This window comes from Netta rufina (assembly GCF_964035555.1).
Source record: "Netta rufina genome assembly, chromosome: 3".
In the NCBI taxonomy this organism is placed as follows: domain Eukaryota; kingdom Metazoa; phylum Chordata; class Aves; order Anseriformes; family Anatidae; genus Netta; species Netta rufina.
Genome location: NC_140125.1, coordinates 14,032,698 through 14,154,593, shown reverse-complemented (window position 1 = coordinate 14,154,593; position 121,896 = coordinate 14,032,698). Strand labels below are relative to the sequence as shown.

The 121,896-nt window shown below is 45.4% G+C and overlaps 5 protein-coding genes across 8 annotated transcripts in view; 2 read left to right on the top strand and 3 right to left on the bottom strand.

Annotated features, from left to right (window-relative positions):
* The first annotated feature begins 8,445 nt into the window (after nt 1–8,445).
* Nucleotides 8,446–15,952, top strand: EIF4A3 (eukaryotic translation initiation factor 4A3). Its single transcript, XM_084283595.1, has 12 exons — nt 8,446–8,658; nt 8,897–8,969; nt 9,806–9,872; nt 10,896–10,958; nt 11,424–11,556; nt 12,596–12,676; nt 13,053–13,194; nt 13,897–14,035; nt 14,599–14,714; nt 15,184–15,291; nt 15,374–15,501; nt 15,749–15,952. The coding sequence occupies exons 1-12, from the start codon at nt 8,487–8,489 to the stop codon at nt 15,763–15,765; spliced, it is 1,239 nt and encodes a 412-aa protein (XP_084139721.1). The 5' UTR covers nt 8,446–8,486; the 3' UTR covers nt 15,766–15,952.
* Nucleotides 15,953–17,630: 1,678 nt separating this feature from the next.
* ATL2 (atlastin GTPase 2) lies at nt 17,631–59,048 on the bottom strand. 4 transcript variants are annotated; one of them, XM_084283843.1, is made up of 14 exons: nt 56,683–56,765; nt 40,445–40,725; nt 35,648–35,782; nt 34,116–34,220; nt 32,945–32,995; nt 30,749–30,805; nt 29,655–29,747; nt 29,248–29,386; nt 28,321–28,448; nt 25,955–26,011; nt 24,628–24,699; nt 21,600–22,031; nt 20,224–20,238; nt 19,613–20,126 (listed from the first exon to the last, which is right to left on the bottom strand). In XM_084283843.1, the coding sequence occupies exons 1-14, from the start codon at nt 56,741–56,743 to the stop codon at nt 20,019–20,021; spliced, it is 1,734 nt and encodes a 577-aa protein (XP_084139969.1). In that variant the 5' UTR covers nt 56,744–56,765; the 3' UTR covers nt 19,613–20,018. The 4 variants fall into 4 exon arrangements, with proteins under 4 accessions (XP_084139968.1, XP_084139967.1, XP_084139966.1 ...); XM_084283842.1 differs by lacking the exons at nt 19,613–20,126; nt 20,224–20,238; nt 56,683–56,765 and adding exons at nt 17,631–19,606; nt 58,848–59,048; XM_084283841.1 differs by lacking the exons at nt 19,613–20,126; nt 20,224–20,238; nt 56,683–56,765 and adding exons at nt 17,631–19,606; nt 58,734–58,800.
* Nucleotides 59,049–74,312: 15,264 nt separating this feature from the next.
* Nucleotides 74,313–101,022, bottom strand: HNRNPLL (heterogeneous nuclear ribonucleoprotein L like). Its single transcript, XM_084283905.1, has 13 exons — nt 100,689–101,022; nt 93,195–93,313; nt 91,739–91,976; nt 86,859–86,944; nt 84,527–84,623; nt 84,366–84,438; nt 80,360–80,431; nt 78,757–78,974; nt 78,469–78,590; nt 77,849–78,050; nt 76,897–76,954; nt 76,685–76,783; nt 74,313–75,026 (listed from the first exon to the last, which is right to left on the bottom strand). The coding sequence occupies exons 1-13, from the start codon at nt 100,896–100,898 to the stop codon at nt 74,971–74,973; spliced, it is 1,650 nt and encodes a 549-aa protein (XP_084140031.1). The 5' UTR covers nt 100,899–101,022; the 3' UTR covers nt 74,313–74,970.
* A 10,512-nt stretch (nt 101,023–111,534) lies between these two features.
* GALM (galactose mutarotase) lies at nt 111,535–118,445 on the top strand. Its single transcript, XM_084285123.1, has 7 exons — nt 111,535–113,342; nt 113,799–113,953; nt 114,704–114,910; nt 115,604–115,685; nt 117,697–117,838; nt 117,914–118,088; nt 118,217–118,445. Exons 1-7 carry the CDS (start codon nt 113,147–113,149, stop codon nt 118,292–118,294), a joined length of 1,035 nt encoding a protein of 344 aa, XP_084141249.1. The 5' UTR covers nt 111,535–113,146; the 3' UTR covers nt 118,295–118,445.
* A 461-nt stretch (nt 118,446–118,906) lies between these two features.
* Nucleotides 118,907–121,896, bottom strand: part of SRSF7 (serine and arginine rich splicing factor 7) — a 7,870-nt gene continuing 4,880 nt past the window's right edge. The window contains exons 8-9 of the mRNA XM_084284942.1: nt 121,431–121,466; nt 118,907–120,796 (exon numbers count right to left, since the gene is read on the bottom strand). Coding sequence (XP_084141068.1) covers nt 120,742–120,796; nt 121,431–121,466 — 91 coding nt within the window. The 3' untranslated portion in view covers nt 118,907–120,741. The remainder of the gene's footprint in view (nt 120,797–121,430; nt 121,467–121,896) is intronic.

The window sequence follows — 121,896 nt, the reverse complement described above, 5'->3', positions numbered from 1 at the left end:
GAAACATCCACCCAATAGCTCAGGCAAAATGTGTAGGGACAATCAGGAGATGCCAGAGGTAGAGAAGGAACAGGTCTTCAAGGGAAGGGAAATAAAAGGGAGTAAGGACACACAGCGTCAGAGGACAACAGCTGGAACAGCTGTGTCTGCTGGATGAAGGCAAGCCTAACTTTGCTCCCTCTGCTTCCTTCCCAAATGCAGCCCCTTGTGTACCAAGCTTTTGCTTCTCCACGACAAAATGCCTTCAGCTTTGGTTCCAGCTTCTGTTATTCTCTATTATTTGGGCTTGTTCCTTTGCTCTGCCAGAAACTCTCCTATACCTACCCCATATCTCAGCTCCTCTTGCCCTACAACTGGGTTGGCAACCTAGCAAAATCCTCCTCTTGTGTGCTGCTGAAGCAGACTCTGGTCCTGGCAAGAGGCCATGAAGAATACGAAGGGACAGTGAGGCAAGTGGGGCAAGAGGTAAAGTTGGGGGCAGTCATGGGGTGTGCTGAGAAGCAGGAGGGGAGAGGCACGAACAGTTTCCTGCCCAATTCCTCTGCAGTCTCCTCCACAAACCCATTCTGTCCCCTGGGGAGGTTACAGAATCAGAACCAGAAGCATACAAAGGATGATCATCCATTCAGTGATTACCTCACTCTTGTGCAAACCAATCTACATTGGCCAAATAAAGAAAATTAAGCCATTTTTTGCTGCTTTTAAGACAGCAGATGGCAATGATCTAGGAAGTAGAGGCGAGTTTGCTAAAGAACAAAGCAAGAGAAAGATCATAAGAAAACATTGATGAAAAAAGAGAACAATACCAGACCCCAGGCCCTCTCTGTCCCTGCACTGTGTCCTCAGCTCTTCTCCTTCCTGGTGCAGCTGCTGCCTTGGACAGCCTACATCGTCAAGGAGCTGTGTTCCTACCCTGGCCTGCCCAATCTCAAGCTCCTCCTCCAGCTCCAGTCTCTGCACACATTTTTGAGTTGCCTCGTACCTTGCAACTGTTTCTTCCAGGTCTCTTGTCTGGCCTTCCACCTTGCTCATCTCAGCCTTGACGCTTTTTTTGCTGTCCTTCTTCTCTCTTTCAAAGTTTTGCCTCATCAACTCGATTTCCTTCTCGTAATAGTTTACCTGTTGGAGAGAGACAAAATTTGGGATATTAGCACCATTCTCCTGAGAGCTCCTCCTCTCCTCCAATAGCTCTAACTCAGACAGATTTAGTGGTTCCTGGTGCCTGCTGAACTTAGCAGCCTCTAACAAGCAGATAACAGCGGGTCCCAGCTTCCCCAGCAGCCAGCACTGCTCCCCTTTCTCCTTGTTTGCAGTACTGGGACCCTGGAGAGAAGGGAGAGGCGGGGGCATCACTATTTGCATCTCCTCCATCCTTCCTCCACCCTGCACAGCAATTCCTTGCCCAAGAGGTGGCAGTGAGGAGCTGCTGCTGCCACAGCTCCCAGCTCGATGCAAGGTGACAGGAGACATCCACAGAGCCTTTGCCAGCCAGCGAGGGCTCGACATCTTCCTACCAGCTGAAATGGGCAGGGCAAGACATGTGCCCCCCCTTCCATTCACCAAGCAGTCGTGCTGAGAAGTCAGACATCTGCTCCCACAGCTCTCACCTTGGTTTCCAGCTGCACTTTCAGGTCCTGAAGCTGTTCTCGGAGTTGCTCCGTTGTAAGTGATGTCTCTGTGCACGCAGAATTGGGAGCCAGAGCATTGGGAGAGAGGCACATAGAGAGAGAAGCTCTATGAGGATAGGTTTGCAGACAGGGCTGGATCCACTGCCCGTGTGCTTGATGCTCAGGATGGGCACAGACCCCAGGACGTGCTGGAGTCTGGACCTCTGGCTCTCTAGTCCAACCTCCTGCTCAGAGAAGGACTATCACCAAAGCTAGGTCAGGATGGCTACAGCTTCATCCAGTCAAATCCCAAAAGATCTCCCTTCTATCTCCCTTCTACGTGGCAAGCAGTCCCAGTCCCACGATGGCTACATCACCCCTCTGCACAAAAACTTTTTTCCTAATGCTCAACCTGAACCTCCCAACCCCCAGTCCATTTCTCCTTCACTATATCACATATACCACATATCTACTACACACCACACTCCTGTGAAAGTCCCACCACCGGGAAACCTTGCTCTTGTCAAGACAGAGCTGCAGCAAACCCTCCTGTGCTTCACCTGCAGCCGGCAGCCCTCGCTCGGCCCTGCTCTCCTGCTGCAGCTGAAGACGCAGCGCTTCCAGCTCCCTCCGCAGCACGCCGTTCTGGTCCCACAGCACCTGAGGCAGAGACTGGTTATAGTACAGCTGTGAAGCTCTCCAGGGCCATGAGTTGGGAGCACTGGGTCTCTCAGCAGCTGGGAGCACTAAGGATCTCTCAAAGCATGAAGGGCAGAGCCCCTCCCTCGTCACCATGGGCAGAGAATGAGGCAGCAGGATTTTCTTCCTCTCCAAACAGAGAGATGACAAATTTGGAAGGCCAGAAAAGAAATGAAAGTCAACACAGGGCCCACAAGGCAATGTTTCCTGGTGGCAGCAGGTGAGAGGGTGCTGATCTCATGGGAAGCACGGCATAGGGCAGGTCCCACCACCTGCTGAGGGCAGAGAGCTCTCCCATTCCTGAGCTGGCCTCTGTCTGGTCTCAGTGCCAACATTGCCCCACAGCAAGTCCCAGAGCTGAACACCACGCTGTGCAGTGAGCCACGTCCACGTGGATACCCGGAGCTGGGCACCTGCTTGAAGTAACAGCATACGAGGGATCCTGCCTCCCTCTGCACTACCTACTTCGAGTGGGCATCAAATTATGTCCCACATGCTGCCCCATCCAGAAAACTGATGGGCTGCAAGAGACTAAAGGGCTTCCACTGATCCCAATTTAAAAATATAACCAAGCAGACCTAGAGAAAAGCAGAGGCAGTTTGCTTAACCTCCATTCTAAACAAAAGAGCAGACAGAGGAGGAGGAGGAAGGCTGCCAGCATCAAGCAAAGGGAAAGGAGAAACCCAAACGGGTGCTTTCACGTGGACAAATGAAACCCAAAGGCTTCATCTCCATCCAGCAGCACCTGCATGAACCACCCTGGGGCAGCTCAGCTGCAGGAACACTTCTAGCACCAAGCATCTCCAACATCTCCAACCCTCTGGTGCCACCTGGAGCACTGCTGCGTTGGATAGTGCTCCAGCACGTCTGCCTTTAACCACAGCTTCAGGAGGGGCTGTCTGCTCAATCCAAAGGGCTTTGCTGCAAATGCAGAGATCTCAGCCCCTGCTGCAGTGACTCAATAAGCCACCGTCTCTGCTTGGTGGCGGTCCCCAGCCACACACAGAAGTTGGAAGCAAGGACAGTGCAGGAAGTGCTGGACTCTGCACGCTCAGGAGCCAACACAGAGAGCACCCAGCAACTCACAACATGCAGAATATGAGAACCATTAACAATTACAGAAGGGCAACGGAGGCTGTGCTCACATCCCAGAGAGCCCAAAGCTCTGGGCACAGCGCCATGCAGGAGGTGCAGCGAGCACAGCACCAACACCAGAAGCACACACACACCAGGTAGCTGGACAGGCTCACCTTGACTCTCTAGCAGAGTCCAGCAGCAAGGAGTTTTGGAGGCATTGTGAAATGGGGACCAGAAAGAGGAAGGGGAAGAACAAGAAAGGATTTAGCTGACAGGATCCCTTCCAGAGGAACACAGCCTCCTGTTTGTATTTAAGGGGAAATACCTTGCAACGGAGTGGTTTGGAGTGACACAGTCCCCAGACAACACAGCCCGTGGCTACAGAAAAGTGGGAATTTACAGCCCATCCCCTCCCCTTTCCCAGTACCCCAGCAGAGGAACCAATCCACAGAGGATCACAAGCTGTGGGACAAGGCATCAGCCTGCTTTACCAGGGGCACGGCTGTGTCGTGCACCCTGCCAAAAGGTGCTGAGCAAGGCGAGAGGGACCCCCTGCCTCCACACTCTGATCACAGCTGCCCCCCGCTCCTCTGCCCCACTCCTAAAGAGCCCCACAGACATGCAGATGACAGCTGTGCTGCCACAGCAGCTCTGCTGGAGAGCTGCCCGCCCGTACCTGGCACTGCCGCTCGTATTCCAGCACGATCTCCGCAAAGCGCTCGCTCGGGGTCAGGAGCTCCGGGCTGTGGGGCTCCACCTGCTCCAGCTGCACAAGGAAACACTTTTCATCAAGGAAACCAGCATCTCTACAAATGGAGAGCCAAAAGCTCTACAAAAATCATTGCTGTTTTGGTGCTAAGCCCTTAGATTCAGGAGAAGGGTTCCTCCTGACACCTGTAGGATGGGTCAAATGCAGAAGGAGGGGGAAAAGCATCTTTCTTCCTGTCAGAGACACCAAACTACAGGCAGGCTGACCTTTCCAAACTGAGAACACAGACTCATTTTTTTCCCCAGATCCCTTTCACCAGGTTCCTCGCTGCAGTGGAACCCTTTACTGCCAATTCTAACTAACAACTAACCCTCTACTTCAGTACTCGTGAAAAAGAAAGCTTTTCTTTTCTTGAAACCAAACTCTGAAGGTCTCACTTGAAAATTTTTGAATTTGTCTAATTTAATACACTTGCAAACTTTCTTCCTTCTTTTTCTTTCAGACTTTATAAGGCCTAAATCAAAAGTCATTTTTCTTTCCAGGCTGTCATTAATTTGCAAAATGAATTTGGGGGGGAGGCGAACCCACAACTGAGCTGTAATATACAAAATTTCACAGAAAAGGGTCAATCTTTAGACAAGTTCCTAAAAAAATCCTACTTAACCACAGTAGAGAAAGAAAGGCTACCTTGTTCTGCACAACGAGGTTGAGCTCTTTCTGCAGCTCCAGCACCAGCTTCTCAGAGGCCAGCAGTTTCTCAGTCATCTCCCTGACCTTGTTTTGCAGCTGTGTGTTCTCCTGCAGACAAAAGGGAGAAGATTCTCTTGATGTTGTGGGTGCTCACATCACAGGATGGGTTCATCAGTCATGGGCCTGCAACAGGGAGCTGTAAAACACTGGCACATCAGCAGGCTGAACGCAGCACAGCTCGCGGGAGACCCTGCTTTGGATGGCACGGTGCTGATACACACCACGTGGGCTGGGGTTTGGCTTGTCCCTCCAAAGGACAGATGCAGGAGTAGGTTTTGCAGAATAATAGCTAGGCAGCCCTGTAGGCTTGTCTCTTGTCTTTGCTTCCCAAACTATGGCTTCCCTCACAGCCAACAAGTGTCTAGTCCTGAGCTCTTTCTGCATGAGTACGTTGACCTGCACTGGGAACATCCCAAGCACAGGACACGTTTGTCTGTGTTCCTGTCACAGTCCCTGGCACAATTTTAGCCTCAGCCATTAGCTGTTCAGGTGCTACTAAGGGCCAAATCATTCCCCACAGAAAACACGAGGCCTCAATAATGTTACAGCAAGGGAACGAGCTCTGTATTTTAATTCATTCATTTAATTCATTCATTTAATTCATGACGTATGTGGCTAATTATATTTTCTCCATAAAACTCCTGCTGTTCCCACCAAAAGCACGACAAACTATCTGTCTTAATCACCAGCTCCACTTTGCCTCCTCCTCTAGAGTGAGGACATTTCATCCAGGGCAGTTTTACTCACCCTCATCATGAGGTTTAGTCTTCCATGCAGGCTGGCCTCTTTGCCCTGGAGGAGCTGTGTATCAGCCTCCAGCTTTGCTTGATGGTTGAGTGCTTGCTGCAAAAGCAGCTCCTTTGCCTGCATCTCAGCTTGAACATCCCTGGAACAGACAAGCAACGTGACTGAAGCACATTCACAGATTACCCTGAGGTCCAGGCATCCCCGCTTGCCCCACAAAAAGCAGAAGACAAGAACTTGTTTGGGGAGGGATGTTGGAACCATAAATGATGTGCACATAGCATAAGAGGTCTTCAGGGACTTCTCTGCCATTGATACAACAGCCAAGCAAGTGAGGTATTCAGAAAGGAAAACTGGGACAGGAGGAAGAGACTGTGGGCACCCACAGGAAAGCCATTTTCCCTGCCCAAACAAAAGAGCCCCTCCTACTTGAGCTTGCCCTGGCTGTGCTCGAGGGCGATGTACTGCTCGTCCAACTCCCTGCCAAGCTGCAGGCAGCGTCTCTCCGCTTTCTCCAGGTCCAGCCTTGCCTTGTCCCTCTCCCTGCAGATCTGCTTCACCTGGATCCTGCAGGCACAGCGAGCGAGGCATTCAGAGACACCCATGCACCTCACACAGGGGCCCTCACAGCAGCCTTCCTTACCTGAGACACTGGAGTTTGTTCGCGTAGGAGGTGACGGCCACATGCTGAAGCCCACTCCTGGGGACCATGAGCGCGCTGCCCAAGGCTGCGGGCACCTCTGCCAGGCTCCCCTGCTCCTCTGGGCTGCTGCTTGGCCTCTGGAAGAAAAACACAGACTGGAGTTGCTCTCCCCCCTCTTCCAACACTTCTACTGTTACACCAGCTGACCGCCCTCCAATCTTAGAGACACTCCCCGTATCACAAACGGGCTTTGATCATAATCCGTCCCAGATTTTCCCCAGCCCTGGAGTGGCCAAAGCCAGCCCCTGATCACAAACCTGCCTGCAAGTGCTTCTTCCACCCAGATCTGTTTGCTGGAAGTCCTGGTTGCTCACTTCACTCACCACCACCAGAAAAGCCTGCACCAGGGACCTTGAGGATCTCCTTTAAGTTCTTCCAGGGCTCAGACAGCAACGACAAATTCAGTTTTGGTGAATCTAGTGCTGTTGCTGACGCTGGAGAGATGTGGGCTCACACAGCTTGGCAGGAAGGATGCTCACTCTCCTGTGATGTCAGGTAAAAAAGCAACAGAGGGAAGTCAGCGGGACAGAACAGGCAGAGAAACACCAACAGCTTTTAATAATGAAGCTCCAGGGATCCCATCAATGTTGGGGAAAGTTCCAAAAACAGCAAACTGTCAGGAGGGATATGTCATGAGCCACCTCTCAGGCAATGACAAGGAGCAAGTTGGAAGCAACAGACCACATACTTGGGTCTCCCTACACACCCCTGAAAATGCAGTATCCACAGAAAGGCCAACAAAAGTTATACAGCATGCTATGGTCTTTTGAAAACTGTCAGACAGGGACAGCCAGACAACATTTTGTTTGGCCTAGAAGTTAAAATCGGGCTGAGGTCAGCTTGGCCCTCCCTGACTCAAAGGTGAGATTCAGCCACATTGACTCAAAGAACAGGATCCAATTGCCAGAAAGCCAAAACAGGGCTGGTGACATCTCCAAGAGCACCAATTTCATTCCAGGTTTGGAGATGGCCTTTCCTCTTCCACCTTAGTGCATTAAAGCAGCTACTTCAAAAGCATTTGCAACTGCACAGTCAATCCTTGGGATTAAAAGCATCAAGAAGAAAAAATACATTACACCAAACAAGGAAAATATGGACGAAATTCACTCCATGTGCTAAAAGGGTGACAACTTCAGTCACAAGCAGCACAGAGATGTCAGAGCTTCTGAAGCCAGTGTTAGAATTGGGGTGACTTTTTCCTTCTGCGAGGATATGCATCCCTCTCCCCCCTGTAAGACCAGCGTTAAGAGCTCTGTTGTTCAGCTTTATTGTCCCATTCCACCTGTACAGGGCGTGCTCCTACCCAAGCAGCTCCCAAGGGAGCCATTCAGTCACCACGCAGCGGGTGAAGTCCAGACCATCCCCAAAAAATGACCAACATGTAGAAAACTCCCCAGGTCACCACCCTCAACTAACATCTATTAAATCACTCAATTGTGAAATGAAACATCTCTGCCTGAACTGCTCTCAGCAGGACCTGTTCTTTAGGAGTGTATTTTGGGGGGAATCAGAGGAACCCTTCTAGGTGCGATGGCTGGATTTGTGTCTGCAAGACGTTGTATGGATGTGATGTAGAAATGAAGCCCTGTGTAAGGAGCTGGCCACGACTTACAGATGCAGGGTTAGGGGGAAGCAGCTCGGGGGGGCTGCAGGTGAGGGCAGCCGGGGGGATCCCTGATGGAGGAAACCTCCCTGCTTCCTGCATCCCAAGGAGCACCAACAGCCTCGATGCTGGCATGCCAAGGGGCTGGGCCACCTGCGCTGCCCTGAAGCCTCCAAATTCCTAAAAAAACGAGGCTGGGAGAAGAGAAACTCAGCAGGCGCAGGAGGCGAAGCAGCCCCTTTAAGCACCAGCACCCCCCTCATTATCATTTTTTACACCACAAACACACCACGATTTCCAAACCTCCCCTGACACAGCTTCACCCCGCTCCCTCTCACCCTCCCACCGCTCACCAGACGGATCGGTGCCAAAAAGGACCAAAAAAAAAGGTGCGGGAAGAACAGAAAATGTCCGACGGGAGCGGAGGGCGAGGAACAGCACCCCCCCCTCACGGGCACCACCGCCCGCCCTCCCTTCCCTCAACCGCGCATGCGCGTTCCCCCCTCTGGCTCTCTCAACACCGCCCGTGCGCATGCGCAGTGCGCGCCGCGGCCTGGTCTCTCGTGTGAGGAGGCAGCGGGGGAGGCCGCGGCCATGTCGGGCTCGGCGGGCTCGGGCGGCGGCAGCGGCTCGGCCAGGAAGCGGCTGATGAAGGAGGAGGACATGACCAAGGTGGAGTTCGAGACCAGCGAGGAGGTGGACGTGACGCCCACCTTCGACACCATGGGGCTGCGGGAGGACCTGCTGCGGGGCATCTACGCCTACGGTGAGGGGGGGGGGAGGGGAAATAGGGAGGGGAGGGGGAGAAAAGGAGGGGGAGAAGAGGAAGGAAAGGGAAAAAAGGGAAGGAAAGGGAAAAAGGGGAGGGGAAGGGGAAGGGGAAGGGAAAATGGGGAGGGGAGAGGAAGGGAAGCGAAGGGGAGGGGAGGAGGGGAAGGGAAGGGAGCTGGGGGCCATGGGGGTGTTGGTGTGTGTTTTGGTGCCCCTAACGGCTGTTCCCACAGGGTTTGAGAAGCCGTCGGCCATCCAGCAGAGAGCCATCAAGCAGATCATCAAGGGCCGGGACGTGATCGCACAGTAGGTGGCCGCTCGTTGTCTGCAAGGCCTGCCAAGGGGGTGAATAGGCAGGGGGAAGGCTGGTGTGTTGTCTCTGGTGGCATAAAAACGGATGTGGTTGCCATTGGGAAGGGTGTTGCTGGGTCACTAGTGGGAACTGGCGGCTTTCTGGGTTGTATTGGCTTAGCTGGTCCCAGGGAGGCCTTATAGCGGCCTTCCAGTACCTAAAGGGGTCTGTGGGAAAGCTGGGAGGGATGCTTTGGCAGGGAGTGAAGTGATAGGACAAGGGGTAGTGGCTTTAAACTGAAAGAGGATAGGCTTAGATTGGATGTTAGGAAGAAATTCTTCACCGTGAGGGTGGTGAGGCACAGCAACGCCTTGCCAGAGAAGCTGTGGATGCCCCATCCCTGCAGGTGCTCAGGGCCAGGCTGGATGGGGCTTTGGGCAGCCTGGCCTGGTGGGAGCTGTCCCTGCCCATGGCAGGGGATGGAACCAGGTGATCTCTAAGGTCCCATCCAACTTAAGCCACTGCTGGATTTTGTGATCTAACATTTCCTTTAAAGAAATTAAAGATCTTCCGAGACAGATGGCAGAAAGCTGAAGTACTGATCTGATAAAGAGTAACCATGCCAGAGCCAGGGAGCCTAGAATAGACAGTGCTTTGTCCCTGATGCTACAGTCTTTAAAAGCTGTCTGTCTGCAAACCACGCTGTGATCATAACAAAACTTTGTGGCAATGTTCACTTGTTTTCAACAAATGAATGGCAGTTCCTTTGGGCAGAGAGGTGGAACGTGTTGAAATTGCCTGTGTTGTTTATCCAGAAATGGAGAACATTCACCAAACATCTGTTCCTCAGGTCACAGTCCGGAACAGGAAAAACAGCAACGTTCTCCATCTCCGTTCTGCAGTGCTTGGATATACAGGTAACTTCACGTGCTGAAAGGTTGTTTGTTGTTTTTTAATCAATAGATTCATCATCGTAAAAGCCTCTGATTGTTAAGAGTGAACGAATGAAGCTTTCCATTGAACTCTTAGTTGTGGGCAGTGAAATTGAGGCAAAATTCTGACTGAAAATTTCATTAGTTTAGCTGTTAAACCCACCTTGACGAAATACATTCAGAAAAAAAAATCTTACAAAGTTGGTTTTAATAGCTGACCTCATTCATACAGTTTTATTTTTGTTGTTAGAGGGCTAAGTTAATCTCTGAGCAGGCAGATTTGCCCTCAGCAGTCCTAACAGCATTGTCGACCCATCTGAACAGCTGCATACATTGCACAAAATCAAATGCAGACTTGTGACTGACATGTTTGCTTGTGTTCTACTCAGTGGTACCATGTTGATCTAATTGTTTTTGAAATATCCTCTCGAGTGTGTAGATAATGAGTAAAATGATTTTCTGTGGGCTGTTACTCCTTTAAGTAAAGCCTAGATTGCCATTCACCTGTCACTGCCTGGGGTTGTAAAAATAAACATTGCGTGTTGTGAATGAAAAGATCAGCTTTTTGCTTTGTTTCTGTGAAGTGCTCACAGTAGTTTTCAAATCCAACACTTCAAAACATTATTTTTGTGCAGTGCAAGGTTTTTATCTGAACTGGAAATAGGAAATTTTGGTCGCTTAAGTTTCTTTCTAGTCTCCTGTAAGATGAGTACACGCTTCTATAAGTAATTTCAGAAATTAGGTAGAAAAATGAGCTGTCAAATGAAGAACCACCCAAAAACGGATTTGTCAAAAGCAACTTAATGTAAGAGGCTGCTACTGTGTGAGTGCTCTGTGTGGGAGCAGCTCTCTAGGTGCACTGACCCATGCAAACACTAGGTTTTAGCACAAAATTTTTTGATGAATCCTTGAAGTGTGATGTTTCAGAGTGCTGTGAGATCTGTTGCCTGTTACGCTTGGATGCTGTCTGCCACGTGACTAACTGCCACCATTGCCTGTTCTTGTCAGGTTCGTGAGACCCAGGCCCTGATCTTAGCACCAACTCGGGAGCTGGCGGTACAGATTCAGAAGGTAGGAGCACCTCAATCACCAACCGTAAAGCACTTGCAAGGCCTGCTGCCAATTCGCAGGTGTTTCCCAGCAGAGCTAGGAGTGCAGCTTCTGCTTTTTCTTTCTGGAAGCATTTACATGTTTTCCTGAAAGGAATAAGAAATTACGCTATAGGGCTGTTTTTCCCATCTGCATTATATCCGTTCTTGGTTCCATGGCTGTGTTGTTTAAGGTTTTACACCTTCCTACCTGAATTTTTAAGGACAGTATTTTTGTAAAGCAGTTATGATCCCCAGAGACTGAGTCCTCAGTGTTTGAAAGCCTGCCCTTGAGGAGGTTTGGGTAACAACTAAAACAAAATAGTATTTTTATTGAGCTTACATCTTCTGAAAAAAATACTGAATGGCCATGCAGCTTCAAAGCTCTTCACATATAACAAATTCCATGAGAGCTCAGTTGGTTAATCCATCCTTTGTGTCAAAACAGGGTCTTCTTGCTCTGGGAGACTACATGAACGTCCAGTGTCACGCCTGCATTGGAGGCACCAATGTGGGGGAAGACATTCGAAAGCTGGATTACGGGCAGCACGTTGTAGCTGGCACTCCAGGCCGGGTGTTCGGTAAGGAGCTCTGCGAGGCTGCATCCCTCCAGGTTCAGATGAGTTGAGCCAGGGGAACACTGCAGAGTTTGTGCACTTAGATTCAAAAGAGATAAGTCTGAATTTACTGGAGTAATATATGAAATCAGAGAAATCAGTGGGGAGAATATCGGGATTTTCTGTTTATATTTTGCATTTCATTGTTGAATGGTTCTTTACTCTTCTTTTTTGTGCTAGCAGGTAATTTTTAACAGGGAAGATACTGCAATCCTAGGAAAGAGGTTAAAGTCTTACAGGAGAGAGGAGCTGGGTCTGTTTGAATGTCAGAATTAGGCCCATATTTTCTGTGTACTAGCCCTCCCTAGCTCTTTCTTAAATCAGGTGTACACACAACTGTACTTCTTAGTTTCACGACATAAAGATTTTTATATTTATTGGTAATGGTGATTGCCCAGTGGTAGTGTTAGCCTTCAAGTTCACATCTTCTGCATCTCTGAGGAACAGGCAACACTTTCTTATGTGAATACCTGTCACTGGGAGAACACAGAGTTAGTCTCCGTAAGTGCAAGGACATAAAAATGCAAAAAACAATTTGGTGGCTGCCAAACTGTTGGCTTCGAACAGTACAGTTTAGAGCAGGTACTTTTTTATGACAGTATGAAGGAGTTACACAAAGCAATGTGCTCCTTCGAACAGGAGGCAGATTTGCCCACTCTGTTGACACAAAGTTCAGGTAGCACTTTGCATTTCTCACATCCAGCTGCAGTTGCTGTGGGAGACTGGTTCACCTGCATGCAGTTACCAAATAGCCTCCCACAGGTGAGGTTCTGAGAGCTTCCCCGCAATTCATGCTCCCTTAGCTGAATGGCAGAGATGTGCCCATGGTTGTAGGGCATGCAGTGTCTCTTGGGTGTGCTTTTTTCCCTCACCAAACACTAGTCCCTGTTGGCAGCAGGGGCAGTGCCTGTCCTCCTTCCAGCAAAATGCACTGACGGGCTGAGAGCAGTGTAGGCTCGCTTGCTGTCAGAGCCTTTTCATCTTACAAAATGAAATCTTACAGATATGATTCGGCGTCGAAGTTTAAGGACTCGAGCCATCAAAATGCTGGTTTTAGATGAAGCAGACGAAATGTTGAATAAAGGTAAAGCAATTCTTTCTACTCAACTCTGAGATTCCACTGTGTCCCAGGTGTTAGACCTGCTTCTTAAAAAGAACTGGTTTTGCCAAAGCTAGGCAATTACATTACAGGCTGCACCAAACTACGTAACGTGCCTAAATTGTCCAATTCAGGTGCTGTGTCATTTTCAGTAGTTAAAAATTCTTGAGTGCTGCCTTTTGTACTGTACTGCGCAACGCAGCCATGTCCAGGTGTGGGGAACTGGGGAGAGGTGAACAATGGGTTATGCTGGCTGAGTTATTGATTCAGTCACTGTTCTCATAGCTCAGACTGTGAAAAAAGAGGATTTTAAGGAGAAAGACATGCTAAGTGTCCTGTGCTACCTGATTTGCTTTTGCAGGTTTTAAGGAGCAGATCTATGATGTGTACAGATACTTGCCTCCAGCTACGCAGGTGGTTCTGATCAGTGCCACTTTGCCTCATGAAATTCTGGAGATGACCAACAAATTCATGACCGACCCCATTCGCATCTTGGTCAAACGGTGAGTTTTCTTGGAATGTGAGAGAGACCAGTGTTCCTTCTCACCAGTGCAGTTTGACTCGGTATTTGCAGATGTCCTTGTGTCCCACTTTCAAGCAGCAGCAGACTTGTCTGACTTAATCCTCATCCGATTCTGTTCGCTGCTGTTCAGCCTGACTCCCCTATCCCTCCACATAGAGCAGTCTCTTCTGGAAATCCACCTCCCAGGCCTCCCTGATTCCTGTGCTCCTCCAGAGGCATCTTCTGTTAATTTGCTATAATATAGTATGGCTAGAAAGCTTAAAGCTGACTGATTCTGGAGGTGGAGCTTACATCTGGCATTGCCACAGATGTTACTGAACTCGCCAAGAATCAAGAGGAGTAAGTAGGCAGTCTGGCTGGGAGGGCCTCCCTCTTATCTGATCAGTCTCTTTTGCTAAGATGTTTGAATGTAAAAATAATGAGAACAGAAGCATTTCCCTTGGAAGCTGTCTAAAGCAGAGAGGGTGCCCAAGTTCATGTCTCTGTTGCACAGGTAATGTTTGAGGCCTTTCTTAGAGCAGACTTCTCCAGGGACTTCATGGAATAGTGTCTGCTTCAGTGCAACCCACTACACCCAGGGCAGAGATGTGAGCTCTGCTAAACCACAGCCACCCCTTTTACCTGTGTTATTGTCTGTATTCACTTCCTCATGGCACGTTACAGCTCTTCTTCTCCCCTACAGTGATGAGTTGACCCTTGAAGGAATCAAGCAGTTTTTCGTGGCTGTGGAGAGGGAGGAATGGAAGTTCGACACCTTGTGCGATCTCTACGACACGCTCACCATCACCCAGGCTGTCATCTTCTGTAACACCAAGAGAAAGGTACGGTGGCCACCAGATGGATACATTATATATTCCTCTCTCAAAGAGGAATAACAATATTTATTCCTCTCACAAAGAGGGTCTCCTCTGAGAGGATGACTAGGACAAACCCAGCTAAAAGGCCTAGTTGTTTCCCCTGTTGGGAATTGTTCAGTAAGAAGAGAGCTTAAATGTGTCTTTAGGATGTGCCTAACGTAAACAACAGGTTACAGGCAGCACTGATGTAGTTGGTAGGAGCTGCCTTTTTGGACTAGTAGAACTCATTGGATAAGAATGTACTTATTGTAGTTGTTTGTAAGCCCAAAAACAAAACCACCCTTTTTGAATAAACATCCTTAATTCCTTTCCTTTGGGAGTTCATGGAAGCCTGTCATAGAGCTGATGCTCTGTAAGGACTATTTACTTCCATAATGCTTAATGGAGCTTCCATTAGCTCCGTAATGCTTGTTAAAGTGTCTCTCACTCCTTACCAGCATGTGTGTTCAGACATTCTCCAAGCCCAGCTTGCGTAGTTGGCTGCCATCAGCAAATAGCTAAGCCAGGCTGCTTGGCTGTACCCACAGGTAGACTGGCTGACAGAGAAGATGAGAGAAGCCAACTTCACAGTGTCATCCATGCATGGGGACATGCCACAGAAGGAGAGAGAATCCATCATGAAAGAGTTCAGATCTGGTGCAAGGTAAATCCCTTGAACAGTGTTTACATCATTGCTACATCAGGTCAGGATTTCTTCAAGTGTCTCATAGGCTTCTAAGACTGGTTCCTTTAAACCTTTCTCTCAAGGCCTTGTTCCTACTCTAGCTTAAAATCAGAACTCTGATTCCCATCCATCTTCTTATGGTATCTCAGGGGTGGGGGATAGTCACCCTCCAAGGAGGAACGCTCGTATTTGTAGGCATCGAATTGGCCTCTTCAGCAAGCTAGTACAGGCTGGGAGTTGCTGCATTTAAAATAAATCAAGGAAGATAGATGAAAGCTGGCTCTGCACTATCTGTCTCTCCCCTGAAGGCTGGCAATTCTGCGTGGGACAGCAGCCTTGTGGATGCTGTCAGCATGCTGTGGGGAGGCCCAGTGCTGGAAAGACAACTCAGCACCTCACACACCATCAGAGGGGTGCAACAGGAGTCATTGTCCCCTTCTCTTTGCAGCCGAGTCCTCATCTCAACAGATGTTTGGGCTAGAGGCCTGGATGTGCCTCAGGTGTCCCTGATCATTAATTACGACTTGCCCAACAACAGAGAACTCTACATACACAGGTAAGCTTGTTCCCATGAGGAATGCAGCTGGCTTACTCTTCCCTGAGGTGGCTCCAGTCTCTCTTTCCTTCCACCTCCACAGAATCGGCCGCTCAGGCAGATACGGGCGAAAAGGTGTAGCGATAAACTTCGTGAAGAACGATGACATCCGCATCCTGCGGGACATCGAGCAGTACTACTCCACCCAGATCGACGAGATGCCCATGAACGGTGAGCATGGGCCTGCCCCAGGGAGGCTGCTACCGCCCTTCTCTGCTGGGGAGCTGGTGCACTGCAGCTGGAAGGGATGGAGGCTTCGTTTTGCCACGTGCCTCATTCCCAACTACACCCTCTTTTCTCCCCCTAGAGAATCAGGGGAAAAATTTGGGAAAATCTGGGTGCACTTTGCTGCTGGGCTGTTGCTTTCAGCCCACTCAGTGCATACTTACATTTTCTTTTTCTTATTCTCTCGTTTCAGTTGCTGATCTTATCTGAAGGTCCACGTTCATCAGGGAGTGGTACTCATCTAACCATTTGTTAGCCTCCATAATTATGTCTTGGACCCACCTCCTTTTACTCATACTGCTGGTCATATATTCCTGAGTTGGGCTGCAGTCAGGAACTTGTGTAAATAATGTCTTTACTCCTGCCCATGTTTTTCAATAAAAAAAAGGAAGTTTTACCATAATTTGTGCTTACTTACTCTAAACTAAGACAGTCACAGGCAGGAAGCTTTGAGATACTGCCACAATAGGGTAGCACAATCAAAAAAGCACTGGACACCAAGGATATCTAGATTCATAAAATACCAGGCATCCTGTTCAGCCTCTTACACTTGCTGTGCTAGCTGATAGACGTTTTAGATTTTAACTCATTCTTGCTTCTCAAGGGATCAGCCTTACGTAGAAAAAGCTTATGGCAAGCTTGTCATAAGCTGCTTTAAGAAAACTGAGTTACAAGATAGAAGGTTCCTGTCATTTATGACCTTTCAGAGTTGTTTTTTAATTATTTTGGATGAATATTTTCCCATCAGCAAGGAACCTGGGGACTTCAGCAGAAGTTTGTAAAGTTGAGTTCCTGTTTAACTTGATGCCAGCTGGGAGAACACAGTCTAACCACAGTAGAATAATCGCTAACATTCATACCTTTCCTGAAGTAACCAAAAATATCTTTTATCTTGACACCTTTCCCACAACACGCATGCACTCACCAGCACTGGCCTTTAAGGCACCAGTATCTCCAGTAACCAGCGTTCAGGGCCTCATCTGTCTCCAGCTGCCTCCCGCAGAGGGCAGCACTCACACTACAGACATGTCTCTTGGTCCCCCGTGCACCCCAAGGACCTTCCAGTCCCTCTCGCAGGAGCTCTGGTCCCTGGTTGCCTAACAGACCTGTAAGTGCAGCCAGCCTGGCCTCGGGGCTGCTTCACCAGCTGGCTCCCACTTACCTGGCTAACCCAGACCCCTGTTCTACACTAACACACACCCTGGCTCTACAGCTGCTGGCACACGCTTGCCCTTTACTCCCCTCTCCCCACACAGCCCCCATGGCCCAAGGTCCCACACCAGGTGGCACTCAGGTGTCTCCTGAGTCCCCCCACCCAGGGAGCAGGTTAGAAACAGTTAAAGGAGAGAACAGGTCAGAACACAGCAATCACACACAGACCCAGGACAGACGAGCACACCCACCAGCAGCCTGCTGACATACAACCAGCACCTTTCATGCCCTTGACCTTCCATTTCCCACACTTGTTCCTCTCCAAAATCACCTTGATCTCTTTCTTCTTGCCTGCGGTTCCTCCCATGTGCATCCCACAGCATGTTCTGCACAGTCCCCAAGTCCCCTTCCCCGCACCACTAACCTCCCTCACTCTGCAGTGAGCCCCTACTGTAACACTATGATAGGTTTCACATCCCTTCGGCCACAGCAGCAGGAGAATCCTGTGCTCTGCGTATGCATGCAGACAAGCCCCCTAACACTAAATGACTAACCTAAACCTTCAGAATGGGAACCTGGGGTAGTGGGGGAAGGATGACAATTGTCCCTACCGTTCTCTGTGCCCTTAAGCATTCATTTCATAGCTTCCTGGCACAGGGTTCAGAATTCTCCCCTTCCCCACTCCCTTCCACCATCAGTCCTCTGATGCTGACAGGGTAGAGTCTGGGTCAAGTCTTGCAGTCTCACTAGGGTCACCCCTGGGCAGGGTTCTGCTCTCACCATCACTGCAGGGCACAGCGCAGCCTCACAGCTGACAAACTTCTTGCATTCTCCAGGAAGGTACAGGGCAAGCATCCTACATGCCTCCTCAGTCTTTTGACTAATAAGGAAAAGAGATTCAGCACCAAAGCATTAGATTGTTTAAATAACGGTATTTAATCTGTACAGTTTTAAAGATACCATAAAATGCAACATTCCTACCTCATCTTCAGCATCATTCACCTGGAGCTGAGCCCTAATCTCTGGAAATCAGGTAACAACCACCGCTCCCTAGAAGCTCCTTAGGGTACAAAAGTCACAGTGCAATTGCTTTAGTTCTAAACAGATGATTTCCCTCCCTGATAAGAGGGGAGCCTGATGAAGCTCAAACATTGATGGAAATTTTTACTACTGCGGAATGAAGAAAAAAATGAAATACAAGCTATTGCACACAGTCATTTCCAGCTGAAACTACAGCAGTTAACTCTTTAGCTGCCCTTGTACTCCACACATCTGAAAACGCCTTAGTTGATGCTTAGTCAAGAGTGAAAACAGATCCTGTAACAAGATTTCAGAACGATACAATTGTCGGAGGGCAGAAGCTGACACAACTCCACAAGTCAAGAAGCGTGCTTTAGAAGAGCAGAAAGTTTTCCTAAACAGGGAGGGGATATGAGCTAGACAAATGTCATCCTTTCAGAGACAAGCATGAGAGAAACATCAGCTTCAATAGAAAGCTATGAAGTACAATAGACAATCTGTTTACATAATTGTCAGGATAAGTATTTGACATAGTTTATGTAGTAGAATACATACTTAAACATCTTTTAAAAATAAGCACGAATTTAATTTCATATATACACAACTGATTTTAATCATGTACTGAAAATAAATTACAGGAAATAACTTTAAAATGCAACAGAGGACAAGAGTTTCACAACAAACATTCCCACTGATTTTCCCAAGGGGGTGAGAGATTGCAGTGCTCAAGGCAGGTAAATATCACAAATATATCAAAAAACTTCAAATTGTTGATGCATTCACACATTTACATGAGCCACAAACATTCCTTTACAGGGACTGCACTTAGCTACCACAGAACCAGGTTTTGCCATAAACTACAAAACTTTGATACAAAATCGTATTTATATATTTATATTTCATATACATGCCCTATCTGTGATTTCTTAAAAAATAAAAACTAAACACACTGTACAGACAATCCTAACTCATTGCTTGGTAGCTGTAGGCAACGTTTTTGGATGGAATTTCTCCCCCAGTAGAATTAATGGCAATATTATATACATGAAGGCTAAACTGCAGAAAAAGACAGCTCAGTTCTGATATGCACCTCCCTCGGGACCAGGTCTGCAAGTTCAAGGCAAGACACCATATGCTCTGACCCACCGCCTCCCTCACCAGCTACTCCTGCCATCCGCGGCGTGAGGAACCAATACATGCATTTGTGTAACACTGGTACAAAAGGCAGTAAAGCAAGATACATACTGCAACGGAGTGGCTCTAATGGCTTCACCGACTCGACACACAGAACAACTCCTGCCTTAGAGGTGTGGCAAGGGGACGTGGCAGAGCTAGGTACATCTGGTGACAGCACCCTTCAGGTGGGTCTGATTGCTACTTCCCTGAAATTACCTCCTGCAGAGGACAGGCTCCCCACTGTAAGCCGGAAACTGCATCAACTCAAACACTGGGGGAAAAAATGCCTCCCCCACACACTCCCCAAAACGCACACATGCACAGTTCACCAGGACTATACTTAAAAACACGCACCCCTCCCTCCCACCCCAGCGGTCTCCATGGCACCAGTTTGTCTCAGGAGCAGAGCACTGACAAACTTACTCTCCCCAGGTGATGGCAGCAATCTGTGAAGCCAGTCACACTAAACTACTTCTACAGTTGATTGTAAACTTTGGTTTATTTTTTATTTTTTTTATTGAGTTCTCATGGTACAGCAAGCATGTCTAAGATGAGAGGGCAGAGTTGAAGAGGAGATGAACTGTCAGTCTGTCTTTAGTCTGGCATGGTGAGACACCTGCTCGGTCAGGCCTGCTTTGATAGAGTTTTTAACAGACTGTCTCATATGATCCTCCACCAAATTATCACTCATGGGCTTCAACACCTGTGGAATGAGAAACGTGCAAAGAAACAAAAAAAATGAGGTAACCAAGGAAAAGAAAATATAAACGCATACAAAAAGATGAGACTCAAAATAATGAAAAAACTTGGAATGCTGAAGTCTGAAACAAACTGACATGAACTGAAAGAGAAATGAGTTTTGCTGCTACGGTAATGAGGTTAAATCAGCCACATGCTATAAACACAAGTGATATCCCTCCTATACAGCAGTATTTCTCTGAATTCAAACCACTTTATAGTTCCTAGAAGATGGATGTGCAATTCCATACCCTATATGCAGCATCAGTCTGGTATGGTTACAGCATTTATGCAGACCGGCCCAGACGGTCCAGCTTATTGTCCTATATGTGTAAGTGTGAACACTTCAGATACAGAAAGAAAGTTAAAAATACTGGCTAGTTTTTCTTCTTGTTATTGTTGGATGAGAGTCGCTGTCGCGGCACTGATGTAAGAGCACGGCGAATCGTTCGGCATCTAAGGACTTCAAAGAGTTTGGAAAACACCTAAAACATGAATTGAGCTGTTAGGGAAACTGGCTCTTAGAAAGCAGCAGAAAAAGGCAGTCAAGGTCAGGAAAAAAGATCGCCAGTAGCTTCTTACCTTCCTGGGATTCCTCTGAAGCATGGAAGGAAAAGAAAGAAAAATCAATAGCAAGAACAACAATGCAAGAGACTCGGACCAGAATCTGTAGCTGCTTTGCCCATTATCAGTGTGGTGTAACTGTAACAATACCACCAGCAAGCTCTTTTGGAGAACACCTTCCTCTGGCCCATAAGAAGCCATAACCAAGTTCTCTCTCATCTCAGGGAAGGCCAAAAATCAAATTAAACCCTACATGCTCCAGATATCCTACAGCAGTAGTGCTATCACAGTGAGCACTACACATCCAGCTGACACCTTCCATTTTTCTTGCAGTGCTCTTCAACCCCGAGATGCGAAGCAAGAAGCTACAGTGGTAAAGAAGAGCCTCAATTTTAACCACTAGCCAAGGGCTGCAACTCAAATTTTAGTACCTGATGCTCAATTTCTTATTATGAAATCCACTTTGTCTCTCCAGTTACTTTACATGGCAGTTCATAACCTTACACAGTCGTTCACAGACAAGTTTAGTGTACCACTGCCTAGAATTCATCTGGAACAAAGTCACTTTTCAGATGTGGAAGGCTGTAGCAGTATAGAAGTCTCCAGTTAGTTATTTGCTTAACACCTTGTAGAACCTATTTTAGTGAGAAAAATGAAAAGCTACTCAGAAGAGTTGGTCAGGAGCTCTCCACACCGGCTGTACTAGGACAGCTACGTCACCTGGATTCAGGCAAAATCTTTGTACAGAGGCCTTCGGTTCTCTCACACTGAAGTCTTCTTTCAGGGGTTAACCTGACTGGCATGTATTTCTTGTAACAGCAGTAGCACCAACTGCACTACTTGAAGGGTCACAGAATACACAAGTCTTCCCAGAGGAAGAAACTTGTTGCACATTCTCTCGTAGCAGCTACTGCATGTTAGTCTGGTTACTCATCATCCAGTTTTCTTTGAGGCCTAATTAGTCCTCCAGTGTCACGCTATCAGGTGAGGTGAGGGAGGGCAGTGTTTCCACCTTCCACATTTCTTGAAATACTTTACACACCACATCCATAGTACAAGTTTGCCGCTTTAAACTTACCTTTGAAAGCAGAATTCTCTGCCCCAAGAAGTAGTATGACTTCTAACAAATCTCTCCACTCTTACCATCCAAGCACCTAGCGAAGCTAGTGAAGCCTTTATGTAACACATACACACATGTATTTAAGTAACATTCCTGGTTTAACATTCCTTGTGTGGGACAACACTGCAGAGTGGTTGTACTCCTGACCTGATTTTCCCTGCAGCAGAACGAGTGTCCTCCCTTAACTCTAGACCAGCTTTTACTCACAACAGTGAGCAGAAACTATTTGATATGTTTGCTCAAGGAAAGATTTTTCACGAAAATGAATACCAACCTGTTCCCATATAGCTTCAGCGATCTGATCAATGGCTGTTCCAACTTCTCTGAATTCCCCAGAGTACTTAACGTATGCCCAAGTACAAAAGGATATAAGAGCTATCCCCAGCACGAGATTACACAGGGTAGCTATGGAGTTCATACCAAGGAACCCAGTCAGTCCTGAGGTTATATACATGGCAAACATGACTGCAAATAGAGTGGCAGGGGTACGAGCAGCGTAAAAGATGTTTTTGCCATCATTGTGCTTCACAAAGTTTGCATAGATCTCGTCGATTTCCGTCTCGAGTTGTTCCTGGTAGCGCCGACAGAACTCCTCCCCTCCCATCTTCTTCACCGAGCAGAACTGCCTGACAGCCGACTCTCTGTAATCCTGGTGCTTCCGCTCGAGGTCCGCCGGGGCAATGTAAGGCTTATCTCCTCCACAAATCTGTAGGAACAATCAGAGGTGGTGTCAGCGCATCCCAAATATCTTGGGCTGTACTGAAAACAAACCTGCCCACCTCTCAAGCCAGCAGACTACCTCCTGCAACTTCCTTGGCTCTCTAAGGTCTAGAGTCCCATCCCAAGGGAAGCAGCCAAAGGTTCTGTGCATCACGGCCCAGCAAGAGCCTTATCTGTCTGCTCAGATACAAAGCCGTAGCGTATGACGGAACTAAAACTTTCAGTCCTTCTCTTTGGGCAAGCCCAGGAGAGGACAGCAGCCACAACATATTTTCCTGTTACGAGAAAGTGAAATAAGGAATGCCAGAAGGCGGACAAAGCTTGGCTTGAGGAAGGTTAGATAGCGCTCTGAAGCCCTCCCCTCAGCTTTTCACACCACGTCACCCACCTCAGCGAGAGGTTCACTGCTGAACTTGGACACCAGTGAGGTAGATTTTGCACACTCAGCAACTTCCTGCTTATTGCTGCCACTTGCAGGTCCCAGGGAACTTACCAGGTGATATGAATAAACAAGAACTAGCTGCTGACATCTTTAGCCTGTTCTTCCCTAGACTGTCCTCTAGGCTTGATTCAGCTCAACTTGTGAGAGAATGTTTCTGCTGAAGGGAAGAGACCATGGACTCAGATACCTGTTACGTGGACACCCACCGTCTTCCTCTCCCTAAATCAGCATGGGTATGAAAATGGTTAGACTCCAATGATGACTTCTCTGTAACACTGATGTCTGACCTCTTATGGACTATGATTAGTGATTACCTAGGCCAAAGGTCCCAACTGCTCAGATCAGCTCTGAGTCTGACTGTAAAGGTCCATGTCTAAAGACTGAAGATTCTTTCCATATGATGTCACACCACAGCCTTTCCTCTCCTGCCACAAGGCAGTGCTTGTCATCCTGTGTCTTGAGCACACCACCTTTAACCTCCTCCTGCTGCTTCCCCTTCAGCAGGGCACTGAAAAGATCGCTTTCTCAGAGCACAGGATACCCTTTCTGCCTCACAACTTGCATGACTTCACTGACTAGCTGCTTCAAAGCAATGGGACCCTGACACCATCACCCCACCTGCTGCCCCCTGATGAAGTTTAACAAGCACCTGTCTGATTTTTCCTTATTACAGTTCTCTGTACCTGGCAAAACTCCCTGGAAAACAGGTCTCTCAACCTCCAAAACTGTTTTTGCACATTGCTCAGAGTACTGAAACACTAGGAGCTTCTGATGTATCAAGACCACCGCTTGCCACACAAATACTACCACTGTTCTCATGCTCTGTGCGCCTGCACCTGTTGTTCCTCACATTTAAGGTCATCAGGGGAAGAGTGTTTTGTTTATGCACACTCAGCAGAAGAGGGCTTTTGTTCACCAGTAGAACTCAGACAGTACAGTAAGAAATACCCATACATAATCCAGTCTTAAGTGATGTTCCTAAAACAGAACTTTCAAAGTCATGTCACATTAAGAACACTGAGACATCTGGATAGAAGTTGATTTAAGACATTTGTGTTTTTATCTATGCTACACTCTACAGTGACACAAAAATATACACAATACTGGGGAAAATTACTATGGAAACAAAGTCTGTTTGCGAGCATGTCTGTTTCTGTTTATTCCTTACCCCACCTAAGAAGCCTTTTGAGTACAGTATCTCAACAGCCAGTAAAGAGTCAAGGTAGGAAACAATTCAGCCTTTTTTTTTTTTTTTAATAGAAGCAACCCATTAGTTATTTTAAAGAGATTTTCCAAAAATGGAAACAAATGAAGGAATCCCTCTACACCAGCATTCTCAAGTCAGCCTGCTAACAACTGAAGCTGGCTAGCCTGCCACTAGCATTAGGTCTTAATCTAACTTCAAAACTGAAAGCTACTTCAGTCATTAAGACCAGAATTAGCCCAGTTAATGGGGAGCTCTGTTTGTGGCATGTTATCACCCATGTGATTTCACATTTAAACCCACTGGTCCTGTTGTAGATTTTCTAAATAAGCATAGTCTTGTTAAGCTCTGCAAGACATGCAACTGTTTCCAGAATTTGCTATGATAAAACATTGCTAACACCAGGAAGTCAAAGGGTGAAGTCCATCCAGGCATTCAGCTTGGAGTGGTGTAAGTCACTACCTTCAAGAGAAGAAGCGAGTAAGAAATCGCATATTTTTTTTCCAGCCAAAATAGCTTTTGGATTAAAGTTTTTGTTTGTTTTTAAAAAGGGGTGATTTTAATCCACACATTGGACAGCTAGTGAATAACCACTATTCAAAAGTGTGAAGCCATCCTAGAACTTTACCCTTGGGTCTACCCTGACCCACCACGCATCTCCTCACCTGTCTGCACATTTCGCATTATAGGATCTTTAAGAGCAACAGGAGGAATTAGCAGGTGGTATATTGACCTCCCATTCCCACACCTCCTCACCAGTTTACATCTCAAAGAATCCTGGATTTGCTGCAAACACCTAACCTCAGTGCAGAGGACACAAAACACGTCCTGGAGCCTAAGCTACTTTTCCCCATCAATATGCTCACAGCCAACACCAAACATAACACTAAAACTGAAGGCCCGTATTCGCATGCAGACAGTTAGAAGTTATCATACCTGCTCCATGCCTTTGCTGTACAAGTCTTTTGCTCCTGCCACAGCAGCAAGATTGTTGGCCTCAGCTGTTGCCTAGAAAACATTGAGCACCACGTATCACTACAGCATCACCAGCAAGTTACACACATGTAGTTACACTGCCCAACACACCCCACAACCACCAAGGACTACCAAGGACTTCGATTGCCAAGAAAATGCCCCACATGAACAAAAGAAGGTTAATGATAGATACTAAAACAGAGCGACTAGAAAAAAGGGGGTTTGGGGCTTTCTAGTGCAGCTGCAGACAAAATCCCACGTGCTTGTACAGACTTGCCATCATGAGCAATCTCTTCTGAATGTTCTACTGTTAAAAAGCAAGTAAGGATCTCTAAATTACTAAATGTTAATCCTGATACGTCACTACCTGTGAAAAAAGAAGCGAGCCAATATTCCTGCATTATGTGCAGTTTTGGCGTCAGAATTTGTAAGGACTTAAGGCACCTTTCAACCTGTGTTGTGTCCAGGACAGTTATTCTAGCTCATCCTGCAAGATGGCATCTTCTGTATCTCACAGACACATCTATGGCATGTTAATTGGAAGAAATGATAGCAGCCTTTGTTTCACTGTGACAAGTTTTCTGAACCATTCCTCCTGCCAAAGTCTAAAGAATTGGTTCATTGACTCCATTCTGGCTGTTTATTCATCCTTCTTATCTTAATGAAGTGACACAGGAATCTTAATTTAAAGAGTCTTATAAATATGAAATGGTTAAAACCAGTCCTGGAGTCCACAGTTGGATGAAAATTCTTCAACCCAAGCAATTTAAGGATTCAACACAGAGCTTTGCACAATCAGTTTGTGTTCAGATCATTTTAAAGCTGATTTTTGGGTTGATCCAGAGAAGATGTAAAGAAGATACAGGCCTTAACTCAGTGTACTTATCCAACCTAACAACCCACACATGCAATAAAGGAGCCCAACACTGAGACAGTGATATTAGCTACATGACTTTACGCTTTTTCCTTTCTGTTTGCTGCACCAAAAGCCCTGCGAATAAAGTCTGAAAGATACTGACAGAAGAGCAAGTTACAGGAAACATGCTTGAAATTGAAGCAGTTAAGAAGAAAGCAATCGGTTATACCCTCTGCTCCATTTGGGGGTGGGACTGAGGAAAGAAATGTGTGCCCAGGCTACACAGTTCAGTCTGCTTTCACAGCACACAGCTCCTTCAAGAGCTACAGCTCTGTGCAGGAGCTACAGACTCCCAGCATTCATGACCTTCAACTGCACAGGGCTTATGAAATACACATTTTCTATCAGGTTATTTGAAAGAAAAGAAAATACCTGCAGCATAGACTTCGGGTGAGGTAGCTCCTCTCCTTGATAGATTTTAATGTAAGCCTAAATGGAATAAATAAGAAAAAAGAGGTTTCTTTTTCCTAAGCATTTATGATTGAGGAGAGGGAGAGAAAAGGGATAACATAACAAAGAGCTCAGAAGTCATTACTTTGTAATAATGGTAAGCATTCAATGAATCAAGTTTCTCCACACATACAGGTCTGGCATTCACCCATTTACCCCCAGTGTTTTAACTCCTTTACTTTCCCAAAACCTAACATGAAATCCTTATTATCTCCAGTTTTAGTAAACAGAAGCAATACTTTCACAAAGCATTTCAATTAACGTGCTTCCATCAGTATTAAAATAAGTCGTTCATCCCTCTATCAAAGTGGTTCTCTTTCAATAGCTGCTGACAGGCTTGCTTTCTGTGCAGGCACCAATAAGCCACTGAGTTTGGTCTGTGCATGTGTTCACTTTCAGACTTTCTTCCACTTCAAAATACAAGTTTCCATGCCTTCCATAAGTAAGGGCTGTGCACTTGAGGCTGGGGCCTGGCAAAGTTGGGGAGTACCTTGAGGAGACGCAGCCACTATCTTAAAAAAGTGACAGGTTTGGCAACAGCCTTCTGCTCCCTCAAATGCATTAGAAGGTCTTTGCTAGGCAGGGAGCCCTCTTCCAAAACCATGAAGACAACCAACTTGCACAGACTTTCTGGCAAGAGGTCTGTCCAAACAGCCAAAAAGCATAATTTATTTCCCCATGCCTTGTTCCCTTGGAATTCCCTTGGAACATATACAGTGTTGAACTGCCAAAACACCACTGGAAGCCAAGTAGGCAGGCTGTCCCTCTGTTCCGCACCCTGCCAATCCTCGGGTGCTTTCTTTCACCATGGTTTCACAAGGCTGGAAGAGAACATCCTTCATGTATCTCCTCCAGCCCATAAGATGGCCCATGTCCTACAGCACAGTTCTTGGGACAGGTTAAACCAACAAAGCCATGCCATGAACAGCCCCATAGAGACACTGCTACTGCTCTCCCCCCAGCTTGTCTACAAGCCTCTGTCCTGAAGATTTTCTCCCTAGAGGAGATGAGAACAAGGTCATCAGGATCCCTACATACCTTCTGCTCTAGGTGGTAGGACAACCTACAAAAACCATTATACAGGACTCTGCTCCCAGGATACCCTCCTTGATTCTGTAGCTATTTCCTCTGAGTAAAAACCCTCCGGTTTCCAACTCAGGCTTCACGATCTCAGCTTTAGATCCACAGTCACAAGGGAGCAGTTCTCTTCAGTTATGCAACTACTGAGTTCCCACAGCACCCTGCTTAGCAGATCCCAGACTGGCTACTGCAACGTGAATCAGGCAGCTTTTCAATAGCTGCAATGTCACACTCAGTTTTAGGGTGCACTCCTTCCTAAACTGCTGTTGAACATGCACTCCCTGCACCATATGGGATCGAGCCTTACTACATAAGAAAATGGAACAAGAAGTGATATGCAGCCATGTAAATACAGAGACTGAGCATATGAGCTCCAGAGAGGATTTCATCCTTATCAGAGTAGCCACGACTTCTGCATCCCACATCATGCCTTTCATTTGCAAAATAAAGAAATCCTTTTACAAGTGTTAAGAGTTCTGGTCTCAGATTCACCCCTTGCATAACTACTTTCATAACATCAGCTCTGTCCTGCCTCCAATGCACACACTCAGAAGAAGCAATGCAAAATTAATGCCTTGAGGAATGCTACTTTCTTGTACAGAACCAACTGTTTAAGCCATTCCAATTCAAAAAAAAAGGCTACACATCAGACCAATTCCTGGTGATGTAGGGATTATGTTATCACGTTACTGCTGGTGTCACCATGATACCAGAACAGCTCAGGAGTTTAACAGCTGCAGGTATCCACAAATATTTTATAGCATGAAATGTTACACATGCAAGTGTTTAAAAAGCATCTTCCTTACAAGTAAAAAAAACCTGGAGGGGAAGAAAAAATATCTGATGTTTTTACTGCATATCTAGAAGTTTAAGAGCTGGTTTACTATCTGTATACAAAAACCCTCTTAAAAAAAAAAAGAAAAAACAATTTCTAAAGAGTAAAAAAATCTCTAATAGAGCTTGAAGTATTTTTAACTTATTTACAAATTAATAAAAAGCACTCTTTTGCCAATAGTAGTCTGGAAAAGAGCTACACTGTCAGGAAGCTGTGTGCCAGTTCTGGAAACAGTAATGAAATGAACATAAAATTGAGCTGATCAGTGAATGTCAGCCTAGATACCTTCATCTTCTCTGGGAAGAACATGCCCTAAAATTAGAATACTTTCTTTTAAGCCATTAACAAAAATAATTAGCATAAGTTTGCTTACCTTGAAGTATTCTACAAGATCTCTACAGGTCACCTTGGATCCACTAATCTCTTTTTCTACCAAGTTTTCAGGGGCAAGCAGTAACGGTACCAAATTCCGTAGTTCTTTCTTAAAATCCTCATCTATATCTAGTAAAAGTCAGAAAACAGTGGTTAGTATTTAATCTTTTGTTTCCCAAAGGAACACTGACAACCCATAACCCCTCAAAATACCATCACAAGCCTTAAATGCATTTTTAAAATATTTAAAGGCTTAAATACATACTATAGCTTCAGTAAATTCTATTTACTCTTGAAATATTAAATTCCAACAGAGAACAGAACTCTGTAGTCCTTGTAGTACTCAAAGTGCGTTTTCCCTATTACACCAACATCTTGCACGAACCCACAGATCTGTCCCACAGAACTTGTCAGTGGGAAACTGCTGCAAAAATCTTGTTTTCAGCCTTTGCCATTCTGATATATTCTCTCTATTGGGGGAAAGGCAGTAATTGTAAGAATCCCAACTGCTTCGCAATTTGCGGTGGCAGAAGCCTACAGCTATTTTATAGTCATTCTAGCTTTTGACCTTTGCTTTTGAGAGTTGTTACAGAAAAGCCTTTCAATAACAAGAAAGGAAAGTCTACATTTTATGAACGCTCACGTCTGAAACCTTTATTTTTCTTTAGAATCCTTATTATATGACCTTTAGGGATGTCTCAAGTTAATCAAGATTACAATCAACATCCAGATAAAGATATCCATTCCATCTTACCTTTAAACCAAGAACACACAATACGCATTTCTAGATTCTATCATTTCACCTTTTAGCCCTACACTTTTCTAATCAAGCATTTCAATGGCCAACTATTTCAGTGCTTAACTTCTATGATAAAAAGAAAATGAATTCAGTGATCTGAATCAAGAAACACAATGGAAAGCTTCCTACCATTCAACCTCCCATCGAAATTTGGATTTGTTGCAACTTTAAGACCAGGGTGGGGCAACAGGAAACAGCCAAGGTTACTGAAACAGGAGTGAATATGCTTCCTTACGTTCTGTAACTCTTCATGCTGGTTTTGCTTTACCTGAAGAAAAAAAGAGGTGTAAGAGCTGCTAATACAGATTTGCAGTACCTCAAGATTAAATACCAGCTTGAAAGCAGTAAGAGCACAAGTGTGTTTAGACTTTTATTTCTGAACCTAAAGATGTTAAAGATGTAGAGTTCTAAACCCAAGAACCCTGCATAAGTGAAACATCACAAGCATTTTAAGAGATAGATCATTGTGCATCACTATCTTGACAATGAGGTGTCACTTAAGTTGGATCAGAGTAGGACTACTAGACATAACGTACCTGCAATCTTTTCTCTAGGAACTTTTTTCCTCCTTCCAAACCATATGCATGTTCATAGGGGTAACTCCAATCTCTAATTAAGAACATTAGTGTCTGTAAAAGGAAGAACAACGGGGTGAATGGTTTGCATCATTCCTAAGGTCAAGAACTATCACACGTAGCTGTTTGAAATTTTTAAAGATTCTAAACTTGGCTATTCTAAATTAAGTAGCTTTGTAGTTTTGTGGTGCAAGTAGTTGCTAGTTTTAAGAAAAATACACCAATATACACACAAGTGCAACTTGCTCCTTATCTGAAAGGAAGTACTTCAGCGTCTCAAAAAAGAGATGCTTCCCTGTTCCATGGGTTTGCCTTTTACTACCCCAGAAGGATTAAACATGGTTGTTTCCTCCTGTCAGCTGAAGACAGAGAACAAACCTTAACATTAATCTTATCTGAGATGAGGTGCTTGAAGAAGACACCATCTTGCCTGGGCCAATCACAGGAACATAAAGGGCTCACAGTTGCAGGGTGAATATTCTAGAGACACGAGAGTCTCAAAAACTCACTGCTGGTAGCATTACAGGTTAAGAAGAATCATCTGATAATTCGGGTTTGGAGAAGTCTCAGTTCTTGCCTCCGCTAAGTAGAAGAAGCCTCAAACTCTCCTCTAGCCTAGGAAATAGTCAGGAGACGCTAGCAGTTCTGGAAAATTCAAATACTGCAGCCATTAATGCTTCAAATAATGAAAATGCAACGTCCCTCAATTTCTTCAAGGCCATATGACCTATATTCAGAACCACGCACCAAAGACCAACCACATCTCAAGAAGAAATGAGTTAGGAAGGAAACATGAAACTTTCTCCTTCAATTCAGTGCATCACTTGACGCTTCCTTTGTGCTTAAAACCCAGGCACAAAGCTATAGTTGCCTAAAATATGATCATCTTCAGCATTCTTCTACTGTTTTTGCCAAGAAACATAGTGACAGAGAAGGAAAACCAGTCTTGTAAAAAACAGACTAACAGACTGGCTTCAGCCCAACTAAGTTCTCTTCATAATTATCCTGAGATAATTTTCTACACATTCAACTGCTTAGACTCAACACACAGTTACCTGAAACGGCTTTTGGTATATTTCTTCCATAGCTAGTCTTCCATATTCTGTAAACAACTGAAAAAAAAAGAAGAGTGTAAGGGTGACACACAAAACAGTCTTCTACTGTAAGAATCCTTTATGTCACTAGATAACAATGCATTCAATCTTAAGTTGTATTACAGATCTAGAGTGGTTAGTGCAGCTCAAGAACAAGTACGCCAATGGTCAGTGAAATTCAAGGAGGAGACAATTCCCGCTGGTTTCACATTGCCACTCCAGAACTGGCACTACACCGGGGCTCTAAGTGGGTGGCCAGTGGGCTATTCTCAGAGGAAAGCTGACTGCGCCTCTCAGCCAGGCAGTTTCCAACACTCATCACCTCGGCTAAGGAGGTACGCCTGTCTAACACTTGCCCCCTTACTTCCTACAAAAAATTTATTCCCGGAAATCTCAAGGAACTTGGCTTGCGTTTCAATGCCTAGTACCTCAGCTCTAGCCAAGTTCAGCAGCTTCCCAGATCTCTGCTTCAGCCTGTGACCTTAACTCATAATTGTTCTTTCTCTTCAGCAGAAGAAAAGCGCTAGCTGTCTTTGCCTGGTTGCTTTCAGGCATCTTTAATGCTAAAAGCAGCATTCTTCCTCACTGGACTAAGTGGGCCAGCAAACCCATGAGAACAAAAAAATCACATGCTGGCTGTTTCAGCCAGGTTTAACACTGTCAGGTGAGGGTACCTCACAAGCCCCTTTATAAACTTTGGAGAGTGAGATGAAGGAAGCCCTCTAGAACAAGGTAACTGTTCCTTTGCATTAAAGCTCATCCCTCGACACCTCAGGAAAAAAAAGTCCGTGGCTGAAAGGACAGTTTCCCCTGTGTCAGTTACAAGAGCATCTGAAAACTTACAAGACTAATTTGACACAAGTGAACTTCCAAGCCCTTGTCACCCTGAGCATAAAGAAGCTCTGAAGAGGTCGAGCGCCCCCATGAGTGGCTTGTTCCTGAGATCTTAACTTACCACCTCACTCCATTCCCTCCTACATGGAAAATATGCAGCCAAAGAGTAAGAGTATTTCAGAATAATATCTCCTTCCCTCAGACTATGATTCCTTGTTCCCACCTTCAGTGGGCAGGGAACACAAGCATTTACTTTTATTTATTGCCCTTCTCCTCCCTTTCTTCCCTCAAATCCCATCTACTATAAAAGAAAGGGAACACTCCATTCAGACTGCACTGAGATTGTTGAAGGATCAGGGTGATCAGGAAAGTCTAGCTTTCAAATAATTTACTAAACCTTTTTTTTTTTTAAATGGTGTTTGTTTTCCCTGTAGGCTTTGGTTTTGGTCCAGCGATACAATGCTGTTAACTGAGAACAGCATCACAAGATTATGTCGAGTTAGTGTATTTCTACTTCCAGTATTGGCAGCCAGTCTTTAGCAGCACTGAACAACACAGAAGTCCTTTCAATCAGAGGACATGTAAAACAGTTTTAAGCTGTGACGAGGTCGTGGCCTGAGCACAGGCAGATATTTGTTAATACACAAGCTAGCCTTTGAAGCTACAGATTTTAACTTAAGGAGATAAGGCTCTTACACCATTCATATGAAGCCAGAATTCAGTGGCCTTTGATCACAATGTTCCATTAGAGAATGAAAACTCCACAGCAGTGAGAGGACAACTCTCATCTGCTCTTGTTTCTAGGCAAAAATGAGACTGTAGAAGTTTTTCAGATGAAAAACTAGAGAAGGTTTCTGAGTGGAAGATAATCTTCCTGCCATGACACAAGCTCCCAAATTTCTACAGAAGCTAGTTATGAAACACTATCTATTTTCTTATGTTAGGGAAAAAGAAGAAACATGGGAAGCGTCTTATGTGCTTTCATAAATCATTTCCCATTCTAATCCTTTCAGGAATTTTGGGATTTCTTACATAGAGACCAGAGACTAATGTACAGACCAGACTAGACTTAAGATTTCACCAAATTAGGAGCTTATGCTATTTTACATCTACACTGGCAAAGAGGAAGCATCACAGCATCACAGATGTTGATGCAAATAACGTTTTAATAGGCCGAACTAGTTTTAGTATCAGGTCAGCTTTCATGTTTTATATTAAGTAGGAAGCTGCTCTCAAATCACAGTTACATTAGTAGTAAAATCAAGAACAATTTCCAGACTGTTAATTCAGAAACAGCTTAATATAAATTCAGCATATTCTTACCTGCAAGTGTTGAAGGTCATCTTCCTGAATATTCTGGGACAAGTTGTATACCTGTAAGAGACAGTAAAGGAATTAAAATGCAATTTGAAACCCTTATCTTCATGCAGCCTTTGTTAGGCATCTTGAGTGTTTTTTTTGTTTGTTTGTTTGTTTTTTTTACCACCTCCAGAAATATTTAACTACCTGAAAGCCAGCCTCTAGAACAGTATCAAAGAAGGCATCTCAAAAAAGTCACTCCCTATACCAAGTGGTAGGGACAAAAATCACTGCTGGCCACCCTAATCCTTCCCAGATCATCCTTCCAAGGAAGCAAGCTGTAAAGAGATCTAGTAGTAATGCCGAGTGCTTCAAATCATCATACGGGTGTGAGAGGAGGACTGAGAAGGGCATACCCATCTGTCATCCTCAAATCTAAATGCTCCAGGACTCAGTGATCTAGCAGCATCACCTCTGACACGGGAACAGCTGAGCAGGTAGTTCACCAGTTTTTTTGCTTCCAAATCTTCCTGGAGAAGTTGGGCTTTCCCCAGGGTGCTCACAACAGCTTCAATAAGTTCAACCAATACTGAACGGCAGTAAACTCAAAGATGTATCAATAACCCATAACTTGTCCTAATCACAGGAACAACAGGGGCAGGGGGACAGGGCAAGGCATAGGCAGTGTTCTACATACTAAAACATCAAAGTTCACAGGAGTATGTCTGAACAAGGTCACTTGACATCCCCTAAAAACCTGCTTACTTCTTGCACATCAAGACACAAGCCTAAAAGGAGTACTGGGCATAGCACAAGAGAATCGTCAGGAGTTTAACAGTAGCAGCAGATGTACATTTAACAAATAAGCGTAGTTTCACCCTGAGTTTTGTCATCTAAAGTCTTCTAAAGCTTCTGTACTACATTTGCATAGAAGCAGTTGCTACTTTGCCATTTTTGTTTGGAATTCCCCAGTTCAGTCAGCAATTTAACCCAGCTTGGCCTTGAATGACCTTGATTCCAGAGAAACTTACCTATATAACACTGAAAACTAGGACATTAAATGTGAAATCTTCAGTAACAGCTGGAGGAAAATACGCAGGCGAACTTTCTAAGCATGGCTAGAGAGAGACTCTTTGCATACTTGGGCAAGAGGGTTCCTACAGCTGTCATTATTGGCCAGCACAGGTATTCTCACCTGGACAGAACTCGTCATGGTGCTCAGAGCAAAAACCGTTGCACAGTCTTTGATAGTGGATTGGCTATCAAAGGCACCTTGGGTATCCATGAGTAGTACAGCAACCTAGAGAGTTTTGAAGAGCAGCAACAGTTAACCAAGTTGTTACACTTTCAAACTCCAGGTCATTGGGTTAAATTCTGTTTCAAGTAAGAGCATCTCTCTGCTTCCGTACCTATTTATTAAACCTTAGCCAGCTCCCTGCACACACATTTATGCACACCTACAGATTAGTAAGCAGCAATACAAAGCCATATCAGCAGCCTTATGTCCTTGGCCTTGCTACATTAGTTACCCTCTCTCACAGAAATAGCATCCCTCAGCTCAACAAGGCACAGAGCAGAGTAGAAGGTAGTTCTTCCTCACTGGAGGATCTTCAGTCTCAGCTCTAATAAGCTATACTGGATTGTTTTAAAATGTGTCTTAATTATTTCCAGAAAAGCAGTGACACTGACCATCTGCTAGAATGACATGGATGGATGAAGTCTTATCATTAAGACCACTTCATTTCTAATTGCCATCTTTGGAATCTACAATTCCCTTCTCTTTCAGTTAGGGCTGACTGATAAGCAAGAACAAATGAGTGATTTATTTTCTCAAAAGCACAAACAGATCCTCACAACTGCTGTTTTTTAGCCAGATAACTGTTTGGTTAGGTATAAAGTTTAACAAAACCTTCTACAGGCCTCTAAACCACTAGCTGGTTAAGATCAGTGTCCTATATTAACCACCAGATGTTTCCTTTTCGTCTCAGCAATGCAGAGGCTATGAAAGTTTAATCATCAAGAGCTTACAGCTCAGGAGAACACAAATAGCTGAGAATACAGCACTGGTATTACAGAGCAAATGTTTACTGACAACATTTGAAGTTGTTACAGCATGAAAATAGACACCCAAAATCAAAACTACGCAGTTAGGTTGATTTAGAGTTAAAATGCTCAACAGTTCTGATAAGCGTAGAGTTTGTGCCATTTACCCTGCTTTTCTTTTCTTTTCGCTTTTCTTTTTGTGGGCTACCTGTTAAACTACACAGAAGGACCGGCTTAAAGACACCAAAACTGTTTATAATACTCACAGCCATGTGCTGCATTTCACTAGAACAAAATTACAAGCTAGAGCACATACTCAATCCCAAAACCAACAGTGTTTGTTAGAACTGTTCTTATCACAACATTTGTCTATACATGGTATTTATAGCCAATGCAGTTCTAAAACATCCACAGGAAAACCCACCCATAAGCCTTGACAAAGTAGACTTTGCCAAAATAAAGTAATCTCAGAATGGGACTATTGTTGGAGACTGAATCTTTTAAACCAGCAGGAAGACTCACACCTGCACTGATAGCTGATAGAAGGTTTCCAAACATATTACACAGCTACTGAACACACAGGAAAGCATCTTTGAACTGATTCCATTAAAACCATGGCATTAAAGCTATCCACCCAGAGGCAAAAAAAATCACCACATACGCCTATTTAAATCAAGCGCTTACCTTTGTTCCGTTGGGCTTATCAATTACAAACACTTCGCTCCAGATCTGAATGCCAGTGGTTTCCCGTTCACATCCACCTCTCCATGTAAACCCAGTTAAAGGCTCAGTGTTTCCACCTATCCAGCAAGGAGAAGTCTACAAAACAAGAAGAAAAACTTATTAAATACCAAGGAGGAGATTTGCTGTGCTGTGTTTTTGCAGACTTCCATGGCACACCCTCATTTTCCTCCAAGCTGACTGACAACACTACATAAAGTATTAAAAGCCCAGTGCTACTCTGCTGTATGTTGTGGATGCTCCACAGGGAAGTTTTGCATCAGAGTCTACCCTATTTCAGCAGTTACACAACTCTTCAGCCTCTGAAGAGCACACATGAACAGCATTCAGGTCTCAAGAATATCTCCAGAGAAGGAGACTCCACAACCTCCCTGGGCAGCCTGTTCCAGTGCTCCGTCACCCTCACTGTGAAGAAGTCTATTATTAAGTTCATTTATTTACACAAAGTTTATTTATTAATAACTTGGATGGTTTTGTAGTTAGAACTCCAAAAGGAACAAAAAACTAATCTTGACTTAATCCCTTCCCTCTCACAACTAGGTCAACCGCTGAACCTAGCATCTAAACCCCCACACTAGCAGAGACCAGCACAAGACTCACACTGACAGCCTGCAGAAGCCAAAAAGAATAGGCAAGGACCAGACAATCCATAATTTCTACTTCAGTCACAAACAAAACACTGTTTCTAACAGACTAGGATTCAAGGAAAAAGATCAAGTTGAGAGTTTGGTACACATCAGTCAACACACCCTACACATTACAAGTTTATGGGCAAGTCACCCACTTTGGGAAAAGCTGTCAGAGCCAAGTACAGTCTGCAGCTAACACTCCTCAAGGACAGGCAATACATGGAGCAGTGGCTCACAAAGAAGATCCCAGACATTATATGAACAGATATAACCCAGAAATGCAGTTTGTGTGCTGTGGAAGTAAGGAGCATGAACGGGCACTCCGGGGAACTTTCACTGTGATGCATCTGTTCTGTATACACACAAACACTGAAATCCTGGAAAAGCAGTAGACAGACAAAAGTTGAAGTAAAGAGAAGGTTTAGGGAAAAGCCTTTATTTTACAGGCTAGAGCACAGCACACTGACAGAAGAACAGAAACACTCTTAAAGAATTTGCCCCTGACCACCCAGGGAAGATTACCAGCCAGGAAAGTGTACTTTTAAAGGAGGTCAAAGGAGAAGCTTCTCCATGCACTACGCTGTAATATATAACTTGCTAACTCAACACTGGAAGTTTTCAGAAGAGCTCAGGACAGACCTCTTCACATCTCTGAGAGCAGTGTGTGGCACCCAGAGGCTGCACAGAATAGAAATACTTACTGTGAATAAGTGAAACTGCTTATTTCAAAAATGGAGGGAGGGAAGGAGTGGTAACTGCGTACACCCTTCATGCCCAGAAGCATTATTTGCTGCAGAGCAAGGCTAATGCTAAGAGAAGAAAGTCAATGAAGCAGTTCTGCATCAGCATTCTCCCAAACTAAGAGCACACCATTCAGCTTTGCTACTTGGATGGAACGTGGCAAAGGTGAAAAATAAGATGAGCAGATACAAAATACAGGCACAGGCATCCAAGTGAAGAGAGGCACAGCTCCTTACAGGTAGTTTTTCTATTTTATGCACATACGCCTTCACCAGTGAAAATAAACACAACCTGAACGGCGTTCCCTTGCAGGTGTTTTTTCTTTGTTTTTGGGGGGCGTGTTTGTTGTTGGTTTTGGTTTTTAAATCATCCAGAGATGTTTACTCATCCACTGACCAGTGTAGAAATTGAAGCTCCAAGACTGCTTTGGGCTTCAGAACACTCCAAGATCCAGTTCTGCAATGCTGAATCAGCTCTCACGGGTATATGGTAGTGGAATCTTGTTTCTCAGTTCTTCAGAAGAAACTGTTAAGTTACGCAACAATATGATCCATTCTTAATTTATACAAATTTGGTCCAGAAATGTATTACCCTTACTTGAAGAAGCTCAGAACAAAAGTAATTAAGTACCTCAATCACTGCAAATTATCACATTTATTTCCACATATGATGCATGTCACAGGAACAGTGTCTTAAGCACAAATTCAGCTCAAGCTGCTTCGTTCTGTGGACGATGCAGTTAAGCCTGTCTCTGACTGAGCTTTACATCACACTGAAGTATTCCTAGCTTGTTACATCATTTTTTTTCCAAGAAACTCAGTGTTTTAAACTCCATCCATTAAGTTGACTTGAAAGACATTCAAGAGATGGGAGAAGTGAAACAGAAGGCTTTGTTCCTAGAAGAAATCAAGCTTTAAGTTGCACTACAGTTCTATATCATAGCCCTTTTAAATATTCCATACCAAGGAAGTGACCAATGCAGCTTTATTTGCATAGTGCCATTAATATGCAGTACATCTAGAAAGGTCGCACCCCTGTAAGAAAAAGCTTTCAAATCTAAATTTACTAGTGTCTCCACACCTAGCTCTTAATAAGGCTCAAAATGAAACAGATCACAGGATCCTTGCAGCAGCTTTGCTGAACACACAACTGCTGCTATTTTGTGGCAAATTATTCTGTCCCCTTTCAAATAATGAACCTTAACACTAAGTATCAGTGCTTGAAATGAGATGCCACCCTTCTCCCTGAAGATACTAACTAGCTCCAGCCATTTCAAAATCCTACCTTTGACTTCAACTGGCACAAGAACAGTAACTTTTCAAATGACCCCTAGCTTTTCGGGTAAGACAAGAAAATAGGATTCTGACATATCTTGGCAAGTTCTTCATCACAGACTTTAATATCAACAGGACAGGATAGCCTGGAATTGCTTGATCGGTGTATAAAATGAACATAAATGCACTGGTATTTTGTGCAAGGGCCAACATTTAGTGCACAGTAAATACATACTTGAATTAAGCCTGAAGACAAAGATCAGACTTAAAAATATATAAAACTATACCAAGGCCTCCCCTCCTGTACTCAAACCACTTGCATAAACATAGAGGACACCGTTTGACTTGATAAAATTCAGCAGGGCTCCAAAGAAGAGGCATTGCACTCGTCTTCTCTCATCCTCAACTCCTAACACTCAGTTTGCAGTGGCTCTGATGCTTGTCACGCTTTCCCTAAGCCAGTTTACGTCACTGAGCTGGCAGGAAAACAATTCAAAGTACAGTGTCTCTAAGGCATCAGTGAGTAGGATCAGCTCAGCTAAGGGCCTGCAAGCATTGTAGCTTGAGAACACAAATGCCTGGCCAGAAGTAGCAAATGGAGAGTAAGAAGCAGAGCCTTTTAGGCAAGTGATGTTGTTGCACTAGATAGCTGAGTTTGTCTTCTTCAGACGGTGAAACAAATGGTATTTTGAAGGACACCTAGAGAAAACTGAGAAATGTGGCTGTACGGTGCAGTGAACAGAGGCACACTGTTAAACAAGGCTGAAAGTGTCCCAATCCGTTTTGCTCTCTGAACTTGTTTTGCAATCTGTAAGTCCCAGTGTTTGCTTAAAGACCAAGCCTATTTTTGGCAAGAACTAGCACTGCTCTACCTAGCACCCGTTTAGCTCTAATTGCTATACTTCTTGGAAGTTTTGTTTGGTTTTGTTGGTTTTGCTCTAATATAAACAGGACACTGGAGAGGATTTAGACACATACAAAAGGTGACCCACTGAACAGCCATATCAATGTTTATTTCCCCCTAGACTCAAGAAGTTGGGAGTACCAGCTTACTACTCTGTATTCCTCCTACCAACATCCTCAGTGGCTTTCTTACAGAGCTCTTGGCAGATCAGTGAGAACTCAATAGCAAGCATTACTTGGACTGAGAGAAAGGAAGTCTTCATCTGCCAACTACCAGCAGCTTCTTTACAATATTCCTGTATTTCCTGTAACTGCAGGGTTCATCTTCATTTCTCCTCAAGCCAGATAACACAAAAGCAAAATAGATGCAATCGTGGTTAATTTCTGCTACCAAGCATTCCAACTCCAAACAACCATGACCACAAAGGAATCCATTCTGTTCCTTAAGTGCTTCAAAAAAGCAGTAAAACACTGAACTGTTAATATTCACTGTGCAGATTAAACGAAACACGGCACAACCCATGACAGGAAGATGTATATGTTCACAGGAAGTCCTATGCCACCTTCTCCATAACAGCCAATAATTCAAAGTATAGTAGAGACTAAACAACAGCAGCCAAAAAACTACAAAGTAAGAAGGAATTAAGCTTCAGATTAGGCATTCATTAACCCATGACTTAAAAGGATCTAAGAAATTCTTGGACTATGTTCAGAGACACATTCCAAGCAGGCAACAGGAGACTTTCTCCCTTTTGCTGTATTTCAGTATCTCAGTAAACAGAATTAGTCCTCCAGGAGCTACCTGACAAATTTCTTTTTGCAGCAATTGATAAGCTAATGCTACAACTTGACTGCAGGAGGCTGAGTCAAAGCAAGATCTTTCCAAACCACCACCTAGGTAAGGCCTTGCACTACTAGAAGGCCCTCCTTGAATGCTCTCCTTATTCAAGTTCTTCTCAAATCCACTTATATCAGGACACCAGTAATTCACTTCATGGCTGCAGTAAATGTATGTTGTAAAATCGTCACTTAAGTACACTTCTTCACATAGTAGCAGTATACTTAGAGGGAGAGGAAGCCAGCTGCTGTAAGGACAAAAAAAAATACCTGCTATTTGTGTTCAAGTAAACAAATACAAAGGTGAACAACTAAAACTATTTTTTTTCCTGCCAAGAAAAGTCCAAATTACTCACCCTGTTATACATGTATCTAAGCATGAAGTCCAGCAGAAAAGATTTTCCTTTGCGGAAAGCTCCTGCTACGGACACAACTACTATGTTAAGATCTTTGATGTGCTCCTGAAGCAAGATTTTTTCCAATGCTTCTTCATCTAATTCAAAGTTATGGTCATCTTCATGAGCAAGAACAATCTGGATGGGGCGCGGCTTCTCCAAATCCACCTCGTCATCCGAGTCTGGCAGGGCATCTGAGTCAGGTAGGGCATCCTCCTCTTCTTCCTCCTCATAATGCTTACCTGCAAATTGACAGGTTACACTACGTTAGTAAATCAGAGATTAGGACACTAGACGTTTTTGTGAAGTGAAAAATCAAACTGGGCTTGATGATGTAGTTGGGAACGTGTGCAGACAAGATCAAGAGCCGTTCCCTGTCCATTTTCAAACCTGGCATGTCATCTACACTTCAGATTTCAGCATTCCCCAAGTTTTAACAAATCACAGAAGAAAACTGATTTTACAGCATCAAAACCCATTTAAGGCTTCTTAGGTAAACTTGCATTAAAAACCTACAGGCCTTTTCTAATCTGGAAAAAAAATAGTAGAAGTAAGCTTTTTTTGTCCTCTTTGGAACAGTGTATAGGAAGGTGATCATCTACAGTTGTGAAAAAACAAATGTTTTCTGTCAATTTTGGTAGCCAACACATACAAACAAGACCACTGATCCAGTACATTACCCCAGCACCACATCAGCAGAAGACTAAATTCTTAATTCCAACTCATTACACCTGTTTCAATTCTCAAATACAACACAGACTTCAGAGTGCCTGTTCACTGCTTGCAAGAGGAAAAAAAGCTTGTTTGCACATGTAAGGCCTAACATCTTGGGGATTAAAAAAACAAGCACTGAAGCAGTTTCTGGCTTCATACTTTTCCTATGACACATTATTAAGCATGATTCAGTAAGAGTAAGTACCAACTGTTCCAACACAGAGTTAAGAATATTAGGAGCTCGTTTTTTAGCTTTCAGTCTTTCGGGTCAACCCTTCAGGATCCATTCTTTCAGTAGCTGAAAGAACTACAACTCAGGTCAGATTTCATTATTGATGAATGATGAACTAAAACCAACATGGCCCTACAAACATATATCACAGTAGTAACAGTATTTTAATCTTTCTGACTTCCAGAAGTCAGGAGTTACTGGGTGAGAGGCCTTTAAAAAGCACAACCACACAAGTGTAACCTGAACTCTGCTCCTGTTCAAGTACCACAATAACAAAGTTTGTCCCAGAGAAAAAAGGAACTCCCCCACTGGCCTGATCCCAGTTTTGCTGTCGAGCTTCTGGAAGGGTTTTTGTGTGTACAGAATTGCCTCAAAACTCAGATTTACAGCTTGCCATGCTCTGTGAGAAGTCCACGTGCACGAACCTGACTGAGGCATCTTCCTAACAGTTACTCATCTGGGAACATCTCAGTTTCAGTCCATTGGACTGCTTGCCATGCCTACATTTCCAAGCATTGCTTCTGCCAAGAGAATGAAAAAGCCATTTCCAGTCACACGATGTACACAGGTGTGTTACATGGCCCCATGCTGTCTGCAGGAGCAGCTCAGGAATAGCATTTTCTTGCACTGTGTGCCACAAGGCACCACGGAGCCCACCACGGTTAGATTCATCCATGGTAGAGACCCTGCCAGCACCCACAGGACCTGCACCAAGCCATTCCTGCCAGATCTTGCATCCCAGATCCCAACCTCAGCAAGACTTAGGAACAGTACTCAAACACAGCCTGTTTTGTGGATGTAATGAGACATTTGAGTCATTATCAGGGACTTGAAAGATTGGTAACACGGTGACCCTGGAGTTTTTCCAGCAGCTGTCTCTTTAGACAGTTCTGACAGCATTTCACTTTCTTGCAAATCAGAGGGGACGCTTCCAATCATCGTGTTGGTGCTGCTTCAAAGGCCAGCAGCACTGAATCTTTTTTAAAAATACATATGTATTGGTTTGAACAAATAAAGCTAGTGGAGAACTTGGTTTGAACAGGACATAAACTGGAGTGTAAGCCCTAAGGAGCTAGAACCACACTCTAGCATTACCCAAGTGGGCGTGCAAAACGGCTCCTAGCATCACCCTCACTCAGTCTGGTTGACAAAGCAGGCCAAAAAAAATTACACCAGCATGTCTGACAAACGGAAGGAATAACTTTAAGAGCAGCTGTCAGCAGGACATCAAGCTACACAAACTACATTGATAGAGTATGGGTTGCCATTTCAGAAGAAAAAAAAAAAGATCTCACCTTCAGCTAACACTTTTCTATTCTCAGAAATTAAATAAGCCCTCTTTTGAAAAAAAGTTTACAAAGCAGGATTTGCCCCACATAGAAAGCATTCTTTGTAAGCCAGAAAACATAGGAGGCCCCAGCGAGGCACAAAGATTTTGACAGTAAAGAAAGCCTTTGGCATCACAGCTTGGAAACAAAGGGAATAATTCTATTAATAAAAACATTAAATAGCTCCAAGAAGAGACTTTTGAGTTATAGCAAAGTACACGCACCTCCGCTTCTAAGTATTCCCCAGACAAGTTCAACTTGGTTACTTAAAACAGCCTTATATTCTTTTATTTAAATGTGTATTGCACTGATAGCGCTAAGGCATCAAGTTTGTAAGCTAAGGTAGACTGCAAAATAATCCAAAGCAACATCTGCAACTTCTCTGAATTGCAGCCAGACATTAACCACCTTTTCCTACCTGGAAATCATCAGACCCTTAGCAGAGCTCAAAGCAGGAACTTTAGCAACGTCCTTTTGCCAACACAGAAGCCTCCTCACATCAAGATACTTTCCAGACAAACAAGCAGTGTGATCATTTATCATTAACGATTTCCAAACAAGCAGATTCTCCCTATCACAAGCTGATAGCACTATCAGGAGCCTGCACAGGATACATCCATCGAAAGTCCACATCTTGTTAATAGTCTTCTGCACCCCTGCAGCTTATATAACTCAGAGGGGATAAAAGATTCATCTCCAGTCCCGTTCAATTCCCTTTATATTTCACTCACCAGGAAAAATTTGAAAGTAAAATCCAATACATCTAGCTGTGGGGAGAAAAGGCTGGTTTGGGGTCTTTTTTGCTGTCTTTGGTTGGTGGATTTGTGTTGTACTAGGCTGGCTAGTCCAAAATAAAATCATCTGACAGCTCCCAACCTGCCTGCAGAAAACGCTATCGTAGACATGAATCAAGCACTTTGAGGTTGGAGAACCACAGCGTTGACAGCTGTAAAGGAAACTTGATCCATCCAGAAGAGCTGATTTCCTAACTTCATCCTCGAGCGTCACAGAGCAGCCTTCCCTTCAAGAGATTTTGGACAGGTTAGGTATTACCTGGACAGATATCACACGAGGTTAAGCATGTTAACTGTGGAATGAGCACTAATGCTTGTCCCAGCAATGCTGTCATTGTATGCTAACCTGTCACTGGCTCCAAGGCAGGCATCACAGCCCTTTTGGCTCTCCATACACCTTCTGGCAGCTTACCCTGTTACTCTGGCTAGTTGCTGTGTCAGAGCACTGGAATATGCTGGAAGGCTTTCTAGAAGGCTTCAGTGTCCTGGGCAGAAGGATCACATTCCATTTCCAAGAACTACTTCCAGAGCAGTGTCTCAAACAATGATCAGGACAAGCAGTCCTACTTCACCTTTTTTTTTTTTTTCCCCAGAAGCTGCAGAAGCATTACAGCAAGCCTGGATGTAGATCATATAAAAAAAAAAAAATCTCACAGCACTGTCAAGGAACTGATGAAATTCAGAACATTCTTATTGACCTATACCTGATTGTTAGTAGGGGTGGATTTTTTTTGTTGTTGTTTCTCCTCCTTCCTCACCTGCCCCAGCAGTCATAGTACACTACTACAAATACAGAATTTAGGTGGATTTGTCCTAAAGCCCCTCCTAAGGGCCACATGCCACTCTAGGTCATTCTAACAACCCAGTCCCAGCAAATTAAGTGTAAGAAAAACGAGGACAGAAGTGGCTTTCCAGCAGGATCACCCTACACCAGAGTGTTTCCAGCCAACTGGACGGTAATCTGGATTTGCACAGCTCGTGGCAGCCTCCCTCCACAGGTCTCCATGACAACACATCCAGGAAAGCTCAAGAGGCAACCAGAGCAGCACGATTCTGTTGCCTTGGGTGGGATTTTTGTTTGCTTTGCTGTTGGCCTTTTTTGTTTTGGACTTTCCCAAAGTGTTAAGTCTTCCAGTTCTATTCCAGGACTGGGGTTACAGCCCCAGCACATCCACTCACGAGGACTTGGTTGTTCCAGGGGTACGGCACAGAGCTGGTCCTGATGCTGGTGGAAATGCCCATGTGCACAGAAGACTGGCCCTCGGGCTTTCCGTACACACAGAACAGCTCTCATCTATCACAACACATGGCGTTGGAGCTTGGAGAGCAGCGTGGCAGACCCAGAAAGCCATGGCTTTGTTTTTACAAGCTGCACAGCTGCCCTTTGAGACTCGCGCACTATTGAACAAATGCACTTCGGACTGCACTCACGTACCCTGCTCCGGCCAAAGCTAATGCAGGAGGACTGTTGGCTGGACTCATCCCGAAGTTTAACATCCGCTCAGTCCTCATCCTGTAGCTGTTTGCTCATCACTCCTTTCTCCATTTCAACCTCTTCCAGCCTGCATCCTTCATAGTAGCAGTAGAGCTGCTGCACAATGTCAATGGTGTGTAATCGCATCCTGAGCCAGGGAAGCAGGCTAGGAGACACAGGAGAAGCAAAACCATACAGCAAGGCACAGAAGCAGACAGACGGGAGCGGAAACAAATCCAGCCTCAGGAAGAAACCACTGGCCAGCTTCCCCAAGAGCTCTGCACTCCATCAGCAACTGCTACAGAAGGCGTGCTGCCGACACTCACCGGCTAAGTGTCCAGAACAAGCAGCATTTGTTGAAACACGAAGCCAGGTTTTAGGAACAGTAACTGTCTGTGTAGGTACAGGGAATATTTTATCTGAACAAACCCAACTGAATCACCCGCTTCTTAAAGTAAGAGGTGAAATGAACAGAAGCTAATGCCTGCTTCCCCCAAAGGGCACAGAAGCAGCTGATGACCTATTTGCCCTGCAGTGTAAGAACATGGGAGTGAGAGCAGTCAGCTCAACTTGCATGCTATGAGATAAAAGAGACACAACCTGCTTTAAATGCAAGTTTCTCCCCCTAACCACATTCATTGAAACCAAATACCAACAGAGCTACCTTCAAGTTTCAACCCAAATACAGCCTGAGCTGGTTAAACACCTCATTCACGTTCCTTCATAAGAGGAAAGACACTAATTGCTGAACTCTGTTTTAAGATACAGTGTGTGTTTCCAATCAACAAGCCCCAAATGCCATCTAGTAATTGCTTCTCTGGACACTGGGGTTGACCCAGATAACTGCACACAGATGCAGCACAACACAGAAGTAAATTTAAGCCACTAAAAAGCAAATGGGATTGAAGACTCGCATTATAAACAGGCAGCTAAAGAAGTCACTTTCATTTAGGGTAGATGGCTCACCAGTGTTCCTTCCATTTGCTCTGTCACCAGGAGTTAGAAGAGACATGGGAAAGTCCAAGTCTTCCAGCTCGTAGTCTTAATAACCCTGCTTATATGGAAAGCTGCACTTTGCTAGATGCCCATTGGAAATCAGAAGTTCTGTCACAACTTGCTACATCAGCACTCGGCATCCCTCAACTCTTTTTCCCAATGCTCTACAGAAATAACACATCTGCATCCTTACAAAGTGACCCAAATCCCCCCCAAACACACCCCACTCCACCCACAGTTCAGTCCAGGTCCCCCCACACTTGAATGGGGAAGCAAGCTGAGGCAGACTGCACCAACTCTCACCTATCTGGCTTGAAATCCTGCTGTACCTCCACTCCCCGAGGGAGTTCACAGCTTCAAGTAAAAGCTTAAAATAAGTTATCGTGAAGAAGTCACTGCACCACATCTAAATGCGATGCTTTCTCTCAGAGCCTCACCTAGGAAATCTTCATTAGGCAGAAAGACAAATTATTTAAACGTTTCTCATTTCGATGTAGTGAACCAAGGGGAGTGTAGGCATGTGTGAATTCAATTCCAGAGCAGAGAAAAAAAATAGGTTAACCTTCAAGCCTTATTTGGACAAGGTAAAAAATCTGGCACATCCGATGTAAAAAAAAAAAAAAAAAAAAAAGTAGGTTTAAGCCACAAAATTGTCCTCTCCTTTCTCCAGCAGTCCACCTCCATGCAATTAACTCCCAGCAAGACCCATATGAAAGTTACGGGGCTGCTGCAGATCTTAATGCATCGCTGCTTCCCTATTGCTGCCTAGCAAATACTGCCAAGTAGCTCATTTTAAGGCCAGAAATAATTAAATGTTTTGAATACTTCAGCTATAAATAGGACTGATGAGCTAAGTTCCAAAGACTTATTGGATATCCAAACAAGAGTGGCAGAGGAGAAGGGGGGAGAAAGGCACATTTAACTCTCTCTGCTCCTTCAGGGCAATGGGATGTTAAGGGACAGATCTGGAACTGTTACATAAACTACTAGCAGAAGCAAAAAACCTGAAGCTACAGTTCTGCCAGGAAAAAGGAAAAAAGATATTCTGATGACCTAGATACCTACGAAGCATCATAACTGATCAGACAATAGGTCTGTCTACTCCCGAAGTGCTTGAAATTGCTTTCTCTGTTGAAGGGTCTGCATGCAGGAGCAGAGAGCTCTCCCACAGCCATGCAAAACACTACGCTGGCATTTTGCATTTTCCATTAAAATGAAGCCTCCCTCCAGCTTTTCTCTCCCCTTCAATGAAGAGGTGCGGCAAGAAAGTTAACCTTCAAATTCGGCTGTTTTCAGTAAATGCACGCAAGCAAGAGCACACCGATGAGCAGATGCTAAGGCAGGAGCAGCACAAACTGTGACCCAGCCCCGGAAAGCAAGCAGCAAAAAGAGTTTTTTATATAAAAGGACTGCTTTCCCGAAAGCACATCATGAACTTAGAAGGATGTTTCTCCATAGCTACAAGGGAAAACTTGGAGGGTAGGGATAGTGACAAAGCACGCTCCTCATCCTTCCACTCTGCTGAAAAACCACAGCTATTATTAGCATACTCACTGAAGAGCCTACCAGGATCTCTACCCACAATAAGGTTTACCAGTACTTTTCCAGCCCCCTCAAAGAACACTGCTTTAAAATATGAAGACGAAGGTAGATGGAAGTACTACAAGGCCTTCTCCTCACCCTTAAGGTCGTTGCTCACCCAAGAAAGTCCAGCTGGTATTTTCTAATTGTTTTAGTGCATAACTGCAGCTTACATACTTTGTATGCACTTCCCACATGTCAGCAACCAAGAGAATGACCAGCTATCCCAAACCATGGTTTGGAGTGAGGAGAACAGGGAGATAGGAACAAGGTGGGAGATGCCAACTGCAATTATCCCACGTTTGATCTTTAGATTAGTAGCCAGAACAGCTTTAGACACCCTGCTGCATCTGTTCTGTGGCCACAGGCTCAAGCAAGTGCTGAGTTTTGCTACACAGAGAGACATGCTGGAGGGCAAGTTTCCGTATTCACTTCCTGGATAAACAAGCTGTCAGTCAGGAACATCAACAGGTTTAAGGAAAAGAGCAAGTCAGGAGGCTTCTTCTGGATCAGGCCATGCTCTCATCTGAAGCCTCCAAGCAAAGTGCTCTTCTAGCCTAGCCTTCAGCCTGCATCCAGTTTCCTGCCTCCCCTGAAATACCTGCAGCTTAGACAGCCTCCATCCAGCTTTTCCAGCACTGTACTCCATAATTTTATTAGTTTTCCAGATTTAATTTCAGAGGTAAGAGCAGTGCAGGGAGAGATTGTGTTTCCATTAAGAAACTGCCTTCTCTAGATCATGTAACCAGCAGAGCTGACACAGTAACTACCTGCAGACATCTTCATGGATGATTTTGGTCCCTCCCTCCTCTCTCTTCCGAGGAAAATGGTTAGCCTGGCAGTGTCAGTAACACACACAGTGTGTTTTCCTCGGTCATGCTTCCCTTTCACGTGCACAGCAGAGGGAAACACAGCACATACAAACAAAACAGCGCCCAGAACACCGAGAAGCAAAACAGGAAGAGGCGAAGCTGACCACACAAATCACATCTCGGGGATAACTGAAACAAAAACAAAGTCACACCTTGCGTGCAGTGCTTTCATCGGGGCTGAAGGAAGAAATTGTTTTCATGGGGTTACACCACGAGCAGTTTTCCCCGTAGTCCCTGCTGCTAACCACTAACCTGCAACTGACCCACACAACACCTAACCGAGCCCACACCGTTCACAACCCCACACCCGCTCTCCACCATTTCCACATCTCTGCCAGGCAGAAGAAGTCCCCTGCAAAGACACCAGCTCAAAGTGCATCTTTTCTGCCAACAGGACAGTGCCAGGAACTGCCTCCTCCCTCCCCTGCTGCCTCTCCAAGGCTGCTCCAGCAGCACAGCCGAGGTTTAAGCTCCCCCTCACACAAGGGCTCTCCCACTCCTTCCCATTCGCAGCCCCACGCAGCACCACGCTGCCTTCCCTGCTAATTTTGCAACGCATCCAGCGCTGCTGAGAGCCAAGCCAATTAAAAAAAAAAAAACACAACACCCCAGCAGAAAAAGCAATCCAATACGAATCGTTTTCTACGAGCTCTATCAGCTCTGTAAGAGTCCAACAAGCACCAGAGGTGAAGACAGGCAAAGTGGAGCCACGCAACTGCATTATCTGACCCCAGGGCATAGGGTAAATTCATCTGTACTGCTGAACAGCACAGGACTGCTGCCCTCTGCGTTGGCACCACTGTCCTTGGTCCAGGCACAAACTTATCTTGAACAAACACGCACACGAGGTGATGTGGTGTGCACCCCGCAGCCTCTGAAACAGCTGCACCAGCACAAACGAGGGGGAGGCACAAGATGCTTGACTCAGCACCGGTGCCAAAAGAAACGTTTGGCTTTGTTAACTACCAGCCAGGCAAGCTGGAAAACTTCTCCAGAGCCCCCGAACACACAAGTACAGCTAAGGAGTGCGTTCATGTGGGGACTGACCGAGCGATATGTGATAACTCTGCGAAGATGGGGAGACAACTGGGCTGTAACTGGATCGGACGGTGTGTTGCCAAGGATTTGTCTAGATGTGAAAGAGCTCAGATTTAGGTAGGGTTAGCCAGCACACTTGTTAACCTTCACTTAACAAGGTCTCCTTCTTCTACAAACGCAGGTTAACACCAGCTTTAGTTTTGTCAGGAGTGGGTAACTGGTGGCAAGACCTTGAGCTTAGTGCAGGCCCTCCTGTGCTAGAGGAGAGTTCCCTTGGACACTCCTACTGAAAATACTGTACCTATTCAGAGATCGCTGCTGAGTCTTGGTTTCAAAAATCACAGCAGTTAATTTGTCACATGGGCGCCGTAAAACTCTCCCACTTCAGTAGCTTGGTTCCACGCTACAAGCACCTTTGCATCAGTCCAAAGGGCTCAACGCTTACCTAATCTTCTTTAGCATCATTCACGGCCCTTGTTAATACAGCAGCCTCAAACAGCATTAATAAGTCTTCACTTTTTTTTTTAGCCAGCACTTTCCTGGAACAGCAAATGCCATTGTTACCTGTGTGCTAACAGTCAAGCCTTGTGGGGAGCACAGCACTGAGGAAAAGAGGGAATAATCCCAGATTTAAGGAGCAGAGAGAAGGGAAACAGGTTACTACTGGTATTTACCTCAAGCTCTCAGTGCCAATCCAACTACTTTTCTGCAGGACAGCACATCGTATGCTTAATCTACAAGTGCTTTAATTGCCACCTCACACTTGGGTACAGGAAGAAAATATGCAACTGTCTGAAAACTATGTTTAATCCTCCTGCAGCCAACGGATTTGTCTTTGTAGACCCCATGCAGTGATCTCAGTCTGTGGGTGCCAGAAGTCTTTCTTCTCAGTGTATTGAGGATAAACCCTGGGGATAAGGCCAAGTTTACAAGATGAACCCAAACAAAGATAGCGGTGTGCTGCTTTGTAAAGCTCCCCAAAGCTTAATCTGGTCAGTTCTAGGGCACTACAGAAATGAGAAGTCAACAAGGGTTTAGACCAAACAGCTCTGTTTGATATTTGCTTAATGCAACGGTGATATGTCTGCAACTCAAAGTACTTACACCCAATGTTATTCTTAGTCTCAGTGTAGCACAAGCCAACTTCCAACCTCTTTAAATGTAGCAGACTGCATTTTAAGGGTCTTCCAAATAAGCGGGACTCTCAGTAGCACCTGAAGGTTCCACAAGGAGTTATTCACATCTGCTATCCAAGCGTTCACAGTGAACAGCATTTATTCTTCTATTGCTATTTAACTTCATTTTTTTCAGAAGTTGCTTCTTTTAATGCTCCTATCACCATTATTTTATTTGGAAAGATTCTTTCCCTTTTTAAGTCTCAGAACAGGATGTATGATCGATTTCCAATAGCCACTTATTTCTACAGTACTATTAGATGTAGAAAATACCCCAGTTCTGTGCCCCAACACCCGAAAGCACTGCTTACTGCACTTTTCCAAACAATTTCCGTACTAAGAAGCCTGACACGGTAGCATTTAGAAACATTTCCTTTTAAGTATTTTGTGCTGCATTCCCACCCTTATCCCCATGACAAGCTTAAGATTTTGTTGCTTGGCAGATATGTGATAACGCCTCAAGGGCAGCTTTCAGCCCTTGTTTGGAGTCACACTGCTGTCATTACCAAGAACAATCCCCTAGTATTAGTTTAGAACTGCAAAGCATTCAAGAAAACACTCCAATTAAAAGCAAGATGACTTCTGAAATTATTTTTCTTGTATCAAGAACCTTTAAGGTAGCTTTTTACACCAGTATTTTCCCTGCTATTCTACGTTTGTGCAATAGAAGTAAAGGAAGCCGAGCTGCTGCCTCCATGCCCAGCAGTTCAAGTGAATGCTCCTCTCCTGAAATCACTACAGTAATGACTGCCATATTAGGCAGAGGATTTACACATGCTTTCATTTCTCCCCATTATTTAAGGTTCTGCACGTAGATCACAGCACAGAGATCAAGGTAAACAAACAGCCACAAGCCAAAACCAGAAGACCCTTACACCTACCTCTGTGGCTGAAAATGCAGAAAGGGGTGAGGAAGGGAGGGAAACAGGACAAAGCATACAAGTTTGCAGGAGTGGTATTGCAGGATTGGGCTTACAGAGACAGTTAAAATAACCACACTTACTCTTCCACTCAGCAGTACCATCCTGTTCAAGAAGATAAGAGGTGAGAACAACTTTTCCAAGCACACACAATGTACGAGGATTAGTCCTAACACATCAGTACAAGCAGTTAATATACTCTCCAACAGGCTTCTATACGATTTTCAAACCAAGGAGAAAAAAAGCCTTGTCCTAGAATCATTACACAATTTATTGCTCAAGAGACACTTCAAATATTTTACCGATAGCCACAAAAGCTTACAAATCCAACATGCCTGTATTGTGCTCTGACACTACCTACAGACTGGAACCTGATTCTCATCTCAATCAAGCAACAACTTGCATAAGACCAAACCACATTCTGCTTTCCAGTATCAATTTACTGATAATTATATTCTAAACCCTATGCCTGTGATCTGTACAACATTTTATTAGTTCAAGTCTCCAACTCTGCCACCTTCCAGGTTTTAGCTTCTATTTCAGTCTAGGAGAAACCTGCCAAGGCTTAAGTAGCACCAAAAAAAAAAAAAAAACCACCTTGCCATGCAAAAGTCACTAAAAGTCACTGTCATGTGAGCCCAAAAATACAACCAATTAGTTCATTCTCTACACATGAAAGTAAAGCTGAAAATACAGCTAGAAGAAAAGTTAGATGTGAACAACATGAACAAGACATCTCCACTCTTAGCAGAAGTCTATCAGAAGACCCTTCCTACAACACCCAAGCTGTAAATCAGAGGCCCAGTGATCAAGCTGTAAGCTGAGTCCTTTCTCAAAAGGCACCCTGTGCACTCTTACAGCCTTGACACTTCTTACCCATTCCTGTAGGACGGAGAAAAGCAGGGCGAAAGACTTTTCAAAATCAGCCTTTCGAGAAATCATTTCTGCATTTTGTTTTCAAATGAACTTCTCTTTTGCATTAAATTTGCTAAGAAAATAACGCATCATTATTTCAGCCTCTTAGCCCTGCTCATGCATTCACCAAGCCATCCTGTAACTCAGTTACCTGCATCCAGTCGGGGAGTTTTTGTCAGGCCACCCTGGAAGCTGCGTGGCTCAGTAATGCCATCTTTGGTGTCAACCATTCCACTTTAAGCTCTTCCAGCCATTAAGAGGAGCCAGCTAGTAACCACTATAAAATTAGCATAGCTATTTTTTCCTCTGTTTACTTAATGGGAAAGGGAGAAAAGACCTATTTAGCTTCAGAGATCATACTAAGCACTAAGACCTACTATTCGCACACCAGAACGTGGAACAAACCAGCCTTGTTACCTTAAGGAGTAACAACCCCACGTAGTAGCAAGGGTTTGCAGTAGCTGACTCCAGGCAAAGCAATTGGATAGCTTCAGGATATGCAAGCACACGAATAACCTGCCATGGAGGCAATTCATTAAGTGAACTTACCGTCCATGGTGCTCTAATGGCATGCGTATGCTCACTCCCAAAAGGAAAAGGAAGGGTGAGCTCCTTGCTTTGCTGCAGAGCGAGAACTCCGGTCCGACACCAGCAGGTAGTTACTTGCTCAGCATTACTTTCTGCTTTAGGTCACCTCACAGCAACTTGTTTGTACAGCTACAGGAGATAATGGGCGTGATAATGGGCGTAACCTTCCAGTCTTGGGAGATAAAATTCAGTCAACCAAGAACTACCAGTGGGAAGAAGACAGACAGATCCTCAAAATCCCCCAGATTTCATTTCGAGTTTGCTAAGTGGATAGAGAAAAGACTTCCAAAGTTTAAACACCTTCTGAGTTCCTCAGATTTTTTATAGTGAATGTGTTACAAAACATGTCTTTACTATACAAAAAAAAAACTTGCTTTCCTGGAAATGAACACTACACAAAATATATTAATATCTTTCTGATATACACAGAAGTTAGAAGCCAAGCCAAGTTAGCCATCAATGCCCTGAGAAAATCAGTTCCTGTTACATATTAATTTGTTGCTAGTAATGACTTGATTACCATCCTTACTCTAATAGGCAGTACTTGTTTTGTATCGATCATCTCTTCGCAGTTAAGCAAAGTAGCAGACATCAATCTTAGCCAAGTTTTCACATGTATTTCAAACTTGCTCGTGAAACATATGTTTGTTCTGGTGTTCATAACAAACCCCCACCCAGCAAATATACTCAGATGTAAATCAACTTTACAGCACTACAGCGTCAAAGTCAGCTCTAGGATAAATTAATATTCTTAATGTCAAGAACAACCTTCAGCAAATAAGTAAAGCTGCTTTCATCTTTCCTACTGGACAGCTCAACATTAAAGTTCAGGTTGCTGGAAGTGTTTTGAGAAATAGTCCCAAGTGTTTTGAGAAATAGACCACTCATTTTGCAGTAAGAATAAAGTCTTCAGAACCAATGCCTGTAATTACTTCTGAAAGTTTCTAGTGGCTCATGAATGACAAACACAGCAAGCCTACGCAGATACCTATAAAATATTTGTGTCTTGTTCACTTTCCATAGTTGAGATTAAAGACAAAATCTTGAAACGCTAGTGTAGAAAGTTTGAGATGTTACCACAGGATTTAGCAAAAAGGTGGAAAACAGCACTCAAACTGGCAAGTTGAAGATCCCACTGTGGGCACAGCACACAGCAAGAACAAGGAAACAAGTCGAACTTTAAAGATTAAAACTTCCCATTAGAAGACTGCCATATCAGAACCTCAAAAATCATCCCCCGGATAGAGTTCGTTTTGTAACTACAGTGCAGTTACAAAAAACAACTTCAAACTTTACTGAAAGACAGATTTTAGTGAAACTTGGCAGCTTTCCTCATGAATGTCCTTGGAGCTGTTAAAACCTTTTACAGGCTGTGCTGAGATGTACAACATTCTACTAATGACAGGCACAAAGTTGAAACAAGTTACAGTGCTGAATAAAACCTGTGATCCAACTTGTGCTAAGAGATTAGCACACCAAGACATGGTTCACTACCAAAGCAAAAACACAGTCATTTACCTGCACTTCAGTCTGCTCGTTACATCTGTTCTCACAGTTGGGCAACCCTCAGAGCTGGAGAGGTTGTGACACTGCCGTCAGGAGCTAAGCGCTTTGCTACTGCGGAGAAAAATCCCCATCCCTCCTTCTCTCCAACACACCTGCATTTATCCACAGTCCAGGCAGCTCGAGACAGTGCTCCTGTTCTTACTAGGACATGGGGAGAGCACAGACACTCAGGTATCACCGTATCTTGCTCCAGTCAGTAGCACTTCATTAGTCTAGTCAGTAACGAAACATTAATCACGGATATTGAACTGGAACACAGGGACCACAGTCACCACACGGCACCTGAGACGTATCAGCCCCCCTACGAGATCTGGCTCACGCACTCCAGCCCACCTGACCCAAACAGGAGCAGCCTCCTGAACAAGGAGAGGGCAACATATCTAAAAGAATGCTTTCTGGGTAGTTTAGCACAGAACAGTTTTACATGAACTATTTCAGAAGTGCCTATAAGCTGCCAGCAAGGGAACAACATGAGAAGGGAAGAATCCAGCCTTCTGCAACCCCTCTCCCTGCTTTCAAAAGATTTCCAGTTGAAACACCAGAGAGCTGTGGCTATTATTCAAGGAGGGATTATAACATCATTAGTGACTTTACTGTAAGCTGGAACAGAACAGCTGTTAAGCAACACTTGGTAGTGGTACAAGAGAAGTTCTAAGCCTCTCCTGTTACATTCCTCTTCTTCCAACTATTCCAGTCTACCACACTCCTTTATTTCATTATACAGAAAGCTCTTCTGCAGGCAAGCACAGATCACCCACAGCTGTACAGGCAGACCCTGTCAATTAAGCTGCTCCATGCCTAAAATACCTAAGCAACTTAATAGTGACATGCTCTTGTTTCCATCGCTAGTGATGACATAGCTACCTTAAAGGCCACTTATTACAGGTGTGCTGGCGCTTACTCTGACCCCAAGAAAGTTAAGCAATGGTCTAAACACTTTATCTAAGATTATTAAGCCACGTACTGCTGAGAGCAGAGAACCACCAAAGAAAATTCAGCAGCGCTAGCAGGGGAGGGAGTAAAAAGAAACCAATACTCAAGCAATTATATCCTCGATTTCAATCTCTGGACTGCTTTAAGTCATTAAAATTGCAGCACTGCCAAACATACCCAGCCATTTCCACACGCTCAGTAGTTTTTGCCTTTTCCTCCCTGTAAGAAAGTCAGCAGAGTGGCTGCCCTGCACCTGCCAGTTTACAGCGCTGTTAGACTTCCCCATTCCTCACTGGCTGGCAGATGAAGCCACTCAAACCAACAACGCCACATGGCACCTGCTGGCTTTTGTTTTAACCGTGCCCAGTTCAACCACTCCAACAAATTAAGCGAGAGTTGTATGGAGATGTGAGAACAGTTCGGTGCTAAAACCTGATGCAATTCGGATTTAGTCTGGTAGTCTGGTTTAGTGTGGTAGCCTGGTTAAGTCTGGCAGTCCCTCTGCAAGCCCTGGGTCCTCCATAAAATGGAATTACGGTGGGTACAGCTGTACAGACGAAGCTTTTGAGCTATCCTGGTGGGATATCCTGGAGAAACGAACCCGTACAAAGGCACATATATGGCTGTAGAGATGAGGCGTTTGAGCAGCGCTGGTAAGACCCCCTAAGGGAGACGACCTCGCGCAGAGGCCCTGTGCAAACTCCGGCCGCAGAGCCGCCCCCCCCGGCCCAGGAGGCCGCATTCCGGCCGCCAGCCCCGTGCCAGCCGCCTCCTTCCCCGCACCGAGGGGGGAAAGCGGCTCCCCGGGGCCTGCCCCGGCTCCCCCAGCGCCACAGACCGAGCCCAAAACCCCCGGAGCCCCCCGGATCCCCCCTCCCGCCATTTTGAGGAGGACCTGGGGGGGGGAAAGGAGAACACCCGGGGCCTCCCCCCACACACACACACACCACCGGGACGCGGCCCCGCGCCTCGCCTCGCCGCCGGGAGCCGCGCGGGCGGCCCCGCAGCCGTTACCGGGCGCCTGAGGGCCGCGGCGGGGCCGTTGGCGGGGGGGGGGGGGGGGGGCGCGTTACCTGCGGGCTCGGGCCGTTGGCGGGCCGGACCCCTGCGCCGCGCCGCGTCCCTGGCCGCCATCTTGTGCGGGTTTAAAATTAACTCGCCGTGACGTCAGAGCTCCGCCGCCCAGGCCTCGCGCGGCCGCTGGCGGCGCGCGCGCGCTTCAAGGAGCGGGCGCGCCGGGTCCTAGCGCCGCCCGCTGCTGGCAAGGGGCGGCCATGAGGTGTTCCCCCCCCACACCCCCCCCGGCTGTGCCCCAGCAGCTCTCACAGAGGCACCTAGGTTGGAAGAGACCTCCACGATCACCCAGTCCAACCTCTGACCTAACACTAACAGTCCTCCACTAAACCATATCCCTAAGCTCTACATCTAAACGTCTTTTAAAGACCTCCAGGGACAGTGACTCCACCACTTCCACCCACCCCAATGCCTCAGAACCCTTTCAGTGAAGGATTTCTTCCTAACATCCAACCTAAACCTCCCCTGGCGCACCTTCAGCCCATTTTCCCTCATCCTGTCACCAGGCATGTGGGAGAACAGACCAACCTCACCTCCCTACAGCCTCCTTTAAGGTATCCATAGTGTTTCATTAATCTACAGAAGGGCATTAGGCTTGTTATTAAAGACCTAAACATTATTCCTGCTCAGTCTGAGTGACCACCACGCCATGGCTTCTTCCCCTGGTCAACGTGAGGTGGGAGCAGCTTTGCAGAAAGCTGGCTTGCCACAGCCACATACCCGCTCCCTCTCTGTGGAGGTCCTGAGTTACGCTGCCTTATCCCTGAGACACAGCTCCCAGTGACAGCAAGCACAAGTTTTAATTAGTCTGGACTAAGTGGAGGTGGAAGGAGAAGTCAGATCAAAAGCCAACACGCTCTCTGTTGTGGCCTCACAGTTATTTCTAAACCACCTCCAAATCCTTCTTTTGGTAGCACCTTGGGCCTTCATCATGTTGGGATCCATCCCACTCGGTGACAGTCCCTGCCTGAGGGACCTTAACATCCAAAAGAGCCAGCACAACCAGAGCAGGTAACTGCAGGACGATACAGCGGCCAAACTAATCTCACACATTCAGTTATTCCACTTTTAATGGTTAAAATATACAATACCATAAAACCATCAAGAAGAATTTCACTAAGCTAGACTTAAGTCAGCATAAACAGCAGCAGAATGCCACCCCTTCGTAGAGAAGGGCAGAGAAAAATCTTGCCATAGGCCTCCTGCAGTTTAATATCCCTGGCTTATTTGTGGCAGCGTGCTATGGAAAGTGAATGCGTCACTGCCCGTCCTTCTAGCCTCATCCCAAGTCAACAGCAAAACTTTCCTTGACATCAGAAAGGACTGAGAACACACTCTACTTTACTTATTTGTGACATTTAGGAAAGGAAGGATTCAGGAATATTTCAGGCATGTATAGAAGATCAGGCAACAGAAATACCTTGAAGTAAAACACACTGAAAGCCAGAAACCCTGGTAGCTATGATGGAGTAAAGATTCAGCAGCTCAGTATGAAAACTAAAGAGCTGGTGAGAATAAATAAATAAATCTAAAGACATTTCCCAGTTCAGTTGTTAGTAAACAACCTTATTTCTGATCAAGTCAGGAACAGTTCACGCGGAGAAGTGTTTGAAATACTGCGTGTACAGATGGATAGATTTCTACCCCATGCAGTAGGATTTGCTGCTGCTGTAACGTGAGAACAGAAGTCAAGAACTTAGAGGTCAGAAGGCTCCAACTTCATTCTGTCCTGTTCCCATGAAGAAAGATGTTCCGTGAGCTAAGGATTTTGTCCCCAAAATGTTAACTCCTGGCTGCAAAGGTCCTCATCTTCACTACCCTCCCAGCTGCTTGCCACTTTCCTCGGAGGCAGGCTAGCAAAGAGTTGGCGTTAGGACTGCTTAAGCCAAGCATTGACTTGACACTAAAAAAATAAATACTGGATCAGACTCAGATTTTTCACACTTTTCTGTGTAAAGCACTTCTCTATCCCTGTCTCTAACCTTTGTGATGCTGCTGGGTTTGCTTAAGGTGACCTTCAGGGCGACAAATCAGCAAGCCCAACACCCACCTGAGTCACACTGAACGCCACGCCGGGGCTGGGGAATGGAGCAGTCTCCCATCCTAAAGGGCAGCGGGTCCTGGGATGAGCTAGAGAGGCCTCTAGCAGAGGTACTGCACTTACCAGCGTCTCTCCTCATCTGTTCAGGGCTGTGGAGTCCAAACAAACAACAGGGCCGGTCTCGCTCTTCCCTCCAGGCTGTGCAGGGCTGTAGGCAAAGCTGAGAACAGCCAGCAGTGAGATAAAGGTGGTTCTTCTGGCAAACCCCCCTGCCCTCAGCAAGAAGACATCCCTGCTGCTGGCTCTGGGAGCAGCTGGGGGGGAGCTGCTACCCGACCAGACACCGCCGAGGCAGCCACGTCACTCAGCCAAGCCTGAGATTTCCTAACAGCCTCCCATTGAGAAATCCACCCGGCTCTCAGGCTTGCTCACGGAGCCAAACGCATGCCCCTTAGAGCTAGGACAAACCCCACAAGGCCTCTCATCTTGCTTTTCCCACTGAGACTCACCCAGGCTACAGAAGACTCTATAGCAAACCTTGTTCCCTGCCCACACACTGGGGCCTGCCCGGGCTGGCTGGCATTTGCCTCACCACCTTTGTGGGGACCCCAGCCCCACAAACAAGCTCGGTTTCCTTGCTTTTTTCCCTCACTGATGTTCTCCGCTCCCCACAAGCGCCTCTCTCAGATGTGTACATCACACAGGTGATCCCAAACTCATCACATCACCAAAGAGCGCTCAGCACAGCCCTGAGCTTGTAGCTACGTGCGTGTTTGCTGCGGTGTGGAGCAAGCACATGACTTAAGGTTTGCCCAGGCAAAGCTAAAGTAGAGCTGAGATCATATCCATGCCAGGTTGGATACCTTCAGCCCTGCATGAGCACAGAAATACGGGGCACCACCCCTACCTGGGCAAAGCAGCTTACCTGCAGAGAGCTCTGAGGAAGCAGAGAGGCTGTTGGGAGCCAAACGAGAGTTGGGAAGAGGAGGAAAAAAACAATTTACCAAATCTCCTGAACCTGCAGCTGTCCTGCATGCCTAAAGGAGAGGCCGTTTCAGCTGGCAGCAGCACATGTGCTCAAGAGACACAGAGCAGCCCCTCGCATACCACTCATTTATAGCAAGCTGAGTGGGAGACACGTCCCATCTCCCCCAGTGATGACTCAAGAGCTGCTCCTCTGGGGAGGAAGGATGAAATATCGTTGAATTTTAGCTGTTGTCGGAGCAGCTCAGAGCGTGTTGCTAGGCACCAGCTGCAGGAATTGCCTGCAGGTGCTTTCGCATGAGGGGCTGGGCCAGTTTACTGCCACCCCCCCCCCCCAACACAAAACTGGGATTGCAGCCCCAGTGCCAAACACCTTTGAAGCGGGGCGTAATCCGTTCTCAACCCGAAAGAGTCGTTGCACAATCTCCCCAGGATTAAGGGGTTTAAAACAAGGGGCTGTAGCGCAACCAGGGGAAGGGCAGTAGGCAGGCTCCAGGGTGATGCTCTGCACCGTGGTAGTGCTTTGGGAGGCTCTGCTCCCTTCTCTGGGGTGGTGGCAATCCCGCAGGTGCAAATGGGGAGGAAGTCTTCTCCTCTGCCCTGCCTTATCAGGGTGATTGTCTTCCCTTATCAGGGTGATTGAAGTTTTCAGAGGATTGAATAACTAAGTGGTTTACTTCTGCTGCTGGAAACGAAGAGCTCTAACCAGCTGAAGCTTTCATGTGCAAACATTTACTCAAACTAACGCCTGTCATTTGGCTCTGTATAAACACGGTGCAATCTCCATCTTGCTGTTATGCAACAGCATAATGAGATGTGGCCACCTCCAAAGCCTGGGCTCCATGCTGACTCTTACAGAGGGTGCAGCGCTGCTAACAGAGCACTAACACACCAGCAACCCCCCAGGCTGCCCATGGCCAAAGGAGATGTCTCAGTCTACAGGCAGCACGCTGCCCCTGGCCTTGCCCAGAGGCTGCGTCTGCCTGCAGCTTTGTGACCTGCCTCTGTGCAGGTCAGCGACACCAGCCTGGGGGTGGGGAGTGTGTACACACGTGGCAAATGGCAGCATGATGAAATGTTTTTCCACAAAAGTTTAGGTTTTTCTTTTCACCTATCCTGGACCTTTCTATGTACCTAGGGGTTCAGGTCCCTTTGGTGGCCTTTCTGAATGGCTCCTCAGCCCAGCAAAGCCACCAGAGAGAAAAGACTTAGCCATCTGCCTGGACTCTAGCTCCCAAACCTCTTGTCCTAGAAAAAGAGGGATTGCTCCAGCTGTCACTGCAATGCCCGTCAAACAGAAATAATCACTGAACCAGTAGGGCCTCCCCCCAGGGCACGGAGCTGTTGTGCTCTGCTGCTACAAACAGCGAGGCTCTTGGCTCAAGAAGAGGAGAGCTCAGTGGTGCCCACACGATTGGTGATACCATGCTTCAGTCCACATTGCTGGTGCTTCTTCAGCATAAAAAGGTCACGTTACCAGAGCCGATTTGGGATGAAAGCATCAATTTAGGGTCTCGTTTGGGAAAAATGCTGAGTAGACGTTTTATTATTTAATGTAGTGGAGTGAGACTGACTGCTTGGCGTGCTGCCCTTGGAGTTTACCTGAGCTTTTGCATCGCAAGCTAACTCCTCCTCCCCAGGGCCAGGCATCGCTGGCTTGTACTGATTTGAGTAAAGCGGTGCAGCTCTACACCCGGGGAGGGTGTTTTGCATTGAGCCCTGTGCAGGCAGACCTGGCTCCTGGTTGTTTGCAGGGCTGAATGTGATTGCCCCGGTGTACAAAGGGTGCTCATTACCCAGCGGAGTTTATTTGCATCCTTCACAGCTACGTGACTGGGGCTCTGCTGGGCGAGATTTACAGGTCCCACAAGGAGGCTGGTGGTTCATTCCCAGGGTTTCAGATGGTTTCTTCCAGTGCAGGTCCAGACTAGCTGCGGGAGAGATGAGTTTTGCTTAAAAGAGGGGTTCTGCTGTGAGTTCCCACGGCCCAAAAAAAAAGCTGAGGTGCAGCTCAGCCACAGCCCACCCTTCCCTGCTTGGCTTCTCCCCTGAATGGGAGAAGATTTGGGCTATCATGAGCCTTACCAAGGACACAGGTAGCAAAGCCCAAGCTCAAAGAGTCATCAGCAGGAGCTGGTGTGAGACCCTGTAGTGGCTCCTGGGTCTCTGGGGATCAGAGCTTCTTCCACCAGCACCATGGGGTTGGGAGAGGAAAGGGCTGGCTTGCATGTTCTGCTCTGAGCCAGGCTTGGTTTGGGGGCACAATCCTTAACACAGCGCTGAAGCTGCCTGGATTCAACCTCTGGCATCAAATCCAAGCCCGGGGCTGAGCCTAGACGTGAAGCACCAGCCCAGCTCTGCCACCTGCATTTCCAGATTCAGGCCAACCTAGGCCAAGCCTAGGACACAAAGCAGAATGTGCTGCTTAAATCCGCCTGGGTTAACGTGTGAATTTAATTAGATCGAATCTACTCTCAGTAAAAACTAGATTATGCTCTAGAAAACGGTGTTTGCTCTTTCTCCAAGCCCCTTTCAATGCACCTGAGCAGGGGGCCTGCACCACGGCCGTGGGTAACTGCAGTGAAACAGGCGGTTGAGCTTTAGCAGTACCCAGAGGATGGAGTGAGAGCAAGGTCCTGTTGCCTTTGGCTTTATGCCAGACTGACACAGAGGTTGTCCTGCCCCAAAACTCCTCCATAACATGGGAGAGAGTGGGGAGGGCAGAGCATGGGCAAGGCACTGTCACAGGAGCTGGTACCTGCCCGCCCCAGTCCTGCTCCCCGGCTTGCTCCAATGCCACCAAAGCGCACGTGTCCTCGCAGAAGAGCACAGTGCAAGTTTTTTTGCCGAGAACTGCTCATTGAGAGTGTGTCTGGGTCCTCCAGGAAGACAACTTTTCCAGAAGTAAAATGCACTCAGGCGCTGTCCTTGCTCTGTGCACCAGGTCAGCCACAAAAGGCCAGTGTGACAGCGGCTTTCGGCACATCAAGGTAGTTTGACAGGAGAAGGCTCCGATGGCTTATCACAGGAAAAAAAACATAGGAAGATTTGGAAATAATAGTCAGGGGGATGTCATCTGTTTTGAGCAGATAAGTAACGTTAGCTTGGGAGAAAGAGAAATACAGAAATGAAGCTTTTTACTCCTTACCTGGTTCTCCCCACCTTGGGTAAATGCAGCCTGGGTGTAGTAGAGGGTTAGCTGCCCAAACTCAAATTCGTTGGAGATCCCAGGATGAAGTTACAATCATTTGTTCTCAGTTTAAACAGTGGGTGAGCACCACAAAGGATAGCTTAAGACGTTTGGAAAGGTGTTAAAAGGAAAGCAAGCAGGATTAAACAACAAAATAGCTGCGTTAAGCCAGAATGCCTCCCTGGATCGCACGAAGCCGGGCACCGAAGGACCTGCCAGCAGAGAGAGATGAGCACACGACGTGCTGCAGCTTTGCAGCACTTGGGCTGTGAGCAGTGCACCGTAAAGGAAAAGCAGGGCAGCCTGCTGTGGGGGCAGGTGAGCCGTGTGTGTGGCATGAGTGATCTGCCCCACAGCAGCCTCCGGGATGGAGCAGAAGGGACCGCAGGGAACCCATCCCGTGACTCCCCCTCTGCTTTGTGAGCATCGTTCCTACACCGCCCCGACACCGCTCTGTGCCTGTCGGAGCAGGATTTGGGGGCACAATGCAACTGAGGGATAACTCGAGCTCCCTTCATGCCATCCCGTCACCCCCCGCTGTCTCCATTTCCCCTCTACCCTCTGAGCTGGAAACAAGAAGAGCTCACCCTGCCCTGTGCCAGTTTGTTGAGCTGCTCTCCCTCACCCTCAGGGGAGCACAGCCACCTGCCAAATCTCCTTATTAGGAAGAAAATACCCAGCAAAAATAGGCTAACTAGCTGTAAATGCGTGCTCAAGGAAGGCAACCCCAAGGCAGCAAGGCTCACAGCACGGTGCGGCCTCTCCCCAGCTTTGTTTGCAACAAGGATCACCCCTCGCCCTTCCTACAGCGCTCCCGGTGTCCTCCACGTGCATTTTTTCAGCTGCTTTGTTCTGCAGCATCTTTGAAATCATTTGCACAGGGCTGTTATCCGGTCCCAGGTGGGCAGCAGTGCCCAAAATTGGCGACTTGAGAGCGTGAGGGTGGCCCAGCCCCAGTTTTTGCTTCACCACAGCTTTGAGAGATGCAGAGAGCAGCTCCCTGCTGCAAACAGCACGACGCTGGGTTTGCAGATAGCTCGTGCCCTTGCGAGCCTGCTGTGCCAAAAGCAGCTGCCAATGGGGAAGCCCAGGGCAGCAGCGAGGACGGGACAAAGCACGGGATGCCCCAAAGCATGTAATTGCTTTTCCTGCTTCTTGCCTGGGGTACGGCAGCCCTGCAAAGCACAGCCTGTTTTCCAGGCAGCTCCACCGCCAGCTGCAGCCACCCGGCAGGCACAGCGGCCCCGGACGATTATTTAACAGGGGATTGTATAACACACATTACATTTCTGTCCCTGACCTCAGCCCTGGGACATCTCCCACCCGGAAAACTTCCAGGCTAATCTTTCAGACCTTGGGGGGGAGCAGCCTCGGGCATCTGACACCATCCCGCAGATGATCGGGGGGACCGGCTGGCTCCGGGCTGCCTGGCACACCCCAGATGCAGGGGAAGGAGGAGAGGAGGGAACTTAACACCCCACCACAGGCCTAGGGGTGGAGATTGCTGGTTTAGACCCATCTCAGCCAGGAGCAGTGAAGATGCCCAGCTGTTAGTGGAAGGAGAGGGGCTCGGGAGGATTTAACAAGAGCCCGTGGTTCTTTGGGAGGCAGATACAGGGAGGATGGAGCCTTCCCGAGAGGTCAAGGCAGTTTAACATAAATTACAGCCTGGCTGGTTCAGGCAGGGCATGAGGAAAACTTCCCCAGAAGGATGGCACAGCCCTGGGACACGTGCCTGGAGAGGAGGGGTCTCCATCCTCAACATTTTCAAGCCCCCGCTGCTCTGCCCCAGCCCTGGTAATAGTCCTGCTCCAAGGGTGGACTGGATGAGACACGTAAGTGTGCCACCAGCACTACTAAAAAAAAAGCAGCCCCAGAATAATAATAAAAAAGGTTCAAAAGGCAAAATCCGTTACTTAAAATCCCTGACTCTTTCCACAGCTGGGCAAGGGAGCCAGCTGCTGCAATGTAATTAAGTCCAAGCATTAATCGAGGGGCCTAAAAGGCACGATGCTGTCTGAGGAGCAGGGATCCGAGCCCGAGGGCTGCGCCTGTCAGCTCCAGGAGATGCCTCAGAGGTAGGCAGCACAAACCATGCGTGCTTTCAGAGAATCGTGGTGGTTCTTTAACCCAGAAAACTTTCTGGCTGTTTCAAAGCCGAACTGCCCTCACCCCTTGGGTTAAATCTCGGTTGGCAGAAGCAGCAGCGTCTTGCTCAGAGGGGTTTGATCGTGCAGAGCTGGTTTGTTTCATTTACAGGCCACGGGGAACTGCTGGCAGCTTCCCTTCCCCTTTCTGCTCGCTCCTGTCCCCGGCCAGGCAGCTCCAAAGCACCAGGGCAGCTTGAGCAAGAGTTAACGCAGAGCCTGGAGGTGGAGGACGGTGCTAGAAATGCCAAACTGAGCTGCCCTCCCCCAGGAGTTACAAAATCCATGGCCAAGGTTAAGCGCCGTGAAAGACCTCTGGACTGGGGCTGCATCTTTGGGAACACGTGCCCTGGTCCGCACAGGCAAAAGGAAAACAAAATACAGCACCAAATACAGCAAATGCAGAAGGAAAGGAGAGCAGGGGAGAGCCCAGACTGAAGGCAGGGAGGGTGATGGCTCAGCCAGACCAAGGTGCTGAGGTATTCACCGCGTTACGGAGTTGCTGCGTGACCAACACCACTCACCTCCTGAAACCCTGTCTGAGGCCAGTTTCTGTTACCTTTAACGAGGACAGAATCCAAAAGGAAGGCAGACACCTTCCCCAAATAACCAACAGGGGTTATGTCACACCCAGTTGTTTTCGTTTGGCCACACGCTACCTGGCTCCAACGTTGCAGCTGGCCCTGGGCTTTGCCAGGAGTGAAGGCAGCACAAAGGAAGCCAGGGAAGGGGCCAGAGCTCGGCAGCAAACAGCTGCTGAGACCGAGCCTTGGCCGGGCTCCTGCTGTGACCCAAGGCAGCCTCCAGCAGCATTCACATTCCTCCCTCGCCAGCCTCTCCGTCTACAGCCCATCGTGATGGTGCAGCCTAATGTTCCCTCGCTAAACCTCTTCACGTTTATTTAACAAATTCTTTTCTGAGGCCCCACGCCACTGCATCTGGTCACTGGGTCTTTTTCCATTCTGTCCCCCCGTGGAAGTGAACCCATTTATTCTTCCTAAGGCAGGCTGACGTTTAGCCACTTTCCCTGAAGCATCAAGGGCATTTGCACACGTCTGGAAGCGTATCAGCTCCCCCAAGGAAAAGGGATGAAACCTCCTCCCTCGCCTGGTAGATTAAGTTGCTTACACAAGTGGAATCAAAGCCAGGTTTCTGGGTTATCTAGGGGAGCTCTTTTGCAACGCTGCTTTTTAGGAGAGGGGTTGCAGAGACGCCTTCCCTCACGCCCCGGAGCTGGCAAGGCTGCAGCAGAGATTCAGACGTCGAGTTTTCCAAGGCGGGGGTTTCTGGATAACCCAGAGAGGATTCCCAGGGCGAGGATGGGTTTCTGCAGGAACAACAGTACACACGCCACCCTCTCCAAAGCGTAGCCGTGATGGGCAAGGCGTGGGCTTGCTGCCCTTGGCACACTCCTGCAGTCTCTCTTCGCTCACAGATGTCTCGGCAAACTGCCCCGCACGAGCCGGAGGGGCTGTCCTGGCAAATAACAGAGTGCTCGGGCAGCTGGGAGCTCCTGCACACGTCTGGCTTCGTACATCCCTGCGGTGATACAGCACGGGGACTGCTGGAGAGCATCCTGTGACCTCGAACAGCCTACGAGCACAAAGCAAAGGCAGCGTAAAAGCTACCTAAAACAGGGCTTGTGTACGGTGTTACCATCCCCAGCCCAACCACCAGCCTGTGGCTGCAGACCCTGCCCACAGCTGAAGTGCTGGGAGAGGTGGGCACAAAGGGACCCGAATTCCTTGCTGCCACCTGCTGTCCTCTGCTAGCAGGGCAGGGCCCTCCACAAGGCACTAAAGACCCCAAAGCCTGGCCTAGAGACCCAGAGACACAAAACCAGGAGCTTTCCTTCCTAATCCTCCTGGTCACATGCTCCAAAAGTGCATCTGATGGAGCTGTCAGGTTTGAACGTTGTGTCAAGATTGCCACAAAGGCTGCCAGACCCAAAAGAGGCAATTTATTTGCAATTCCTCAGGCAAAGGAGGCTGAGAAGACGCCGTACATGCGTATGTAACTCAGAAGCAACATCCAGTCATGTAGATGGTATGAGCTGGGCTGTGCCTAGCACACAGGGAATCCAGGACTATACATAGCCATTTTTCCATCTTCTTTATTAAATATGGTATCATTTATTTGTAAGTAGAACTAGAGGCCCTGAAAGCAGCCAGGAGAGGGATGAGAGGCACAAATCCATAATGGGAGGCCCGTAGAGAAGTAGCCACAAAATGTCACTGTGGCAACAGCCCCTCCCCGTCCTTCACTGCCCTCCTGTACTCACTTTTACCAGGTTCCTGGCAGAAATCAGCAAGTCCTCACCCACACAGCCCATGCAGGGACAGGTTCAGGCTGCGCCTGCTCCCCACACCAGCACGACCAGTCCAGTAGCATTCCCTAAGGTGCCCTGGGCCTCCCTGACCCGAGATAATTGTAGTGCCAGGAGGGCAAGCAGCCCGGCTGTGCCCGTGAGGACCAGCACGCTTGTGAAGCAAGCTGAAGGGGCGAGCTGCTCCTTCACTAGCAAACCAGGTGTTGGCACTGCACAGCCCCAGCTACGAGGCTGGCTCAGGGTTAGTGGTGGCGTTTGGCTAAACAGACTCCTCGCAGAGCTGCGAGGACAGGCGTGGACAAGTTCCTGCGCTACTGGTGAAACTGGGAGCTCTGGGCCGTTTGTTGTGATGGCTCTGCTGCGCCCTTTTTGGCTCATGAGCTAACCAGGCCTCAGCCCAGCCCTTGCACATGACTTAACACAGGAATGGAAGAGGCTGACGCTGTTGGAAACACTGATTTTCATGGTGTTTAATAGGAATCCAGCCGATACAGGGCTACAGGCAGCCACACTACCACTGGGGAGGTGGTAAACGTTAACACCTGAAGAGGAGAATAAGAGAAGTAGCCCAAGTGCTTGCAAAATGCTCCCTGTGAAAGGTTTATCCTTACCGGGATGCTCACTAGAAAGGTCCGCAAGGGAGAGTTCCTGGAAAGCTCAGGCTGTTTTCAGCAGTGAGGAATGGAGGTTGTGCTGGTGGTCCTGGGACCAGTGCCACTGCTCGCTCTCTGTCAGTCTAAAAGAGTAAGGTTAGCTTTTACTGTCCCTGCATACTCCAATGTGCCTGCTCTATTTCCTAAAAAGCTTCAGAATATGCAGAAAGCAAAGACAGATGAACAGTCTTTGCTTGAAAGCTTTGGGAGATAAAAAGGAAGAGCTCTCTTTATTTTTAATGACATGGTCATCAAGGATACAGACAGCTGGGACAGGTGAATGCAACGCTCGAGCATAAATAGTTTGTCATGGCCTATGCTAGAAAAGCCATGGGGTCACACCTAACTGTGAACTTGGGGTCCATATCCCAAAAGACACGGGGAAGTATCACCTCATTTGTCTTCATGGAGGGAAGCTCATCCTTTTGGGTGTTAGGGTAGGTTTTCATTATTATTAGATGAAAGCTGTAGCTGTTAAAAGCAAGACTAGAGAGGATGTTATTCTGAGATGCTTTGAAATAAATCAATAGCAGAGTCCTAACCTAAATCCTGTCATTAGTTCTTACTGCTTCATATTAAGAAAAAAAAAAACACACACAAACAAAAGGAAGCATTAGAGGCACAAGAAAGATCTTTAAAAAGGCAGACAACTTTAGCAAAAAGAAGATGAAAAACCTGCAGAGAATTATTGGGCGAGATGAATGTACTTAAGTATAACTAAAATATTCTGGTTTGAGCTATATCCTCAGAGCTCAAGAATTTATTTCTAATTTTAAAAGCTCCTCCCAAAAGAATAGGTAAGTAAGAAGTGAAAGCTCAGTGAGTGGGATTCCTGCCTTAAACTAGTGAAGAGTTTCAGGTGCCCATGGTTCAGCCAGCAGCTACACAGTAACTTCAAGACAGATTACCCAGGCCAGTGTCTGACGGGGCTGTTTCTCAGCCTCCTGAAGCCTCTGGTGAGGGTGCTTATCTGGAGCTCACTGATTTAATCTGATTTAGCAGTTTCAGTGCTGTGGTTAACAGAAGAGAAAATAGAAGCATAATCTATATTACATTCAAATCCCTGCATCAGCACTGTAAATTTAAAAAGGCCAGAAGTTTACACTTAGATTACAGGGAAATCATCAACTAACACGAATTGTGCTTCCTAAAACATCCAAAGCCTGCTGTTTTAAAAGCCTACGGGAGAGAAAATGAGTCCCACAGAGAGGAGTTTTAGTAGGCAAGCACCCCAACTAATAACTTCTAGGGGCTTAATTGATTGCTACGGACTTCAATTTGCATGGAGCACAGATATTTGCAACCTACTTTTCTTACTAGGTTAAAGAAGGATGAGCTCACTAATGGAGAGAGGAAACGGTGGCAGGAGAAAATAAACAGGTAATGGCTTACATGAAATTAAATAATTACATCTTGTACTCTGCAGCAACTGCTAACCTCAGCCATCCCCCACGCTACAAACCCACTGTAGTGCTATGGTCTGATGAATTCTGCTATATGGCCCCTGCCAGGACCTATTGATATTCCTGGATGCTTTGGAAAAGAGGGTTAATTATCTTGCTTTTTAATGTACCACATAGCTGCTGGCTCCCTGTCGCATTTCTGCAGTACTCATTCCCGTGTGTGAAGGCCCATTCAGGCTGCAGCTGCTCTACAAACACCAGAGAAGGAAAAAGTTAAATAAATCATGCCAGAAATGAAGACCTCACATCAGCAGCTGCAACGTTCAAAAGGAAGAGGAGAGAACCTATCTAAATTAATGCGTGGCTCTAGCCCAGGGAGCTGGCAGTGAAAGGCCAGCCCAGGAAGGCTTGGCATAGGACAGACACCAAGGCTTTTTGAACACAAGAAAGGGGACTGAAGTTATTTCCCTTAGAGGAACACAGCCAAAGCACTACTAATCCGGTTGTGCTAGGTTCCTCCACATCCTGTGGGAATCACAGTCCGTGGAGAAAGAACCCTTTTATTTTTAACGGGGAAAGAGCATTATGCATTAGGAGACTTAAAAGCACAGAATATTTCTGTTCCATTCACTTGCTTATACAACTGTCTAGGAATGGGAGCTCTTTACCTTTTACAAATCAGCTGCCAGACTTGGGGCCCTCATCATCACCACTCCTGAACAGCTATTTGCTTCAGCTTACCTTCGTCGCAGACTTTGTCCCCTGCCAGCTTTAGCAAAGAACCTGAACGGCACGCCAGAAATAATGCCTTGCCACGTGAACACATCTGATCACCCCTCTCCACAAGTGCCAGTTTTCATGGTGCAACTGAGAGCACGGTATTATTTTACTGGCTACCTGGTGCGTCTAGGGTGAAACAGGTGAGGCAAAAAGAAAAAAAAAGCAAATCCCTTGGTTTACAGGTGAAGAATGACACCAAGAGTTTCTCAGCTCAGCCTTCCTTTGTGAATATTAGCATTTTTCACAGTTCAGTTGACTCCCAGACAACTTATTATGGAAGCAGAGGTGGGCTGGGATGAGGGTAGATTAGTTTAAAACATGTGCTCTTAACAGTTGAGAGGAAAAAATGGCATAAGCTAGAAGAAGTGAAAGAAGTGCAAATAACCTCACTTCTAAGATAGAATGGCCTTTAAACATGTGCAGCCGCTTCATCTGGCTGCAGTTTAACATCCACCTCTCATCCTTGCCAGCACCCGAACCAGGAGACAAGTGCAGGTCCAGTGAACTGTGCTCACCCCTTGTTCCTTTGCGCCTCCTTTCCAAGGGTCTCACAGCAGCTCTTGTCTCTTGCTTAGACCGGATTAGTCCACACACTCGTGAATTCCATGACAAACCAGCTGAGACAATTTACTTCTAGCATGCTTTTATTCACTGAGGCCTTTCTCAGTCTTGGAGCAACGCAACCTACAATATAGAACAGCATTGGCAGCGAACCAACGCACCTGAAGCACTCTGGGGAGCACCAGGCTGCAGTGGTGACTTTAATTTTTCCTTTCTTTGGGGCTGTTACTCACAGGGGATCTAAATCAAGATTTGTCTTGTTTTTAGGGCTGACAGATTATTATATTTAGCCAGATATACAGAGGGCAGTATCAGCTCCTCTGTGATAACACGCCAGGGTTTGGTCAGAGCATCAAACACGACAGCTGCAACGTGTAATTACTGCAAGGCAAATCTTACAGCAGGGCACTCCTAAGTTACCTTTGAGATTCCAGATCTGTGAAGGTGGAAGGCTCTCAGCTTCAGCATAGCTGCATCTAGTTTAAGGTCAATAATCAGAAGAATTATGTTTTCTGCATTAAGAACTCTTCACAGAAAGCAGAGCCCATAACCAGGCTTTATTTTCCCATGCCTTCTTGCACGCTATTTCTAGACAAGGCCATGCCAATGCAAACAAGATTATTTTTAATACCACCTCTGTAATTGCCAAAAGGGAATAAACCAACAGATTGGGCAGACATAAAAAGCTGAAGTGTCCAAAAATACCCGAGTAGCTACCGATGTAAGAATACAAGGTATTTTCAAAAGAAGACTCACGAAAATCCAAGAGATATTTAAACACAACCCAGAAGTGGAAAAAGAAATGAGCAAGTGTGTTTGTGTTCTCAGACTCCAATGTATTATTTAAAGGAAGAGACTGAATGTCTCCTGCTAAGACATCATAATATTCAAACAAATTCAAGCTCTGTTCACAAGGAAACACACAGCAGGAAAAGGAGCAAGTTGCATTTAATTACAATAGAGGGTTTCAGCCAGTTACAAGCCAGCTTACCCCAAACATCCCCTACTAAAAGACAGAATTAGCAACATCACATTAAGTTGTATCATTCCTTTCATGAAGTAAAACACCCGAACGTTTCCTGAATGGTTCCTTTTAAATCTTTTCTTATATCACCCTAGTGATACACTCCATCTTGCTGTGGTGGTATAGAAAGTCAAAAAGCAACTCTTCCCAATTCTTGCATGTAAGGGGAAATGAGTACAAAGAAAGATTAGAGTACCATGAGAGAAGATGAACAGATCTCCACCTCAACGTATCATTTACTTCCAATGAAAGGTGAGCAATTAGAAAAAATAACCTTTTTTTTTTTTTTTTTTTAAACAGTGGAACAGACGTGAATATATTACAGCGTGAACGCAAGCTGCTTGCAAGCAAGAAATATGCATAGCAGTGCTCACTATTTTGCATATATGGCTTATGCAAAAGGGACAGAAAAAACTGCATTGAGAGACCTTAGTAGTTTAATTTTAATCTGACAAATACAGTAAGTGGTAGGCTGCCAAATTACACACAAACGTCACTCCCCTCGGAGCAACTCTTTACCTGCCCCACTGCTTTGGCTCTATTCTAAAGAGCAAGATTACAGGTGAACACAGACCTCGATTTTGGAAGGAGGAGACCAACCGCATTCCTCCCTGAGGACAGCTATCTATCCTTGTGGGCCCAGGAAATGACATTATTTTCTTTTTACAGCCAGAGACCAACAAGGAATTTTCACGTTCTCAACTTTTACATGAAGAAGATGATTATTTTATGTAGGAAGAAGGTTAAACAACTTCTCAGTCTCTACTCTTTTCTTCCCCACATGGCACAGGCTACTCATTTTGCAAAACAGGGGCTTCCAGTTGGTGTCACGTACTCTCAGATACACCAAAAGCTAGTCTGTTTTCAGTGTTTTCAGACTGATCTGAGCAGTCACAGGAAAGATGCTGTTCACCTGAGCATCTTAGGCACTGAATGCTGTGATCCACCGAGGATACAGAAACATTAAAGTGCTTTTTTTTCTTTTTCTTTTTTAAACCTGAATGCTCTTAGGGTCACATCCTACATCCCAAACCGGACCAACAGATAACACACTAGTTTTAATGCTTAACTGTAAACCACTTGACTTCTCAAACAACATTGATACAAATAGCAATGCAAGTTATGACAGGAGGAACTGGTTTCCACAGAACATTCAAGGTGATGGAAGAGAAACGAATGACTGGGAGAGACGTTTCACAATTAAACCACTTGGCAGCACAGAACACTAGTACCCAGCACTACTGGCAAGTAGCTGGCTATGGCACATCGCCTTCCAGGCTAGAGTTCTCTGGAAGCAGTTTCTGGGAGAAAAGCACGAAGGCTGAAAGAGCACTAGCAGTGCCACTACAGTGCAAGTCTGTTTGTCATCTTCCAGACTAGCGGCCGGTATTATTCCAAACCTTGTGCAGAAAGAGTTGCCAAAGAGCAGCAGTCCTTCAGTTCCCAGTTCAGATGTATTAGAAGCCTGCTTTGAACTCCTGAAATACTCATTACCTGGAACATGAATAAAATGGAGGCAGACAGGATGAAAATGAATCATAGTTGATGGGAAAACCTGAAGAACAGCTGACATTTCCCCTGGTGTCATTACATGTATTTGCCTTGAAATTAAAAACGGGGAAAATCTAGTCTGTATTTAAAAACATGTGCAATGCCCACAGTCTGTAAACATACTGCAACATACTTTCTCAACGACAAGCATACTGCGTTAATATAATTTTGCATAAAGGATGGATACGGATAAAATCCATAAAGACAGAATGAAGGACTTGTGTGATAAAAGAAAACACCTGATGAAATTATTTGGATCACTAAGAGTGGAACTAAAAGAGGCACTAAACACTTTGCTGCAAAATCAGAAAGGGGAACAAGCACCAGGCCTGGGACAAGAGCTCCCAGACTTCCTGCTTGGATTCCTGTTTCTGGGGGTTGGGCCCAAACAAGGTGCAACTTCAGTTCTAGAAGAGAGAACTGAGGCGCCGAAGTCCTGGGACACAAGTAACTCATTTTCCCCAAAGCGGAAGATTTCTCATCTCACTAGTTTCACACCATGTGATTAGGGTTATATTCTCTGAACCCTGCAGAGACAACCTCAGTTTAAGCGAGAGGCTAGTCAAGTCTATTCACCCTATGAATCCTTCCATCATTGTAACAAAAGTGTAAGGTAAATCAGACAAAAGTAAACATTGATAAAGGAATCCAGTGTAAATGAAATCAACAATCCAGGTATGGTGGGGCTTGCTTTTTGTTTTAACTTTTTCCACCACCTTGATCTCTACTGTGAATAATCTTCTGTTCTCATATATCCAACTTTTACCATTTAATAAGTCATAATAACTACTTAAAAGAATTCAAAAAGGACATGTTAAACACCAAGATTTAAATTTAAGTTATGGAAAATGAGGATGAACACACTGATACAAGCTTGCAATTTTAATTTTAAAAAGGCCCCTATGGTGGGACTAGCTATAGATGCCATCATGCTAATGCAAACTGAAAATAGTTTTTTTAAAAAAAAAAAAAAAAAAAACACTATAAATAAGTATGAATTCACACCATACACATGTACAATTAATAATTTGCTATGTTAGCTTTGTCTGAACTATAAATCAAGTAAGCCTACACTGCTAAAAATTCAGTATGTGCAACATTAACCTGATTAAAGCGCTTTATAAATACAAGCTTTTTAGAATTGCAACATACTTCACCACTTAACATACTGAAAAACAAGTTCTACATTTAAAATTCCAATGTAACAGTTCTATTTGCCAATTAAGACTACAAATGGAAAAATACTTGCTAATCTTTAAACATCCTCAAAAACGCAAATATATTTCAATTTTGGAAGAAAACAATGGACATTTTAAGGTCTGAATGGTACGCTGCCTTGTTTACACTACTGGTGCTTCCTTAGAGATCTGAAGATACTACACTAACAAAAGAGAGACTTTGTAGTAAGCTTACAACACGTATTTCTTAGAGGCAAAAAGAAAAAAAAAATCTGTTTAGTATTTTATGAAGGAACATCCATTTATTATAAAACAAGATAAAAGATATTAGAATTAAGTTGAAACAAGGCAACATTAGAGCAACCACTTTAGAGCTTTGTGAACGAAGTGTAGTTTCAAACTTGCAAATCAAGGTGAATGTAGCTCTTAACATGCAGTCCTCTTCTCTATAAATGCGATGAAGTAGAGAAGCAAAGCTTCAAGGTATAAGGGTTAGAGCCATCTGTCAGGAAACAACATGGAACATGCTCAGTAAAGTGCCCTGTGCATGGCTCTCCTGCTGATCAAGGAAATCACCTTGCATAATCTGACAATTTTACCACTTCTGTGGATGTAATGCTTCCCCCCAAACCCTCAACAGCCAGCAGACACCAGATGACCTCTAAGTAGGTGTTCTTTATAGTTTACCAGCATTTTTTAGACATAAAAGCAAAGTGATGGGCCTGATCACAGGGAATGCAGACAGAATTCCAAATATCGTACTATACACAAGAAAGACTTCGCCATTATTGCTGTCTGCCTTCCCATCTGAGCTGTTTACAAGAGTAGTGTTCAACAGACAGTTTCAAAGGCAAATTGCATAAATATTTCACAAAGTCAGGATTTAGAATTTCTATCAGAGACAGAGTGACACTGGACAGTATTTATGCATGTCTGATGGGAAAAAAAAAAAAAAAAAAAAAATTAGGACACCCAGGACTTCCCAGAAAGCCAAGCATAAGATAATCTCCCTTTACTTGGAAAGGCTGCCAAGTCCCACAGCCAGCACACGGTTGGTACTCTCAGGTCAAGGAAGATGCATCAGCCAACCTTATTACAGCAAGCCTTAACAAACTGTCCTTATTTTAAAATACTGTGTTTTCCAGCAATAGCTGTATGTGATTACACATCAGGGTTTGCTTTTTATTTATTTTTTTTTAATGTTGAAAGAGTAAATTCTTCTGTTGTCTAACTTGACCCCAAACTGAGAGATGTGAAGTTGTGAACAGTATGTTATCAGGAGTACCTTAACGAAAATTCTTGCCCCTGAAATAATTTTAGTCCATTATTGAGAAGGTGCACAAAGGTGGGGGAGATAGGAAAGATTTAAGCTAGTGAAACTTGCCAGGCAGAAACAAATTCTTAACAGCTTGGAGAAGGTAGCTTAAAATGTTAGGCACCAAGCTGGATTCAAAGTTATGTTGGTGAACTCCTGGAATAATTCCATTTACTTCTATAAACTGTCTTAATTGTCCAATGCAGATCTTTCCCACTGTGCATTTAATTAGCAGATGAACTCCCTCTCCATTCTTACTAGTTTGGCCTCCTTCTTATTTAGTTTGGCCTCCAAGTTTCCGATTTGAAAGAGAACCCACTACAGGAGCACTGAACTCACAGCAGCAAGCTGTGCAACTTCCAATAATCTTCTACCCAAAGGTATTGCAAATTTCTCTGCACTTATTGAGAAGGATACAAAAGAGCTTTGGTAAGACAGTATATGTTGGGTTTAATTTTGATGACAGTGGATTTTAAGCAATAGTTTTTCTGCCCTCATTTTTGTGTCACAAATTGCTTTTTTTTTTTTTCCCCCCCTACAACTTTCTGGAACTTCAAAGTTGCAGAACATGTTTGGAGTTCTACAGGTTGACTCAAAAGCTAGGAAAAATTAGTGTCATTTAGACAGAACCTAAACTACAAAGGACTAGATACACTGTACCAGGTATATTTGTATACTGTGATATATATATATACACACACACGTTCACACACACACTAAGCATGTAATGAAAATAATGCCATTTCTAGCTGCAGATTGAGCTGCTAAAGCTTTACTTTGTACAAAGACAATAACAACATGAAAGAAAAAAAGTGATAGCAGTAATATCAGTAAAACTGACTTACTTGGGACTCTTATCTGGTAGTGATTAAGTACAGTGAGAGCTTCAACTGCATCTGTCTTACATTCCCATTCCAACAGACCAGAGAGTGTTTTGGCAGAGGCTGTCAAAATAAGAAACAAAACAGAGGAGGGGGGATCAATAACCTCTTCCTTACAGTGCATGCTCTCATCAGAGCTGGAACTTAACCCCTTGAACGGGTCCAAGTTTACTTACGTTTTGGATCAAACACTTTGTATTTAATAAAGCTGAGAACTTCATGATCCTCACATAGCTGTCACAAAAATAAAGTAAGATGTAAAACCCCAGCAAAAATGCACATAAATACATTAGCAAAAATCTAAGTTCCTGGAAGATACACAGAAAGGAAAACACTGTCTCTTTATGAGAGCTTCCAAGACCTTATGGCAAATGAATATTTAAGAATCTTGTTTAGATTAGTAACTCTTTAGAATACCATACTATAGTCTGCAAAGCAAGGCTTCTGTACCCATGTTTTCCCAAACATTTTATAGGCAGAGTTTTTAGAATATAGGTGTCACTATCACCTCAAATATACATTTAAAAAACAAGTTGTTTTTGACATTTCCACTTCAATACAGTAGCTCAGAAGTTGTACATACAAGCATATCACTTGTGAACCAGATTTAAATTTCAAGATGAAGCCTGAGGCACACAAAAAAAATAAAAATCACTGAACTGAAAAATAATTACCACTGACTCCACTTCAGAGGCCCAGTATAATATATCTTAAGCATCCAGTGTTTATTTAGGATGCAACTGTACAAACTGTTCCTTATGCAAGCTCTTCTCCATTCTGAAACATCTTAGTAGTCATTAGAATAATCATCTCAGGGAGTCAGTAAACCTTTATGGACTGCAGTCTTAATTTTCACTATGTTTGGCTTTCTTTAACAAGTCTTTTTCTCAACCTCCACAAAAAGATTATTTCCAAGATCTCATTTTTCACTTTAAAAAGAGAGTAAGGCCAGAATAGTAAAAATGTAGTGGCTTCTATAGAGAGAGGCTACAAAGCTATTTTAAGAACTAATTATCTCCCAGTTGCTATCCCCAAACTATCCCAGTTATTTCATTTTAAAAGTAGCACGCCATAAAGCTAGGATAAGGCCCCCAAGCACTATTTGTCACAGTCATTGCAACTGCCTACCTTCACAAATGTTTCTTCAGTTACGCACAAGGGAACATTATAATAATGCAGCACACAAGAGGGTGGTTGGATGATGTTTTTAGATGCTTGGCCAGCACTGGTGAAACGATTATTCTTACTCATTGCAAAATCTTTGTAACTACTCGTGCCATCCTCCAGTTCAAATATCTGGCTTGGAACTACTGAATGCTGCTTGGAAACACTGGGATTTAAGAATATAGAGTAAAAGATTTTTAAACAATCAAGACTTGCATACTTCGCACACAGATTATTGATCTAGCCAGAACAGACCTGACATTTCTTTACAACAATTTGAAATAGAAGAACAAGAAAAGTTGGATTTGATACCTTCCTTAATAACTGTAGAAAGGGTGGATAAGACACATTAGTCAATACAGCTTATTAACAACCAATCCATTAGCACCTATATATGTCATTAGTATGAGTTTGCACTGAATTTGACAGCTGTCAAATTCACAACAATATATTGGAGTAAAATAATAGTTGTAAATTGGAAATCATAACTCTAACAATGATAAAAGAACAACAGGATACCCTGTCTTTGCAACCTCAATACGTCTGCCCACTCTCAGACCATTAATCTTACAAAACATATTTACCAGACATTAAGTCTCTTTCCAAATAACTTGACATTGTTGAGATGTGTGACAGCTCTTTCTACAGCGTACTCATCACCCATTTCAACCAGTGCTGTGCCTGGAATAGTCTTCATAAATTTCACCTAAAATAAATAAGGAAAAAAAAAAAAGTGACATTGCGATGAACAGCCCCAATTAAGAATTTCACACACTGTCAGGGAATATTTTTAGACCGTCCCAGCCAGGCTTTCTCCAAAATAACTAAATCCACTGCAGTAGCTTCAAAGCTTCTACCAAATTATGCCTTACCTTCTCAATGTTTCCGTACAAGCAGAACAGGTTGAAGACCCTTGAACAGTTCATCTTTAGCTGATGCAATCCACTAACCATGACAACTGACCCAGAAGGATTTCCACCATGCATGTATGAGGAGGATGCCTGGGGCAATGGATAAGCAACGAGTTCTGGAGTGTCTCGAGATCCCATTCGGTAGCGGCTTGGTAATGGCAACAAGGGACCATGTGACCCTAAGGAGATGAAACACCATGTTATCAGATGGTTAGAAACAAGTCCCACTACTTAATCATGCATTAAATCCCATATACATAATGCATAATTAAAATGAGCAGGGTGAAAAAAAGGTTTATCATGGTTTCCATTGATGTTTTTTCCAATTTAAAATAAAAAAGAGACCTCTTCTATCTCCCTTAATATTCTATGTCTATTCTTATATCACCAGATAACAAGGGAGGAGCCATTTCATGGTATTGTTTTTATACACAAATGGAAAAAAATGCTATTTCAGTAATTATTTTAATGATAGCTTGAATTACGGGATATATTCCTTCAAGATTATCAGTTTTCATTATTAGTAATAATACAAAACAAAGATGATTTATTTTCCACTACTGGTAAAGTGACAGGTACCACTTCTTTTTAAATGAAGAGATGTTGCTAGCATGCAATATTTTTCTTGTTTACAGGAAACATCAGTATCAGACAGAGTAGGGGATCCCTGTTCTTCTGAGACAATAAATATTATGAAATTCACATAAGCTGAGTATAGAAGGGACTTTTGCCTTTTTTTCCCCATTAGCAAAAAGCAGTAATGAGGAGGAGAAAGCAGTACAGGAGTAGAAAGCCACGTTACTTAAGGTGGAAGCGTGCATCAGAAGAATGAAAAAAGAAGGCCACTGAACACAAGGCCCAACTCAAATGCTGGTGATTTGAGGAGCCTTTGGAAACAGTAGATAGAAGGTCAATGTACATGGTGAAATAATACATTTCAAAAGAAAGATGCAAGACAAATCACATTGCACCTGACAGTAAATAATTGGAATAGTCATATCTAAACCCAGACATTAGTTTCTCAACCTTTAGGTCTTGATCCAAACCATGAAAATAATGGCAGATCTTTACTTCAGATAGCACCGGTAATAACTGCATCACTTTATAGAACTAACTCCAACATATCATTCCTAAGTAGTCACATGGCTATACCTTTTCAGAACAAGTCACTTCTTTGCACACAAAGATATCATAGAGCTTTTGGTTGCATGAAACCATTGATGAAGCTATGCTGCCATTTTCTAGAAAAAAAACAGCTTTCCCAGTGGTGATGTTACTTTCCAATCATTGCTAGAGTGATGGCAACTGAGAGAAAACATTCTTCAAATGAACGTATTTGTAGAGCCGGACACTCTCCATGGAAGGAAGAGTTATGGCAATGAAGACTCTACAGATTTGAGTCCATCACTAGCATTTTTAGACTACAGACTGACAGCACCACATGCACAGAACAATAGGGAACTACTCACGCTGTAGAGGTCCACAGTTATGCACTGATTGAATATTTGGAATTCCACATAACATGTACAGAAATCAAAACCACCTGTCATGCTGTGTTACTTACCATAACCATCATGTCTAAATGACGATGGGTGCTCTCCCAAAATAGCTTGCCTCTGGCGGCCCTTCCCTCTGTCTAACATACGGGAAGGGAAAGGAAACAGTTTACTATGGACAAGTATGCACATGATGTCTCCAGTTAAGAGACAAAGCTTCTAGTTAAGAAGCAAAAATGTAATTTGAGTCCTTCTTAATTTTAAGCAATTTCTCATTCATTATACATCTAAAACCACAAGGTATAGCCCTGGGACACCGAAATTAAAAGACTGTCATTTGCATAACAAATTCCACTTAAGCTGATTGGGGGCAGTAGCCAATGAGGAGATGCAGACATTTAAAGACTAAGGAAATACCCAATAGTTTTCCTAAACAGACATCACACATTAGTATAGATAACACCATACAGCAGGATTTACCTATGTGTCTCTTAAAACAAATTTGAAATGCAGTACTTTTGAAAGACAGTACCTGAATCATAATATTAGCTTCAACAGCAACACATTTTCAAAGTGGGCTTCTTTCAAGAAGTTTCAGCATAAGCCAACAACAACCTGTATTACATGGTTTCATAATCAGTAAACAGAGAGCATTACATACGTGTACATTTATATTTACAGAACACCTACTGACTTATGGGCGTGCTGAAAGGATTGTACATTATTGCATTATCAGCAGCACATCACAGGTCAACTGAAGAGAAACATTACTGAATAATGCGCTTAACCAACGGTCAATCCTTTAAGAAAACCCAGTTCTCTATGTCATAAAGTTAAGCAAGGGGTCTACATTACTGGAGGAAAGCAGTGCATTGCAGTCAAAGCTGTATTTTCTAACCAGATACATGCTCCATGGCACAGAAAAATATATTTCCAGACTTCTTTGTGGAAAGCATGGGGCAAGATATTTTTCAGCTTAAGATAGTTCCACGGAAATTTAAGGGTGACTGCTGAAAATGACAATCCCAGCCCAATGCAGCTGGAGTTACTTCCCTTAAAGAACAAAAAATATTCATGATAGACAACACAACAGTGGGAGATGAAAATGTGCCCTTTCTGCTCAGGATTTTGAGAACAGGTTCCAAATCAGACATTTACTTTGGCAATAAAGATTGAATACAGAACAGTGCTGAGTGCCTTTGCCCATACAGAGCAAGGATTATTTTGGTCAAGTTATGTTTTTCCATTCATTTTTCTAGTCATAGCTCTATCGCTCTTAGCTCTGGAAAAGAATTGGGCAGTCATATTAAATATTTTTAGAATTTAAACTGTATGTAGTAAACATCTTTCAGAAAATCAAATTTATCATTCCAGTCTGTGGAAGCTAAATCCTTTGAAAGTGTACACAGTAATAAGTGAAGGACCGTAGTTTCTAAAGGAAGAATTCCAGGAGTTCATAGGTTGACAAATATTTCCTCCTGGTGGTGGAGCAGTCCACTACCCTCTCGTTTCCCCAGGCTTGTTCCTTCCTTGAACTAACTTCATTGCGCCAGTAGAAATATTTGTGCAAACAGGCAATGGAACATAAGAACTGATCTGTGTTTAAAATAAAGATTCTTTTCATTCAGGATTTACAATTTTTATTTTTATTTTGTTTTTTAAATCATGTCCCTGAGTTGCTGAGTACCCTGTTATTACCACCAAAAGAAATGTTCCAAACTACAGTTTGAACTCTCTGGCTAAAAGCCAGTAGAATACTAAAGGACAGGTGGATTTTTTTTGGTTCAGTCTAATGCAGTATGGGCTCAGAGCCCCAGGCACTTGTTAAGAAGCTTTTTTAAGCACAGCAATACTCAGGGGAAGTAAGTAATTTGTTACCATAGAGAAAAGAGTTCTTTAAAAAAAATATCATTAAGAAAACACATTTCCTCTGTGTCCTTTTTTTTTGCTTGGTTGTTTTTTTTTGGGGTGGAGGGGAACACAACACGGGGGGCATGAGGGACAGGGGAAAAGCACAGGGGGAGCAGAATGAAATTCTGAAAGGATGCATTAGCATGCCTGTCCTCAGAATGGAATTCCTCTGGACTAAAATCTTGTTTGGTGAAGTCAGACCACTACAGCTTGGGTCAGATTAAGTTCAAAACCTAAACAACGCTGCTGCAAGAGCAAGTTGAAGCACACATACCAGAACTCAATCAAAACAAGTCCTGGATTACTTCACGGACGTAATTGCTCTAGACACCTGCTCTCTTTTCAGTGTGTTCATTCAACAGTTTACATTCTCATTTTCCAGACAAATGGATGTGGGCCGCACTAAATGAAAATCATGCTACGTAATACAAATATAATCATTTTTCACATATGTGCAGTAGTGATATACACCAAACAGAGAATGGCATTCAGAGTAACAAAAAAAGGAAAACAAAAGAGTAGAGTAAGAGTTCTTGAGAAAGAGCAAGCTATACCTCTCAAGTTTTTCATTTTCCACTGTTGTTTTTTTTTTGTTGTTTTTTTTTTTTTCCCCCTTGGGGAACACTTAGTTCATACAGCCATATCTGCAGGCCAATTACATAATGCAATTACATGCACCATATTACAGGTCACCCTCCAAACACCGCCATGATCAGAAGATACGAGGGTCATATTAATCCTTCAGATTTTCATATCCAATCCCTCATGATTTTTTCTTGTCCTTGAGTTTCTTCCAAGTTGATTTTTGAAATTTGAGAAAAAAATTGCACCCTCATACAAATAGTCATAATATACAAGCTGCAACCAATACTGTAGCTCCCTTGTTAACTTTTTACAAGAACTTCATTCTGAAAATTCAAGCCCTATGTTTTGAGTCGTACAACAGTTTTTCAAGCCCAGCGTCTCAGCAGAATTACTTTGAAAGCGCATGTCACTTGAGACAGCTAAAGCCCAGGCTCTCATATAGCCTTTGATAGGTAGATACTCTATCTTGGACACATTGTCTTCACTTTTCTAACTTCACATTGCACACATTATTGTACATAAGTTACTCAACACTGCACTCAGTATTTACAGATTATTTTTAAATAAATGCTTTACAGGAGTCAGGCTACACAGCAGTTTGTCTTTACATATATAGTCATAATTCCCACTGACATGAGTCAAGCTTCGGTAGTTTTTACAGCTGAGTACTCAAGAGACAGTATGCCTGTATCAATTATGAATCTCCCTGTTTTAATATTTAAATATAACTGAGGGGACCTATCTGATATTGCACTGCTCAGTTCCAACTATCTACGGGTCAGGACTAAACTTCCCTGCTACTAGACAATATTGACACTCTTAAGACTGAATGCAACTCTCATATACAGCAAGTAATAAGATTACAATGTCAATGATATCAACAAGAGAGGTTCTTAGTTTTGGAGGTTCTCAATTTTTCAGTTTTAATTTTAAGGGTAATAAGACCATCATACATACAAGCTTGAACAGAGTGGGTACAGTCTATCATGTTATTCATCCCATGCAAATCTGAAGTACTGAAAAGTGTCCTCCTTTTAAAACTTGTGGTGGTGGTGCATGCAGTATGCAGACAAGGTGAATTGCAAGTCTGAGGTTTTTCAGAGGGTTTGATTTTTTGTTTTGGTTTGGTTTTGCTGATGCCGATGTGGTGCATGATGAAGTGTAGAGTCAGCCTGCTGAAGTCCTCTATCCTTCTTAATGCCTCGTCCAACATAGGGGAAAAAAAAAGAGTCCTTTCGCAGGAGAAGCAGTGTGCAAGTTTGTAGTTTGTAAGGAATAGTCTGTACCAGGTTTCCTCTCCTCCAAAGAGAGAGAGCTGCTTGGAGAAATGCAAGTCCTTGAGAACTGCGAAGGTGCTTGCAGGTGTGGGCTCCTTGTTGAACTAAGTGGCTCAAGCACACGGCAGTAGGGGGCACTAGGGCTCAGGGTTAATTTCCTGGGTTACAGGTTGGCTTGTGAACACAGCCTTCAGCAGCACTGGCTCGCTTTGAAATGACTATTGCGATACAGCCTGACCACGTATAAAGGATTGTCATTAGTATAGCCATACATCTACCGCGATAACGTACGGAAACCTACCTCGTCGGCCCAGATACGGTTTAGTGTAGTCCCAACTATCGTTGTCGTTTCTAATGACATTAAGTCGAGTTGGCTGTTCAAATAAAGTAAAAGTGAAAAAGGTTAAGTCTGGAGTATAAATATTTCGCTAGCAAAAGTAAGAGAGAAGGTCCAAGCATTACCCTTGCATATTCAATTTTTAGTGTACAGCATCCTGCATAGATATCTGCTCCATTGAGTGCTGCCTTTGCCTTCTGGGCACAAAACACTGATTCAAACATGCACATCATGTTAAGGATTTTTTCCCAAGGTGTCTCATCCACGTCCCTTTCTTCTGAAATAGATTTATTTCTGTAGCCTTCAGATAGTTCGCTATGACCATACAAGAACTCTAAACTCTTTACAAATGTAAATTTTGTTGATGCTCTGAGTTTATGTTATTTTGAAAAGGATACTCTGGTGGATTTAGTAAGTTTAGTCAGAGGAGATAAACGCTACCAGCAAGAGACTATTTGTACCACAACCAAAAGGGAAAAATCAAGCTGCATCACTGGGAAAGAGGTGGGAATTTGTGGGTGAGAAGGCGTGACTTAAGACAATGCATCCCTTCTCACAGCTAGCAGCAGCTAGAGACATGTGGGTAGGGAGTCTAATGAAGTCAGCAGTTCCTTTACAGTGAAAAGAATTGAGTACACCCTTTTTAGCTTGTTCGCCAAAGAAAACAATCACAGAACTAAAAGGGATGCTCTGAATGAACCAGAAGACATCTTGCAATCAACAACACAATAAGCAGATTGCTTTAAATCCACTGCTCAAGGCTCCCACAAGCAGGTTATTTCATATCCTCTGCATACCCCAAGATTAGTTCTATTACTATCAGAAATTTGCACGTGCGCCTTGCCTCACGGAAATCCATGATCTCATACATATTCAGCAACATACTGCACCAGAAGTCCTGAACCCTGCAGCAGACCATTTTGTGCCATCACTTGATATAGTTACTTAAAATCTCGTAAGTATTCTGTTTCAATGCCATGTCCCTTTTGTTTTTACCAAATTCATTCAGCCCAACTTCTTCCACTGTGACCTAAGCTTGCAGTGGAATTTATTTATTTACTTTAACTAGCTCAAGTTTGCCAAAGGTTTGAGTGAGAAAAGTTAAGCTTCTCAAGCCTCTAGGAAGTTGTGTGCTGACTAGAATTGTAGGACCACATCTGCAGAAGTGAAGAGTACTGCAATTATCACTGAAATTTGAGTAAATTTTGGAACCTTTCAGGCAAGTCTTGTCTTGAAGCATCGCCCCTTCAACTGTGTATCTATACTGCTACCTATACTTCGCATACATTTGCAAGGTTGGTTTTCTTTCTTCTTCTTTTTTTTTTTTTTTTTTTTTTTTTTTAATAATTGCTGTTGTTTTTGGTGTTGTTTTTTTTTTTTGTTTGTTTAAAAGGTATGTTGCAGAATTTCATTTAAAGGGCAGAAATACGGTACTTTCAGAACACGTGCAGTATCCTCCCCACAACTTCCCTAATCTTTCACAGAATAATCCCCCAACAATACAGCAAGCCACCTAACCCAAACAACGCTGCTTGCCACAAACTTACCACACTACCATAGGAAGTCAAAGATCCTGCTAAGATGCACGGCTTAAGCCTTCTACACAGATAAACAGCAATTCATTTGCTTTTATGAAATTCAGGGCAATTCTTTTTGCCTGACAAATCATCAGCGCAGCCACTAGTTAGATCAGTGACATGTTAGAGAAATGATCACTACTGAAGCACTAAAATGAGCACCAATGAAGCCTGCCACACGGGTAGTACCTGAAATCACAGAACAATACCTGAGATTCCTGTACAATTTTCTCCAAATAGCAGCTACAGAAATGGACGGCGATCAATCTCTAGGAATAAGTCTTAGAGTTTTATAAACTAAGGCTTAATCATATCAGACTTTGTACTCTGCAAACCACAATAACACATTAACAAGTCTGAGCATTCATCCGATGTACAACTTAATTCCACAAATACAGTAAACAGTAAGAAAACAGAGCAGGGAATTTTCCCAACACACGATAAACTGGTTAAGAAGGCCTAAGCTGGTCTCGTGCTTCATTGAAGTCAAAACAGTAAGACCAGCAGTCTATATTAGAACTATTTCAGAAGTTTGAAGAATCCCTTACCCATTTGTTGAGAATCCATACAGCTAGAAGACATGAAACTTTTCTGCCTAATGAGTTGTTAAATCCACGGCATATTTCATGTGAACAGTTATTACCTTAAGGTCACCTATAAACATGGTTATCAAGACCACTGTTGACAAATCATTTTCCTATGATGATTACATGAGTGACGCTTTGTCTTATACACATCAGAAATTAAAATGTCTTGGGTACAAACTAAATATTTGTCTCAAAATTACATTGTATTTTTCTGTGATTCTCATGTTAAAGCCCCATATGCAGTAGAGAACCTACAAGAAAAAAAAAAAAAAATCACACTCCAAAAAGGATATTCAACCATAGCTTGTATTCCATTCCTCTTGAATATCACAATGCGCTGAACTTTCCCAACAGGGTTGCACACAGTATACAAGACATCCTAAGAAAGAAGAAAAAACTTCCAGTTAGAGCTAAATTTCAAACAATTTATGTTCACAGAACATTTTCTTGTTTTAGCATGTAAGTGACAAAAAGCAAAGAAAAGGCTTTTTAACTTTTCATTTACAATTTTCCCTATACAATTTATAGTTCTACAATTAGCATTTTTATAGGATGGTGTTACACAGGCAGCAAAAACTCAAAAACAGGAAAAAACTTACACAAGATGTACTCATACAAGTATTAGTTTAACAACAAGTATCTTAAATTAAGAGTGCTAAAATGCAATAACTGCATCTATGTTCCAAGCTGGTGCTGCCTTTGAATCACGCGCTGTAGCCTCACTGTAGTAGTTTCACCAAAGCAAACAGAGATAAGATGGCATTGTAGTTACAGCACAGTTCATTTCTCAAAACCCCCGCAGCTGAGATTTTGGTTTTGCTGCTGTTGGGTTTTAATTGTTCTTGTTCACCTTCAGAAAAGTCACGTAGGGAAGTTCACAGTACAACCTTAGGAAGCTTATCTAAATGAGAATTTCAACCCTATTCACCTAAATTAAAAGACACTAAGTAGTTGCTCTGCTTCTCCACTTCAGGCAGAGAAAAGTTCTGGGAGAGAGCACCGGATTCATACAAACTCACTGTTAGAGCAATGCGTTCACAAGCGTTTCTCTATATTAAAAGGAACCAATAAAATTTGAGTCCATTCTCAGTACAGCAGGGGAACCAAACACTAAGGACAGAAACTTGCCTTACTCCTAACACCTCATAAGCCTGACTTGATCTGATGCACGGTACCTCAAACTGTCCATTACACACAATTCAGACATAATGGTACCAGAAACTAGACTGAGGCATGAATTTGGCCACGAAAAATGCATCTTTTTAATCGTGATTATACACCCACACTCAGAAATCTGAAGAACAGGCCTTGAGAAGCTAAGAACCTTGGAACCATGGTTTCTTGAAACAACAGACCTGTTAGATCACGTTTAAAGACTTGAGGGCACTGAAGGCTGACTAGACAGCCAGTTTTGTAGTTAACCCTAGCAGGTGAAGGCACTGACATCTCAGTGAATCACTCTACTACGATCCGTTTTTCCCTTCCTTTCTATATATCTAAATCATATTCATTCCAAGAATGTAGTGTACATCCCCAGGCTTATTTGGGAAACAAGAGCGAGAAGGAAGTAGGTGTAACATTTATTAGCTTCTGCAGAATAAGATAGCAATTGGGAAGCAAAGGGCAGGGGAGCATGCTGAATTTCTTAAAAGACATACACGTAGAAAAAAAACAGAAAAAAGGGTGTCTTATTGCTGGCTACAGTTGCAGTGGCATAACTCCTGGCTCATACAAAAATACCACAAGCCTTAATATATGGATGTGTTGCCACATTAAAAAAATAATAATAAATCTGTCCATGTTTAGGGGCCTTGCACCAGACACTCTAGTCTCTAGTGACTGTTTTACACAGCTAAATGAAGCAAGTAAAAGAGTTTGTCAACCTCAGGTTTTTAAGACAATTGACAGACATTTTTAGAAGGGATTCTAAAAGCTCTAACCCATAAAAGTAAAACTTAGGAAACTTTTTTATTTTGTAGGCACACTCAATAGCACAAACAGCTGCACTCCATCTCTTCTTGTTTGGAAGAAAAGAGTCCCAAAGACTTCCAAGCTCCAGAAGAAAGTAATTTTATGGCATATGCCTTTCTTTCAGAATTCACCTTTCAAAAGATTCCTTCAGAGTTAATTAAAAAAAAGTTCTTTCAAAATTTAAGCTGTACTCAAAACACCATTTGTGTGGTTAACCAGCAGGCACATAGACAGGTGTTTGTTTTTTTTTTTTTAATCTGTTAATTCAGATACTTCAGATTATCAAATCAACCAAGTAATTCACAAGATAGAGAAATGTGTGATCATATTTCAAATAAAGATTTAACGCCCACATTACCTACGCACTAGAGCATCTTAATCTTATAGCAACTTAATCTCAAAAGAAGTCGATAGTTAAATTTAAAATGTTCCAACTACGAAGGCATACCACATTTTCCTCATGCACGTACAGAAGTTCTTACTCACCCTCTAAACCTAAGAGGCAAGAACAGAGGTAGAGCTGAACACACTCGTAAAGACTGCAGAGGCATAGGTCACTTTGAGGTCTGTTTGAACAGACAAGTTTGCCTGTTCTTAAACACAAATCCTTGACAAAGGTCTGCACACGTGGAAATAAATTAGGAAACAGAACTTCAAAGAGCTCTATATGGCACCTCTTGGGCACAAACATTCTCAAAACACACCCTCCCCTCCATCCAACAAGGGGTGAGAAGCAATTAGGAGTTAAATACAGTTAACCTGCCTTTCTTTCCTTCCCTGCCACACGCCTCTAAAAATAAAAATAATAAAATAAATCTGCTAGAAAAGAAGCAAGTCATAATTATAGTGGCTGGAATAAACAGCAGCAAAATTGGAGAACAATTTAGCTTCTTCCACAAGATGCCCTTGAGCAGACTAATTTCTCTGCAAACAACGTATGTTGTTTTGAAAGAGAAGCTCTTAAGAACTATTGAGCAGTTTGTTGTCATTATTTAGACTTGCCACTTAAAACTGGTCACAATATTTCATCTGCATCTTCTAACTGTATCATAGAATCATCTACAGAAACCTGTAGAAGAGTTCACACTTAGGAGAGAATAATTTAGAAGAAAAAGGGGGTGTTTGGCTTTTTTTTTTCCCCCTTTCCTCTCCAATAATACAGACTTTGCCACTTTGCCTGAGGCATCCTGAAGTAACTGGAGCACCTACCTCCAGCTGGGCTGGAGCACCCCTCCTGTGAAGACAGGCTGAGGGAGCTGGGGTTGTTCAGCCTGCAGAAGAGAAGGCTCCAGGGAGACCTTATAACGGCCTTCCAGTACCTTAACGGGGTCTACAAGGAAGCTGGGAAGCTGGACCCTGCCAGGGAGTGCAGGGATAGGACAAGGGGGAATCATTTTAAACTAAAAAAGGGTAGGTGTAGATCAGACATTAGGAAGAAATTCTTCACTCACAGGGTGGTGAGGCACTGGCACAGGCTGCCCAGAGAAGCTGTGGATGCCCCATCCCTGGAGGTGCTCAAGGCCAGGCTGGATGGGGCTTTGGGCAACCTGGGCTGGTGGGAGGTGTCCCTGCCCATGGCAGGGGGGTGAAACTGGACAGTCTTTAAGGTGCCTTCCAACGCAAACCACTCTGCGATTCTCCAAAATTGCTCTTCCCAGTGGCTATGATTCAACTAGTCTGCACTGTCCGTGCAGACTAGTGCAAGCTCTAGTGCTTGCAATCAATTTTGGAAATCTGTCTGCTTTTAGTGCTCATTCATATACTCTGGACAGTCAGGAAGAAAAATAAAGTGGCCTTTTTTGTTGTTTGTTTTTCTTTGTAAGGAGCTGCTGGGCTAGAGGCTTCATGCTCAGAATTTCCATGAAACTCCCCTAGCCAAGTCTGATGTTTCCGCTTCCACGGTTTAGTCAAGCATCTACTTTGAGTTCAGCTGCTTTTACAAACCAAGTTTAAAATGCATGAATGAAACAGTTTCCAAAATCTGTTTTACAGTCATGTGCAAAGAGTAATTCAATTTACTCAATGGATTTGTTCACACAGCTCAAAGCAGGTGTATTTTTAGACCCTCATGAAAATGCAACTCATACCTTGTCATGCTCTTCTACAAATAAAACTGATGGAAAAAAGAAAATTCACCACGTGCTAATGAATCAAAGGCCAAAAACTTATCTATGTTCACAACAAAACAAAGCAAAAAGCATGATATGGAACTGTTTGTTTATAATTATGTAGTTCCAGGAATGCTAAGTTTCAATCTGCTAATAAATTCTGCTTTATGCGCCATTGATAGAACACTTATATTAAGTTACATGGCTCCACACAACCCAAGCACTTCAATTGATCCCTACTGTCCTATGTCTATACATTTCTCTAAAAACAAGTAACTTATGCCTATATCATACATATATCACAGTGTAACAAGTCTGCTTTAAGCAGACTTGTTTTTTCCCTTGAAGCATTCCTATGCAATTCAACAGAGATTGTAAATTGCTATGAAAAAGATAAGCAAACATTCAGTGCGTGAGAAAATATGTATCATTAAATACTAGCAAAAAGTTTCTGTATCACTAAAACTCAACTAATTCTGCCATAAACAGATGACAATAAATTAGGATGCAACTGTATATATACCACGACTACAGTAACTGAGAAGTAAAACGTATCAACCCTCCAAAAAAAAGTGAGGAAGATTCTACCAAACTGTAGTTGATCATCAACAGATGAAGGTTTCAATTTTCCACAGAAAAATACCTAAGAATGAATAGCTGCAGTAGAATAACCTTCCTTACTGGAAAAACAACTCGCTGTTTAAACATACCCGCCTCAGGGCCTAAAAGCTAAACAACGTTCCTGATGTTATGGCAACACATTTGGAAATACTTCTGAAGTATGAAGCAACTTAAACATTTCAAAATCTTGACCACTGGAGTCTTTAAATGTATTGCAAAATATCTGTACAACAGGACTGAATCGTCAAAAAAACAAAAACAAACAAAAAAAAACAAACAAAAAAAAACCACTTTTTTCCCCCAGAATCTGCATGTTACTTATATGAAGATGATGTAAACATTTGGTAGGCGACTATAATTCCTGACTCAGCTTGACAGTGTAGAATTTTAACAAATAGGACATAGTGGAAATAATGTAACAGGTTGTTCCTCAACAGCCTTTTACTATTAAAATAATAATAATAACAACGTACCACTGTAATTGGGTAGAGAGGATTCTGAATGGACAGCAGGAGAACTTTATTTCCACCAGATGGGTCATCCGTGTTCCCTGGCCGAGTAATCCTCTTACTTGTTGAATAGTTGAAAAAGGCCTGCTGTCCAGCAATGTATACAGGTTCATCTGCTGCAAACGTTACGCATTTCTTGGCACTTTCTATGTTTTCAAACTCCACCAGAGCCTGGCGCTTAAATGGCATCATCATGACGTAGCTGGTAAGAGAAACATTATGGTAAATTCTCTCATACACTTACTCTGAAATCCAGTAAGTGTCATAGGTAATTTCGTTTTTCTGAAGAAGTCTAAACTAGGACAAAAAAGGAAGCAAGGTCTCCCTTTCACGAACCAGGTCACACAGTTCTATAGCACTCACATAAAACTAAGAAATGCATCCGTTAGAAAAATAAGTAACGAGCAGTAGTTTTCCTGAAAACATTAAATACAAATGAATGTTCAACCGATACGATGATTAAGTAATCATTTACTAGAACTACCTTGTCTTTTTTTAATTTTGTTAAAGACATTTATAACATAAGGGATCAAAGCAAATGCAAATTACAAAAAGCATTCAAAGCTGGTACATGAAACTAAACACCTTTGTTACTATGAGATTAAAAATACACTTTTTCTGACACAAAACTACCTTAGAAGAAATAAACAGAACCAAACAGTTAACCAACAGTTAACCAAATTAATATACTGACAAACCCAAGAGGCCTCAGCAGGTTTAGTTTTTGGAACAATAAACTTCTCAGCCTAAAGCACACCTATCTGTATTCCTTAAAAAGCTTGTGCTCATTTTATTAATTTATTTCAAGATATTGATAGAAGTGTAATTCAGTTATTTAAATATTTAGGCAGCAAAAAATACCACTGTACCGTTTACAAAATGTTATATAACTTCATTACGAGCACTGAATTGAAAAGAAACGCATGCTTCCAGAATGAAGCACTCGGGATAAGCTGTCTCTACCAATTCACCTTTATTGTTTTGCTCACGGATGAAGAATGTTTAGGGTATGTAACCTTTGGACACTGAAGGGACTATCATAAGCACACCTCCCATACAAAGCCTGTGGAAAAAAAACACCTCATCTGCTTTGTGGCACATCCTTATCCCTGGTATATCCATTTATGTCAAGACAGCCACTCTCCTGCTATTCTGCAGTTCTGTTACAGCTCATACGTCAGGCTAGGATTAGCTGTGCTCCTGAGGTCTGACAGCAGATGCTAGAACATGCATTGTATGCTTAACCAGACTTTTGTGTGGAAAAAGAGAATCTTTATGCAGCTAAAAAATTGTTACGTTTTCCTACCAACTAGGTTCTGGATTCAAAGAGGCCGTTGTAAGGTATTTAAAGAGGTCTAAGTGATTTTTAAGTCATTCTTTCAACCCGTCCAGGGACATGACTTGACACTGTTCGACCTACCATATGGTTCCAAACTTTTCAAGAGCTTCCACAAGATCTGCTTCCACAACGGATTCACACAGCCCTCGGACATGGACGACAGGAGAAACAGAGACTTTGTGATGACTTCCCCCTGCATCCTAGCAACAACAGAACAGCGACATTTAAAATTCAATACAGAACGAGGAACACTGTTATCATTAACTAAAACTATTTGGCATACACAATGCTGGGTCCAGAAGTAGGCATCTAAATATGCAATCCAATCATACTTTAAACAATTCTACTCCTCTTTTCAAATGGACTGCGAAGTTTAGTTGCTGAAGCCTACTCAAAATAAAGTTATTTGCAGATTTAATTAACAGGCAAGATTTTTCTAATATGAAACAAATATACTAAAACTCGATTGAATTGAAGGTCTTTCACCCCCTTTCTCCAAAACAGAAAAAGATATTTGGAAACGCACAACAGAAAACATTTCTGACACATTTCCTGTTTGTTTATGCCAATGTTTGTTTGAGAGGAGTCTTGCTTCCTGAGAGGGAAAAACAATAAAGCAAGAACAAATAAGGGCCAACAGGAAACTGAATCAAAATTGATTATTTTCCTACTATATGCAGAGCTGTACCCCACAAAGCATGAAAATGCCAGCTCAGTCCTATACCTGAAATAGAATTTGAACCAGAACTCCTTTCCAATTCTGAATGCTCTTCATACATGCTTTTAAAAGGCTCTCAACTTTGACACATATGGGCACTTTTCTTCTTTTCATTGCAAGTCTGATTATCATCAATACTTGCAGCCGTTGCACATCAGCACACAGAACCCCACTACAAACATTTCTCAGAGCTAGTGCTGAAACAGCTTCACATTCAGTTCTGTGTGACCAAATTTGGCCTGCCATCAGCTCATCTTTCCACGGGAAGCCTAAAGGAGGGCTGAAACGCACCTTATTTGTTCTAAACCAAGGGGGGAAAAAAAGAATGAAATCATGTTAGCCAATAAAAAAAGGATTAGACATAATAAAGACTGCATGAACTACACAGTACTTAGCAACACTCGGATTTAACACAGGTAAAGGCGGTGTCAAGTTCTTGTACCGAAATTTAGCAACAGCATCGATGCATTTGACCTAAGAAGCAAGTCTTGCTGATTTTTTCGCTATTTTTAGGAGGAATTATAGCATCTTCTGGAACTAGAGAGATTCCCATCTGCAGCCCAAAGGAGTTTTCAGCTCCGGTAATTAGGTAACCACAATGATTGCCACTACTGCTACAGACATTCCTCACTTCCCTATCTTTTTGTACTGGAGTCAAGGCAACAACACGCCCCAGGTAACTACAAACTGAGTCCCGTGCACTTAACTCCTGTGTTCCACACGCGGTTCTCCCAAAGCAATCATGTATTCTTTTCTTTCAATCAAGAATTTGTGAGCTGTAAGCCAGGATTTGGGACTTTGTCAGAACAACCTGGTGCACGATTTTTAAGCTTAATTCACATTCTAGTCATCTGCGCTACGAAAGCATTTCAAGTAGCAACACATTTCTTTAAATAAGAGCTGTGACAACTGTGGGAAAACACGACTGCTGATATTTACCTAAGATACCACATATCCCAAATTAACCAGCTGAGGTCTATTACCGGCGACAGCGTTCAAGTTAGTCATAAAAACGTAACTCTTTGAACTGCAGGTACTGAGATTATTGCAGAAAGAACAGTTATTTTTATTTTCAGCTTCTCTCTTCTTTACCCACACACGCTTTTCTAAGCTGAAAGAAGCACCTACGGAAACCTTCAAGAGAAAACACTAATTACCCGTTTTTCCTGCAAAGTCTAGTACTCTAAGATGTTAAGCTAGCAGGCAGCTTTGCTTTATTTAGAAGTTATTAAATCAATTATTCATTGCCCTGCATAGTTATTACTGTATCAAGATCCTGGTTGACACTGCACTTTTTCCCCCCCTTTGCTTCTTCTTTTAATGTCTTCAAGAAACCTCACGTGAAAATATTTCTCTATCTATCAGTTGGTAACTATAAGCACTGGTTTCCGCACCAAAACAAAGACTGACTAAAGCAGTTACCTTAGTTAATTAGCACCCCCATAAAGTCAAGCTTTTCAAAGAACACTTCCTGATGGAAAGTTGTCTCCGTCCTTCCCAGCTCATCTTCTGCTCTAGTTCATGTGTCTTTGTCATGCATTTTCCTTTGTATTTATTAGCAGTCATTTAGATCTGCCTACTCAAGATAAAAAGCTTCCTAATATTAGTAGAAATACTTTTATACCTGTATCTGTGAATCCATTACACCTGAGTTACATGCACGTGTACAGGTACCCACTCTGCTTCAGCTGGAACTGATCTCAGAACCATCAGCAAATACAAATTCTGCTTCCTTTTATAGTTAAGACAGAAATTTGGCTTTGAAATCCAAGTGTTTTCTCCCCTAACGTCATACACAGTGCATGCTTTAGTAGGATATTTAGCAAGAATAAGTCATAACACTGCTGCTATTGTAGTAACACAGAGAAGCATGAGAAGCATGAAGTAAAAAAACAACAGTGAAATCTCAGTAATTTGCCATGAAATTAAGAGCTTGTCTACATATCATTTCTCTATAAATATCACTGTCTCGTTTCAGAAACACAGATAAAACCAGTAAAGGTGCAATTGGCCAAAGCAGAAGGCCTCAGCTTTACTCAAGATAGCTTCTAACCAGAAGCAATAAGCAGCAGCACGAGAACCGAGCACAAGTCTTTCCTAAACCAGGAAGCCACAAACTAGTGCTCACAGAGCACATTGCTGAACGACACCAACACGTGCCACGGGCATATGTTTGAGCACAAAAAAGTATTCACGAAGGGCAGACATACGTGTTATTGTCAAACGAGTTTTGTAGCTACCAAGCTGCAGTATCGAGCAAATCTAGAACACTCCCTGATTTCCTCTAAAAGGAGAAATCAAACCACGAGACCACATGAAAAAGCAAATATGTCTGTCAGCGTGAAGTGTCTTCACAGCCAAGGTCAGAACGTACACAAATCATCCGGCTGATGGCCACCTTTCTTCCCATAGGTGAAAAATACAGGATTTTGACCATGATCTCACAGCCATGGTATCTTGAAAACTGTATCTCTGTGCCAACTGTAGCACACAAAGGTTACATCAAAGCACCTGCTCACCTACAGATTAACCAACACCGGTATTTGTCTGCTTACAAAGGGGGCTTTCAGCAACTCCATCTCCCACAATGGCACAGAAACCCCGTGCTGAACTCCAACGTGACGCTTGCCCTGCACCAAAGCCAGGAGAACAGATTAGCTAACGTTACTGCTGCACTCACCAAATATACATTGCCTAAGGGATCTTTTGAAAGCTCAATAACAATTCTTGAAGAATCATTAGCTGGGCAGACAACGCAGTTATTAAATGGAGAATGGCAACAGACTCCCTTTCTAAGTGCTCCAGACCAGTAAGATGACCAGAAAAGGTACCTGAAGAAAGAGGCCATCCGCTTAAAAATGCTTAACGCTGAAACCGAGCTTCCAGAGATGAGGCATGAAGGAAAGTGCTGCCATAACTTCATCACATTCATGTGCTTCGTTACTTCACATACATATGACCGCAACGGAAACAGCTCCGAAGAAGAACAGTAGCATTTTAACTTCCTTTCTTTACTCACCTACATATTTTTAGGCAACATTTTAAAAATATATCAGTGGTTTCTTGCTAACAAACTATTTGCTGTTCAGAAAAGGAAAAAAAAAATACAAGAAAATCATACAGGGTTCCAGTTGTATGGGGTCTCGCTTGCCTGACAGAGAAAGAAAGGCTCCCATGAGCAGACAGGCACTATTTCCTGCACACTCTTCCACCACCAGCTGTACTACCTGAGGATGGCATTACTTAAAGCCGTTCGCATCGTCATACCACCCCTGCTGAGCACACCTCCCCGACTTCAGCACTTCTGTCTCTTCCCTGCAGAGGTACAGGAGAAACCTCTCCCCATGCCACCTGGAATTCCTGTAGCTTTGCAGCGACAAGGGTATTCCCAGTATAGGGTGAAATAAGGCAGGGTCTCAGAAGAATCAAGCAAGTTAAGGTTCGTTGAAGGAGAAGAACGTACCAGTTTTGTATATCCTGGTGGTTTTGTTTGTTTGCTTGCTTGTTTGGATGGTTGGTTTTAGATTTTTGGTTGGTTGGTGGGGTTTTTGGTGGGGAGAGCGGGAAAAGCAGGGAAGATAAAGCAGTTAAGACTAGTCACAATCCATGTACTAGAAGGCTACCTGGCAATCTCAGTTTTGGTTTAGATGTGGAGTTTGGGGATATTTAATTTCTCTTGTTTAAAACATAGCTCTTCCTAGCACTCCCTACCATGGGGTCCTTTCAGCGATTGCAACCACTACAGAGCACAGTACCTGCACTCTGACCCCTTTTTGCAAATTCTGAATCATTATTTTCCTCTCTGTTCAGCACAATCCAAATACGTCTTTCCCAAAAATAAAATAAAAGTCGAGCATCAGCAGGCAATGATTACCAGTCATAAATACCTGAAGTGCTGGAAGACGAAGAGCAACTAGCCTGAAGGCAATAGGCACTTTTTTGATAGAGGACAAAGGAAGGAGGACGATTTATACTTAAATAGATCCATAACAGATTTCTAGGATGTATTTCATTTAAGATATACGGATGCATGAGCAAGTTACCACAAAACAGGCCAGGATCTGAACTCGTTGCCATCTAGCTACCGTTACTGCAACTGCCTGTGACATGCATGAAGCAATCAACTTTTGAGGTGAGTTGGTTTCCATTACTGCAAGGCGAGAGAGAGCATTGCACATCGGAAGTTTCAGCAGAGCAGCTGAAACGTTGCAAGTTCACATCCCTATCTAACCTTGCAGTAACCTGTTCTTGCATGTTTAGATACCACACTTCCCCAAATGCAAGAACAAGGATACTAAATCCTCTTTACTTCGCAGAAGTGTTTAAGAATAGTTATGTCGGAGACAGTGAGGCAGGTGGATACTAGAGAAAAATGAGGTTATATAAATGCAACGTTAATCAAGAAAAGACATTTCAGGGATGGAGAGCGGATGGAGCTGAAAGGCCCTCTAAGCACTTTCAAAAGCAGCTCTCCAGGGCACCCATTTGCAAAAATACAGAACTTAGAGGCATGAAGGGCTTACTCAACCTGATGAAACAATCACAGAGGAACAAGGAAATGCCATGACAATAAACGTAGCCCGACAAAGGGAACACTAGACAGGTTCTACCACGAAACAGCCTGTATTCTAGGAGATACACACTGAGGCAGACTTCTAACCATTCTTTCTACCCGTCATCCATTTTCCCCTTCCTCCCTCCTAGTTCCCCACTCCCTACAGTTCTTCCTGCCTCACCTTCACTTACTCTTTTTCTGCTCTTCTGAGCAACCCAGCTTACCTGCACTTCTTCCCCTTCTCAACATACCGCCATCTTACATCTTCGCCCTGAACCAGAAATAATTTTCACACGCTAAGGATGTTTCTCTGGGTCAGAAAGGAAGATGATATGCCTTAGGAAAAAGATATATCAATTTCCTGCATTTTTTTAAATCAGTGAAAAAGCTAAAATTCACACGAATTAAGTATGAGTAGATACTGACATTTTTCCTCTCATGAGCCCCAGACAGAACTACTAATAAAAGCACTCAGATGTTCGTTTTTCACGTACCCCCTTGATGTTACAGCTTGCTCCTAAGAACCTAGTTCGATCTCTGTCATCAAGACAACTGGTGCCTCTCCAATACTGCTGCTGTCAATACAGCTTTGCCAGCAAACCATTACAGAGCATTAGAAGAACAAGAATCGGCAACTACACACTTCCTTCAGGCACACTGCAACTGACTCAACACACTGCCTGGAAGTCCTCATGTTCTAGACTTCCTACATGCTTGCTTCTGTTTCTTTGCTCATGAGACTCAGCACTTGCTGTTCTTTAAATCCAAAATGTAAAGTCTGTATATAGTCTGTACTCGTGTAACCTAAAGGGGCATGGCTGTGTGTCCTGTGCGTTAACTGGGATAAACTGAGATACTAAGATCAAGATGAAGACGATCAAAGCAAGACCCCAAAATGAAGGAAAGAAGAGCTGACGGAAAGAGGAGCTGAAGAGCTGAAAGAACTAGCTGATTTTGTAAAATACTGAAGAAAAGAAGAAACGCAACAGCAGTACCTTGATCCTACTTGAAACATCCTGTGATGTCCAGCTCTCCTAAAGGACAGAACTTCAAGATAATTTAAGCAAGCATACTTTTTTTCATACTAAGATCTAATTTCAAAGCAGCCTAGCAGCCTCTATGACAGGGCACATTGCTGAGGCTTCACTGCAACAGAGCTGATTCTCTGTGACAAGAAATCATAGACTTTAGATTATTCTCTCGAATGGTGCAACTTTGCTGCAGCATACCAGGGAACTCTTCTACTAACCCTGCAGAGAGATGATCAACAGCAAAGAGACTCTCATTGATTTACCCTGGTGTTGAGCAAGTTCATTTTGTCAAATCATGAGACAGAAGTACTCTAAATTGCCAGGTCTGCCACTAAGCCAATGCTTCCTTGATTTTGCTTTCTCAAGTAGGAAACAGAAAGTGCCATCAAGAAGAAGAAATTCTTAGCAGCATCTGGACAATTAGCGAAGTAAGAAACCACAGGGTACACACAAAAGCGCTGTTAGCCCAAACGGGTGGATCAGGGACCATCCTGATACTTAGGTAAAAATTCACGAAGAACGTAGCAAAAAAGTACAGTGATCTCCCGTGTTCGTGGCCGGGGGTGGGGAGAAAGCAGAGGAACGAGCAGATTTAGAAAGGCGACAGCCACTTACGATCAGGCTCGCTGCCGTGTGCTGCCAGACAATAAGGTAAAACAGAAGGCTGGAAGCAAACCCTCTGCCTCGCTTTCTTCCCCCGCCGTCCGTTTCTATAGTTACACCCAGCAACAGGGCGAGCACAAAACTTGCGATGGCAATATCCCAAAAGGCAACAACAACAACAAGCTGCCCACGGCACGGAGGCAAGCCTCGGACTGTTACAAAAAAAAAAAAAAAAAAAAAAAAAGGAGAAAAAAAAAAAAAAGAGCCCAAATCGCGCCGGGCTGGCGGACTCCCAGCGAGCTCAGGGCCCTTCCTTTCCCTCAGGCTGCGCCTCATGGAGGGGGGGGGGGGGAAAAGCGGAGCCTCCCCGTTATAACCCCACAGATTTAATAGGGGGGAAAAGGCGGCGGGCATCCAGCAGGGAGCCCCCTGAGGGGAAATGAGGGGGGAGAGGGATTTGGGGAGGGGCTGTTTGATAGGGGAGGGGGGTTATTATGGAAAGGAGGGTGTATATTTTGGGGAGGGGGGGGGTCAGCAGCATTCCCAGCCCCAAAAATAAGACCCTCAGCCCCTCACAAGGAGCCCCCCCCCCTCACAGGGAGCCCCCCACACCTCAGAGGGATCCCTCTCCCCTCAGAGGGACCCTCGCCCCCCCCCAATCTCCTCACCCCGCCCGAGAAGCCGCCTCCCCGCGGCGGGGGGGCCTTGTCCCGCCGGCTCTCGCCCTCCTCGGCTCCGCTGTACTCGATCTCCCCTTCCTCAGCGGCGGCGGCGGCGGCGGAGGCGGCGCTGGGCTTCAGCCGCTTGGCCTGGCTCTCGTAGGCGCCGTCCTCCTCCTCCTCCTCCTCGTACCGCTCCCCGGACGACGGGGACGACATGGCGGGGTGCGGGGGGGGGGGGACGCGGAACGACGAGGGCCGGGCGGCGGCGGCGAGCGTGAGGAGCGGGGCCGGGAGCGGCGCCTCTCGGCGGCGGCGGCGCCCGCGAGAGATGCTCCGCGCTCCGTCCCCCCGCACACCCCCTCCCCGCCCCGCCAGCGGGTCACGCCCCCCCGCCGGCTATCTGCGCGGCGATTGGCTGCGAGCCGGGGCGGGAGAGAGGGCGCTGCTGTTATTGGCTAGAAGATACGCCCGTCTCCCGACACCGCCGCTGCGATTGGTGGGTGGTCACGCCCGTCAGCCCGCCGCGAGGTCCGCGGTCCCGCCCTCCCCCCCTCCTGCCTGCTGCGCGCTTTGATGTCTGAGGGCTCGGCAGCGGGGGTGGGCGGGGGGAGCGCGAGGCGGCCCCAACGGGCGGCCCCAACGGCTCCTCAGCGCCCGGCCCCTCGCGCGGAGCCGGAGCCGCCTTTGTCTCCTTCCCGGCGGCTCCCAGCGATGAAGGGCACGCTGCGGGAGCCGCCCGCTGCCCAGGCTGAAGGGCAGGAGAGCCCGTGTGGCTCTCTCCCCAGCCACGGCACGGCGGCGAGCGGCAAGGTCACGGGGAGACATTGAGGGGAGCTGGGGCTGCTGCAGGTGGCTCTGTGCCCGGCACTCAGCTTCCTCCTGAGGAATGGGAGCTCGTGGGGCTGCCCCGGTGGGCTGGCGTGGCCCCGTGTTCACATAACCACAGAATCAGTCACAAAAAACCTTCAAGATCACCTGGTCCAAGCACCACCATCACCCACTAACCATGTCCCCAAGCACCACGTCCAGCCTTTCCCTGAACACCCCCAGGAACGGTGACTCCACCACCTCCCTGGGCAACCCGTCCCAGTGCCTGGCTATTTCTGAGGAGAAATGTCTCCTCGTTTCCAACCTAAACCACTGGTGCAACTTGAGGCTATCCCCTCTGGTCCTGTCACCGTGAGAAGAGGCTGACCCCCAGCTCCCCAAATCTTCCCTCCAGGTGAAGAGCAACGCCTCACTGATGTGGGCTGTGGCATGGAGAGCTGCCTGCACCCTTGCTGTGACCCCCATGGCTCCATCACTGGCGCTACGCCTTGTGACAGGGCTGCCGTGTGCTGGTGGCACAGCACACCTCACCCAGGCGATGCCAGCAGGAGATGGGTCCCTTCTTCAGGGAGGTGCTGCTGACGGTGTCTCGCAGCCCACGCCTGTCTGTCGCAGTCCCCATATCTGTCGCGGTCCCCATCTCTGTCATGGTCCCCATCCTCCTTCTGGAGGAAGGCTCTTGATGATAGAAGGGCCTCATGGTGCTTTCTGGCTGAAGCAGATCGCGCTGCCAGGCCCAGGTGGATGTGGCTGAAAGTAGGTCAATGGAGAGCGGGCGCAGGGCTGTGCGAGGAATGGGTTTTGCAGCTCAGCAGCCAAGTGAGAGCAAAGGAAGTGATTCAGAAGGCGGCCAAAATAAACGTTATTCTTTTCTTCTTGTTTAGGGGAGGGGAAAAAAATAATATAAAAAATAAAAATGCTTGTATCAAAACGTTGTTCAGTCTGAAACGGTGCTTGCAGGCTACAAAAGAAAGCAAATGGTTTGCTGTTTACACATTTTCTGTTCGTCTGAAACCCCCTGGTGAAGGCATTCCTCCAAGAAGTGGGAGGCCCAGGCTCGGTTTCTCTTTCTGCCTGACCTGACTTGAATCTGCATCTCTCAGGTAGCTCATTTCACCATGCCATCTGCAGACACATACATTTGATTTAACCTCCCTCGCAGCGCCTCTCATCTTCTTGGTTTTTCTCTTTGGTCTTTGTTTCTTAACTGCTGTTTTTCTTTCAGTATTTCTCATGCTTACTTTTAATTTTTATCAAATACCTGTTACAAGTTTGAGAGCATCCAGGCCACGTATGAAGCTGTATGTATGTCTGTTCAGGTTCAAGCAGTCAACGAGGAACACGGTGTCTGTGAAGACATGAAACTTACTTTTCTTGGCACTTGACTTATTTCTAAATACACAACATATGTTACCCTACCGATATTTCTGCTTTGGACATAAGTGCCTACTTGCCATATGAAGTTTCTGGTAAATTAGCTTTATGTGCTAGAACTGTGGGATTTTAGCAGACATTTGCACCGTATCATTGCAAAAAATAACAGCCTGAGAAATCACAGAATGTACCAGAGGTACGGTCAGAAAATGGCATTGAAAGGCTGCGATAATTTTCTCTACTAATTAAATTTTCTTTTCCCACGTGTATTTGTAATTACTTTCTGAAAATCAAGAAGTGACTTACTGTTTGACCAAATTTGTATTTACTGAGCGTTCAGAGAAAAGTTTCAGCATGCTTCTGTGCAGCACATGGTTGGTAGCAGACTGCTTCACTGACATAATGTGGTATTTAATCATTCCACAGTGGAGATGTCAAGATATTTTTCCTATTTCAGTTGCAACACTGGCTTCTGCACTAAGCTACTGCGAGCAGACTTGGACCAGTCCTTCCCTCTGTTTGTGCTTCATGCACACGAAAGGCAGGAGGGAATATGGAAATACATCTCAGTTATGTAAGTTTGAAACCGAGCATCTGACTCAGCAGTCAGATTTTGCTGTTATGTTGCTTGTCAGACCTGCTGCTTTTCTATGGAAGAGAGAGGAGATGAAAGCTGCCAAAATTGCCTGAAATAGTTCTTTCCATACAATTTTTATTACCCAGAGCTGATAAACAGAAGTCACGGTTTCAGTCCACTACCCTCCAATAAGAAAAGCAATTAGCATTATTTACTTGCCACCATGCAGTCAAGTACAACCAAATAATTACATATAGGCCAAAACAATGACATGAAGAAAAATCCTCAAACCTTGTAGAAATTTAAACCACCTAATTATGAACATAGTTTGGGAACACGTCATTACCAGTACAATTTTCTCTCCACTTCTCTCCTCCTGCTGCCGTGTATTTCTTACATCCTTTACCATAATTTACATTCCATGAAGCTATTAGCTCATTGTGGTGAGGATTGTACTAACACGTTACATTGCCATACTTCATATTACACGTGCCATGCTAACATATTACACTTTCAGTACTAAGATCTCTGTTTGTAGGTGCCACAAAAATGCAAGGAGCAATGAAAAAGGAAAATGGAAAAAGGGGTTTGTTTGCTTGGTCATAAGCGAAAAACAACTACCATACATTGATTCAGTGATGACAATCACAGGGGACGTTAACAAGAAGGTGACACGTAAACATGGTCTGGATATGACTCTCAAATGTGAGTTGAAATGAGCCCTTCAGCCATCACACACTGCTGTGCTGAGTGGGTTAGGGGTGATATGACACTGAGACCCAGGCTATGCTTTTTGGTTGGGTCAATCAGAGGTGACGTAAAAGTGTGCCAGACCAAAGGAAAGGCAGTGTCCTGTCCTGGAGAGCTGCCAGCAGCAGGTGTGCATGGCAAAATGGAAAAAAATGGGATGTATGGAGATAGTGTTCACAGGTATGCTTTGTAGTTTCCACTAGCCAGAAGTTTAAGGATTTTCTGAGTCAGAAGCTGCTCCCTTACCTTTCTCTTTCATAAATAGCCTTAAGTGGGCTCTTGTCTACTCTTTTATTTTCCTTTTTGTCCCATTTATACCTTTTTCCTCCTTGATGGTTCTCCTATAGTGATCATTTCTCTGATTTAAGAGGCACAGGTAGAAGCACCTTGGTTACCCGTGAAAGTATCCATTGGTGGAAGGGGAGGCTCTGCTGCTGAGGGCTTCATTCTTGCTCACCCAAAACTCAACTTCTCTGACCCATTAATGCCTGAAGGATAGAGTCTTGGCTTGCAGTGGTGGGTGACAGCGCCTGGGAAGCTCTGCACTGCTGGACTTCTTACATTCAAGGCTTAAGGTCTCCCTTCCAACAGCACTGCTTAGCGTGGCTTTCACACATTAGTCATTTCAACTCATCCCCTTTGCCAAAAACTCAAGGCTGCTGAGGGCTGATGGACTCACCCAGTAACATATCCAAGATAAGTATGTAGCACGCAGGTTGATTGTGAAGTCTGGCAAGCAGCAAAGTCAAGGGCAATTACATCAGTGCTCGTTACCTACAGCTGTGGCACGAATCTGCAGGGGTTTTGCTGTTTTGCTCTTTTTTTTTTTTTTTTTTTTTTTTTTTTTTTTTTTTTTTATTTAGTCTCAACAGCTCTGCCCACCCTGCCTCTGGAAGTTACCACTGCCTCAGCTGCAGAGGGGTGAGGAAAACACCATCAAGCCCAGACAAACAGCTGGAAATTTATTTCTCAGCGCTTATTTGGATTTGGATTTATCCATGCCCTCCTCTAGGCTGGACAGCACTGGCAAGCAATCTCTCTTTGCAGTCTGCTAGCAGCTTATAGATGCCTAATCTTGTGAATTTGGTGCAAGATTTCTGAAGTAAAAAAACAGGAGCACTAAGCATGTGATAGACTAGGTACTGTCAAGACAAACCATGCCTGCTCAGCATGTTTGATGCTGGCTTGAACACCTAAATCTGTGTGCATTCGGGTCAATAAACAGCTGTGGTAGTCTGATAGATAGAGAAGTTTACTTCTATATATTTTTTGTTATTTGTTTGGAAAAGACGTTTTAATTCTCCTTGCTTTCTCCTCAGACCAGGGACTGGGTACACGGACCAGCTGCCCGCAGCCAGCCGCTCTCTGTTTATTCCTCATTTTCTTACACCGGAGCTGAAAATCTCAGAATTAAATAAATTTGCATCATCCATGTTATCAGGCCCTAGGCATTTCCCACGGTCCCTTGAAAAAATATTAAGAGTACCTGTGGCCAAAAGCTGTCTACATGCCCGTCCTCTGCAGCAGGAGGCCCCGGCACCTGCTCACCTTGCACGGCAGCGATGCACTTCCCTACAGTAACAAAACACACTGAGAAGAAAACAAATCTGTCTGTCACCAGCGGAAGAGGTGAGGAGTGAACTGCAAGCATGTGCGAGGCTCCTGGGCGAGTGGGAGGAAGGCAAAGACCGAGCTCTTGCTCACACCCTGTCCGGTACACCAGGAAAGCCAGGCACCCGTGATGAAACAAAGTCCTTACCACAGCAGGATAAGGACACAGGGGCAAAATCAGCCTGCCTCTTAGCAGTTTGCATTATAGACATTTTTGGCTTCACACACTTGATTTTTTTTTCCTTTGTAATCTTGGCACATGTGTTTATCCGCTGCTAAAAGAGATAAACAGGTGACCAGACTGGTGGTCATTCTGTGGTGTTTCTCAGACATAGCGTGCAGCGGGGCTTCAGCAGCAGACCAAAGCCGCTACGCTTGCCCAGGGGCCTCTGCTAACACAGCCACAACAAAAATAGCAGTCCCAGTGTCACAGCTCCTGCCTGGGTACATTTGTTTGATTTTCACCTTTACCGTTTCTCTGGCTGCCAGTGCTCGGTCTTGGATGAACGCTGTAACACATCTGTCTCATCAGTACTTCCCCTCTCTGGTTACGATCACCTTTCTCTGCATAAATACTAGACACTGCAAGTTCTCCAACGCACAGCAATGGCACTTTCACATCCCTCTCTGAGGCTGGTTTTCTGGTTTTTGCTTCTTCTGGGCAGTTGCATGAGATAACTGCACTTCTGAAATCTCTTCCTTTTGCTGGCAGGTTGCTGGGCTGTCAGCAGGTCCGGAAGAGACGGGCAACACCACCACATAGATGTGCCTTGTTCGGGTCTCGGAGCATCCATCTCACACCCTCTCCTGGCAGCAGGGCCATGGGGTAGCTAACATAAGCAGCAGAGCCACGGCTGCTGTACTATCCTAGGAAACCTAGGAAACTTCCCTGCAGAGCTGCTTGCCCCAAATAATCCTGGAGAAGCTTCTCCTGTGCTTTTTCCAGCTTTGGTTCTTGCTTACAAGCTGAACTCTGAGATGTGGGCACAGCTCACCAGGACTGTCCTTCCCCTCTTAGAACAGCTGCTCTGTTTTAAAGACAGAGATTCTGGAAACATTTTTTGGTCCTGAGCATTGCATCCCCCAAGGCAGAAGGGGGTCACTGCTCCGGATTTACGTTGTACAGTCGGTTCTGAAAACGAGCAGTGACCAGTTCGTGAAACAGGGTTTGTTTCCCAGAATCACTGCTCGGTAAGCTCCTCTGAAGAATACCTACCAGAAAGGATATGCATTTCTAAAATAGACATTTAATTGATGTTATGTGGTTTTCTCAGACACCCATGTCTTGCCCTTTGATGGTGAAAACTTAACTGGAGCATGAGCCTCAGCGTCTTAAGCGAGAGAATGTCTGTAAGACATGGTGCTTTCCCACAAATCAAATTTTATTTCTAATCTCCCATCTCCTTTGTCTCTTCCCATCCAGGATGGAGCTGTGTCACTGGGCTACTTTGCTTGCTGTGGCAGGAAAAAATGGTGATGGGTTTGGAGCTGACTGGTAAGCGAGGAGGCCCGTGCAGTGACAGGATACAGGGCTAAGATTTCCCTACCCGAGCACTGTGCCATTGTGCTGCGTGTGTGAGACTCTTTTTATTGATTATCACTAAAATATTGCCCCCATCGCAAAGAATTCTCTTCTGAATGAAGCCAAACAAGATGTTTCAGATCGTTCCACCTTGTTAGCTGCGACACCTTCACGTAAACCCTTTGGGATGTCCCTGTAGTGTAACTGTCTCCACCTTCCCAGGCAGCATGTAAATTTTAGCTGCAACAGAGGGGGCAGGTTCCCAAGCACTGCTTCTTTTGCTTTGATTTCACAAGGAAGAAAAAGGAAAATAATTAAAAAATGCCACTTTCACTTTGCCCTAATTGACAGCACCTAAGCCCGTATCAATTAAACGCTGCCTGCTGCTGGCAGCCGAAATGACAATGTCGTGGTGGGGGTGGAGAAATCGGGCTCAGTGAAGGCATCATAGGTACCTGAACGCAGCCAATTTTTTCTCTCACACCACTGCAACACAGCTCTCCACGGGAGCTGTGGCATGGCTGCTCCTCCGGCCAGCGCAGGAATTGCTGTGTGCACAACCCAGGGCTGCGGCGCGCGGCTGCTGAATCTCTGAGAGCCCCGGTGGCCTGGCTGGGAAGTGACACTTGGTGAAGCGTGTCCTTAGGGTGTCCTTGATGCACTCCCTGGGGTGACATGCTTCATCGTTGCACACTCTGCTTCTTAGGAGCAGTCATGCATCGCCCAGCTGAGCCGTGCAGGCGGCCGCCTGCCGCACAGCGATTTGGGGTAACTCATTTTAATGATATGTATGAGCAAACTTTCAAGGTTTTTTTTCTTCCTCTTGTGATGTCTGTGCTGAAGAAGAGTTGCTGCTGAGGAGAAATCGTAATTATCCCAGCAAGACTACTTATCTAGCACAAACTAATTCTCCAGGAGAGGAAGGCTTTTTACAGCCTCCCCCACATTTCTAAGGTAGCTGCATCAATTTGGGATACATTTTTTTTGGTAATCCAAACTTGTGCTTTTAATATAACAAGGCTTACTGAAGTACGTGCTCTGAGCTTTACATAAAGGCCGTGAGAGCCTCAGGTAGAGAAATAGAAACATTGCAAGTGCAACACTGAGCAAACACTTTAAAGGTTCGCACAGCTGAAGCCTGCACAAGTGGACTGTTGAGATCAAAAGTTTGCATCTCTAATAATAATAATAATAAAAAAAAGTGAAAAGAGCTGTAGTTCCCTGCAATGAAGCATTTCTAACACCATTTTTTTTCCGGGGTCTCCTGGCTGATATCTATCATCCTGTCTTACCCTGGGACTTCGGTTACCTTTAGGCATTACCCAGAGGGACGGGCAGGCAGGATGAGCCCCATGCCAGCGAGCAGTGCCTTTGGGATGTAAGCACGAGCTTACGTGGGGACGTGGCTCTGCTCCCAGGAGCAGCCCAGCACAGCAAGGTCGGCATCACCCTTGGCTTTCCAGAGCCAAAGGGTGGCTTCACAGCAGCAAAGCTCTGTAGACACAAAACCAGTGTGCTGAGAGGAGTAAATCTGCATGTCTACGTGTGTGAAACAAGATCTCACCTGCTGCCTGCAAGCGAAGACAGCCGCCTCACATCCGAAGGCCCAATTTTGTCCTGTGGTTTCCCCAAACGCCCTCCCTCCCTGCATCTCTGCATGTTGCTGCTGCTCAGACAGGAACTGTTTGTGTTTGCTGCCTTTAGCAGACTCTGCAGTTCTTTTATCTCCATTTGGCATCTCCCTGCCAGTTGCCGATGCAGCCGTGCACACATCTGAGGGTGAATTTTCTAGGACAGCACGCGGCTTGCACCGTGATGCAAAATCCTTCCTTGTTTGTTTTCTCTCTCCTTTCACCCCAGGTCCTCCTGCTTCCTTCTCTGGGCCTTTTCTTTTTATGTTCTCATCCCCTTGTGCTGGTCTCCGTCTGCAAAAGCAAATAGCTGCTCACTGCTGGTGCTGGGCCCCGTGGCCTTGAACCCAACCACCACACCCAGCTACTTGACGTAGGAGCACAATTGGTCTGATCATTTCTCATGCCTCTTGCCCCTGCCTTTCCAGGCCAGGAGCCCCACGCTACCTACAGACCCTTTAACCTCTCCAGAGCTGCAGGTCCATAGAGCACCTACTTCTCCAATGCCTTCACTGGTGAAAAAATGTGAATGAAGCTGAGCTGGCCTCCGTGTCACCTTTCTGCTTGACTCGCTTAGGTGTTGTTGAAGCCCTGCAAGCCTCCCACGCGTTGCTTGGTTGTGCCCCCGGTGCCAGCTTTCTGTAAAAGAAATGGAAACTGAATCCAAATCTTCTTCGCCCCCATCAGAAACCTCAGCTGCAAGGCTGTCCTTGCCGTTTCATATGCGGCTTTTATTTCTGAACCCTTCGAGCTGTGACACATCCTCTGCAAAGGTTAAACTCAGAAGTCGCTGCAGAGCAAGGCAGGTCTGCCTCTGAGCACACAAGAGCGCGGTCCCCAGCCCCCCAGAGCAAACTGGAAGCGTCCCTGGTTCCAGGCAGCCTACCCAGCAGCAAGCTGCAGGAGCTGCAAGCTATTATTTTAGCTCCCGAGGAAAGTAATTACTATAGCAACCGGCACATCCGAGCGGCTCTTTGGCTGCTGCCGAGGCACAAACAACCCGTGCACAAAGGCACATCTGAAACGTGCTGGGCGAGGAGTGCTCTCGGGCAGCAGTGTTGTGTGTTTTTTTTTTTTTTGAAGAGCCTCCCCAAACACGTGTAGCTGGCTGCTGAGAAACAGCCGCCAGAACAAGGGTGAGCAATTGTGCCCTGATCCTAAAATAACCTCATCAATGTCCCAGGGTGTTTGCCCCTGAAGAGGCGAAGCACAGACAGGCTCAGGCTCCATTTTAAGGCTGTGCGCCGGGAAGCACCCAGCAGAGCTGAAGACGTGCTCGATAAACAGGCAATAAAATGGAGGGGGGGGTGGCCCCACTTCTGTTCTGCCCACAGATGCAGGCTCCCTGGGTGCTCCAGTGGTGGCTCAGCCCTGCCAGCTTACGCAAAGTTTATCAGAGAAAAAGGATTTAATTACAGGCTTGCAGTGCTGGGGGGTGGAACAAGTGATGTCTGCCTTCTCTGCTGTGTCTGTGCAGCCATCAGCCCCAGCAGAGCTCGTCTCCAGCTGTGGTACTGTTGCTATCAGTGAATAAGAAATATCAATGAATAACCCGAATTGCCCTGGAGGATTTTTTTTTCATCATTGAGACCTGAAGTCTTGCTCTGGGCCCTCCACAAGCTGAAAATCACAGCCGGGTTTAAACTGAAGACAAAAATAAGGAAGGAAGCGTGACAATGCAATTACAGAAGCATCTCAGGAGCAACCCCAAAAAGACCTTGTGGCAGCAGGTACTGCACGACAGTGGGTCAGAAACAGCCACGACCCACAAAGAGCTTTCCAGTGGGGGACAAGGGGATGTGCAATAGCTGGACGGCTGTGTCCCAGGGATGGGTTTGCTGTGCCCAGGCCGATTTGGACACACACATGGCTGCGTGTTGTCAGTAACAGCATCACCAGTCCTCACATGGTTGGCGTGGGGTGGCTTGGCCACACTTTTTCTGTTCTGCCTTTCAGGTTCCCTAGAGCTGCACTGCCGCAGCTTCTCCTTGAGAAAAGGTGTCCGCAAAACGAGAGCCCTGTGAGATCTCCACCTCTCTTGTTGCTTGGGAAAGCCATGTAGAGAAAAGTTCATTAATTGTTTCAAATCTAGCCATGATCTGTGGCTCTGTGATACAACACCAGTGCAAAAGTTCAGGTCAGAAATCTTAAATCCTTTACCAAACTGCATTTTCCTACTGCTAAGGACGGAGCTTGTGATTTGAGTTTGCAAACGCCCTTTTTTTTTTTTTTTTTGGTTGACTGTAGCCTTTTAAGCAAAGTCACTATTTTGGATTAAATATCCCAACGTCTGAAAAAAACGCATGAAAATAAAGGCTCCATAAGAAAACGGCACAGTCACGTAAAATGATGCCTCATTTCTGCCTTGCAAAGCTGTAGCTGCCCTGCAGGCAGCTGGAGCTTCCGAGCTGCTGATCCCAGGGAAATAAATTCTCCTCTGTAATTTTTCTCATAACGAGTTTATTTTCTGAGAGTACTCAACAGTGCACTAAATGGCTCCCTCTCAATAAATAAATAAATAAATAAGTACTTTTTCACAGTGTGCCTTCTTGCTAGCTTTTTGGTGGGGGAAAGGCAGGACTGCTCAGTGGCAGGCTGAATTCCCAGTTCTCCTTTGCTCCTGGAATCTCTTGCCTGGGTTAGAGCAGCTGGAACATGCACTTAACCTGCCCTTCTGCTACACCTGCAGGGCGGCTTGCTGTGATGGAGCTGATAAAACATGGAATTACAGAATGAATGATCTAGGTTGGAAAAGCCCTTCGAGTTCACTGAGTCCAACCATCAACCTGACCTAGTGAGTCCCATCACTAAACCATGCCCCTTAGTGCTGCGTCCACATGGCTCTTAAATCCATCCATCACCTCTCCAGGGATGGGGGCTCCACCACCAAATCCTTGCTCCTCACCAACATTTGGGTCTTCACCAACACCTGGGTCTTCAGGCAAGAGCCTAAAGGCAGAAGTGTAGTGGTCACGATCATGGCCTGTGGGCAGGTAAAGCTCATAGGACCCCGTAACACACATTTTCTGTCAGTGTTTTAGCAGACTGATTTTGTCAGCGTTTTTCCCCATTCCAGCTGCTCTGGCAAGAGGGAGGTAAACCCACAGCCTTGGGGATGTGGAGCAACCTTTTGTGAGCACTCACCAGCTGGGGAAGTGCCCTGCTGCTCACCTGGGGCGTGTTCAGGCCTGGCGTGGCATTTTTCCTCCTGGGAGAAAGAAGAGAAGAACGAAAGGAGTTTGCACTTGACCTTAACTGTAAGCAGACCTCAGTGCAGCAATGAAACAATCTTTCTATAAAATAGGAGTGACAAAAAAAAAGCAGATCCAGTGTAGCTGCCGGTGTCCCCATCCACCAGAGGCAAACAGGACAGAGATGACAAAGCCCGGCTCCTGGAAATGCCTTGCTCCAACCCTGAAGGCAACACTGCTCCACCACCGGTCATGTTTTGTATGAGATGCACCCCTGCACAGGCTGCTTTCTCTTCTGGTTCATCTGCCAGCTTGAAAATCTGACACAGGGCCCGTGAACAGATTTCCCTGTGGTATTGCTTTTGCACCTGCACGGCCTCAGATGTCACGGCCGTGAGGGTGCCGGAGGAAGCACCTGAACACGGCAGCCCTCTGTTTTTGCTGTGGACATGAAGGCAGAGCTGACAAAGTGCAGGTTGCACAACCGCCCCACCTGCAGCCCCTGCAGGAGGCCTCGTTTCTGGGGCTGGGAGCCGGGTGCTGGCACGCCTGGAGGCAAGCACTGTGCTGGAAATGAATATTCAGAGTCTGAGGAGTTGTGTATTCGTCAGGAATACAATCTGAAACTGGCTCCTCATTAAAAAAAAAAAAAAAAAAAAAGTGTACCAATTACATAATTATTCCTGGGGATCTGCAGGCTGAGGGAAAACGAGGAGGTGGTACTTTGAGGGATGGTGTGTAATGGGGCCCAGGTCAGGACTGTGTGCCCACAAAAAAACCCTTTTTCCTCTCAGCACACATCCAAGCCCGCAGGGCAGCCGGTGCACGGCACGACTCCTCCCAGCTCTGCCGGGCTGGAGGCAATCATGTGATTTTTAGGACTCTGCTCTCCAAAACCCTCTTTGCTGCGCTCCCGGCCACCCTCGCTTCCTCCCCGGCTTCCTTCCTGGTGGCGGCGCGGGGCTGGGAGCTGGGGAGCGATGGCGGAGGTGAAGAGGGAGGTTTTTGGGCGCATGCCCCCGGAGGAAGGAGGAGGGGAGGTGGAGAAGTTCGTGCTGCAGTCGGACAGCGTCAGAGTGGAGATCCTGTCCCTGGGGTGCATAATCGCCGCGCTGGAGACAAAAGGCAGGGACGGGCGGTTTGCGGACATTGTCCTGGGCTTTGACACGCTGGAAGGTGGGTCTGAATCTGTTTCCTTCAAAAATAAAAAGAAAAAAAATAAATCAGAGATTTTGTTCCAAGTCCTTCTGAGGGTAACCCCCAAAATCACGGGCTGAAGTAACGCCAGCCCTGGGCTCAGCGGGAACACCGGTGGCCCCAGGTCGCTGCGTGCCCCTCTGGCAGGCCTGGCCCCTCAGGTCTCTCTGCAAATCTGTGAGCAACACAAGTCCCCTCCCAGCTGTTCCAATCAACGATTACAGAATCACAAAATGCTTTAATTTGGAAAAAAAAATCAGTATTACCAAGCCTACCAACCACCCGGCTGACCAGCCTGAGATGCCGGGGCCGCAGCCACCTGCTTGGGGCTGAGAGGACACCGTGAGGGACATCTCCGAGCCCTCAGGGCCGCCTGGAGATCACCCGTCCTGCCCTCGTCCTCCCACATCACAGCGCCCCGCTGTCCCCACGCAGGTTACACGAGGAAGCACCCCTTCTTCGGAGCCGTGGTGGGGCGCGTGGCCAACAGGATCGCCAAGGGGAGGTTCACCGTGGAGGGCAAGGAGTACCAGCTCTTCCTCAACAACGGGCCCAACTCGCTGCACGGCGGAGCCAAGGGCTTCGACAAGGTGACCATCAGGCTGCAAACGTGTTATTGCAGCAGCTTTCCTGGGTTAATGGTGGTTTTTCTTTATTTTTTGTGAGGGAACATCCAGGCCGAGGGGGCAAAAGTCAGAGGGTCTGGAGTAAAGCTCACACTAAGCAGCACCACATGACTAAAATAATCTCCTCAGTCGCACAGACAGGGATCAAATGCTCATGGGGTGCACTTACACACCTGCTGGACTTCCAAACAAGATGCCCTGGCTCTTGGCTGTGGCTGTCTCAGCCATCTCCTCAGTTTTTCCTCATCTTTCAAGGCCTCGGTGCTGCACTTGGCATGTGCTCTGACAACACAGCAGCTTACAGCCTGGTTATTCGGCATCCTCAGCTCCCAACTGGGTGAAAATGTTGCTTTTTGACAAGACCCATCTACAAGAAGGGGAATATAGGTCCAGCTGCAGGGCAAAAACCCATCGCAGACAGGCCTCAACGAGGCATGGAGTAAGGGAGGCCCAGGACAGACCCGGACCATAGCAAACCACTTCCCTTCTTCGGCTGCTCGTGGAAAAACCCATTCCCTTGGTCAGCCAGAGCCAGCAGGCTGGTATTTGGGTTTGCTACCACTTCCCTCTTTCTTTTTCAACAAGGGCACGTTGGTTTTCAGTACTTCATAGGAAAAAAACAATCATCTTTCCCCATCTTCAGCCCAGAGCAGGACAAGGAGAGAAGGGCACCACATCCCCTATCGCTGCCCCACTAACACGCAGTCCTTGCAGGTTCTCTGGAGCCCCCAGGTCGTCCCAAATGGCGTTTGCTTCTTTCGGCTCAGCCCTGACGGCGAGGAAGGCTACCCCGGGGAGCTGAAGGTCTGGGTCACCTACACGCTGCACGGCAGCGAGCTGGCCATCAACTACCGAGCTCAGAGCAGCAAGACGACGCCCGTCAACCTGACCAACCACGCGTACTTCAACCTGGCAGGGCAGGTAGGCACGGGGAGCCCCAACCCCATGGAGGGACACCTTGAAAAAAGAGGTAAAGAAGTCCAGGCACCCCAGATGTGGCTTGTGGGGACAAATTGCTGGAGGGAGTGCAGATCTGCTCGTGCCGTTGCCCTAAAAATGCCTGCGCAGTTGTTGGTTTCCCCTCGGTCTGTCCTCCCGGTGGTGCAGCAATATCAACACCTGTGGCACGCAGCTCAGGCGTGTTTCCAGAGGAATGGGAGACCTTTGGGCACCAAACTGCTGCTCAGATTAGACGGTGACGTGCAGGCTCAAGCTTTGATCCTGCTCCCCTTCCCGCCCAGCAGGTCCCTTGCCAGCATCCCCGAGGCTGCCAGGGAGGAAGAAGAGCACAGAGACGAGCCAGGAGGATGGGCTTCGCTTCCCCCTGCGCTCTCTTCCTTCCCCTTTTTGCCTGCTGCTGGGTGCTCAGCACCCAGCACGTTCTGGCTAGCCCACTGGCAGCGTGCTGCTGCTTGGCAAGGTGCACGCTCGGCCTGACAGCCTCCTGAAGGAGGTGCCGTGCAGGTTTTTGCCACTTTTGCCCTTTGTCCTCTGATGGGGATGAGGTGGAAGGTTGCCCAGGAGATTCCCCAGGCACTGCCAGGCAGAGCACCACCACACACGGGTGGCTGAAGGGCCGCTGCAGGACCCCCAGTGTCTCCTTTCCTCCCACAGGGCTCACCCGACATCTACGACCACGAGATTTCCATCGCAGCAGATTCCTACCTGCCCGTGGACGACACCAAGATCCCAACCGGTGGGTGGCACCTGCTGGGGACGGCATCGCAGATGGGGGAAGCAGCACTGCCCCAAAAGGGGAACAAAGCAGGACCTGGGGGACCCCAGCATAGCAGGACACCCCACAGCAGCTGAGCAGGGGCAGGCACTGGGAGCGGGGGCCACCACCAGCCCCAGACGTGGTGAAGGTGGGCTGATGTCTGCCCTGTGGTGCTAATAGGAGCCAGACTGTGAGGTGGAGCCACCTAGGAGACAGGCTTCCTCCAGCACAGGGCCAAAAGATGTCCCTCCAGGCGGGTTTGGCCACCCTGGGGCCACCAGAAAGGGGCACCGAGCTCTTAAAGGTTTGCCCGTTTTGTTTCTTCTGGCAGCGTCTGGCTTTCCGACACTTCTCTACTGGGATTTTCTATATGATATCACCAGCTAACTTCCCCAAATCTTATTGCCATAAGATCAGCCCATGCCCAAACACAGGAGAGACCTCAGTGCCCAGGATCCCAGCATCATCCCTGCTGCAGGAGCCAAGCCATCAGTCCCCAAACGAGGACAGGGGAGCTGACGCTGCTGGCTGGGAGCCCGAGCGCACAAAACCAGCGCTTTTCTTTCCTGTCTTTAATGTCCAAAAGGAGGAAAGGCCGTTAAGGAAGGCAGCACATTTTGCATACTAAGCAGCTGAATCCAACAAAGGTGGTGTTGCTGCTGTCTCTGGACTCGGAGCAGAGAAGCAGGCTGGCAGCCTTTTGCACCCAGTCTTGATTTGGGGCTAAAAAGGAGAAAACAGGGCTTTTTTTTTTTTTTCCCCATACCATTTTTGCTGCGTGTCACCCCATGAACGATCCTGCCTCCAAGCCAAGCGAGCTGAGGCAGAGCACGTGTTCCCCGTGCCCGCTCCAGCACCCCCTTGTGCTGCGCAGGCGACTGCACGGAGCTGCAGCAGGAGCCAACCCTGCAAAACAGATCTCACAGCAGGGTTCGTGCTGGGGGGAGCTGCTTTTAAGAACACGAAGTATAATTCTGTTCTTGCTCTTAAAGAAAAAGGAAGGAGAGGAAGAGAAGCTAAAAAAAAAGAAAAAAAAAAAGGCAAATGAAAGCTTTTCAGCTCAGGTGCCTGCTAAAACTAGAGTCACGCCTGGGCTCACCAAACCACCGCGTGTGCCTGCAGCAGCGTGCACCCAACAGATTTTGCTCAGCCTGGTTTTAACGCCAGGGCTCGAGCGGGGATGAGCCCAGAGCCACAGCAAAGCCGCTGCCCTGCTCCCCCTGCTGCATTCCCCACGGAGCTGTTTCCACCAGGGCGCAGGAGCTGCTCTGCGGGCCAGCAATCAGTTTCTCTCGCACGACTCAATCGCAGCCAGCTCGCTACCCGGCTTCTTGCAGCACCCGTTTGAAGCTCTGCCTAAACGCACCCTTTGAGGCCAATAAAACCGTGCAGGGTTTTAGCCCTGGGGGTGAAGACAGGATTTGTGCAGCTCTTCAACTCGGAGCCCTTGCATGCAACAGCTGCTGTATTTTACCTCCATGCCTACATCAACATGAGCAACCTGCCTTTTATTTTTTTTTCTCGAGGGTTTTTTCCGCCCCACAGCTGTAAACGCACTCCTTTCAGATAGGATCAAAGCCACAGCAGGGTGCTGGTTGGCAGGGGGATGGTTCTCAGGGCTTGCAGAGAGGAACCAGAGCAGGGAGCAGGGCAGCGGGATGCCCACGCAGCTGTCCACACAGTAGCCCTTGGAAGCCCATCGGTGTTAGGTGTGGAAAAACGTGGCTTTGGGGAAAATCCCCCAATCCTGCCTGCTGTGTGAATGTGGTGTGGTTGCAGGGCTGGTGCCCTGGGTTAGCAGAGATGTTCTGACACAATTTTGGGCACAAGGGTGATGAGAGGCCTGGGGAGCCCTATCAAAGCAGCAGGGAGGACAGGCTGCAGACCCCACAGTCCCGAGCCGAAATTCAAGCACAAGGGGTGCCCCTACAGCTCACCTCAAGGTATTTTAGGGTGTGCGAGCGCTGACGCTGCTGCTCTCCTCGCCCAGGGGAGGTGGCTGCTGTGCAGGGCACCGCTTTTGACCTCCGGCAGCCCGTGGAGCTGGGGAAGCACCTGAGGAAGTTCCACCTGGACGGCTTCGACCACAACTTCTGCCTGCCGCCGGGACGGGCTCGACGCCTGGTGGCCAGGTAGGGCCAGGACCCCCCAGGGGTCTCCCCAGGGCCACGGGTGCCCACGCCAGCCCCTGGCATCATCTCCCACAGGGCTCACCACCCGCCCACGGGCAGGACCGTGGAGGTTCACAGCACGCAGCCCGGCCTCCAGTTCTACACCGGGAACAACCTGGACGGCTCCCTGAAGGGCAAAGGTGCCGCCACCTACCCCAAACACTCGGCTTTCTGCCTGGAAACCCAGCACTGGCCTGATGCCGTCAACCAGGTAAGCTGCTCAGGGTCAGGGGCTTTTGGGGTCTGTTCCCTTTGCCCCGGGAAGGCTGTAGGGACGGGGACGTGTCCCCCCAGCCCTCTCTGGTGCCACTGTGACCAGTGTGTGCTGCCTCTCTGCAGCCCCACTTCCCCAGCACCCTGCTAGCACCCGGGGAGGAGTACAACCACACCACCTGGTTCTGTTTCGGCACCGCCTGAGGCCAAGGGAGGACAGTTCCTGCTGCAGGAAGGGGTAAGCATCTCCGGCAGGTTACCCGAAAATAAGTTTAGGTTCAACATTTGGAGCAGCCCTAGGTGATGGGACCCGCTTGGGAGCTGGTTTCGTCCTCTCTGCATTCCACTCGCTTTAACTCTGCTGCTGTGCAGCCTTCGCAAAGCCCCACCCTGTGGAACAAGCTCTGTTCTGCAGTAAAAAGGCACCTAAAACCCAGCGTTTAGGGACACAGCCCATCAGATCTCAACCTACAGAGGGCGAAAACTCACATGGAGACTTGAGGAAGTCCATACAGGTACCAGCTATTCTCAGCGAAGGGCCAGAAGCTGCAGGTGCTGCTTTCTTGGCCCTGCAGGGTCAGCGAATCTGCACGCCCTGCTGGCAGCACCCCGACGGCACACGTACCACTGCTACACACAGAGCTCTGTGCAGGACAGGGTGCTGGGATAATCCCAGCTCCCCTGGCTCCTTTTGAAGCCAGCAGCAGCTGCTGTGGCAGCGAAGCAGGTTACCTCCATCCACAGGTGTGAACACACAGCTGCAGGAGGTAAAGAACAGGTACCAGCACAGCTGTCGTGTCAGGCTGCAGGTTTATTGCGGAGTAGGTTCGCCCTACGAGTACAGAAGAGAAAAAAAAGCTGATCAAATTCCAGAGCAGCAGCGTACGTGTGCTTCTCAGCAGGTAGGCCATAAACCAGGCGGGCAACACACAACCAAAAAGCATCCCAAACACAAGTCACAGGCTTCGGGCATTTCCGCTACATCGTTCCAGGGCAACGTTTATGGCACCCTGACGCTCCCCTGGTGGAATTTTAGGGATATTGCCAGAATTTCAGTCCTTGCACCCAGCAAACCAAACGCTAGGTCCCCCCACTAAGCACCGCAGTGGTGTCCACGCGGACACCAAGCACCACGACACCAGGACAAAGCATGAAGGCCAGGGAGTGCTGCGACGTGACAACACAGTCAGCACCTGCACTGTTTACTCACACACCGAAGAAGCTCCATGAAGCCATTATTCACAGGAAACAGGGTTTTTCTTTTGAAAAACATGGGTTACCAAAGGTGTGACTGAGGTTCATTTTGGCATTTTCTTGCATTTAAGATGCTCCGTTATGGTTTACACATTGAAAGCAGCATTACAGGTTTCATTAAAAGCCCAGAGAGGCCTCACTTTCACTTCAGTGCTTTAGACAATTTTTTTTTTTAAGTTCTTTTTCTGCCAAAGCCAGCATTTGTTTCTGGTAGCTCTCCCATCACAGTAAAAAAATATTTTAGCTTTTTCCCCCCTCCACCAACAGTTTGTTTGCTCGTAGTCTAACGTTGTTTCCAGTCTTTTGCTGTGATCTGTGTCAACAAAGTGCCTTTCCATGCAATTCTTGACTACAGAATGAGGACAAACACAGTGACATAGCTATATACAAGCCCTTAATCCTGCAGGTGTGTATTTGCTCTAAAAAATTAGCTTAATTCGACCAAATTGTCTCCGGGATCTGGGCTGTTTTAAAACCGTACCAATTTCTGTGCAGCAGGCTAGCATTCCTGAGGTCAGCTGCGAGATCTTTCACTTGAAGGAGGAAAGTCTGGGCCAGCAGTAGAAAGCCTCACAGCACTTTCTTTTGTCTCTCAAATACATGCTCTTAAGTTCCTTCACAAAGTAGGTCAGACGACCTAACGTCACCCATCAAAAAAGGGAAACGTGCCTTGAGACACTCTATAAAGTTTTCAGTATACTAAAAGGCTAAAGAACTAAAAATGCAACAAGTCAAAGAAGCAATTATCAAGTTATTAACATTTAGATGTTTCTGCAGACGTTATTCACTTCGAGTATGTGTTTTGAACAAAAGCTCATTGTTGTATTTGGGGGCATCTGGTATTACAACTAGTCAAGCACCAGAGTCAGCATAGCAGAACAATTAGATCAGGGAGAAAAACGAATGCCCGTTAAAGATAAATTTTTAACCATCTGCAGACGGGGGACAGATTTTAAATTCCATTTTAAAAGCAGAAACTGATCCTTTCACCAAAGACCACTGAACAATAAAGGTGACAAGTGGCTGAGAAGACACTACTGTTAGTCATTCCCACTTGGACATGTTCCATCCGTGTTACATGGCACACAGCTAAAATTGCCCAAACGTTAACAGAAGCAGCAGGGTTACTACAGAGAAGTTTTAGTTAAAAATACACATTTTATTTCAATGTGCCAATAAAAAAGTCCCACATTTTCATTTCACAGGAAGTTAATTCATACAATAAAAAGAGACCTGCGCTAGTCTATTGGTGCGACTAACTCAGAAGACCCAGATCATGCCAAATTTTAGTTGATATACTCTTCTATCTACATTCTTACATTTACAAAGACACCACAAAATCCCTTATAATAATGTAAGCAAAATAACTTTCTTCCTACAAGGTTAAATTCATAACTTTAATCCATTCTTTCAGGACTTGCACTTCTTTGAGGGCTTCCTGATGGTGAACGACTGAAAGGGAAAGAATCCAGAGTTAACATTTGAGTAGTGATTTGGGATCCACAAACACGGGAGAAGGAAACAACAGGAGGCTACCTAGACTACTCCAGCACCCTTCAAGCACTGTTTTTTTTTAAACGAATAAAACAACCACTATAGACAAATTGAATGGACTGATTATTTAACATTAGAGATAATACATTCATTACTTTCACATTTTTTGCATAATCTGAGTAGAAGCAGTAAAATCAACAGGCTCGATCTTCCAGACCGACTGTCATGCCAGGTTACTGCACTACCTTCCCCAATCTCACTGCAGATTTAATGAGACTCAAAGCTGATTCCCGCACTTATTCTGTGCTTTAAGCTCACCAGTAGAGTCTCTGTGCACTAAAACCAGTGAACTGAAATTAGCAGGGGAGCAGCCAAAGGCAAGACCTGAACACTGAGGAATTATTTATTACCACATACATAATATCATGCATAAAACCACAGTCACATTATTTCTGGCAATGACACCTTTTCAGCAAAATACCCTCCCTGTATTTTCCTAAAAGCAGCTGTCAAACTCCTCAGCAGAGATCAGTGCAGGTATTAAACCGTCAGCTCTACAGAGTCTGCGTTACCAGCAGGGAGACCAACGTACCTTCTCTTTGGAGATGGTGATCGGGACTTTGACCGACTGTCAAAACAGAACATAGTAAATACAGCACAAAGTTAAAACAGGTGTTTTATAGTAAAAACAAACAACACAACAGCATAGCAACGGAATTATTGCCATCTTGAAGATGGCAAAGTTTTCAAATCAGCTTTTACTCTGGCAGGGGTTCTTAATTCATTTTGTGTGGAGACTGACTGTATGCAAACGTTTGTAGTAAAGAAAGCAAGTGTATAAAAACAAAGCGTTTAACTGAGGCAAGGCTTTGAGAACACATCGCCATAGATTTCTCCAAACGTTTTTCAGAAGCATTATTAAAAAATTAAGCCCTTTTTCTGATTTAACAGAACTGAGCATTAAACAAACTAAACAGTCCCCTATATAAGAACAAAGAGATGGGTAAGGAATACATTCCAAATACCCGCAGAGAAAATTTTATAATCCATCCTATCTG

Excerpts from the sequence above, each read along its gene's own strand:
- EIF4A3 (XM_084283595.1), top strand. The coding sequence starts at position 8,487 with ATGTCGGGCTCGGCGGGCTCGGGCGGCGGCAGCGGCTCGGCCAGGAAG. Across the intron at positions 13,195-13,896 it reads ATTCGCATCTTGGTCAAACG|TGATGAGTTGACCCTTGAAG; the intron begins GTGAGTTTTCTT and ends TCTCCCCTACAG. Across the intron at positions 14,715-15,183 it reads GAGTTCAGATCTGGTGCAAG|CCGAGTCCTCATCTCAACAG; the intron begins GTAAATCCCTTG and ends TTCTCTTTGCAG.
- ATL2 (XM_084283843.1), bottom strand. The coding sequence starts at position 56,743 with ATGGCGGCCAGGGACGCGGCGCGGCGCAGGGGTCCGGCCCGCCAACGG. Across the intron at positions 29,748-30,748 it reads TATACCAAAAGCCGTTTCAG|ACACTAATGTTCTTAATTAG; the intron begins GTAACTGTGTGT and ends TTCCTTTTACAG. Across the intron at positions 24,700-25,954 it reads ACCCGAAGTCTATGCTGCAG|GCAACAGCTGAGGCCAACAA; the intron begins GTATTTTCTTTT and ends AATGTTTTCTAG.
- HNRNPLL (XM_084283905.1), bottom strand. The coding sequence starts at position 100,898 with ATGTCGTCCCCGTCGTCCGGGGAGCGGTACGAGGAGGAGGAGGAGGAG. Across the intron at positions 78,051-78,468 it reads GGAAAGAGACTTAATGTCTG|TGTTTCCAAGCAGCATTCAG; the intron begins GTAAATATGTTT and ends CTTAAATCCCAG. Across the intron at positions 76,784-76,896 it reads CAAAGTGTTTGATCCAAAAC|CCTCTGCCAAAACACTCTCT; the intron begins GTAAGTAAACTT and ends TTATTTTGACAG.
- GALM (XM_084285123.1), top strand. The coding sequence starts at position 113,147 with ATGGCGGAGGTGAAGAGGGAGGTTTTTGGGCGCATGCCCCCGGAGGAA. Across the intron at positions 115,686-117,696 it reads CGACACCAAGATCCCAACCG|GGGAGGTGGCTGCTGTGCAG; the intron begins GTGGGTGGCACC and ends CTCCTCGCCCAG. Across the intron at positions 117,839-117,913 it reads GCTCGACGCCTGGTGGCCAG|GGCTCACCACCCGCCCACGG; the intron begins GTAGGGCCAGGA and ends CATCTCCCACAG.